General features: G+C 41.0%; 1 protein-coding gene across 2 annotated transcripts; it reads right to left on the bottom strand.

The window, feature by feature from the left end:
* Positions 1-11585: 11585 nt before the first annotated feature.
* Positions 11586-98660, bottom strand: CEP170B (centrosomal protein 170B). 2 transcript variants are annotated; one of them, XM_063290405.1, is made up of 19 exons: positions 98270-98660; positions 91834-91970; positions 87338-87427; positions 75875-75953; positions 70991-71049; positions 64543-64681; positions 46947-47063; positions 42381-42857; positions 40944-41710; positions 38073-38258; positions 34729-34861; positions 27804-29570; positions 23193-23334; positions 20958-21117; positions 18098-18241; positions 17825-17913; positions 16723-16816; positions 16212-16263; positions 11586-15009 (listed from the first exon to the last, which is right to left on the bottom strand). In XM_063290405.1, exons 2-19 carry the CDS (start codon positions 91951-91953, stop codon positions 14774-14776), a joined length of 4851 nt encoding a protein of 1616 aa, XP_063146475.1. In that variant the 5' UTR covers positions 91954-91970; positions 98270-98660; the 3' UTR covers positions 11586-14773. The 2 variants fall into 2 exon arrangements, with proteins under 2 accessions (XP_063146475.1, XP_063146474.1); XM_063290404.1 differs by lacking the exons at positions 75875-75953; positions 87338-87427; positions 91834-91970; positions 98270-98660 and having other exon boundaries at positions 23193-23439; positions 27804-29072; positions 29487-29570; positions 70991-71043.
* Between the last annotated feature and the right edge of the window lie 4267 nt (positions 98661-102927).

A 102927-nucleotide genomic window follows, 5' to 3' on the forward strand; every position in this document is an offset into this window, starting at 1 on the left:
AGTTAGTTTTAGCTATTTTCTTCTTATTTCCTACCCTTAATTCCTTTGGTTAACTGTTTTTACTCCTTTTTTGTGCTCTGCATAACATGTTTATGCCAGTAGCATTATGGGTACATATATGTGCATCTAGTGAACACTTTGAAGCCTACATTACTGATTTATTGCCACAGCAATGCTTGGATGACATTACAAATCATTAGTGTGAAGGTCATCATTAATTAAATATATATATCCAGAATACTAAAAACACGTTTAAGGTAATGAAGAGAAAACATACTTAATATATTTTTCAGTGTATTAGTTACACAGTCTGTAAAAATAAGTAGCAACAACTGGCTGGAAAAGGCTGGTAGAAATATTTCCTCTTCTATGTTGTATGGTTCTGGCAATCCTGGTTTTGTTGTTAGCATTTTACTGAAAGTATGTTTCACCAGATAGGTAAATATTTCTTTATGAATTTAAAAAAAATTTAAAAATGGAATTAACTAAAAGAAAACCACACGTATCAGAAATATACAAAGCTGACAATGCTAAATGAGTTAAACAGTTGCCCAAACAAATTTTGGCATAGTTCAGGTACAGGCCCATGCCTAACCATGATATCAAAAAGATGAAAAGCTCCACCCTTTCGTACAGTACTTGTGTTCTGACATTTCAGGCAAATATGAAAGGGGTAGAATTTGTGCTGCAATATTATGGCATACATTTTATCACTTTCTGTCAGTAGATCTCCAAGAATTCCCACCCCCAATTTATTGTTTCCAGATTTTCTCATCTCCTGTATCCCAACTGTTCTTTTCTTGAGCTTCCCCTTATCATTTGAAGGGAACTTGTACTTCCATTGTCTGAGGTATCTTGACATTTAGCAACGAAAATGCTGTCAAAAGAAATTCTGGCGTAAAAATAGTCTGCCTACATGGTAGATGCTTGCCATATTTCAACCAACTGGTAAAAATGGTTAAACGTGGGAACAGGATTGTTTTTGCCAGATAAGGTATTGTACAATCTAAGTGCAACCACTTAATATTAAAGCCTTCTTAATATTTTAAATAGCAATCAGCTTAGCATACTGATCATATAACATTCTCAAGGATTTTGAAACATGGCAAAACCCTCAAAATCTATGTCTTTATTTCACTTATAGGCTGACACAAGATATATTAACAGGTTAGAGAAGGATTTGATTGAAAGATACAGTGCCTCATCATATTCCATTTTTTCTCCATTTTATTTAAGTCAAAAGACAGCAGAAAACAATTTCAGTGTCCCAGATTTTAGCTATGCAAATGATTTACAATTCCCTGCCTTATTTTCCTTGGAGAACAGTTCTCCCCACTTCCAACATAGCAATCTGTTATGAAAGTGTAAAACAGAAGCATTCTTTTCCTACACTCTAACTTTTAGCTCAACATTCTAACTACAGGTATCTTAGAATTTTATCATATGAGCTTAGGATTTCCAGCTTTTGGTTCTGTGTTTGTGTGTCTTAGAAGGCAAAGTTACAGAAACATTTATTGGGTCTTGTGTATAAATATATATTATGCTTAATTTTCTGTGATTAAATCCAAACACACATTTAAAAAGTAAAATGCACCCTTAAATGATTTTAATACTGGGAACTTACATAGCTTTTCATGTAAGAAAGACATAATCTATCAAGTAGCTTTAAAAGCGTAATACCCATATACGTATTACATTGTAGAACTCCCATTTTGTCTAATAATCAGGTTGGAAACAAATTCACTGCAGGTCTTAACTTATTAATTGCCTCAGTTTCCCATGTAACGTTGACTTTCCACATAGGTCTCTTAGAGTTAATATATTCTTCTCAGAAGCTATAATATTTAATTAAACATTCCTACTGACACTAGTACACAAAGATTTTTAATTCTGCAAATATCTTTTTCAGGCAATCAAGATTTTAAATTTTTCTGTAGTAGATCCACCTTGGTGGTTTACCAAGCACAGCTTTTCATTTAAAAAGCACTCAGCTGATTGAAGCAGGACATAATGTTTCTCAAACATTGCTATCTTGTGGCATTTTGCAAATGTCACTGTGCTTTAACCTAGTTAAATAATAGTCTTTGTTCTCTAGACTGCAATTTGCAATTATAGAGCCATAGATTTTTTTAAAAATTCTTTAAAATTCTTATTTTCAGGTATTTTGAAATCCAAATGCAGTATAAATAAAGGTAAAATTCAGCTCACCCTTTTGTGGGGCATATTCCTCTGCAATTAGAGGGACACAGACTAAAAAACAGACCATACTACAGAAAAGCACTTTATTAAGCTGTAGATATCATGAATCAAGTATCCCTTATACATGGTGGCTGCCAATTCATTCATGCTTTTTTAAAACAGCTTCCAATCAGCCCCTAATACACAGTGTTAGATGTGGGTGGCAAAAAGTAACTTGAAAGACATCATAACCCTCATATGATGAAACTCTTAAGATTCCATGAAATAAAGCACTTTCCATCTGGCATTAATTTAAATTCAACACACAGCAAGTTTATGAGTAAATTTCCATCAGAAATAATTTCAATTTATTTTACAGTTTAAATTTCATCTTTCCAAGCACTGTCCTTCTGCCCAAGAAGATCTTCCATATTTATGGAGTATCTAGAATTCCAGTCTCACTCAAAGAGAGAATTCAGTCACCCCTGTATTATTAGATTTCTCTTTGGAGAATCTGTTGACTGTTTTGCAATCAATCTCATACCTACAGTGATGGTGAAGTATTCTTCAGACCAGTTAGAAGTCCCTAAAAACTATACAAAATAAGAGTACAATATTATAGTGTGCATTTTCATAGCCACAAAAAAGGCAAAGCCCACAGCTCCTTTATTTTTTTTTTTAAATGTCTTACTTGTCTAAGTCCTTTCACATCTTTCTGTTGGGAACTCAAAGTATACATGGGAATCTCCCCAGTGTACCTTCCATAATTTTATTGCCTGTGAGGGCTGTTGTGCTGAGAGAGAGTACCTGACCATAGTCACTCATAAAGTTCCACAGGCAGGTGGGAACTTGAACCTAGATTTTCTGATCCACATCCAATGGCTTAACCACTACACCATATCAGCCTGCTGCAATGATCAATAAGTGATTTTGGTTAAATGAGAGGAGAGTTCTAAGCAGATACCACTTGAAGCACAGCTGTAGAGTTCAATGGTGAGGATAAAGGAGAAGAGAAATGTGTAATGATATGAGAAAGTCTTTGATTAAAGAAAACTCCATATCAGCACACAGTGGCAAGAACAACACAATGGAATCCCAAGAAAAACAATTCTCAAAGCAAGATCAAAGATATCTACCCAGTCCATTTACCAGATATTGAGCTGAAACAGGTGTTTTAGAAGAACACAACAAGGGAAACATGTCAAGCATAAACCCATACAGAAGATACCTGAAGGAGTACCACACAGAATAAATTAACTATTCGCGCTCATCCCAGAGTACAGAACATAAGCAGTGTCTGGGGGAGGGCTCAAAGTCAAGATGGCAACCACAACCATATGATCAAATCCCCTAATAAAGGAATAATGGAATAATTGTCAAGTTTTAGGGAGGCATATTTTAGTTGAACACTAGGAAAAATGTTAGCAAGAGCAAATTAACAATTTCAAAGTAGAAACATTTACTTTGTTACTTATCTTATTCATTTTATATTTGTTTTATAAATATTAATTTTTTAAAATGTTACACACATACATATGTGATATATAGATGCACACGCACACACATTTACACAAGTCTCCCTGGAGTCAAATTTGTTTCCTTATGACTAGATGGAGACAAGGGCTCGATAAGTTGCTGTATAAAAGTTAGAAAAACTTACTTTAGATGATGATGATAATAAACATGTTCATCATCCTTTCAGCAAAGGTTGTCACCATCTTCTGAAGCCTCACAAAACATACACTGACAACTACTGCAGTAAAACAGTGTTCCTGAAGAAGCTCAGCTATTATGATCTGAATAAACTTTATTTGAACTTTGGCCAAAGTAGGACAGCTATAAAGTCCATCCTCCAGTCTTAAGTGAGAAAACAATCTTCAGTCTATTCTGGGCAATGTTGGTAATTTCTGAGACATACAATAGGGTTTAGGGATTATTTTTATTACTAAAGAAATATAGTTTCATATTAGGCATGTTGACTTACAGCAAGGATGATCCAAGCTGATTCTCCAGCTCCATGAATAATCACACCCACCAGCCACCAAAGGTTTGGATACAGCTTTCAGAGCCCTCAAAAGGTTTATACCAAATTACAATTTTTAATAGGACAAGAGGAGGAAATTATTAGTTACAGGGGATATAATCTCATATTAACTATATTTAATTTAAATTTAACTTCCATTGAATTCTTTTAGCTGGCCCTGCCAGCTTCTTCATTCTGGAGTTATCTTTTTTGAGGACTCAGGCCTTCAGCCTGCCACTCCAAGCATAACCTTCAACCTGTAAAAGGCTGCACGCTCCTGTTTCAGAAGCATTTTATTCCTCCTTAGCAGTAATTTAATTTATTCCAGTACTTACCACTTGAATGTCATTTTGATCATTTGCATGCATTTTAAGATAGAAGAATTCATTTAATATCTGGGTTTTTACTGGTGTCCTTTTCAATATCTGCAGGACAGAAATATGTGACATGGAAGTGAAAGGCGTATCTCCTCCATCTTCTCTTCTCCAAGCTAAACATGCTCAGTTCCTTCAAGTCTTCTTCATGCAGTTGGGCATACTCTTGAATATCTTCCACAACCTCTTTTGAGCTGGTTCCAAATCATCTATAGCCTTCTATAAGTGTGATTCCCTGAACTGTGCAAATACTGTAGGCCACTCCAGTATAGAGTTGTATGCACAATAAACTCCATCAGTTGAAAGAGGAAACAAATAAAATGTGTTTTGATTCAAGCGGGCTCCCTTTCAAAGGTTTTTGGCATCTGCTTCAAACTCAAAAACTCTGGTTGAAATATTAAATTTCTAGAGACAAAGAAATGGGAGAGGAAACCAGAGCCTGAAATTCTAGTGTACACATGGAAACATTTTCAGAAGGCTTCCCAAACTTAGGCTAAGAAAAATACTAACTGTGGGTCAGATTCTTTGTTCATATGATCAGGAGTCAGGAACTGACCAGGGTTTTCATTCAATAATTTAACTTCATAAATCCTATGTGATTTATAACAGACATAACAAAGGGATAATCTGAAAATTTTATTCAAAATTATTTGAATCCCCAACAAAATCGTTTCCTCTAGCTTAAACATCATAAGAAAGCTGGATCGGTGTACAAGCTTCAAAAGCTGAGTTCTGTGTGTAATAATTAAACTGATGTTATCCATAGAGGCCATTTTATTATGACGCCATCCAGATAGGTAGGAATCACACAGCTCCCACAGTTCCCAATGATGTAGTTCAATATACCTGGAAAACATCAGGGTAAGGAAGCCTGGTTTATGTAACAGTAGCTCCTCAGTGTATATGAATCCTGACTTGCCCAGAGATGGTCCTTATAAATACCTTTGCAACTATCTTTTTCTCTATATACACATTGTTCAATCTTTCTCTCATCGTTCTTTTGGCAGCATTCTTATTTGCCTTGTTTTCCTCAACCGTAGCCTCTTTCACTTCATCATTCCACCAAGCATCTACCTACCTTTCTTTGTAACAATTCTTTTCATTTTGATCAAAGCAGCTTCAACATCATCTTTCAAATTAAGTTTAATTCAAATTATTTAAATTCAATTTATTTAAATTTAATTACATTTAAATGCGGGTTAAACCGCTGAGCTGTCGATCGGAAGGTCGGCGGTTCGAAACCGCGTGGCGGGGTGAGCTCCCGTTGTTAATCCCAGCTCCTGCACACCAAGCAGTTCGAAAAAAACATGCAAATGTGAGTAGATTAATTGGTACCGCTTCGGCGGGAAGGTAACAGCGTTCTGAGTCGTCATGCTGGCCACATGACCCGGAAGTGTCCTATGGACAACGCCGGCTCCAAGGCTTAGAAACGGAGATGAGCACCGCCCCCTAGAGTCGGACTCGACTGGACTTTACGTCAAGGGAAACCTTTACCTTTACTAAATGAAATCTAACAAATAATAGTTGTGTATCCATGCTTTATGGAATAAAGGTTGAGGGCAGAAGGTGGAACCTAAAGCAATTTATTGGCTACATTCATATAATGCAACTCACTGATCTTGTGAAGGGGAGTAAGCATGTCATCTTAACAGAGAAATCCTACCATTTTAAATTCTGGGACTTACATTTAACCTCAAAGAGATCCATTATAGGTTGGGGTTACATTAACTCATTGCAGTCAGCTATATCATTCAAACTGATTAGAGATTAAGTGTCCCCTGAATCCCTCAAAATTAAGATGAGATACTCAGTGAAAACATGGCTTCTCTAGGAACATCATCTCTGTTTTCCTTTGGATTCTACCCTGCCCCACCCCCCCAGCCACAAAGGGGAAGAAGCCATGAAATGGGGCAGGAATGGGCGATGGGGATAAAACCTCCCCTGTTATGGAGATCACTGGCGAGGAAGGAGGGGGCTCCTTTCAGGGGGAAAAACGCATGCACAGTGTAGAAAGCCTTGGGCACCCAACCAAGAGGATCAGAAAGGACCTGCCTTAGTTTCTGGAGATTTCCCCTTAGAGTTTGCTAGTTCTACTCAGTTTTGGCAAGATTCTGTTATAGGATAGAAACAATAAAGACTAGAGCTTCATTCCTGACTCAGCGTTGTTTCTTCACCTCATTCCTGACATGCCCAAACCTATTCAAATTGCATCACCATTTATTTTTTTATTTTTCCTTCATTCTGGCAATAGAAATTATAGTACTAGCAGCAAGAAGTGGGAAATTAGAGTCTCCCAGTCCTCTTTGCACCAACTATAAAAATTGTCAGTATATAAGAAACTCAGCCATCCCATTTCATGTGCTGCTGGAGCGTGAAGGTAAGTTTAAGGAACTAGGAAGAGTTGGCAGAGTAGCTTTGCTAGTGTTCAAGGAGCAGGATGGGATAAATTAACCTTTATATGCCACCCAGAGTCACTGCAATGAGATGGGTGGCTCTATAAATCATTTAAAATAAATAAATACATTTCTGAGACTAGAGCAGAAAAGTCTGCAATCTCAAGGTGCCTGTTAAGCCTAGAAGACTCGCTTGTCCTAAGGACCTCACATGGGTCTGAACGAATTCAATTGTTTCACATGAATCAGCCTTATCCTGTTTCATATCCTGATTATAATTTCTAGAATAATTCATTGGTCCATTCCAGATCAGAGCCAACAGCAGGCCACTTTTTGGGGTGTGTGTGTCAGTGGGCACTTCTGGAATTCTGAAAGTATCTTGTGAGTACTATCACAAAATGTGTGTCATAGAGGTGACTTGCCTATTCTCAAAGTGACTGGTGTGGCAAGTTTGGACAATCACAAAACACTCATTTATCAGAAGGTGAATGGATTAAGTTCTTCCTGATCATCCCTTCTTAGCTTACCTTTATCTTTTTATCAACTTTACACCTGTTTTTAACTTAGGTAAACACGCTGCACAATCCTCCAAACAAAGAATTGGGCTGCAGTCATCTTACATGTTAATTTTTTAACGCCTATGAGACCCAGATATTTTTTTATAACATTAATGCTAGAGGCTGGCATTTTGCTTTCAAATGCCAGCTACCCATTTAGTTTTTGTTTTACATAAAAGAAAACTAAGGGCAGCTGGGACAGGGGGTTTGGTGGGTACCAAGATTCATAACACACCACTTTCTCCTGCCATGTCTTTGTTTACCAACAGAGAGTTCTCCAAAATCTTAGGTACAGGTTTCTTTCTCAACGTGCACAAAACAAGACCCAGTTGTAAGTGCAGATTCTGGGACTGGATCTGCAAAGTCTTCTTTGTCCCATAATTAGGCCTCCTGTCTCCTAATCCAATCCATCTCAAGAGAGAACTCACCTTGCCCAAGATTCTTAAGAGTCCTCAATGGCCCCTTATCTCACAATAATTTAAAGAATACTCACCATCTTGGGAATTAGCTCCAGCTCAGGTTTCTGCAGCTCCTATAGATCAAACCAGACTTCTTGGCAACCATTGGAAGACTGATTATTTGAACTTACGAAAGTATTTCCCACCCACGTGGACCACTGATTGAAGCTTTATAGTAAGGATGTAACCATTATTAGATACCAATGAAAGCTAGAGACTAAGGCAGCTCTGATACACACCAGGCCTGGAGGCAGTGAATAATGTTCAGCAGAAAATTACACACAAATTTTATCTGTCTTCTTTGGTTAAACATGGTTTGCATGTTTTCTGGTGTGGGGAAAATCCCTGCTTCCACGTTGGATGATGAGCCACACAGCTTTCATGCCAACTTTCACATGCTGGGGGGTGGGGGACGGACCTCTGTCATTTACTGAGTTTTCCACCTACCAGTAAAGGAGTTGGTCTGCTGATCTAATCCTGGATCTTATTTTCATTTAGATCCCGAACCACTGCTGGAGACAGAGAAGGGAGGGAAGGCAGTAATCTAGGGATTTTGAAAGCAGTCACATTCAATGACAGTTCAAGGAGACTGCTAGCTAGAGATGAAGAGAATAAGATGAGGGAAAAGGCTGCAATGATGACCCAGTGGAACCTGCAACTAAAGGCTGCAGCATGTAGTAGTCTTATTCAAAATTGCACCCACCAAACCCTCTCTTTTCTGGGATTGTTTAGTCCTCCTGTTTTATCTTATTCAACACGCAGCATTCTGCCTTTACGTATCATGCTAAGTTCTCGTGGGGTGGGTTTTTTCCCCCTCTTTTTTGGGGGGTTGGACTTGGGGTTCCTCCTAGCATGTTTCTATTTTTTTCCCTCTTTCATTTGGATGGTGCTGTTTTGGCTACCTGAACATGTCTACTCCAAGCTCACTTGCATCAGGTGGGTGGATGGTGGAAGACAGAGCAGCAGCCCCTATTCCAATCCTTCTCTAGCTCCCTATGGAATTTTCTTTTGGACCACCTTCACTTGGTCCCAAGCATTTTCTTCCATTTAGCAACATAAATAGTCAGAAAGATGTCTTGAATTTTAAAAAGAAAATGTGTTCCTATAGATACAGGCAGGTGTATGTTTCTTACCTTTCCCACCTTCCCTGAGCCCTTCAAAGAGGTCAACTCAGGCCTCCAACTTTGTACAAACTTTGTATGAGAATCATTTATTATAGCAAATTTGTGATAAAATTATATAAAATAACCATTTATTCTGATTTGAAAGACATCCACAACATTATTCAGAAACAAAATGGTACAGATAAATCTCCTATCTGCCAAGCAAAATAAATTACTGTTTTTTGTTTTTAAAAGAAGGTCCAGGACAAAAAGAAAAAAGCATCCCATCGAAGGACTGCAGGAATCAAGATGGATCTTATAATTAAACACAGTATTTCAAAAGAGGATGTAGGAATGAAGTAAAAGGTGAACCAAAAAAGTGGAAGCCACTGAAACAGTTCAGAGTTACACAAAGCTGAGTTTCAGTCATATTCTCATACGGCTCAGCTTGCTTCAGTGTGGCATGCAGATCTAATAAAATGATAGCTGTGAAAAGAAATGTCTTTAACAGCAGAAAACAGTTTCAGCAGCACAACAGCAGCAGATGCTTAGGCACCATTGAGCAGGGGACACAACAGAAAGTGAACAGGTAGTTCATGGACTTTGACAATGGCAAGATCAGGAATTCATTTGGGAAGGAAGGAAGGAAGGAAGGAAGGAAGGAAGGAAACCATCCATTTACAAAAATGAAAAATCAGTAGCAACTTGCACTCCCACTTCTTTCAGAAGTAGGTATCTGTAAACATTCAGGGCAAACATTTCCTTTAATTCATGTAAGGATGACATGGGGACATACACACATTAGTTTTTAAAGTGTATATATTTAAGACACTCATTGTATAGCTTAAACTGAAGTGTGCATATAAGGAATAAGGGTACCATGTAAGGACATTTATCATTTGCAATTGGTTTCAAAGCCTTCCTGGGTACAGAGATTGTAATGCATCTTGGATTGCTTTGGTGTGAATGTGGGAAAACACCTGCCCAACCAATTTGTCTCTGGCTGAAATCAAAACAATTTATTCCCTAGGCTATACATAGTTGGTCATTCTTGAAAACTTGCCTCTGAAATTTGTTCTAATTTGAATTGAACCCAACCATAGACATAGCCCTCGCTTAATAACTGCCCTGTTTAGCAACCATTTGAAGTTACAGCTGCTCTGAAAAGGTAACTTTATGAACAGTCCTTGCACTTATGACCGTTGCAGCATCCTGCAATCACATGATCACCATTGTGCGCTTCAGTCTCCAACAAGCAGTGTCAGTGGAGAAGCTGGCATAAAATTGTAAGTCACAGTCACATGATGTCTCGCTTAACGACTGCGATGGAAGCGAGGTAAGTCTGTCGCAGTCACATGATGTCTCACTTAATAACTGTGTCAATTAGCAACAGAATTGCCTGTCCCAACTGTGGTTGTTAAGCAAGGACTACCTGTTTTGGCAAACATGCAGAATTGTACGTACATACACCCCAGTTTGAAATCTATGCAAAGACTTTGAGCTGGGCAAAAATCGGCCCTATTAACTGCCTTCATTTTATGTATGCATGTATTTATTTAGCACATTTATGTTACTGAAGCCTCCCAGCCTATATGGGAGCATTATCACCAGCAGCATGAGAATGACAGCATTCTCTCCAAATAGAAAAACATTATCTCAATGACTCACATTCATTCAATCTTTATCAGACATTTTAACCTAAGGGAGAAAAAAAAAATTTTCTCCAAACTTAAGCTACCCTGAAGAAATCAGACATTTGTCACTGAATCTCAAAACGATCTGGGCTTTTTAATCCTTTGAAACTGGCTAGCCAAATATAAAGGTTTTAATTAAAAAACGTGCATCAGCATACATACATTCATATATGAACATAAAGAAAAGAGTGAGCCAATGCAAAATCCCCCAAAAATACTTAAAGAAAGCCCTGTTAATCAGAAAGTCAAATAAATTGGACCTAGATTGTACTCACATACTGGGATTAAGAGCTTAACAGGTTGTATACATGTTGCATTAGAGGGATCCAATGTGAGAAGTTCAGAGCCACACGGCTTCTTCTTTGGCTTAATTAGATCGGAAATAATACGCAATTAACTTGTAATATATTAATTGTACAAGCCTAGTTTGTTTCAACTTTTAATTTTATGTGTAGGGGAAGACCAAGATCTTATTTTGCTACCCAGTGAGCAAACCTGACTCGCATGCCCATGCCTTCTGGATGTTCATATATAGATGTAACACTGGATTAGGACAAATGCCTCACACTTAGGCTTAAATATTTATGAAACTTATGCCCAGATGTGAGCTTCCTAAATAGCCCTGTCCCTTCCACGTGTTAGGCCTGCATCTTCCAGAATTCCCCAGACAGCATGTTGCCTGGGAATTGTGAGAATTGTATGTCAAATCCATCTGCAATTCATTCCGCTGGGGAAGGTTGACTTAGAAAATGGCGCAAACACAAAACTGCTTTTCTAGTGTATTCGAAGCTTATTCAGACTCAGATTCTTTCTCTCTGCAACAGTATATTTCAAAGAGAATCTAATGTAGACTTGGTGCCGGCAAATACAGACTAGTATGGCATCAATAATTAGGGTGAAGAATTTTGATGCACCTACAAGGTTGGGATTCTCTACTTAAAGAAGGCTGGAAAAGTTTTCATGAGCGGCAAGAATCAACATGTGACATCTCTTCAACGGGACATGTGACATCTCAATGCGCTCAGAAACAAGTTTACAAGCAACCATCAGGTACAATTAAATGGAAGCTGTATAAATGAGTCTGTGACTGGATCAGTTTCTAATATGAAGAATATTGGCAACTTTTATTTGGTGCCTCAACATCAATAGCAGCATTTACATGATTTAAACCCGTGCACAATCAAGTATCTGAGACAGACAAAATCCAACTGGATAGCACAGATTTCCTGTGAGCAACTTAAAAAAAGTTGAATTATTCATTTTCCAAAGGAGTTTTACGTCTACTAGAGTTTAACAGTTCAACATATTAGATACATTCTCTATAGGGTAAATCCACACTATCCATCATTCCCAAGCCTGAAGAAATTACTGTCAATCGATACTGCCTACTCTGATTGACAGTAGCTCTCCATTTTTCAGTGATAAACTTATGCACTGCATTCATTTCTCAACTGAATTCAATCTGGTGGTCTTCAACAATTACTTAGAAACAAAGTGAATGTTATAAAAAGATTTCCCTGTGTCAACTGGTATCAACAAGCACTTCAAAAAGTTAACAGCGCTGTTCCTAGCCCCACCCTACTTAAATCATCGCTAATTTGACAAATGGGCAATTACAATTTCTTGTAATTGAAAAAATGGACAACATTTAAAAATGTTCGCAAAGTTATCCTTGATATTGGTATTACTTAAGGTTATAATGGCCAGACTTAAGACAATCATAATACTGTACTGAAGAACTACTCACTTGAAACATCATTAGCCAAACAAGCTTTAGCATCTAGATTCAAGGATGGCACCAATATTAAAAATTGTGTGTGTGAAAGGTGGAAGAAGTAAGTATTAATTCATGCTCCTTGTTTTGCTTGGATATCTTGATTCATAGCTGCTCAAATTCCCATGATGGGAATACCTGAAGCAATACCTAACACTGAAAATGGGAACAAATTAGTTTACTTACATTCTCCTAGAGACCACATTAAGCTAAAACTGTGGTATATAATTTCCAAGATATATCCCAGAATCTACATTCACTTGAGCAATTTAAGGCAACAGCTACAATATCACCATTATTTGTGGCAACTTTTTGATATTCCCCATCCTATCATTTGGAGAGGGAAAGGACATGGGATTCTAAAAGGGCCAGCCCTATAGGACAGAGAAATCAGCTATTTGCTAGAGCCAAAAGTTCAGCATACTGTCTACTGACTCCATATGCTACTTTTCCCATTTTGCATGGGATACATTGAAGACGGCATGAGAAGGCCATCTGCACATCTCACTTTGAGCAGCTTACGGGAGCTTGTTGGATATGCCTTGTTGAAGGTCTCCTCCCCGAATCCTGAAACTAGAAGGATATGGAGATAGACTATGCTTTTTACTGCTCAAGAGAGTTTTCCCAGAGATGCAAAAAAAAGGCCTATACCATTACGCTCTTTAAGTAGCATATGGATATCAGTGAGATTCAGATCAGGTACACATATGCTAAACCATGGTTAGCTTGGATCCATACTCCACAACAAGCCAGGATGAGCATTTTTTTCTGCCTAGCAGCCACACTATATTTTTCTGCTCTGTCTGAGCCCCAAATGTGAGGTGACATCTGCCATCACTAGAGTAGCCTGGGCCATGATTTGGGGATCCATTTTGTTACAGTGCAGTTTATAGGCAAAATTGGTACCTGCACCTTAAGCTTTGCAGAGCCTTACCCCCTCCCCCTAACGTACACATACACACCCAGGGAATATTGGCTTACTTGGGGGAGAGTTTTAAGGGATGCATTTAAACTGCACCCTCCCCAAACTCTACTAAGCCATAAACTGCACTAAGCTGTGCATGATGCAGAATGGCTCAGTCCACATAAACTAAATGAGAACCACACAACCGGATTAAGCACAGTGTCAGAATCCACTCTTGGACTTAAGTTTACTCGTCATGCCAAACCCAAATCAAACAAGCTGTATGATGCCTTCACAAGTTGTGATCATGTTACTATGGTGGTTTATGGTTGAGTGTTGTGTCAGTCCAGGTATTCTGGCTTATTCAACAGGCCATGGTTAAAAAGACAATGTGTAAACCTTACCACCAAAGTGCTGGGGAGGGCATGATGACTACTTGCCCAGTTGTGGCACAGTTATTCTTTTGCCCCTCTTTAGATAGCATCTAAAAAAAATATATGTTCAGAGCACATAAACACTTCATTACACTGAAACGAACGTGAAACAGTAGGAATTTGGCAACCTGGCTATACAAAATCCTGATTTGGTCATTGAGTCATCTCCTGTAGAACTATATATTTGGAATTTTTCAAATGAATCACCATACAGAAAACAATGCAGCCCTATTCACAGCTCTCTCTTGTCTCCGCTCTTTTAACCAGTGGGACAGTGAAAGCTGTATGATTGGAAGCAAAATTATTCAGTATCATCTGTTTCCTCCTTGAAGACATTTTTCAGGCAACTGCTCTTGGATTTCTAAAAGTAACCTATGCTGCCTCACTCTACCTGTCAGTATGAAAAATAAATCCCGACCAAACAATTTGAATACTCCGTATTTAAAGTTAATTATACAACACCAGCCATCCGCTGTCTCCAAAAGTATATTTTCAAAATGGAGCCTATATACAACTTGACAGATAGCTATGGACAGGCTATATCTGAGAACATACCAGAACTTCAGCAGTACAGAATGAAGGATATGCAAGGTCTGGTTTGTTATGGCACAGTGGAAGAATGGCACGCTGAGTTGCTTTCTGCTGAAGATCTGTCTCTTGCTGAAGATGTGCTGTTTCTCCCCCTCACAGGCCTATACACAGACTTCAACTCACCCCCACATAGCAGAGATTGTACCTTTTCCCCCATTTTGTGCAATGTGCTAACAATCTAAACAACCGTCCCACGTGGACTTGCCCATGACCACTCAAACACAATTCATATGCAATACTAACACCACAGTAAATGACATACTACAGAATCAGCAATAGAAAATATTCTGTTAGATCACATATTTCTCCCCATCTGGAACAAATGTTGTATCCTGCAGGCTAGTAGACCCAAAGTTCGATTTCTGTGTGTAATTCATTTTCTTGACAGGTGACAAAGACTCTAACACAGATCCAGAAGTGCTGTTGGCAGTCCTGACTTTAGCTGCTTCAGGCTGTAGCACAGAACAGGTCTTGTTATTGGTGAGCAAATCCAAATTCCCACTTGGGTCAATAATGGCGTTTATAACTGCCAGAAAGGAAGAAGGAAGCATGATCAGCCTCAACTCAGGCAGTGACTAAAGACCGATGTGTTTAGTGTATCTTACTAAATTCCAACATACTTTTTCACTTGATCTTTGATACCTGAGCAACAACCATGCACATGAACAGTGAATGTCTCCTATTTCAGAAGCATATCTCCAGGTTGATATTTAATGATATGAAAATTCATTCTGTGATGACTGCTTTGAGAGGACTAGTTTAGTTTTAGTTTTAGTTTTAGTTTAGTTATTTATATAGCCACCCATCTCACATACGTGACCCTAGGCAGCTCACAATAAAATACATAAAATACACAATATAAAAATAAAACACATAGCAGTTAGGCATCATCCCACCAATTATCCACATAGCCAGGAGACAGGCTCTATCACACACCCTTGGCCCCGGGCCCCAGCACAAAAACAAGTTTTGAAGGCCTTACGGAAGGCCAACAGGGACGGGGCCCATCTACCCTCAGGTGGGATGATGTTCCAAAGGGCAGGCACCATCAGGGCTGCAACTAGGGTCTGTGTCACCTGGGGCAAACATGGATTCCGTGCCAATTTTGGTGCCACACCAGCGCTCAATTTGGCGCCCCCTCAGTGCGGCGCCTGGGGCACATGCCCCGGTTGCCCCCCCCCCCAGTTGCGGCCCTGGGCACCATGGCCAAAAAGGCCCTCCTTCTGGGCCCTGCCAGCTGAGACTCCTTAGCTGACACTACCCGGAGCATGCCCCTCCTGCTGGATTGGGTAGAACAGGTACAGACAATGGGGGAGAGACGGTCCCATAAGTGCCCCAGTCCCAAGCCATGAAGGGCTTTAAAGATGAATTGAATTGAATTGAAGCACCATGACTTGCAGCTGGAAGCACTCTCGCCACCAATGCAGCTTTTGGAGCAGTGGTGTCACCTGCACCAAGTAACCGGCGCCAGTAATGGCCCGTGCCACCGCATTCTGCACCTGATGAAGCTTCCAAATACACCTCAAGGGCAAATATTTATCTATTCTCACCTGAACTTGCTTTGCAGACATTTTGTTGCATCTGGAGTCTAAAGTTGTTTTTTTTTGCACTCTAGCACATGCTATGTTGCAATACCTCCCTCTTCCTCTTTTTTTTAATATAATTGTATCTAGTTAATGCTAATCAATTATATCATAAAAAGAACTAGGAAGGCAAAATATTACAAACCTTCAAGCTGTTTTTGGACTCTGCGAAGCTCCTTCAAAATAGAGCTGATTTCCTAGATTAAAAAAACCAGCAGTGTTACTGATTTCATATCATTCATGAAATTCAGCAAAACAACCCTGTTGTGTACATTTTAAAATTTTCAGTTGAAGCACTTTCTATCTAGTTTCATACTTGTTCAATCCTTTGTTTCAAACAGCATGTACCAAAGTGTTTTCTTTAATTTATTTAAAAAATATTTAAAAATGGATTTCAATTTTAAAACTCGTTTTAAAGAGTTTTTATTATATAATATTAAAATTCAGATGCTGAGTCTCACTTGCTTCCTCAAAAGTAAAAATATACAAAAGAAGTAAGATTCAGATCCAAACCCTTAACAAAGCCCACATTTTGACACAGGAACTTCAGATTCTTTCCAAGACTTAGACGTGTGTATAAAAATCCAACAGTTTCATCAATGTGTATTTTTAATAGCAAGCTCCAAAGCACATGATTTAAGACAATTATTTCCCACCTTGTTTGACGTCTTTAAAATTGGCACTTCGTTTTCAGAATTAATTTTGGCCTCCATCTCTTCCCATGTCTTCTCAGTATTCTGGAACAGAATTCTGATACAAATACATCAATGTCGTTACTTCACCAAAGTATTAAAAAAAATGTTCAGGAACAGATGCTTTTATTTATTGCAATTTTATTCAATTTAAAATTGCCACAACTGACTAATACCTTGTTTGAGTCAGGGAGAGAAGTAGGAAAGAGGTTTCATTTGTATATGATAAAGGTTGTGTCTCCCTCAAATTGTGTTGATGATTATGTGGACACACTCACGTGGTTTTTCTTGGCAACAGTCAGGGCCGCAACTGGGGGGGGGGCAAGCGGGGCATGTGCCCCGGACGCAGCGCTGGGGGGAGGAGCCAAAATGGGCGTGGAATCCATGTTTGCCCCAGGGGACACAGACCCTAGTTGCGGCCCTGGCAACAGTCTAGAAATGGTTTGTCAGTGGGGTGTTCTGGAGTGTTGTTTTGACTTCCCAGTCTAACCACAAGTTTTTCTGGTAAGTCTCCCATCCAAGTATTAATCTGGTCTGACCCTGCTTAGCTTTTCTAAAATCACCCTGGTTTGGCTAGATGTGGATACCCACTTAACAAAATTTACATCCCACTTTATAAAAATCAAATGTTTTATAGTCATGATTCAGCTACGCAGTCCTTTTATGTATATCTCTATACTCTACATTTCAGGACACTTGAATGCTACAAGGGTACAGTCAAATTATCTACAATGAAATACTGGTTATAAGAAAGCATATTCAGTCAGTTAATCCATTTAAAAAGTAAGTTAATTATTAATATTTAAATTTTATTGGATTAATTCCAAGCATAATTACTTGAAATAAATTCCAAGAGTTCAAGGAGACATATTCAGGACTATCACATAAAGCTGAATAGTCCTAACCAAGATACAGGTGCTCTTCCTAATTCTCTCCCAAACTGAGTAAAAGCCAGTATTAATCAGTGTCACATTCCTAGCACAGATATCAAAGGCTACTCTCCAGTGGAACAGGATCCACAGGTGGCTACGCAACAGGGTTGTATAGATTGGCGCCATACACTCACTTCATTTTCTCTGCCAGATTTTCTGTATTTTCCCGAATGGTATGGGATAACTGGGACACAGGGTTTAGCATCAAATTGTCAAAGATCACCTGAAATACAACAACAACAACAAAATACTCAAAGACAGCATTTCTTAACAGGAATGTTTTTGATAACTTTCACCCAGTCATTCACTGAACTGATGATATCATTCAGAAGTAGCATAATATGTCCATATCTTAGATATGGAGGAATTTAATTCCCTGTACTTCCATGAAATGGAAATACACTTACTTCTTCCCTGTTTCTTATCCGTGTTCGTTTTGTGAGATCCTCTTCTCGGCTGTCATTCATATTTTGGTCAAAATCACGGAATCCCAGTGAACCAGGAGGCACCTTCTGGAAGTTTAAACTTGCTTCTGGTATATGCTGTACCAGCTTAGGAATAAAAAATAAATGAGTTGAATATCCAGTTCACAATATGACAGTTATGGTGTTACTTCTAATACCAGCCTTCTTCATCTAGGATGGAGCTACATATTATGTGCAGAGAAGCTACTGAAAATGACACATCATGCTGAGTTCTTCTCCCTCATTTCAGTAAAGCATTGGACAACTTACTCAGTGACTCAATATTAGGTAGTTTTCCTGCTGCAGCTCAATATCACTGCCTGAAATGGCAGGAAAATTCACAATACGATGACATCACATCTTGAGTGAAGATCTTGGATTGAATATAGGAGTCTCATTTTCACCAGCTTTTCAATATAATATATATTTCTAGCCCTATTCCAGCATTCCAAAATATTAGAACCTCTAACACACCAACTGGCATCAGTTGAAATGTCACATTAAAAATTATACAACTGTAGAAGGCAGTCTGCATTCAATGGACTTAGTCACTTAATCAGTTAATACTTTCCTGCAGTTTTTTTCTTCTGTGTAGGAAACATGAACATGAAAGACATATAAGATTTCCATGTGCATAATCCTAGTAAGACATGATTTTTACTCATGGAGCTTTTTAGCAATGCTATTTGTAAGTTTACTAAAGCCCCTACAAGGGAGCTATTCCTGGTGGCTCTTCCTTCAACTTCAATATCCTCAATGTGGCCATCCCTGATAGCTGCATGTTCAGTTGGAAGACGGACTGGAAACCTATTGGAGGTAAACAAGGGATACAAAGAGGACAGGATTCCCAACTGCATAAATAAACCTGCGTGCACAGGACTGCAAACATGGATTCCACGTCTATTCTGGCGCCCCCTCAGAGCGGCGCCCGGGGCACATGGCCCACTTGCCCCCCCGCCCCAGTTGTGGCCCTGTGCATGCACGCAGTTGCAATTGTGTATGATAGGTCACTCAGTCAGGGCTTCTTTGAATGCGTAAACATCAGAAGGGCAAAGGTAGCACACATGCCCTCCCTTCCGTGCATTCAACAAACAAGTGAGTGAGTGACATCTAAACTTGCACATACTGTGTAGGTGTTTTATCAAATGTACGGGGGTCATGGAAAGTAGTGAGTTCTAGGGGGAAAAGAAATTATCAGTCCCAGCTGAATAATTCCCTAAGCATCAACTTTTTAAATTCAACCTTTACTTAAATATAACTAGATGAGGAAAAATACAGGGATTCAGCTCTAAGTCTTGGCAAAAGAAAATTTAAAATCCAAAGAAGGAAAAGGAAAAGAATAAGTAAGAAAGCTAAAAATAATGAAATAATGAAAATAAATAAATAAATAAATGATTGATTTTTGGAGAACACTAAAAGATTTTAAAGCAGAACACAGTGCGATGGAAAATGCACCTGATATGGAATTGCTGCCTGCAAAGCTGAATGAGCAATCTGTATTGAAAGAAAGGAAGGGGGGGAGGGATACACAGCAGTCAGTGCTGACCATAAGTTTAGAAGAATTAAATGCAAAGTATAGGATAGCACAGTCAAAAAGGCCAAATCAAATCAAAGAAGTAACAATACCCACCACATCTAGTGCTACCAGAGAACCACAAGATGACAACAAAGTTTTCTATAACTCCCAGCTACCATCTAGTGGTCGTCTCAATTTTTGCAGCCTAGATCTGACAGCCCTAAACATATTATATAAATACATGCAGCTGGCACCTGGTTTGTTTCACATCCCATGAAAAAGTGCAGCCTGGGCTTCTAACATCCTTGTTTACAACACCCAGATGTGCTGGCAGTACGGCACTGAGACTGGGGGCAGGACTCCCCAAGATGGAAGCCAGGATCTGGCACAATCAATTCTATTTAAATGGCTAAAGATTAACCTGGCCCCAACTAGGCTGATATCTCTACTTACAAGGGATAGTTTTAGATCTCATTGGTGGACACACATAATAATTTAAATACATCCAACTGGTCTGTCTTCTGAGTTTATTTTAATTTGGGGTTTGGATAAGGCCAATGAAATAATTAGGCAATGGATTGAAGGAACAAGTTGAGACATACGCACAAAGGTCTCCCAACCACTGAGGCACACTCCTGCAAAACATTTGTGCTCTCTTACTTACTCCAATTATAGATGGTCCTTTTCCAGGGCTTGCTTTAATGCTGTCCCTTCAGCCATCCTGGAAGGCAGATTCCAAAAAATTCCAATATTGAGGAAGCAGTGTTCATATGGATCAGGTATGACTGAATCCATGAGGCATGTTTTTCTTGGTTGTGCCTTTTATCCAAGTTAAACACAATGGCTACTCCAATCATTGCTTTAAAAAACCCTCTTCCCAGCTGTGCCAAGGAATTTTATGTAAGCTACCTTATGACTGACAGAAATCCTAGAATCACCTATTTCATTCTGCTACTTAGCCACATGGATATGCTGCAAGAAGTTCATCACTTCAGGGCAGAATGACCACCTATAGTGATAACCTTGCTTGCATACGAAAATAATTGAACGCTTTATTATATAGCAGGTTGGACTTCTGGTCAATGAAATGTTGACTGCGATCATACAAACAAAGCAGATTTATACAAAGTTGAGCCATCAGGATTGTCTCCTCAGACTGGTTACAGTTCCTAGAAGTGATACTGATGCTTTTGCAATTTATTTATTCCTGTCTCCACTTTCCTGTGTTGTTTCTGTCATGCTGGGATACTGAGCCCACCTATCCACAGCCTTACGCAGCCCCCATACCTCTTCTCTTGCCGAGATGGTTGAAGCAGGGGTATTAGGCACAGAACTGTGGGAGGTACTTGGGCCTGTTCCAGATGAGCTCTGGGAATCTCCATCTCCAGCAACGTCATGAATCTCTCGAGCAAGGATTGCTACATCCTTTACCAAGGTCTGGCTTAATCTAGAAGAATGGTATGAACAACTTAAGCAGGACAAATAGATTTTAATACAGTCCACATATTACTCATATAAAATAAGTAATAAAATCTGATTTTTATGTATAGAAGGACCTTCCTGTCTCCTTCTACACACAAAAACAAATCAGATTTTATTAAATGTCTTTTTTGCATCAATCCTTTTCTCAATTAATGCTCAAGGTAAGCAACTGGATTCTTCTAGATGTTTTGAACCTCAATTGCCATCAGCCTCGGACAACAGGGCTAAACACAAGGGACTATAGGAGTTGTAATTCAAAATATCTAGAGGGCACCAGATCACCTACCCATACTATAAAGTGTCTGTTAACTGAAGTGGTATTGATACTACCAGCTATATACGGCCAAGGGGAAAGAGGAAAGATTTTCAAAACCAAGGCACTATTCTGCAGAAGACCTCTCTAGGAGATAAGATACATAACAGCCTGAACTGTGGTATTACAGGTCTAGAGTTCTTCAGAGAGAAGAATTCCTGACATGAAAGCATCTAACATCTAATCTAGATATTAATTATATTTAATTAGGAAAACACACTCTCTAGCTTTGCTATTTAAAAACTGTGAAAATGGTTTCCATCTAATGTTTTCCATTTGATACTGAAGAAATGATTTTTGGCTTCCTTAGGATGAGATCTGCACGAATGCACCGCTAGAAAAATACCATAAGGGATAAGCAACAGGTGTCTTTCAGACTTTCATTCCCAGTCTCAGCCAGAATGGCCGTGGAAAAGGATTCTGGCAGTTGTAGTCTCAAAATCTATGCTACACTGTGATCTGATCATGAGTCAGTTTGGGGTTGAGTATACAACCATGCAATGGGACACCAGGTATTGCAAAGTATTTAGAAAACAGCTATATGTTGAGCCTAAACTTTGATGTATCAAACTTAGTCGTTTCCGGGGCTTCAGTTTCAGGCACCAATCTGTCCTGCAATCCATCAGAGACACAGTCCCAGCGGAACCAGGATCTTGACCTCTACCATTGAGCTAGTAGGACACCATTTTCCAAATCCACTGTCGAAGTAAAAGCAAACGTAGCCATGGCTCTGGGGTTTTCCAGCTATTCTCAGTAGTCTGACCTGCTCCCTCAACTGCTTGGAATAAGCAAATCATTAAACATGCCAGAACAGTAAATTGAGCCTGAGAATATAAATGCAATTGTGACAAATGCTGTAGGGTATAATTCACAGTGTTCTGGTTTATTATTTTTAAATCCAGTTCTACAGAGTTATGCTTGCCAGAATTGGAACATGTCTTTTAATGAGGATTGCCATCCAACCATTTCAACTTATTTTTATTTATTATTATTTTTGTTACCGCCCAAAATTGTATTATTTTAAACTGAGAAGCTAATTATCTACTTTGCATTTCCTAAACCAAAACATATTGAAGGAGGTCAAGACTTCATGGCTTTTGAGGCTGGAGGGAGTAATGGCTGCAGCACTGATAAGCAGCAGGTGGGACGATGTCGTGCACACAAATACAGCCTGGATTCTCATGTTCCCCCCAGGTGTTTGTGGAATGGGTTCAGATTTTGTTTTTTGGGGGACAGGTATTGCCTATTATAGAGCCTACGTTACAGTTTTGCAAGTCCCACCCCTGAAAATACAAAGCAACACCCCAACAACCTGTGCTGCTGATCTTCAACCAACTCAGTCTGTGGAAGCCCCAAGGGTTGCCAAAAGCACAGGCTACCCACTCTTGGGTTGGAGATGCACAGGGTTGATTATTGTATCTCAGTAGAGTTTTGCATATTTGAAGCAACAGCTGAATGGAAAAGCACAATTTCTTTCTCCTGTTATTTTTTGACAGGTATGGTAACACGAAGCAGCTCTCAATTATGGCAAGCTTGTGTTGTGGATGGCAGGAGACACAACTAAAACAAGTGCTTTTAGGACGTAATCACTGTACAACATACTCACCGCATTGGTTCTAATGCCAAACAAGTTTCTCTTTGCATTCAAATGTAATCCTTTCTCACCTGTTCCTGCTCCAACTGTTTGATCCATTCATTGCTCAAAGTACTGCCAAACTGAGTCTCACCTGGCTATTTCTGCTATCTCTGCAGTCTGCACAATGAAACTGTAGGGGTCATGTTCACCATAATCTTCATCTTCCATCTCTCGGCTGTTGCTGTTCTTCTGTTTATTCAACCCGGAACCACGGGTCCTGGGTGTCTGGGTGGCTGTTGAGGTATGGGAGCGTTTGTGTTTAGGGGAACTGTGATTTGAGCCATACTCCTCCTCGGAAGTGGAAGTATAATCTGAGCCCTGCTGCCGCCGCCTCGAAGCTTACATAAAATGAATTGGTTTCAGATGGTGGTAAGGAAGAAAAAATTGAAGAAGAAAAGTAAAGACAAGAGTTCAGGCAAGTTTCAAAAAAGCCAGGAAACATAACACTAATGCAAACAGCCCAAGAGAAGAAGGGGCAAGAAAACTTCTGTGCATCCCATGAGATGGAAGAGATTTTTAATCAGCAAAAATCAAACGGCTTGCACTTCAGCTGGAATGGATACAGTTGACCCAAGTATCATACACTTTATCACACATCTGGTGGCCACCTGCTAATGTTTTCATCACTGCTTGATAAGACATGCTCCCCAGTGAAGAGATATTGCTCTATCTGGAAATGGAGCTGATCACATGCTCAACTGGATCCCTTTCGCCAGCCTCTCAGTCAGGTAGGACACTTGCAATGCCACAGGCATTTATAAAATTAAAAAACGCCCAAGACTGTGCAAAATCTTCAAGTCTCATTTGAAATCTCATTAGAGATTTCTACTAACTTTTCTGTGGACTATGATACATCAAAAGATTTTAGATGAGAATACCAAACTTCTTGCCAGAAGTCTCAAAAGATATCATAGGAGAATACCAAAATCACTAGAAAATTAGTGATCTTGTGAGATTTCAGCTCTTAAATGTATTTTTTAATTTAATTTTGGGGTTCCATTAAATTTAACGTTGCCTATTCCTGTCGTACAGGAACCTTTAGCTGGCTTCCTCTCTGCACTTTTGTCGAAAGTGCAAAGATTATGGGTAGAGTTAGATGGGCATATAACGTTGGGGATAAGCTGTTTCACACTGTCCTATGCTCTACATTGGTTACTTTCTCACATAGCCAACACTTGAATAGAGCTACAGGCAGACAACCAGAGAAAAGCAATTCATGCTATTGTAGTGTGGTAAACTGTTAAGAAACAATTTATATCAGCCTCTCAAGTAGTAGGAATAATTCATCAGACCAAGTGCAAATGTGTGATGAAATGTGTGGTAAAATGGTCATCTCCCATCTTCTGTCTGTTGTCATAGGTTAAATTAATCACTATCAGTGAATTAAAAAATATTTTGGAAAGTAGATATACACATAATTGTTTGTAAACTTTGGCCTCCTTGATACTGTAGGATTTTTCTACATGTGCCATGGTTTATTTTATCTCAATGTGCACGGAAGGCCCCAAGAGAGACAATTAAGCAAGTTAGTCTTCCATGTGCTCTCCTTAAGAACCTTTAACTTCAGATGCCTCCATTTCCAAGTACAAGTAAGTACCTCTAAGGCCAGCAGGAAAAGCAGAAATAGTTGGCTTGTTTACACAGTCAGGAGTGCTACAGGCTCTTTAAATTGGTATTTAATTCAGTATTGCTATTTTTTATTCAGTGGTTTTCAAACTTCCCAAGATAGCTGACAGGAAGTTTGAAGCTGGCGATAACGATTTTTAATAAAGCAGTGGTTCAACCCTCCCAACTGTATGTTTACAGCTAAACTTTTAACTATGGAAACTGCAAAGAGAAAGAAACAAAGCAGAGATTCAAAACTTCAGATTAGACCTCAAGCCCATCTAAGTCTGCATTCTTCACAGTGGCTATCCAACAGGCATGGTGGTAAAGTAGGTTTAGAAGAAAGCTAATGGGCCAAAGCCTTTATTTAAAATAAGACTTAAACTTTTTCTTCTGCTATAGAATGACCCATTTGATTTGGAATTGCCTTGTGTATATTCTGAAACCCAGGAAGCAACCTGAAAGCTAACCAGTCCAGCTTTGTTTCAGGCACTATCTACATTAACTTGGTGAGAGCCAGCTTGGCAACACGCTAGAAACTGAGAAACCGTGAGTTCTAGCCCCACCTTAGGCACGAGGCCAGCTGGGTGACCTTGGGCCAGTCACTCCCTCTCAGCCTTAGGAAGGAGGCAATGGCAAACCACTTCTGATAAACCTTGCCAAGAAAACTGCAGCGGCTTGTCCAGGCAGTCTCTGAGAATTGGACATGATTGAATGGATTAAAAAAAAAAACAACTTGCAGCAATTCTCTAACTTTTAGAAAGAGATCTTAAGTGTCCATCCTTTGGGATGCCAGAAATGAAATCAAGACTTTCAAAAGAGCTTTGTTCCTGAACTATAGGCTTTACCCTGAGCTCCAATCTCCACTAAACTAAATGCTCAAGGTAACAGCCACAAGCAGGTACTACTTGGCTATTTATCTCACCACAGAACAGTGGCCTGCAGGCTACTTCAACTTTTCAGGTATTTTTGTTTGCTTTCAATTTATGTCATCCATAACTAACAACTGGGGAATTAATTACTTCAGGATTACTGACTGTGTAAACAGGCAGCAAGTAAAAAAGAAAACTCTGCAAGAAGGGTAACTTTGGTGGTCTCTTGTGCTATATACGAAGGATTGATTTTGTGGGGCTGTCCTGTAGCATTCACACAGTACATACTGCTGGAGAGTTAACAGGCAAAGGCCTGCCTGTCCTAAAGCAGATGTCCTTGGCTGCATTTACTGAAGGACGAATCCGCTGATTTTGTCTGTCTAGAACAGCTCTCCTGACCTTCCAGAGCTGTTGGACTGCAGCTCCCTTAGCACCCAGCCCTATGGCTGCTGTAGGTCTATTAGGAAGGCAACACATTGGAGAATATCTTTTTATTACACACTTCATCAGCAATGCAACCTGTTTATTGGGAAGTAATGGCTTCTGAACTGCTATGGTAGGTTCGTTTAACTAAAATTTTAAAGTTTAAAGTTATCCATTCTTATTCCTGCCTCGCCCCGCCCGGCCCCAAATTTATTCACAAGATGAAGGACCATGTTACGTATGCTATTAGTCAAGACTGAGAGTTGAAACACTAACTGCCATTCTACAAACTACAGTCAATGCAGATGAAGTAGAAAGTCCACAGCCTACACAGCATTAGTTAGGTTAGGAATATTAGTCGTCTGCTGATTGGTATGGACTCCCAATCTTCTACACTGAAACTTGTTAGTCATTGCTGCAAAATGCTAGAAGACAAAACCAATTCATTTGAAAGAAGGAGTGGGCAAAATTAGGATTGAGGTAAAAACCCAAACTAAGCAGCACTGCCCCAAAATCTATGATCCATAACTTTGGGTCCTTACTGTCCATCATATGCACTGTTATCTATTATTTACACAATCCATTTATATAAACTGCCACTCAAAGACTTTAGCTGATTTGAACAGCAGTTGTCTTAAATATTCACAAAAAATAAACTGAGATTACTTATAAATCAGTGTTTCTCAACCTTGGCAACTTTCAGATGTGTGGACTTCAACTCCCAGCTGGCTGGGAAATTCTGGGAGTTGAAGTCCACACATCTGAAAGTTGCCAAGGTTGAGAAACACCGTTTTGCATATTCCAAACTCCTCCTCTGGAGATGCATCAAGTTATAGTCTTTTCTTACACTCCCAGTTTCTCCCTGTGCTAAATAAAAAATGCAGGAGTTAGTCACAGAGATAAAAGAACGCAGTTTGGTAGGAAGCTTCTTTAGACTAGGAGTAGGGAACTTGGTGCCTTCCAGATCTTTTGGATGTCAGCTCCTATTGGTCCCAGCTATTACTGCTACTGGCAGGAAATTGTGGGAGTTGCAAATCAAAACATCTAGACTACATAGTATTGCTTACCCCATCCTGCGCTGATATCATTCAAACCATGTGTGCATTGCTCCGCAAGCACACTATGTGCAAATTCTGCCCATCTTCACAACACAGACATGGAAGAGCAGCACATGGTGAAAATGAGCTATACTGACAGACTGTCTTCTCTGTAAATATAATCCTGTACAGAGGAGAACATATCAAGTATAGCTGCCTTGCAATCCGAAGTCTATAAAACTGTTAGATCACAAGTATTTTGTAATCTAGGATTCTTATTTGGAAGATACTGGAGAAAGGTTTATCATTCCACATTAGGCTGCCTGATGAAAGAATTATACAGTTTTTGCACTTTCAGGAGCCACAGAAAATTCCAAACAAAGATACTGAGGAAAAATAACCACTCCTTTCCTAGACAGCTCTAGAAGCATTCTGTCAGTACCTAACCTAAGGAGCTAGCCAGAACAGTGTGATGGAAATTATAAGAGGCTGGACATGCAGGATGGAGACAATTTGACTTTGAATATGGCAGTTGCATTATAATAGCATTTGAGATTTTCCATGTGAAAGAAACCAGTAAAAAAGAGATTCTGTTCTGATTATACAAATGTGAAAAGTAAAAATATGAAGGTCTACATCTATGACAAGGGTTTATAGAGTCATCTCCAAATGTTCTCTTTTGCATAACTTAGGCCATTTGTGTTGGAAAATACTAAGAAATCCTAACTGTAAATAAAAAAAGAGTGTGAACACCCAATTACTCACTGGAGGTAGAGGCATATTTCACACTGCTGGAACGTGTCCGGCTGAAAGGCTGCTTTGAAGCAGCTACCACTGTTGCTGTTTTCTTAGCAGCATTTCTGGCTTCTGACACAAGCGGCTTTCGGGTAGAATAGTACGACTCTGCACTGCGCCCAGAAAAGGTTGGCTTTGAAGGTGCACTCTCAGAGTCACTTGGCACAGTGAAAGATCCTGCCCGTTTCCTTGGCATGGCAAGGATGTCAAGCCTTGAGAGCTTCTTGGCCTCTACAGGTTGCTTGGAAGATGCTGCTGTTCCTTCAGGATGTGCTGCTGTTTTCTCAGCATCAGCACTCTCATTGTCTGAGGTATCTCCCAACCGGGCACGGCGAAGTTTGGAGGCCCTCGTGGGCCTTGGGGTTGATAAACTATTTGACCTGGTGAGAACTTGTTGAATCTTTTGCACCATTGGCGTTACCTTGCCGTGATCTTCTTTGGTCGACTGTGAGAAAGGCTTCTTCTTAGAAACAGGCCTTGAGGATGTTTGCTCTTGGTCAGAAGAGACTATTTCACTTGGAGGCAGATATGGGAGGCTGCTACTTCTCTCATCATCTGTATGCTCCTGAGATCCACCTGTTCCTATGCTGTGTTTCACTTGAAAACGCCTTGCATTTTCACCTTTGCTCCCAGTCTCAGATGGAATTACTTTCCGTTTCTCTGAAAGCCTTTCACGCGCACTTGCTTGAGCATTTTGCTCTTGGCCAGATGGTGTGGACGATGACCTGTCTTTTTGCAAAGGTGTCATGGATTTATGCTTTGGTGGGTGGCTTGGCAGATTTTTACCACTTACCAAGCTGACAGTGCTGGCTGTGTCCACATCAGATTCTCCAGATAAAGAATCTTCTAACTGCCCAGAAGGATTTTCTGGAGCATCTAGCTGTTGAGTTTGGCAAAGTATTTTGGCTTCCAAGGCTGCCAAGGCAGTTTCAGTGTCTTTAAGAAGGAGATGGGTCTCAGGATTATAGTCCATACGATTTGCTCGCGTGATGTCAAGATCTTTAAGTAGAGGATGACTTGAGATATGCGGCAGCCTGTTTTGAGGAACACTGCTGCTTGATTTCTCTTTGGTAAAACTCTCCTGCCGAACAAAAGATGAAATTTCTTTTGTGGCTGCAGCTTGTTGTTCTGGTAGTCCCTGGTGTAATGACATAACCATTTTTCCATTTGAGCAAAGACAGGTATTGTTAACTCCTTTGGCAGCTGTCTTTCCATACTTGAAAGGAGGTTCTTCTTTGTCTATTTGAGAAGGAGAAATGCTTGAAGTAAGCTTTGAAGGAACCCCAATCTCTTCTTCCTCATCACCCGTATAGAAAGATGTTGACAGTGGCTCACTTAATGCTCTCAAGCCTGAAAGTCTTGGCACAGGACACTGACAGCTTCTAGACTTTGCACTTTCAGCCCTTATTTGATTCTGTTCAGACATTTTGGTGCCATCTTGGTTTTTCCTACCTTTTTCCAAGTTGATACCATCATCAGATTTGCTGGCATCACTAAGGCTATCTGGATCCAAATCTTCCTGAGTTAACAATCGACTGTCAGAATCCACATATATTTCTTCCCTGGGATCATTACTGAAGTTCCTTTGGGAAACTTCAGGAAAGGGCTCCTGACAAATTAAAATAGTTGGCGTTGGACTTTCCAATTTTTCACCTGGAGGGAGTTGAGGAAGAAGTCGTCTGGTCCGTGATGCCACAGAAATCTCAGATTCTCCCATTCTAGAACTGGAATCCTTTTCTGAGAAATACAGGGAGACAGTCGTTAAACTCAAAAATTAGAATGTCATTACTGCAAGCAAAGACAGTGAGAGATGACAATACTCGTTTTGCCCCTTCACTGTTCTCATCGCTCTCTACAGAGAAAAAAAGACTACTGAAGTGTGCCTTTTCCCTCCATGGAGGTTCTTGCCAAGATTTTAGAACTAAAATCTTTGGGAAAACTCCATAAATAAATTCAATCACATTCCACGGGTAGAGAAAAAGGATGAAAGAGGAGAACTGGCATAGAAAGCTTGCCTCCGTATGTAGTGTTTAGATGCATGGGGAACAACTAAACACTGCTTTAAAATGTGTACTTTGAAGGTATTTCTTCTCTCCCTTTTCCAGAACTCTCTTGACATGAGTAAAGCAGGACAGTATGAACAGGCTATTTCATCAAGCTCAAATTGTAGGACAAAATCCTGACGAAGTTTTTAAGATTCATCAAATAGATTCTGTTGGATTTCAAGGCAACCTCTAATACCATTGATTATGGTATCTTTCTGAACAATTTGGCAGAATTAGGCCTTGAAGTCACTGGGTTGCAACATTTCCAATCCTTCCTATTAGGTTGAGTCCAGATAGGACAAAGTGACCAATCCCAGAGCTAATGACCTGTGAAGTCCCACAGGCTTCTATCCTGTTTTTATGTAATCCCATTTATATATTAAACCATTGGGAAAGGTCCTCTGGATCTCTGGAGTGAAATGTTAATAGTGACACTCAGCTCTACTGCTTTATTTGTTTGTTTGTTTGTATTTCAAATTTCCATCACCGCCATCTCCCCCAAAAAGGGGACTCTGGGCGGTTTACAATCAAAATTAAAACACATAAATTACAATATAAATAACTCTATAAAAATAAAATAAATATAAAATATAAAATCAAGCAGTGTGGATCTTGTTTGTTGGGGAGAGATCTATAATAGCCACCCCCAAGATGAACTGGTGCCCCTCCCACCCCAAGCGAGGCGGCAGAACCAGGTTTTTAGGTTCTTCCAGAAGTCTGGGAGTGAATGGGCCTGTCTCACCTCCAGGGGCAGAATATTCCAGAGGGCAGGTGCCACTGCAGAGAAGGCCCGCCTCCTGGACCCTGCCAGGTGGAATTCCTTTACCGGCGGGGTTCGTAGCATGCCCTCTCTGCATGACCGGGTGGGGCAGGTCGATGCTATGGGGATCGGACGGTCCCTCAGGTAACCTGACCCCATGCCATGTAGGGCTTTAAAGGTGATAACCAACACCTTGAATTGGACCCAGAAGCAAACTGGTACCCAGTGCAGCTCGCGCAGCAGTGGTGTCACATGTGCTGATCTTAGGGCACCAATAACTGCTCACGTGGCCACATTCTGGGCCAGTTGAAGCTTCCAGATACTCTTCAAGGGTAGCCCCATGTAGAGCGCATTGCAATAGTCTAGGTGGGAGATGACCAGGGCATGAGTGACTGTTTGTAGGGCCTCTTGATCTAGGAAAGGGCGTAACTGGCGCACAACATGAAGTTGCACAAAGGCCCTTCTGGCCACGACTGCCACCTGCTCATCGAGCAGGAGTCATGAGTCCAGGAGGACCCCCAGATTACACACCGGGTCTGAATGGGGCAGTGCAACCCCATCCAGAACTAAAGATGATAACTTCCAGGATACAGAGGAACCATCAACCCACAGCCACTCCATCTTACCAGGGTTCAGTTGAAGCCTGTTGTTCCCCATCCAGACCCCCACAGCCTCCAGGCACTTGGAGGGGGCAGCTACCGCATCACTTACCTCACCCAGGATGGAGATATATAACTGAGTATCATTGGCATATTGATGATACCTCATCCTGTGGTGACGGATGATCTCACCCAGCGGTTTCATGTAGATGTTGAATAGGAGAGGAGAGAGAACCGAACCCTGCGGCACCCCATAATGGAGGGGTCGAGGGGCAGATCTCTCCTCTCCTACCACCACCGATTGGGACTGGCCCTGGAGGAAGGAGGTGAACCAGTGCAAAACTATGCCACCCACCCCCAACTCCCTGAGCCAACCCAAAAGGATACCATGGTCGATGGTATCGAAAGCCGCTGAGAGGTCAAGAAGAGCCAGGATGGGTGCACTCCCTCCATCCCGCTCTCGCCAGAGATCATCCATAAGTGCGACCAATGCAGTCTCTGTCCCATATCCTGGCCTGAAACCTGACTGAAAGGGGTCCAGATAATCCGTTTCCTCCAGAATCCTCTGGAGCTGCAACTTTCTCAACCACCTTTAACCACCTTTCCTAAAAAGGGAAGGTGGGAGACAGAGCGAAAATTGCCCAGTATAGTAGGGTCCAGGGATGGCTTCTTGAGGAGGGGGTGTACCAGCGCCTCCTTGAAGGTAGCTGGAAACTCCCCCTCCCTCAAGGATGTATTAACCATCACCTGGACCCAACCACAAGTCACCTCCCGGGCCAATTTTACCAGCCAGAAGGGGCAAGGGTCAAGATGGCATGTGGTTGCATTTGCAGTCTGGAGGATCCTGTCCACTTCCTCAGGCCCAACAGGATCAAACGGTTTCCAGATAACAGGGTATGTCCCCGCAGCATCTCCCCAGACTGTGCCTCATCCTTAGAGTCCAACTTAGAACGAATCTGAGTGATTTTATCCTGTAGATGCTCAGAAAACTCCTCCGTACAGCCCTGTAAATGGATCGCCGAATCCCCCTTACCCAAGAGGGATCAGGTAATCCTAAACAGGGCCGCCAGGCAGCATTCTGCAGATGCAATAAGAGTGGAGAAATATTGGTGTTTCACCACTCTTACTGCCACAAGGTAGGCCTTAATGGCAGATCGAGCTTGTGTTCGGTCAGATTTGGTCCTTGTCTTCCTCCAGCTGCACTCTAGGTGTCTCTTAATCCTCTTCAGAACCCGCAGCTCCTCCGTAAACCACGGAGAGTGCCGGGTTGGATGAGGCAAGAGAGGCTGCACAGGCGCAATCCTGCCCAAGGCCCCCGCTGCCTCCCTATTCCAGGCTGCGGCTAGGGCCTCCGCTGGACCATGCAGTAGATACTTGGGTATAACACCCAGCTCCCTCTGAAACCCTACCGGGTCCATTAGTCGCCGGGGGTGGACCAATCGAATGGGTCCTGCCTCCCTGCAGAGTGGGGCAGCACCAGAGAATCTCAAGGCCACCAGGGCATGATCTGACCATGACAATTGGGCCAGATCCAACTCTCCCTTCAGATCACATTGCCACTGCTCCGACAAGAAAACCAAGTCTGCGGTGAGGCCACTGTCTTGAGTCAGGTCCCGAATAATCTGGGACAGGCCCATGGCAGCCATGGTAGCCATGAACTCCCGAGCCACCTCCAAGGCACACCCCAGGGATGGCAGATTGAAGTCCCCCAGAACCATGAGCCTGGGGTAGTCCACCGCCAGCTCCGAGACAGCTTCCAGCAGCTCAGGCAAGGAGGTTGCCACGCAGCAGGGAGGCTGGTACAGCAGCAACACTCCCAACTGTTCTCAGGCACCCAACTTGAAGAACAGGGTCTCACAACCAGCCACTTGTGGAGCAGCCCCCCTGTAGGCCACTAGAGACTCTCGGATCACAACTGCTACCCCTCCTCCCCTGCCCCGGCATCTCGGCTGATGCCACACCTGAAACCCGGCTGGGCACATTTCTGAAAGGGCTACCCCCCCTTCTGGGCCCAGCCAGGTCTCAAGTGATACACCCTAGATCAGCCCCCTCCTCTGTGATTAAATCGCATTTGAGGGGAGCCTTGTTGTTAACTGACCTGGCATTAAGCAGCAGCAGTCGGAAGCCAGGGCCCTCAAGGAACCACTGACCAGGGCATGGGTCTGAACATGGAGGGCCAGAACACGCTACCAGTAACAAACACCAGGGGTGTCTTCCCCGAAGATGGCCCACCCTCCGGTTCCCACCATAGCATCCCCGGCCTGTCACCACCTCGATAGAGTGACCCGCCCAACAGCCCCCAGAGTTTCCAAGCCCAGTTGCCTCCATTCCCAGACCTCTGGAAACCCTAGATTGGAACAAGAGTCCCCTCCCCCATGCACCCAACCTCACACACACAACCAGCCTCAAGTGATGGCAGGCCCTCCCAGTGCACCAGCTCTTGCTCTCAGCACTGTTTGGGCCTAGCCACCAGCCATACACATATGTACAAACTCACTGCGCCCCCCAAACCTCTCTCACTGATCATGGGGGCACCCCACCCACTCCTACCCTCCCCTCTCTCTCACTTAGGGGGGGATAGATTTATAAAATCTAACTCTAAATAGCTGGTTGATACCCTTCAATATTGCCTAAATCTGATGATGAGATGGCAGAGGTGAATAACCTGAGATTGAATCTAGGCAGGATGGAGATGCAACCCTTCAGGAATAAGTTACATCTTCCTGAAAAATCATCCTGGATTTTTTATTTTATATTTATATTATTTAAGAGGTACTGTTTTTATTGTATTCGAATCTGTATTTAGTTTTAGTTTTATTGTAAACCACCCAGAGTCCCTCTTTTGAGGGAGGTGGGCGGTGACAAAATTTGAAATATAAATAAATCAATAAATAAATACCTGGTTTGTAGTGTGGGCTAGCTTCTTAACTGTATGCTGTCACAAGATCTTCAAATGGCAAGGAGAATCTTAGCATTTTATTTAGTATGCCATCTGTGTCCATCCCTAAGTTATCCAAACCTTCTTAACATTCTGTCTAAAATATTGCAATGTAGTGTATGGTATCCTTGTAAGACAACCAGAGTCATTGACAAATGGACAGCCCTAGAAGTTTAAACTAATAAACAAATAATCTTGACCTGAAAAGCTTAAGTTGATGCAAAGCATACCAGCAAAGTAGATTATCAAACTACGCTACCTTGATCATATCACGCGAACACTGATTTACATTGCTAGCCAATTTTTTTTTCCGAATTCCAAAGAAGAAACTACTCACATTTGGACATGGGGAAAGTTCTTCAAGGATCACATAGTCTGACTGGGGTTTCCTATATAAGGGAATTCTTACCAGAAAAAATAACCATCCAGTTTAGGAACACTATATTGTAAGTCTGGAATACAAACCCTAATTTAAAATAATGGAAAATGGGCGCAGAAGCAGAGTGATTTTGTATGTTAGATTAAAATTCTTTGAAATGCAGGCTTTACTTACCTGTGCTAACATGACAGAGGGAACCCTGCTGGGCATCCCCAGCTCCAGGCACAGAACCTGAGCCTGTGTAGCTATCTGCAAGGCTTGCCCATCTTGATACCCATTTTTGGCTGCCCTGAGATGCAGATGGCATCTGCAAAAGGCGAAAGATATGACACGGTTAAAACAAGACTATCTAAAGTTTAGTGTGGCATTTTTAAATTTCATCATGACTTGATATTCATAAGTAACTGCTTCAATGAAGCACAGAGTTGGATTCAGGCTTGATTTTTCTTTTTTTATAAAAAAATTATTAGATTTCAGACAAAGATAAAAACTACAGAAAAACGAAAAGCTACAAAGAAAAAAAAAACTAAAAAAGTGTGGAAACACAAGAGAAATTTTTTTTTAAAAGTTACAAAAAGAGGTGACTTCTGACTTTTAACAGCAAGGATATACAACAATCTTCTACAATCAATCCCTTACTCTATATTCAACCAAAATCACATTATTTCTATAAATCATTCCATTGGCAAATTATAAAAATCACTAAATACAGTTACTCCTTCCCCTTATATTAAAAGAAGACACACACACACACACACACACACACTGTAAACCTCCTAATCAACCCCACCCTCCAGGATTACATTTATTTAATTATTTCCTCCCTACTACTAATCTATACCTTCCTATCTACTATAATAAAGATCAAACTAAAAAAAACATAAATTGTCTGCCATTGTAATTAATAATACAACAATTATAATAATCTTAATCATATTAAACCCCAAACCGAACATTTTTAATATATCTTAATAATCTTAAACCAAATCGTTACAGATAAATGAATTCAACCAGACTATAAAAGAAATCCAGATAAATATTCTTAAATCCTTACTCCACTTCAAAATAAACCACAGCATTTACATATTCCCACAATGCACACAGAGCTTTTTTCATAAAAAAAATCAAACAACCCAACTGCCCCCCTCAAAAACTGACATCTCTTCAAAAAACCTCCCATACATAATAATCCCTTCTTTTCCATAGCGTTCCATCAAAAGTCAATTTCACTTGTGGCTTGCAACTCAATCCCTCCGTTAAATTTCTTCAGCTCGACTGTCCAATCTTCATCCAGTATTTCAACAGAAGCCCCAATCTCACTGTTAGAAGGAATACTTCTATCACTGTTAAATTCCTCAATTTCATCCATGACATCTTCAACCAGATGACACATTTTAAACCTCATGTTTTCCACAATGTCCTGAATGCCTTGCATAAGAGCCTGGCAGGAATCAGAAAGCATCTGTTTAAAGTTTTGATGGAAGTCAGAAAAAGTCTGATCGAAATCCTCCATGTCCCATGCAGTAGATTATGGTGCCCCCTAGGTACTTAGCCAGCAAAAGTGGAAGATAAAGAGAAAAATTCCAGAATGTGGAGTCCTGAAGATGTTGCCTAGTCTGGCAATGAAACGTCTGCAAGAAAACAACGAGGCTCAGAGAGCACCAAGGACTCCGCAGTTCAACCCTGAGCTACAAATATTCGCTTCGATTGATTCTAGAATGTGTTTACACAAGTGAGAGTAAGATAACAGACAGTTCTCCAGGGAAAGTAGCAGCAGAAAGCTGAAAGTTCAAAATAGCAGATGTGTAGGGAAATGCTAATATCTTTAAATTTAGTACAGAAATAATAACAGGGAGACAATTATGTACTCTCAACCCTTAGTATTTTGATGGAAAGCAAAGTCCAAAGCTTAAAAAATAAAAAAATAAAATTAATCACAAAAATAACGATAAGTACCAAGAGAATCAGTTTCTCCTTGCTGTAGAAAGACTCTCTTAGGGTACGCATATTTAAAAGAAAAATAAATTGGGTGATTTAGAAACGGGATGGCCAGTCTTAATGTCCCTTTAAGGCTACAGCACAGCTTGGAAATGGTGACATCCCAGCCTCCTGGCTGCTCTTACCAGTTGAACATGAACGCTGTTTGCGATCTTCTGGCTGCAAGCACAGATCACAGATGAGGTGATTCCAAGTGTTTTCCTTTTCCTCGAAAAACGATCCTGGGTTTCAGAAAAAACCTGCCTGAGCCCGAAAAAATTGTTGCATTGTAACTTCTGCCCACAGAGCCCATGGACACAGCTGTTCAGACTGCCATGTCCCCACCGGAAGTCACTGGATTCAGGCTTGATTTTTCAAGGAAAGGGAGGGTTCCTTTGATGCAGCTGAGATCAGTGGAAACTTCAGCTGGAGAAAGGATGTGGCCCACTGATTTTTCTTTTTTCCTTCAATCCCCCTCTACAGTTCCCAATGCTGTCCTTTCATGTTCTTCTGGGTAGTCCAAAATTGCTCCCCACTCCTTCATCCAGGGCAATGTTCAATGAACATAAGTCAGACTCAAACTGATTTGTTGTTGTTGTTTATTCGTTTAGTCACTTCCGACTCTTCATGACTTCATGGACCAGCCCACGCCAGAGCTTCCTGTCGGTCGTCAACACCCCCAGCTCCCCCAGGGACGAGTCCGTCACCTCTAGAATATCATCCATCCATCTTGCCCTTGGTCGGCCCCTCTTCCTTTTGCCCTCCACTCTCCCTAGCATCAAACTGATTACCAATAAGTAATTGAAGTCTGAGAGCTAAAAATATGAGCTTATAGCAAATGATAGTTACAAAATGATAAGAACTTCTTTAAGTCAACATGAACCCTATCTATAAGCTTTTCAGAACCCAGGCTTCAAATAAGTACAAATCAGTATGTTTATGTTAGTATCACAAGTAGTAAGTTCTGCATAACGGTTAAAATTAAATCAGCCATAGGTCAAAAACTGAGTTTTAAAATAATGAGGTTGCAGTAATGTAGGGGCTGGACTTGGTTCACTAGGTTTTTTTTTCCAGTTCTCTTGTGTCTGTAATATTAAGGTCAGTTTTGTTACAAAGTACAGTCATCTGTACTTTAAGGACAACCTGTGCACTGTATTGCAAAAATTGAAAAAAGTAAAACCCCACTTTAACTGCATTCCAGTCTCCACATTAGTCTAGGCAGCTCACTGGAATGTTTATTTTTTTAAAATTGAACTTTTCAAGCATCTAACTACAAAATCCACTTTGTGTACCTTCTGAGGCACAAAGTGTTGGGTATAACTTATCCATATAATATCAACAAAACTTCCTACTATAAATGTCATGAGCTTGCAACCAATGTAAATCTAAGCTCTTGATTCCCATAAACAACATCAAAAGGAAATGTTTTTAAAAAATAGCATTAAGCCCCCCATGCAGTTCCATTCACTCAAAGTTAAATATTCAAACCAAGTGTGTATGTGAACAAGAAGTCAGATACTAGTTCCACACATTCACTGTACCTGCATATCTGCATGATGACCACTTGCCACTTTGGAAGCAATGACCTGCATCATAGTCACTTTTGGAGCTGAGCCATTTTCCCCAAGCAAATGACTGTGCCCTAATTCTTCTTTTTCACCTTTTATAATTGGCCTGAAGGTTGAAGAAATTCTGGAAAATTCAGGAGACTCCAAAACACCAAAAACCTGGTAACCAGAAAGAAAAAGGAAGCTTAAATGAAGTACCCATTAACAACATCCTCATATTGATTCATCTTAAATCCCATGTTAGCAGGTTGAGAGCCATTTTCCCACAGATTTTTTTCATCTTGACATGGCAAGATCTGGGAGGCCAGAAGCAAGCAAATGAGGCTCAATTGGACAGCTATCAGGTGACAAGAACCCTACTCTTGCCATTATTATTTCAATATGGGATGAACCACAGAAATGTACCATGGCAGAAAACTTGGGAAAGGCAGATTTTGCCATCCAGGTATTTTGAGCTTCCAGTTCCACCACTGGCAGTCCACAGGCTGGGATGCTTGAGAACATGAAAGCATGATCTAACATGTTGGGGATCACCAGACTTCCTGCTTCTTTCACACTTACCAACTTTTTATCTATTTTTGCATAAGAAATAGTTAGTTTGGAACAAATATGCAAATGCATTCCAAATTGATACAGCAACAATACATTACATGTCTGCCCAGCCTATAATTATCAACCAGAATGCAGCTGTCCAACTAAGTGTTCACAATCCCCTTATTCTTGCAGTTCATGCAAGTGCAAGTTTATCAAACCCTGATGGGGCACAACTGTTGTAATAGTTCACAGCGTTCCTTGAACAAGCCATAAGTAAATACACGCATACATAGCAGAGAACATATGTAATTCAAGGTTAGTGCATTGTATTGTTAGCTAGTTTTTATAGTTGCAAACGTCTCATTACCATACTAGGTAACATTATCATTCAGGAGATGAGAGGAAATGAAGTCTCTTGCTTGGCAAGGGTTGTAGATCTCCTTCTCTTATGTCAGTTAGGCACATGCCTGGGTGGGAGAGGAGCTGTTGTTATTACAACATCCTGCCTTTATTTGGTGCGGCTCAAGGCAGCATGCATAATGCTCCCACCTTCCCCACAACAACCTTATGAGTTGGGTTAGACTGAGACAGTGACTGGCCCAAAGTCACCCAGCCAGCTTTTATGCCTAAGGGAGGCCTAGAACTCTGTCTTCCAGTTTCTAGTCTTAACCTAACCACTACACCAAACTCTCTCTCATAGTTGAATTCCCTGGAAGGCAGTTAACTGCATGTGAATGAAATCTTTGGTTACAACTTTTGATATGTCCAGAGACAGGGTTTAAGCCTATACGTCTACTGATCGCAGCTTGGTTGAATGCCACATTTCTAAGAATTCTCTTGCATTTTTTATCTGGCTTGTTCTAAAATTTCTATTTTTTGCCAGTTGAAATTATGGCCTAGATTACAAGCAAAACACATCCAAAAGAACCACGTAGCAGCTGCATTTGACAAGGTTACAAGCTACATAAGCCTAGCTTAGAAAAATAGAAATTCAGCTCTTTTGGATATTGCATATAACACAACACAGCCACGATAGCCTTTTCTCTTGCTACATGCAAGGATTTTTTAATCTTATGTAAAAGATACAACCCCTAAACAACCTTATCACCTCTTCCGCTGTCTATGAGAATTAAGACTTTGTTACTGCAACATTTTGTTTCAGTGCAGGCATGACATTTTCAGTCAGGATTATCAGATCAGGATTTGGCTGCAGGGATTGTATGTTCCGCTCCCCAGCTCCTTGCCTCTTTCACAAAAAGAAAAAATCCTCTGGCCCTTCTCTATCAATGCCTTACTTAAGGGCAGGTTTTGAAATAATTTTAATTGCACAAGGTTAATCTGGGTTTCCAACATAAAGCAGGATTTGACAGCTATCAAATCAAGCTTCTAAAAATTAGAATTTACCACACTTAATGCAGTGCAAGAGTAGGGACAAGTCATGTGCAAACACAGGAGGAGCCAAGGAAAAGCTACTAATCCAATGACTTTAGTTGGTGAACAACAGTATAATAGATGTACCAGGCTCTACTATGCTTATCCAATGTTTTGGTGGCAAAAATGGCAAAAATACACTAACTGCATGTTGTGCACCAGCTATGCCCATTCCTGGACCAACAGGCCCTTCTCACAGTCACCCACACCCTAGTCACCTCCCATTTGGACTATTGTAATGCGCTGTACATGGGGCTGCCCTTGAAAAGTATCCAAAAGCTTCAGTTTGTACAAAATGCAGCGGCTTGCATAGTTTTGCGCAAGCCTAGACTTGTGCATGTGTCACCTCTTTTGCAGTGGTTGCTGATTTGCTTCTGGGTCCAGTTCAAGGTGCTGGTCATCACCTTTAAAGCCCTACATGGCTTAGGGCCAGGTAATTTGCAGGACTGCCTTTCCCCAGTTACATCCACCGGGCCCACCAGAGTGGGAAGGCAGAGTATGTTGCAGGTCCCTTCAGTTAGGGAGGTACATCTAGTGGGGCCAAGGAAAAGGGCCTTCTCCAAGGTGGCTCCCTCCCTTTGGAATATCATCCCCCCAGATATAAGGTTGGCCCCCTCCTTGCTCCTGTTCCGGAAGGCCCTGAAGATGTGGTTTTGTCAATGGGCCTGGAGACCCCAGGCTGCTTCAGAGCCAATCAAGTGGCTGATATGAATGTGTTTGCTGCCATCAGGGGGCGTCTATTGTGTTTTTATGGTTTTTAATTCTGTAAGACGCCTGGAGTCACCGTGTGTGAGATGGGCGGCCTTATACATTTGTTTAATGAATAAATAATAAATAAAATAATTCCACTTGTTTCTAAGAATGAAACTATGAGCTTACCTGATCAATCATTTTTCGAGCTTCTTCTACTTCTTTATCCTGTGATTCAGTTTCAATAGTGTAAGTGCCTGTTTCACTCAAACTATCTTCCTCTTCCTGTTTCCTAGCTTTGGCCACTTTAGGATCAGCAACTGGTGAAGGGATTGTTTCTGGTGCTGATGGGACAATGACTGCTCGTGTGGTGAGTGGTGTTGGCACTGGAGGGGGCTTGTCAGTGTTGAGCTGATCAGCTTGAGAGCTCTCCCTTAAACATTCAGCAGCAAAATCTTGAGCTAATTTTGACTTCCTTCCAACACTTCCATGACTTTTTACAGGTGTTCGTGAAGTGGAGGATGAGGAAGGGCTGATCCGCTCATCTGCCTTCTCCCTCTTGAAGGAACCAGCTCTTGGGGTGGTGAATGCATTGCTTGGCCCTTTGGTCCCAACTGCAGGCAGATGTTGGGAGGGCACAGAGCTTCCTGGTTTTTCAGCAGGCACTGTAATTTTGCGTTTATCAACCTTTGTCTTCAGGGTGGGATCAACATCATTTTGAGTAGAATGGCCACTGTGTGTGAAAGACTGCGATCTCTTCTTCCGAGGCATGTCATCATCAAAGAACTCAATGACAAAGGCCTGCTGGTTGTGGAGCATTTCCTGGGGATCACGTCGAATTTGGCGCTGGAGTTTGGCTTGTTCTACTATATGATCATTGCCAGCTGTCTCTTTCTCTGGTTTAGGTGCTACTTGGTCCTCTGAGTCACTCTGTGTTCCATCTTCATGTCTGTTACCTAAAAAATAGGAACACAGACCAGATAGTCCTAGGATAGAGCATGCTTCCTTCCTAACGAGTCAGTATATCAGTAATGTCCCCCCCTCCCTCGTTTAAATAGCATTTGTCTATTAAGGGCTACTGATTACATTCACACAACACTAGGAATTTTAAACCATAGTTTTTTTATTTAAGATATATACATTTTAGGTCTTTGGCTTTTTCTTGATGTACTGTAGAAACTGTGATCCTGAAAAGTCTCTTCCTTACAGCAAACATATTCTTTTAAAGAGATAAATCAACTGGTATGAAAGAAGATATATTAAACCCAGGAAACACCATGTTGACATCTTTTTACTAGAAATCACATGTCATTTCCTATGCTTTTCAGTTCAAGTCGTTAGGAGTCACCACAAGTCCCATGCTTGTTTGTTAAAATCATGTTCCAAAACATGCTTGGAAACTTTAGTTACAATTCAGAAAGGCCTGCAGGACTTCTTATGCTAGCTCAACCCTTCTCAGAAGGGGAAAGCGGATTGAACCTAGTTTATAATATAGTCTGGATTTCTACATAGTGCTCCTTCTCAATGTCTTTAATTCCAACAGTTCTCTGGCACTGACTTTTTTTTCCATGTAGCAGACAAATGTCCCAAAGCACAGCTATCAATTCATTTAGTATAGGTGTTTACCTTTTAGAGTCTTCACATGAATGGGGAGATCACTTTTGGTACTATATACATCATCTCCAGGAGACTGCCTTCTTATGAGACTTGGATCATTATGTACCAGCCAATCAGCCACTTTACTCTCCGCGGAGATAATTTCCACATGGCCAGCCTCCTTGCTGAGGTTCCGTCTCTGCCTGAGTGAAAATTTGGTGACATGGTCTTTTATCTTCATTTTACCTGGGGTGCAATCATCAAACTCAATGGTAAAAGAAGCATGGCTCTGCACAACAGGTAGCACTGCCACATCAACATCTTTGGTGGGGATCTCATGGACTTGCACCTCTGGAGATTTTACTGGCTGATGGAATTCTTTTGTTGGAATTTCAAAGTAGCTAGGTTCCCTTCGGAATGCGTAGACAGACTCACCCTGGGAATCTCGGTAGCCAGTGATGTTACCGTTGATTTCTTCTTCATGTTGACCTAAGTCTTTTGTTCTTTCTATGGGGTAAAAAAAAACAGCAAAGGTGAATGAAGAAAACAGCATAGAGCTGGGAAAGGCATAGCAGCTGCATTTTTTTATATTGTACAGAACTCTTGCTTTCATTTTTTTAATGTAATATTAGAGCATTTATTTTGAGTTTACTGTGCTGTAATTTTAATTTTGCAAGCTGTTCCATGAGCACAATGGTCTAGTCATGCAGACACAAACTTTAAAGAAAATTAGTATTACTAAGAGAGCCAGCCTGGTGTAGTGGCTAAGGTCCTAGCCAACCTAGTAACCAAAAGTCTGCAAGTTCTAGTCCTGCCTTGAGCATGAAAGCCGGCTGGGTGACTTTGGGCCAGTCACCGTCTCTCAGCCCAACCCAATCCACCTCACAGGGTTGTTGTTGTGGGCAAAATAGGAGGTAGGAATGTTAGGTATTGGTATGTACACTGCCTTGAGTTGACAAAAAATAAAGGGGGGATAAATCAAATAAGTATTATTTATGTCTACTTATGCACAACCACAGGACAAAAACCTCTCTTTTTAATATAATTTTTATTGAAAGTTTTAACAACAATAATGAGAATTAATACCAACTAAAAGAGAATGAAAAAGGAGAGAGAGAAATGAAAAAAGCTAAAAGTCCAGAAAGAAAAAAAGAAGAAAAAAAGAAGAAAAAAAAAGATATAAAGAAGTGGCTTCTGATCTTCACAGCAGTTATAACTACAATTATATTTTAACTTCTCTCTCTAAAGTTATATCATGACTCTCCTCTTTCTATAATCTATACTGTCTAATCATCAGAACTATAAAATCATAAGTTCATTTTTTTTCCTTTTTTTACACAAAAAAGTCCATAAGGGGTTTCTAGTCACCAATAAATGTAAATATTGTCTTTTCTCTAATCAAACAAGTCAATTTAGCCATTTCAGCAAGTTCTGTCATCTTCACCAACCTTTCCTCCATTGCAGATATTGCCAAATCTTTCCATCTTTCTGCATACAATAATCTCGCTGCAGTTATCATATATAAAAATAGTGTTTGTTCCATGGCTCTATTCTAACTGTTTATCCACCAGTCTCAGGAGGAAAAGTTCTGGTTTCAATTGAATGTTAATCTTTAAAATCCTCTGAATCACTGTATGTATTTGAGCCCAAAATTCTCTAGCTTTTTTACACATCCACCAAGCATGATAAAATGACCCTTCTTGTTGACCCTTCTTGTTGTCCAACATAAATTTGAAGTACCTTTATACAAACTGGATAATTTTCCTGGTGTCATATACCAATGGTACATCATTTTATAAAAATTCTCCTTAAGATTATAACATAATGTAAATTTAAGTCCTTCCAATCACATGTTTTCCCATTGTTCCATTTGTATATTATAACCAAAGTTTTTAGCCCACTTTATCATACATTCTTTGACCTTTTCTTCTTCTATTTCAAAATTCAATAAAAGTTTCTGTACCTTAAAAATTACATGTTCATCTTCTGTACGCAATTCCGTTTCAAATTTTGTTTTACATTGTTCAATACCATGAATTCTTTTGTCTACGTTAAATCTTTCTGATAATTGAAAATAAGAAAAACATGGACAACTATGTCCCTCTGTCATCAGTTTTTCTCTTCATTTTATTTTACGTATATTCCCCTTGGTAAAATTCTAGTATCTCACAATATGTTAACCATTTATTTTTTCCTATTATTTCTCATCTATAAAAAGTGTTTTCAGGCACAGCCTGGGTTTGTATCTATTCCATATTCTCAATACATAATGATTTTTAAAATCTACATTAACCTTGACTTTATCATATCACAAGTATCCATGCCACCCAAGTCTCACATCATGTCCTTCTAACTCTAAAGTCTTTTATTTCTCAGCAAGACAAAAACCTCTCTCAATTAAGTTCAACATCCATAAAACACCAACAATTCACAATTTAATAACTTAATAATTTAATGACTAATTTAATAACAAACAACAAGCCAATCAAAAGCAAACATTAAAATGAATCACATGATATCAAACTCCATCAAGCAGACCTAGAAAACTATTAGGAGAAACTACTGCGAACAAATGCTCCTCTGGGGCTGTTCTGAAAGAATGTCAAGAGAGGTCTCTGTAGGTAGAGTCATGACAACTGGATTTCTTTCTTTTTGGTAGAAACATTTTGCTGCTTGTCCAAGCAGCTTCTTCAGTCTGGGCAAAGGTTGGTAAGGGGACCCCATATATGTCTTCCAGGGTGGCTGCATTGTCCCTTCACCTGAATGGCTGTTAATTGTACCACGGAGGTGTGGATTGTCTTTGGGATGTCTTACACCTAAATCCCGCACTCATCCCCAAGGGGTTCATTAAGTGTGGCCTTCCTGGTGAACTTGTAAAGTGGTCTTATCTTCCTGGGGACTAATGAAAGAGCAGCATGCAAAATGGGGGACAAGTTGTGTCTGAGGCCTCCGCCTCTACTGAGGGAAGGATTTTCCCTTTGGCATGAATTGATTCCTTAACCCCTCTCTCAAACCACCTATCTTCTCTGTCCAAGATGCGGACATTGTTGTCCTCAAATGAGTATCCTTTTTCTTTTAGATGAAGGTAAACTGCTGATTCTGGTCCTGTGGTGTTGCTCCTCCTGTGCTGGACCATCCTCTCGTGTAAAGGCTGTTTGGTTTCCCCAACGTAGAGCTCAGAACACTCCTCACTGCACTGGATTGCATATACTGCGTTGCTCCTCTTATGTTTCTGTGTTGGATCTTTAGGTGTACAAGCCTCTGTCTCAGTGTGTTCGTGGGTTTGAAATATACCGGTATGTGGTGTTTTCCAAATATCCGTTTTATCCTTTCCGACATGCCAGCCATGTAAGGAATGACCAGGTTCTTCCATTGACTCTGGGTCTCAGCTCTGTTTGCTGTTGTTTTGGGTCTGGGGGTAGACTTAGATTTAATGAAGGCCTTCAGAACTATCCTCAGGTGCTGGTTTTCTTTCTTCTTGGCATCCATGGAGGTGGGGTGGTTTCTGCCCTGTGAAGTAATGTCCTGATGACTCCTAGTTTCTGCTGCAGTGGATGGTGGGAGTCAAACATCAGGTATTGGTCTGTGTGTGTGGGTTTCCTGTAAATCTCTATTTCTAGCTTTATTTTATAAATCTCTATTTCTAGCTGGATGACTGAGAATCTTCACTGACATAATGTCAAGAGAGGGCGCTGCAAGCCCAGCTGATCCTGAGTTCCAGAAACATGAAAAAGACCCATCCCTCGTTCCTGCTGCTCTGCTCTTTTTCAAAGATGGGCACACAAGAGGAGGCCTCAGTGGATGATTTCAAGGGACAGATAAATTGACATGGATGAAGGCAGTCTATCTGGGGCCCTAATCATTTAAAGGTTAGGAGGTAAATACCAATGCTTTGAATTGGGATTGGAAATACACTGGCAAGAATTGCAGCTGGTGAGCTGTGTGCCTCACGTGATCTGACTGCTCCATATCTTTTACCATCTGGACAGCCATTTTCTGCTCCTTGGGAAGTTTCCAAATGCTCTCTAGGGAGCCCAATATATCACCATTCATCTAGCCAGGACAAGAACAGTTAGAACTGCAAAGATTCACCTGGGAGCAGTGGCTGCCTTTGTCTACTCTTGCTCCTTTCACACACTATCTTCCCTTTGGAATACCCTTCCTTTCTTCTGCCACACCATCTCCCTTTTCTGTTTTAAAGACAAGGGGTTTTTTTTTGACGGAAGCTTTCTTACTGTACTGTGGAACAAGGCAATGTTTTGCTGGTAGGACTTGCACATAAGATTTCTTGGGGGTCAAGGGCAGCAGTGTGAGGGACCACATCTCTCAAACAGGCAGAGGTCATGGCACTCAGTGGGGCCAGATTCTCTTGTTCTATTGAAGGGATGGGCTTCTCTGCAATCCTTCCTTCCTAATAAATGCACTTGTAGGTCCTAATGCAAGACAACGTAAGGCAGTATTAGACAACAGACCCTTAATAAGCAAGGGCAAGATAGAGATACTAAGAATGAAAGGGCTGAACCCTGAAGTCAGAACTCACAGCTTCTTTATGATGGACATGACTTTGCTGCTAAATGGGAGCTGAGCTAAACAGACCTGAATATTGTTCTTCTGGCCTTCTGTCATCTGTTGAATCCAGCTTATTGTTGGCATCATCCTCTCCCCACCATGACGGCTGGCCATAGAGTGGTGTGCGGTAAGTAGTTGTCACCTCTGGGGACAAAAAAAAGTAGACAAGAAACATAACCAGGGGTGCGGTTTGTGGTTTAATTAAGAACAAGTCAACACTTTAAAAAAAAAAAAAAAAAAGTCAACCATTCACTTGTTATCTTCCTGAAGATAAAAGCTTCTGCACTGATTTTTTTAAACAATTCAAACTTTGGTTTCAAATCACAGTTGTTTGAATTACCTGGATAGGCTTAACCACAGTTACATCCACAGTCATGTGAAAAAATTCAGGCCTGCTTGCATTTACACCGCTGCCCACCCCCACCCCCAGCTGACCATCATCATCTTCGCCTGCCTCTCCTCTGCTAGGCTCACCATCCCAGCCATGTGTGGGGGAAGCACTGTGGAAACATCCCGCAGGCTGGTGGTTGAGAGCTGTGGGTGGGTGTGCACCACAAGCCACTCCCAACTGGGTTCTTCTCTCACACACTGGCCCCAGCCAGTAGTGGCATGCAGTGCAGCAGGTGTGGTGGCAGGCAGTGCTGGGCAGCAGGGGCAGATGGCAGGTTGGCAGCCAAAAGGGCAGAGATGGGGGGAGTTAGGTGGATGGGGGGAGTTGAAGTGGAGGCAGTTGCACCTTCTTCCAAGAATGGCTTGGATCAGGGTGAGTCCTCGCCTAACAACCACATGGGATTCACTCAATGACAGCAACTGGGATTGCTGGAACTGCCATCACTAAGCAGAGCAGTCATGTGACATTTCGCTTAACAACTGCATTGCTTAGTGATGGAGTTGCTGGTCCCAATTAGGGTTTTTAAGTGAGGACTACTGTATTGATGACAGTGTGATAAAGTGAAAGCAACCAATAGGCTTGTATCCTCTTTACAGTTTAGCTCTTGCAACTTCAATCTATTCAAAATATTGGGGTGGTAAAGGTCAGTATGGAATTAAACAAATTAAAATCAACAAAAATGGAACAATAGGGAGAAACAATAAACACAGGTTCTTGGAGCAGAGTATTTAATCTACATTTCTCACTCAGTATGGAGTACCAGCAATGTGCTACGGACGTTCCTAAACACTGTGTACTCCATCACAGTGAGAGAGAGAGAGAGATACGCACAAATGTGCACACATATACACCCCAAGAAGTATCTGGTTGACTACTGTGGGAAACAAAATGCTGGACTAAAGTGAGCTTTGGCTGTTCTTATGTCCTTACACTAAACAACCACAAACTTCACTATTCAAGTGTCAATCTTTATATAGCCAAAGCAGCATCACTGACATACAAAAGGGAGGTATCGGGAAGCCTGATAGGACCAAAATAATAGAGGATATCACTCCCCCAACATGCTTCTTGGGGATGAGGTGCCACGTGCACAAATCTGATGCCTGGTTCCATTTTTAAGATTCAACTTATGCTGAACAGAAAAGGAACGCAAAGGTGTGAACTATGCCAGGAGGAAATGGTGTTAACAAACCTAGGATAAAGGCAGAAAGTCCTCAGCTGAAAGAGATGATCAGGGCAACAGATTATTTCCTGATTCAGTGGTAGATGGTGTGAACAGAGAATGAAAGGGGGAGAAAAAGGTGGAGAGGATCTTGACCTGACACTGAATGGAAGTCTGAAAGAAAGCCTGCTTTGTCTCTTGGAGGTGGTGACAATAATTATCCAAAACTATTCTGGACATGTCCATAGCCTGGGGGGAGGGAGGCTCCCCAGGCACATTTCTAGCTGTCCAGCTAGGACCCTCTCTATTCCCAGGGCTGCAGACATCCATGGTCACAAAGCTGTGGCTTCAGTGCACATTAATTAACAAATATATGAAGCCCCCTTATATCAAGACAGATCTCTACTTCATCAAACCCAGTACTATTCATTTGAGGTACTAGCTCTTTAAGGCAGACGCATTTCTTATCCCAGCTATCTGAGATTATTACAAAGTAGAAATGCCAGGAACTGAAAATCCAGTAGCAGGTCACCGCTGTTTTACAATGGGCAACACAAATAATGTCATTAAAAAGTGAAAGCACTGGAAATAGTAAATGGTCTTCCAATTTGGCATCAAGCATGTAGAATACCCACTCTAGAGAGGGCCAACCTGTCTACAATTCTGAGCATTTTCAGACAGAGAGTTAAACAATTTTTTAATGCGAGAGAAGTCGAAAAACCATCCTTGAATAAAGCCATGGCAATCTGTACAGCTGCCAAAGAAGGAGTCAAAGTCAACTTGAAGACATATTTACCCTACCTTTGATTAAATCAGGGTTTCATTCACTATTTTGCATGAAATGGTTGCTGATTCCTGATGTAGTCAATAAGTTGCAACTAAAATATCCTATTGGAGATATATTAGCAATTATAAATTGCTTCCTTTAGGAAGAATCTAGAAAGCAGAGAGAATTGCCTATATTTACATCATCTGGAGACTCTGCACTAGGCTCTGCTGCTGAAGTTGGAAATCCCCAGTACATGTGATAATGGCAGGGATCAAAAAGAAAGAACTAAGGAGAAAAATATAATCTAGCATACAACTGGAAATAAAGGAAGGCAAGTAGGAAGCATATTGATTTAGGAATGCTTAAAGACAGCAACACTCATCCATATCTGCTAAAAAGTCAGTGACAATGAAATGGAAGATTAGAAAGAGCACTTTGCCAGCTCACTCCAGAGAATGCAGTTGTGCTAAAAATACTGTCTAATCAAATCTAAGGAAGAAGAACTATATATTAAAAAAGGACAGTACTCCCAGAGGCAGCTTTAAGTTGATCTCTCATCCATCTTTGTTCACTCCAGTGGATCAGTCTGTTCCCACTGAATTCAAAATCTTAATGCACGTATTTTCAGTTTAATCCACCTAGTTTAGGAAGAAAGTTTTTACATGGATCTATGGGGAAGTGCCTTAGACAGGAAAAAACATCCTTTGTACCTGAAGGACATTATAATTTGGAACAAAATATTTTAAAAAACCTGTATTGCTTCTTTCTAGTTTTTAGCACTTTTATTATTAACACCACCACTTCTATTTCCAGCTGACACAAATGTAATATAGACCAAATTGCTAAAAATAAGGGGGCAAAGTTCTGTTTTTAAGTTTTAAGGTCCAAAAAATTCCCAAATAAAGCCTCTATAATCTAGATTAGAATAAGCCTTTCCATTTAATGTTAGATCTGCTCTGCTGTTTTGCTTTTTCTTTGAAAAGGAAATCCAACACACCTAAAATCATTATATAAAACAAATTAGACCAAAGGAAGAATAAAAAATTCAAACATTTCTTAATTAAAAACACTATAATAAATGTGCAATTCTAAAGTATGAGCTTCTAATTTATGTAAATTATGAGCTACTGCACTCTCTGAAAGCTTGGGGTCTGCCTCTACTGAAAAAGGGGTCAGGGATGTGTGGCAGACAGCATCAAGACCAGGCCTGGTTTTATAATTTTGTTTGGGACAAACAAAGAGTATTCAATACCTGTGACACTGCAGACTCCAGTTACAATTGTGCTCTTAGAGGTAAAGAGTTGTTCAAGTTGAGCCTAGTGACTTCAGGGACACGTATTTAAGAAAGATTTGTGTTTGCAGGAAAAATAAAGCAAACACTTGCAAGTTATAACAGAAGACCAAAAATTAGCTAAAGTGTGACACTCATGCATTCATTCAGTTACGACTCATAAGCTTCTGCTTATAAATCTATTTTAATGAAGCGTAGCATTCAGTACAAAGGCAAAAAGTTGTGAATGAAATTTCCCGCACATTTCTACATTTTAAAATCACAGTAACTTCAAATCCCCCCCCACCACTGCCTACTTAGGTATGTGCCCCTCCTTCTCGTGCCAGCAGATGGTTCTAACAGTTCTTCGTGTATGACCCTGGTGCGAGGAACAATTAGCCCAAACAAGATGATTCCCACTCCAACCATGCTCCCCCTCCCCTCAGGTTGACTCGCAGGCTGACATGGGTTGGACCACAATGGATGCGAGTAGGATAAGGTGTTCTGAGAACATTTGATCAGGGAGCATGACAAGTAGATAATGTATATGCATTGGTAGAATCTTCAGCAAAGGATTGTTACCTTGTCGTGGTGCTGGACCTTGAGCACAATGATGCCATGAGCTAAACCGTGAAGGGCCACCCAAGACGGGGAGGTCATGACAGAGAGGTCAGACTAAATGCGATCCCGGGGGAAGGTAATGGCAACCCACCCCAAGTATTCTTGCCGTGAAAACTAAATGGATCAGTACAACCAGAGATATGTCGGTATACCATCAGAAGATGAGACCCCCAGGTCGGAAGATGGTCAAAATGCTACTGGGGAGGAACAGAGGATGAGCTCAACTAGCCCCAGACGTGATGACGCAGCTAGCTCAAAGCCGAAAGGACGGCTAGCGGCCGACGGTGCTGGTGGTGAACGGCGAATCCGATGTTCTAAGGATCAACACGCCATTGGAACCTGGAATGTAAGATCTATGAGCCAGGGCAAATTAGATGTGGTTATTGGTGAGATGTCAAGATTAAAGATAGACATTTTGGGCGTCAGTGAACTGCAATGGACTGGAATGGGCCACTTCACATCAAATGACCACCAGATCTACTACTGTGGACAAGAGGACCACAGAAGAAATGGAGCAGCCTTCATAATTAATAGTAAAGTGGCTAAAGCAGTGCTTGGATACAATCCAAAAAACGACAGAATGATCTCAATTCGGATTCAGGGCAAGCCATCTAACATCACAGTGATCCAAATATACTCCCCAACCACAGATGCTAAAGAAGCTGAAGTAGAGCAGTTCTATGAGGATCTGCAGCACCTACTGGACAACACGCCTAAAAGAGATGTTATTTTCATCACGGGAGACTGGAATGCTAAGGTGGGCAGTCAAATGACACCTGGAATTACAGGTAAGCATGGCCTGGGAGAACAAAACAAAGCAGGACATAGGCTGATAGAATTTTGCCAAGACAACTCACTCTGCATAACAAACACTCTCTTCCAACAACCTAAGAGACGGCTTTATACATGGACTTCCCCAGATGGACAACACCGAAAACAGATTGACTACATCCTTTGCAGCCAAAGGTGGTGGACATCTATACATTCGGTAAAAACAAGACCTGAAGCTGACTGTAGTTCAGATCACGAACTTCTTCTTGCACAATTTAGGATCAGACTAAAGAGATTAGGGAAGACCCACAGATCAGCTAGATATGAGCTCACTAATATTCCTACGGAATATGCAGTGGAGGTGAAGAATCAATTTAAAGGACTGGACTTAGTAGATAGGGTCCTGGAAGAACTATGGACAGAAGTTCGCAACATTGTTCAGGAGGCGGCAACAAAATACATCCCAAAGAAAGAGAAAACCAAGAAGGCAAAATGGCTGTCTGCTGAGACACTAGAAGTAGCCCAAGAAAGAAGGAAAGCAAAAGGCAACAGTGATAGGGGGAGATATGCCCAATTAAATGCAAAATTCCAGAGGTTAGCCAGAAGAGATAAGGAATTATTTTTAAACAAGCAATGTGCGGAAGTGGAAGAAGACAATAGAATAGGAAGGACAAGAGGCATTTTCCAGAAAATTAGAAACATTGGAGGTAAATTCCAGGCAAAAATGGCTATGATCAAAAACAAAGATGGCAAGGACCTAACAGAAGAAGAACAGATCAAGAAAAGGTGGCAAGAATATACAGAAGACCTGTATAGGAAGGATAACAATAGCGGGGATAGCTTTGACGGTGTGGTCAGTGAGCTAGAGCCAGACATCCTGAAGAGTGAGGTTGAATGGGCCTTAAGAAGCATTGCTAATAACAAGGCAGCAGGAGACGACGGCATCCCAGCTGAACTCTTCAAAATCTTGCAAGATGATGCTGTCAAGGTAATGCATGCTATATGCCAGCAAATTTGGAAAACACAAGAATGGCCATCAGACTGGAAAAAATCAACTTATATCCCCATACCAAAAAAGGGGAACACTAAAGAATGTTCAAACTATCGAACAGTGGCACTCATTTCACATGCCAGTAAGGTAATGCTCAAGATCCTGCAACGTAGACTTCAGCAATTCATGGAGCGAGAATTGCCAGATGTACAAGCTGGGTTTAGAAAAGGCAGGGGAACTCGGGACCAAATTGCCAATATCCGCTGGATAATGGAAAAAGCCAGGGAGTTTCAGAAAAACATCTATTTCTGTTTTATTGACTATTCTAAAGCCTTTGACTGTGTGGACCATAACAAATTGTGGCAAGTTCTTAGTGGTATGGGGATACCAAGTCATCTTGTCTGCCTCCTGAAGAATCTGTATAACGACCAAGTAGCAACACTAAGAACAGACCACGGAACAACGGACTGGTTTAAGATTGGGAAAGGAGTACAGCAGGGCTGTATACTCTCACCCTACCTATTCAACTTGTACACAGAACACATCATGCGACATGCTGGGCTTGAGGAATCCAAGGCTGGAGTTAAAATTGCTGGAAGAAACATTAACAATCTCAGATATGCAGATGATACCACTTTGATGGCTGAAAGTGAAGAGGAACTGAGGAGCCTTATGATGAAGGTGAAAGAAGGAAGTGCAAAAGCTGGCTTGCAGCTAAACCTCAAAAAAACCAAGATTATAGCAACCAGCTTGATTGATAACTGGCAAATAGAGGGAGAAAATGTAGAAGCAGTGAAAGACTTTGTATTTCTAGGTGCGAAGATTACTGCAGATGCTGACTGCAGTCAGGAAATCAGAAGACGCTTAATCCTTGGGAGAAGAGCAATGACAAATCTCGATAAAATAGTTAGAGCAGAGACATCACACTGACAACAAAGGTCTGCATAGTTAAAGCAATGGTGTTCCCCGTAGTAACATATGGCTGTGAGAGCTGGACCATAAGGAAGGCTGAGAGAAGGAAGATCGATGCTTTTGAACTGTGGTGTTGGAGGAAAATTCTGAGAGTGCCTTGGACTGCAAGAAGATCAAGCCAGTCCATCCTCCAGGAAATAAAGCCAGACTGCTCACTTGAGGGAATGATATGAAAGGCAAAACTGAAATACTTTGGCCACATAATGAGAAGACAGGACACCCTGGAGAAGGTGCTGATGCTAGGGAGAGTGGAGGGCAAAAGGAAGAGGGGCTGACCAAGGGCAAGGTGGATGGATGATATTCTAGAGGTGACGGACTCGTCCCTGGGGGAGCTGGGGGTGTTGACGACCGACAGGAAGCTCTGGCATGGGCTGGTCCATGAAGTCACGAAGACTCGGAAGCGACTAAACGAATAAACAACAACAATTGGTAAAATGCTTATTGAAGACTGAAAATGAATCAAGAAAATTTAACATGTACAGATCTTGGAGGAAAAGTAATGGGTAGAGTGTGGTCTGCTGTGTGAAATGAGTCTTTGTGTAAAAAAACAAAAAGAAACAGTTGCATAAAAGAGAACTTCTATCCATTTTGTTACAAAAAATGCAGGGCATGTCAAGAAAATTCTAACAGTTGAGTGCAGTGGGAATGGATTACTAAGAAGAGTGTGAGTAAAGAGATAGGATCAGGAATAAATGGATGTGGATTGAATACAAAAGTTAGTGACTAATACATAATAGCCCATTGAGGTATTTTGGTCATATAGGGAAAATGAATGAGGATCAAATTACAAAACCAAAATATGAAAGGAGGAGGAATGGGTTGAGGGATATAGGAAGGCTGAAAAACTCATGGCTGGATGGAATGGGTTGAGGGATATAGGAAGGCTGAAAAACTCATGGCTGGATGGAATTAATGAGATCCTGAAAAAGAGAAAGGTAAAAGTTTAAAGAACAAAAGGCAATGTAGGAAGCAGTGAATGAATGTAGAGAAGCATGAAGAAGTATAGTATTGATGTGACCCAGCTTTAGTTATGTTTCCTTTTCCTTTTCCCTTAGTTTCTCTGTCCTACTGTCATGTTCACTGTTTCAATATGCACTGTACATCGTAATGTTTCACATGCCATGGCGCTGATGTGCGTTTCTGTTTGGGAGGGAGCTGCTGTGAAACCTTGTACCAAGCTCTGTATCTGTGTTCATTACAATGGAGTGTGTTTGGGTTATGTTCTCTGTTCAAGGACTTTTCCCGCAGACCATCAGAAATCGTTAGGAGCACCTGGGATTGTGAACTTGGGAAGATTCTATGGGGGGAGGGATTTCATTTGCATCGAGGGTTTTTAGTTTCCGTTGGCACGCTTTTATCATTCTCAGCTTTCTCTGTGATCCTGCATACTATTCTTTAATAAATCAGATATCTTTGAATCCCTGCTCATGAGCCTGATAGTGTTTTAGAATAGGCAACCATTACATAAAGCTGAGAATCACCAGAATTGTACCGTTAGCTCCTACCAAGATTAGTTTCTTGTGAGGGAAAATAGTTAACGATGGCCGAGTCCAAGTTTATGACCGGGGGACTTGAGGAGACGGCTAGCTTGATGCCCGAGTCGATGGTCAAGAGCGGAGAACAGAGCCTCACCCCAGAACCTTCAGATTTCCGGGTGGAATCGAGTTCCAGTCCTGAGGTGGAGGAATCTGACAATGGGGGAGAACCCCAGACAGGGACGTCTCGGGCGTCCTGGAAGTATCAGTTCCCACTGACCCCAGACGTAGAATCTACCACGGTATCAACAGAGAGACAGCCTAACACGCGAGGGAGGGAGGAATCTCAAACCCCTGAAAGGCTAAGAGTGATGGAGGCCAAAATAGAATCAATGGAGTACATGCTAAGAAACCTGTCTCTGTCATTGGGGGGGCAGGGGAGGCGCAGAGAAGATCCCAGCTTCACGCAACCATCCCCCATCCTCCCATCCAGACCGCCAGCAGAGCAGGGCCGGAGATGGCTCCGGGATGAATCTCCACCCCGCAGGGCTCAATCACCAGTGTCCCCCCCACCGAAGAGGGAAAGCTACTGTAACCTGGGGCCCAACCACTCAAGCAGCTGCTGATTCCGCTCCAACTGGAGTGGGGGTGAGAGACTTTTCTGTCAAGTTTGATGGGGATCCAGCCAAGTTATCTTTCTTTCTAACTAACGCTAAAAGTTACATGAGGCAGTTTGGACCATACGTCCCTTCCGAAGAGGCTAAGATAACTGCCATTGCCACCAAGTTGAAGGGTCGAGCAGCTGACTGGTATGTTCAGTTAAGTGAGGCTGACTCCCCTGCACTTGATTATTTCGAGGAATTCATGTGGGCATTAAAGCTGCTTTTTGAGGATCCTCTGGCCAAGGCAAGAGCTAAGAAGGCACTGAAGGATCTTACCCAGGGCCAAATGTCTGTAGCTGATTCCACCCTAGAGTTTAAGGCTCTAGCTGGGAAAATCCCCAACTGGTCTCAGTCAACCTTAATAGAATGGTTTAAAGAGGGACTCAACCAGGACGTCCTACGGTGGGCGTTGTGTAGAGACGACCCAGAGTCATTGTACGAATGGATCTGTCTGGCAGGCAAGGCTGAGCACACTCAGCATACCTTCATGCAAGCTAGAAGATCTGAAAGACCACCCACCACGAGGGCACCCCGAAGTGCTGCGACTGCTCCCCGGCCAAGCTATAGAGCCTGGGATGAGGAGAGAGATCAGCGCTATGCAAGGGGTCAGTGTCTCCGATGTGGAAAGGAAGGGCATCGAGCAGCTGATTGCCCAAAAGCCAAGGCTGGAGATTGAGTGGGCAAGCCACTGGCCAAATCGCCCCCCCCTCGCAGTGGATGACAGCAGCCAAGGGCGCAGCCAACGCTGAGGAAGTATTCTACTCCTCGGGAGAGGCTGAAGACGACTCTAAGGAGCTGGCGGGAAACGCCAGCCACCTGCCATGAAGAGCTCCTGCGGGCAGGTGGAGGAGGATGGGCACGAGGATGCTATGGTGAGTGCTGACTGTCCCACTTTAGCAGTAAAAGTGAAATTGGGTTCCTGCACAAAAACTACAGAGGTCTGGGCTTTGGTTGACTCTGGGTGTTCCAGGTGTTTAATTCACCCTGATTTGGTTCCTGCTTTGGACCTGCCTAGCTTCCCCCTCCAGCAGCCTTTGATCTTCACACAGTTGGATGGTTCAACGGTGGGGGGGGGGAGGCGGCAACCCATTTCACTGGAACTGTCGCAATGCAAATGGGCAGCCACCATGAGACTTTAAAATTCGTTGTAGCACCTGTTGGCAATCCCTTGGTAATTCTGGGGATCCCCTGGTTAACCTATCAAAGCCGATATATAAACTGGGAACACAGAACTGTGACTTTTAAAGATGGGTTTTACCAAGCTCCTACAGCGGAGAGAGCTTCACGTGCAGGGGTTGGAAGGGCTGCAATTGCCACGCCGCGCCCTAGCTTGGCACATTTAGAAGGCTTGCCTGATCGATACCAAGACTTTGCAGACGTATTTGGGGAAATGGAAGCAGATCAGCTACCCCCCCCCCCGAAAACTGACTGTGCAATAGAGTTGGTTCCCAATGCTCAATTGCCCAAGCCAAAAATTTATCCAATGACTCAGAAGGAGCTTGAGGCATTACGGACTTTATTGACAAAAATCTGTCAAGGGGGTTTATTGAACCTGCAAATTCCCCAGTTGGGGCCCCTGTGCTATTCCGGGAAAAGAAAGATGACACACTTCAACTCTGTACAGACTATCGAGGGTTAAATTCCGTCTCAATTCTCAACAAGCACCCTCTTCTGCTCATGAAGGACATCTTGGCTCATTTGTCTAAGGGCAAGATTTTCTCCAAGCTCCATCTTTGCAAAGCCTATTTCCGCATCCGCATACGAGCTGGGGATGAGTGGAAAACTGCTTTTAATTGCCCACTGGGTTCATTTCAGTACAAAGTCCTCCCTTTTGGGTTGGCAGGGGCGCCCGGAGTCTTCACACAATTGATTAATGAAGTATTGCATGATCATTTGTTTAAAGGGCTCCTGGTTTATTTAGATGATGTTCTCATTTACACTGAAATGGAGGAGGAACACGAACGCCTCCTCAAACAGGTGTTACACAAGCTTAGAAATGCCAAACTCTGTGCCAAAGTTTCCAAATGTGAATTTCACAAGACCCGACTTGACTATCTGGGCTATCAGGTGTCTGACAAGGGCATTGAAATGGACCCTGCAAAAATTCAGGCGATTTTAAGCTGGGAATGTCCCCGCACCCGGAGGCAATTGCAAGGTTTCCTTGGGTTCAGTGATTACTATCGCCAATTTATCCAGGGGTTCGCTGAGATTGCCTTGCCCCTCACTGATTTACTCCGTACCAAGGGCTTGGGGGAGACACGCAAGGTAAAACATCCTGGAGCAGTGCTGAATTGGACGCCTGAATGCCAGGCAGCATTCGAGAAGTTAAAAACCCTCTTCACTGCTGAGCCTATCTTACAGCACCCTGATCCTGAATGCCCCTTTGTGGTCCAAGTTGATGCTTCTGACTCCTCAGTTGGGGCTATTTTGTTACAGAGAGATTCTGAAAATCACTTAAAACCCTGCCCTTATCTGTCCAGGAAATTTTCTGAAACCAAACACCAGTGGCATGTTTGGGAAAAGGAGGCATTTGCTGTAAAAGCCGCTTTGGAAGCCTGGAGTCACCTCCTTGAAGGCGCTAAATGCCCTTTCCAGGTTTGGACCGATCACAGGAATTTGGAAGCCCTCCGCACCCCCTGGCGTCTCAGTCCTAAACACATTCGCTGGGCTCAGTTTTTCAGTTGTTTCAACTTCCAGTTAAAATTTATCCAAGGAAAGAAAAACTTTCTGGCCGATGCTTTGTCGCGTTTACCTCAGGATTTTGACCAGGGGGCAGATGTGGTTGGGACTGTTCTCACTGAACCACAACTGGGTTTGGTTGCTGTCACTCGGAGCCAGACCTGAGCGTGGGGAACCCCGCCCCCAGCCCAGTCTGGGAAGCGGAAAGTGCAAGTTCCTTGTGAGTTACAGAAGGACTTTCTCCAGGCGCTGAAATCTGACACTTGGTTGCTAGCTAGTAAAGACACTTTCTTTTGAAAACGGTCTGGTGTGGGTGGAATACCGCCTTTATGTGCCCGAAACTTTAAGAGCTGAGATTTTACAGTGTTCCCATGATGATAAACTTGCTGGACACTTTGGTTTTGTCAAAACATTGCATTTGGTTCGTCAATTCTGGTGGCCTACCTTGAGACATGATGTAAAAGACTATGTTGCCTCGTGTCCTGTTTGTGCCCTGTCAAAACGTAAGGGGGGGAAACCACAGGGGCTTCTACAGACAGTGGCCAGCCTGTCCCATCCCTGGGATGAGATTTCTATGGATTTTATTGTGGATCTTCCTCGCAGTCAGAAGAAAACTGTCATTTGGGTTGTAAAAGATTTTTTTTCCAAACAAGCACATTTCATTCCATGTGCATCCATCCCGTCAGCCCCGCAATTGGCGTGCCTATTTCTCATCCACATCTACCGCCTCCATGGTAGCCCCTCCCATTCGGTCAGTGACTGCGGGACACAGTTTACTTCCCAGTTTTGGAAATCATTTTTAAAATTGATTGGCACCAAACAAGCACTGTCCACGTCGTCCCATCCTGAGACTGATGGTTCTACTGAGATTTTAAACTCCACTCTTGAACAGTTTCTTAGAGCATACATTAAGTACCATCAGGACGATTGGGTGGAGTTACTACCTTTGCTGAAGTGGCTTACAACAATGCTGTCCATCAAAGTACCGGGCAAACCCCTTTTCGTGTGGTTTCTGGTCACGACTTTGTTCCCATCCCTGAACTGCCACAACCCCCTTCCCAAACATGTTCTGCATTGGACTGGGCTGTTAAGCTGTCTGATTCCTGGCCAGTGATTCAACAAGCTTTGGCTGATGCCCAGGCTGCTTACAAGTTTCAAGCCGATAAGCATCGTTCCTTGCAATACGACTTCAAGATTGGGGATCAGGTGTATCTATCTACCAAATTTATCAAGTCACCACAACCCTCTAAAAAACTTGCTCCCAAGTTCATTGGTCCTTTCCCTATTGTTGGTCTTATCAATCCAGTTACTGTTAAATTGGACCTGGCTCACAATTTGAAACGCTTGCACCCTGTTTTCCATTGCAGCTTGCTCAAGCCTGTCCACCACTCCTCCCGCTGGCATCCTCAACCTCCTCCTCCTGCTCCGATCATGATTGACGGCCAACAGCACTTTGAAGTCAAGGAGGTCGTTGATTCTCGCAAGCTTCGAGGCACCCTCCAGTATCTGGTCCGATGGAAACACTTTCCTCATCCTGAATGGGTGTCTGCCCGCCATGTTAATGCTCCTGATTTAGTTAACCGTTTCCACCTTGCTTACCCTTTGAAGCCTGCTTAGTCTTTTCTTTCTTTTAGGGGGGCAGTATGTCATGTTCACTGTTTCAATGTACAGTATACATCGTAACGTTTCACATGCCATGGTGCTGACGCGCGTTTCTGTTTGGGAGGGAGCTGCTGTGAAACCTTGTACCAAGCTCTGTATCTGTGTTCATTACAATGGAATGTGTTCGGGTTATGTTCTCTGTTCAAGGACTTTTCCCGCAGACCATCAGAAACCGTTAGGAGCACCTGGGATTGTGAACTTGGGAAGATTCTACGGGGGGAGGGATTTCATTTGCACCGAGGGTTTTTAGTTTGCATTTGGCGCGCTTTTATCATTCTCAGCTTTCCCTGTGATCCTGCATACTATTCTTTAATAAATCAGATATCTTTGAATCCCTGCTCATGAGTCTGATAGTGTTTTAGAATAGGCAGCCATTACACCTACTATTTCTCACCCCTTTTTCTGTGCTATGCACAAAGTGCCTTACCCCAAAAGGGAATAGTGTAATGCATAGTGTGATACAACCCTCTTAGCAGATGCAGAAAGACGTTCTTCTCATCCTCACTATCACGTACTCTGAAGGTATCAAAGGGAAACCCAATCATAATGAACAACATTAGCAGCCCCATTTCCAAGTGATCTTGAGATAAGCCTCTTTGGATGAAGGTGTTTTCTCAATATATTCTATGATCAGCTACCAGAGATCAGTAATTAAAGGTACCATGCCTATCAGAGCCCAACTCCTAGTTCTTTTCGTCTGCATGCATAGATCAAGTTTTGTACCAGAGGAACCTTGCTCATCCCTTTTTGACCCATTATTCATAGAGCGAAAGCCCTTAAAACTTTAGTTAGAAAACAGCCCATCGTATAGGAGAAGCATCTATATAAGCTTAAGCAGCTGCCAAAGAATTAATGTAAAATTAACCATACTGCAGAATCAGATTTGCATTACAGCTGCTTCCACCTAGTTGCTGTTTCCTTCAAGCTGAGAAAACCACCTTCTACTGCAGTGGTTCTTAACCTGGGGGTAATTTGGGCATATCCTGGTGGTAATGGAATGATCTATTATTGCTTGTTTGTGAGTCAGGGATCCACTTTGGGACTGCCATTGTCAAGACACTTGTGAAAAACAACTGTCTGGGGTTGGGGGGAGGCAGATAATGACATTATTTGAGACTGAGAAATGGGGTAATTGGGTCAAACAGTTTAAGAATCACTGTTCTACTGAATGATGCAGCATGCTACCTGCCACAATTGCTAGGTCCATCACAGGCAAAACATACACTTATGGAAGAATTGTTTAACCAGAGCATAACAATAATAAAGAAGCAGATCTATGAGCACTCAGTCATGGACACACATGCACACACATGGCAGATGAAATCAGATTAAATACATATGGAAAGAGATATATAGAGTGGTCATTTTTTTTCTCTATCATTATCCAGAAAGAGAGGACATAATGACATTTCCGTGAGCTATTTCAGCATCTGTGGTTTGCATGGGACTGTGCTGTTCTTCTCTGTTGTTCCTTTAAGCAGCTTTATTGTCTCCCATCAATTATGCCTCTAGAGCCTAGAAATTTCTGCAATTTTGGACCACTAAATATTCTGAAAATGTGGGAACCACCCTCTTAAACATCCCTCTCTTCATGTTTTTGTCTTTAAGAGCATGAGAGTTCACTTTTTTGGCAACTAAGGCAATGATTGTGGTTATATTTATTTCTTTAGAAATATTTATATACTGCCCCAATTGACAAGACTCCGGGTTCAATACAAAGAACAAACCAGAAACAGAATTATCTAAAAAAATTTAAAAACAACTCCCTTTTTGCATGCATTCCCATCCCACTCAATTTTAAAGGCCTTAATTTAGTACCAAAACATTTAATCCCAAATTAAATATTTACTTACATGAATTATTTACTTAAGTGAATCATGCTATAATAGCAGCAGTTCTTGGCAGAAATTTGCTGGTCAAAGAGGTTTAACAAAAGTCTCAGAGTACTAAGAGACTAGGAATGAGTAGATCTCCTGCCCAATGAAATCCCATTTTGGGACATTCATTATTGTATTTCCTATTCACATTTTTCTTTCAGGGTTGCTTATGTGAGATCATAGTTCCACACAATTTTTAGTCCTTGCATTGCTACTTGTGTTACACTTTACACTTCAGTGGACCACTTTTCAGCCACTGATCTATTCTTGCAAACCAGTTAACTGATGGCACACAAGAGGATGTCAAAATACCTGTTTCAGAGCTTCCTTTTTGGAAGTCACATAGAAATGGAAGAGTGGGCTTGAAAATACAAACATAACCAGATATAATCACTTCTAAGAATTCCTAGAAACATACTCTATCCTCTTCCACTGTATTGATTTGTTTTGTCATTCTATTTATATCTTTATTTCTGCAATAAAAGCAATTTCTGAAGCTCAAAGGCAACATAAATCACATACCTCAGTTACAGAAATCATTAAAAAAAATTGAAAAGCATTGCAAAACTGCTCTGCTATAACATCTAGCTTAAAGAAAATGCTACATGAAGCTCCAAAATTTGAACATATTACAAGTTATTACAGATCAAGAAAAAAAATTAGGGCATTGTTGTTTTTTTGTTTTCTTTTTCTTGTTTAAATTTCTTAAAATATTGTTATTCTCTTACTGCTGTCTGCATATTGTAGTTGCCAAACTAAAATTATTTATTACAGGTCTGGTGAACATTTTGCACCCAAAGATTCATAATAATTTGTCTGTCATCCTTCAAAACATTAAGATTTTCTGAGATGGTTTATAACTGGAACCCAAAAATAATTTTAAGAACAATGCCTAGTACTAACTATAGACTAATGGTAAAAAAATTAAGTAAATTACAATAAAGTTGTTTTTATTGTCTCCCCAAAGTTGTAACATATGATTCAATTTGATTGAAATTTCTGTGTGGAAGTACAACTTATCAGAAATTTTGCATTCCCCACCCAGGAATCATCTAAACCAGTGTTTCTCAAATTTGGCAACTTTAAGATGCATGGACTTCAACTCCCAGAATTCCCCAGCCAACTCCCAGAATTCCCCAGCATAGCTGGCTAAGGAATTCTGGGAGTTGAAGTCCACACATCTTAAAGTTGTCAACTTTGAGAAACACTGAGCTAAACTGTTCATATACAACTTGCAAGAAAAAGACAAGTTTGCCCAGCCTGCACATTTTTGGGAACACCTATTCATTTGCCTACTACTACTATTACTAATAATCATGTACAAAATCTTCAAGCAAGAGAAGACAAACAGCAAGGAAAAAAAGTAGAAAAGACTGACATAGGGAATCTTCATGCCCTAAAGGCATAAAATACTTTAAATACATTAATACTGAAGTTGCTTAAAAATGAAACAATGACATGTTTATGGGGGAAAAAACCCCTCTCATTTTAAATCAACCTTCTCCAAATCCCTCTGATTTAGGTTGTTACCTTACAAGTAAGCAACTTTAAGTCTGCAGGCTTCTAATGTCCAACTGAGGTAATTTGAATGTGAAAAAGAGTTTCAATTCAAGTAGAGATGGGACTATCAACCAGAGTATGTTGTGGGGAGGAGACACAATACAAAGAACCACAGTGTTAGGGGATTCTTTAGATTATCTGGTCCCTTGCTCAAGAAATGCAGTGACAGTTTTACTCCTAAAGGCAGCCTAGAAAGATTTTAAGTAAGGTAAGAAAGATAAATACAGAATCCAAAATACACTCACCAACCCTTGACTAGATTATTGATCTCACTGCCAAGTTGCTTTTCATATCAATATGCACATGAACATAGCATATATACTGAGTGCATACATAATGATAAGATGCTTTTTCTAATAATCTACTAAAATCTATCATTTTACCCTCTGGGAAATAAAGAACAAGCTTTGTTATAACCCTCTTCCAGCACTAATTTCAACTTCAATGGGAAGAAAGAGAGGAGGTAGTGGTTCTCACTTCTGCTGTAATGCTAGTCATGCCGTGACAGGTGTGCAGATGAGCTCTGTTGCTATAAATGTGTTTTTCTCAATGAGTAGGGTTCTTGATCCCTGGGAACTGAAGGATATACAGTATGTGGTAGGTTTTTCTGTGTTTTAATCCCTGTCAGCTACCCAGAGTCACTTGTGTTAGATGGATAGCTATATAAATTAAATCAAGTAAATAAATAAATAATCAATCAGAATTCGCAAGAAGAAAGGCCTTTCCCATTTCTTTATTAACTGGTTTTTCCAAACCGGTACCTGTAATTGCTTTCTTCTCTCCTTTCTCCAGCTTGGCTTGGGGCAATTCAGTATCTCCGCCATGTTCCATGGGCTGCTCTGCTCTTTTCATTGCTGTGCCTTTAAAGCTCATCTGAAGTTGACTGGTATATTTCTCATGCTGAAGAGGAAAGGCAAGAAACTTGGTGTCTATACTCTGAAATGAGCAGCAACTCCAACAGAATCCCAGGATAATAATGCTGAAGTGCCTCCCAGTCCTGGAGCAAAAGAAGCCATCTGTGGTTCACGGACTACCACCTAACCCTCGGGTCTTGCCATTGTGACTCAGTGGGAAAAGGCTGAAACTTCAGCTCACCATTTTCAGAGTGTCTCCTTCTCTTTTTTACTTTTGCCAGGCTTAACAAACACATTGTCTCAAAACAGCCTCTCCGAAAGGGCAGAACCTCTCAGCTGTGGCCCACCCAGGTACAACACCTTGTCACTGCTGTGCCCCATGCAGTCCTCAGAGGCCTTGTTTTTTCTCTTTTTAGGAAAAAAATGCCATTCCCCCCCCATGAAGATCCCATCTTCATAGATCACATATATAATTGTCAAACTTTCCCTGCTACCAGGAAATTTAAAAACCTGCATAAGCTGTAAGAAGAACTGTGCTTGGACATTCTGTGGTGGCATTTATAGGCCCTCCAAGGGCCAAATCAGATGAGACCTCATTACTAGAGACAGATGAACTAACCTGTTTTCCTGAGATAAACCACAAACAAACCTTACTCTGTAAGGCGGATGGAGAAGAGGGTTCATACCAGGAAAATAACACAGAAAAGAAATGTTACATCTCCTATTCTTCCAGAGCCTTGGTCCCAATCCTAATCTCTGTATCACACGCATCCATATTTTAGAAAAGTAAGCTTTGAATTAGGAGGCTTCAGCAATTATCTTTCTGGCCACTGAACAGTAATTTCTAAGATGATACTGAAGCAGAAGGAACAAGATACACAAGTGGTTCCTGTTCTTCCACACGTGTCTAATTTTAAGCAGAATATTTCTATCCTCTCCCCACCCAACATGATTCAGGAAGCTAAAGAGCTCGTTCTCCTGATATAAAGACTACCTTGCTCACTGGCTTCAGTGGAAAAATCGTGTGTATCAATGGACCACTCCTCAGATAAAGGTAAACCATAATTTGCAATGAAACTGGGTTAAGCACCAAGTCTGCATGCTGCCCTCTCTCCTCTCCTCCAGTTCAATAATTAGAAGGAATAATACACCAGAACTGAGTTTTGCTTTAGTACAGGAGAGGGCAACATTTTTGTAGCTAGGATTATATTAATATTAGAGCAAGGGTGAGGATTGCAAAGAATTGAGGGTAATACAATGAGGACAGGCATCCTACTATATGTGGATTCAGAATTTCAGAATTTGATTTTTTGTTTTTCTTATGTTTGGGAGGAAGCAGTTAGGAAGGTTTTTCTTAGGGGCATCTGAGGCCACAAAAATAGATTCAAGGGCTTTATGCAGCACTGGAGCATCTTTATTTGAGCAGATTCTTGAAGTACTTCCAGTCAAAGCTTCTCATTCAGTGGATTATGCAGACAGTCTAAGCAATACTATTATCCCTTTTGAATTTGCCCAAGCTACCTCATTACAGCGTCCATCTTTTCCCTAACTGAAAAGCTTTATTAAGAATGGAATGGTGGTGCAATTTCTCAGCAAATATAGACAAGAAAATATGCAACTGAGGTGCAATGGGCAGAGCTGCTCCTGGAAAAAATGAGATGGCCCTTCTTAGAACTTACAACGCACAGAAGGACCTCAACTGAACATAGCATTGCTTACGTCAAAGTATACATGTGCCAGATTTGGCCATATGGCAACCAGCCCCATTCCAGTGCTCTACATTTTAATTTTTAAAAATTTACTATGCTAAAGTATGCAAAATGTAAAGCATTCTATGGTTTGGGGCTTTGCTTAGAGCAGAATTTCTCAACCTTGGCAACTTTAAGGTATGTGGACTTCAACTCCCAGAAATCCCTAGCCAGCAAGCTTGCTAAGGTTGAGAAACACTGGTTCAGAGTCTAGTACCAAAACTGACAGGCCTCTTGTCAATTTCATTTGCCTCCTACTTTTCTTCATATAAATAAACATAAACAAAAATCAGCATGCCAAAATGATCTTAACAAACACCCACTTAAAAAAAAATCAGAAGGAACACCTGACAACAATGAGGAGTTGGAAAAGGGTAGACCACAATGGTAACCTGTATCCACTGGATAGAATTTAATGAAATAGGCATCCTGAGAAAAGATTAGATTCTCTGAAAGAACTTTAAAGTAACAATAGGGAAGCTAATGGGACATCTAGTGCATTGTTATGGAAATTACGTTTTAAAGTCAGCAAGGTTTTTTTTTACCATGCCAAAAACTATCTAGGGCAGGCATGTTGAACCCACGGCCTGCAGGCCACATGCGGCCCTGAACAGCTAGTAATGCAGCCCCCCAAATTGTAAACTTTTAACATTATTTTGAGAATTTTTCCTGACTCGATTGCGTGGTGCTCGAGTGCGGACTGCATAGGGAGAAACAATGGAACACTGTGTAGGGGAGGGGTTAGTGCAGTGCTAACACCGCCGCCACTACACACATCAGCTTGTGGCAACTTGGCGTTATATATAATATTTCAACCTACCAACACACGTTCCGTGACAACAGGAGTTTATTGTTGTTATTATTAAGTAGACACGTTTTCTTACTTGATTCTTAAACTTTGCTTTATTTGCCTACCTAACAATTTACAATGGGCTTGTTATTTCTTAAAAAATATATTTATTCCTAAATAAATTTATTCCAGCATAGCTTCAATGCCATTTCAACAGAAAACAGAACCCAAAAAAGAAAATAAAAAAAAGAAAAACTGTGGATGAAGGAAGAGTATTCAACGAAAAATGGACAGGTGAGTACTTTTTTCTTGAGACAAATACTGAAGCACTATGCTTAATTTGTAGGGAAAATGTGTCAGTTTTCAAAGACTACAATTTGAAAAGGCATTATATGGAAAAACATGCTGCCAAATTCGAAGTGTATCAAGGAATTTGTCGTAAAAACAAATTAGAGGAACTGAAAAAAAGTCTGTCATCTCAACAATTTTTTTTTAAAAAAGTCCCAACTCAGAATGACTCTATGATAAAAGCTAATTATTTGATAGCAACTCTGATTGCAAAAAAATCAAAACCATTTACCGATGGTGAGTTTATTAAGCAATGTATGGAAAGTGTGGCAGATATAATTTGTCCTGATAAAAAAAGCAATTTTTCTAAAATCAGTTTGTCTCACCAGATTATAGCCAGGCGAACTGAAGAAATAGGAAAATCTGTCGAAAGAGGTTTGAAGAGTACAGCTGCTAATTTCAAATTTTATGCTTTGGCAATGGATGAAAGTACCGATGCTACAGATACGGCTCAACTTGCCATTCTTATTATAGGTATTGATAATGAATATAATGTCACTGAAGAAATGGCTTCTTTGGTGCTATTAAAAGACACAACTAAATCTCTTGATTTGTACGAAGCAGTAAAAATGACATTAAAGCAATTTTCTTTAACCATTGTCAATATATCTGGTATATCTACTGATGGCACCCTGGCGATGGTTGGTGAAAGTGAGGGACTTACAAAATTGACAGAAGATGATGCAAGTGCTGCCAGCAACTCACATTTGATGAAGTATCACTGCATTCTACATCAAGAAAATTTATGGACGAATGCTTTAAAAATGGATAATGTCATGCAAATTGTCATCAAAGCAGTGAATTTCGTAAGGGCCAAGGGATTGAATCATCACCAATTCCAGGAGTTCCTTAAAAGTATGGATGCTGATTATGGGGACATCATTTACTTTTCTGAAGTACGGTGGCTAAGTCGGGGTAACATGCTGAAAAGATTTCATGATTTGCAAAACGAAATCAAGTCGTTTATGGAATCAAAAAGAAAATTTGTGCCAGAACTTGAAGATGAAAAATGGCTCACAGATTTAGCATATTTGGTGGATTTGACCACTCATTTATCAGTTAAACATACATCTTCAAGGTGAAAACCAACTTATCACTGCAATGTTTCAAACCATAACAGCGTTTGAAATGAAACTTAAAGTATGGAAAGCTCAAGTTATGGAAAATAATTTTATACATTTTAATACGTTGGCTAAACACAGTCCTGCAAACAGTGAGAAATATGCAGCCTGCTTTTCGACTTGATACAGGAATTTGAGAACAGGTTTCAAGATTTCCGGAAAAATCATGAATATTTTGGTATATTTTCAACTCCATTTTCAGTCGACATAACTGCATTACCTCTGAATTTTCAAATGGAATGCATAGAGTTGCAATCAGACATTCAACTCAAAGAAAAATTTGATCACGTCTCTCTACTGGACTTTTATAAGACCCATCTTCCCAGAGAAAAATATCCCTCGCTTCACAATCACCCCTTATTCATGACATCGCTTTTGGGCAGCACATACATTTGTGAGCAACTATTTTCAAGGATGAAGCACACGAAAAGTAAAATTAAAATTTCTGACAAGCACCTTGAGAACTCATGAGAATTGCAACCACTTTCATCTAACCACTGATGCATTAGTTTCACAAAAACAAGGTCAAATATCCCACTAGTTTTATGTTGCCCTCTTTTTAAAAATTTTGTAATAAAAATATTAAAAAATAAATGAAGTTTTATTACTTATATATATTAACTATATTGTATATTTTATGTGTGGCCCAAGAGAATTCCTCTTCACTCAGTGTGGCCTAGGGAAGCCAAAAGGTTGGACACCCATGATCTAGGTTTTTTAGACAGGTGATTCTTTTAAGCATTAATTACTCCTTGAAAATAAGAACAAGCTACAAAGATGAAACTAAATTATGAATTATTTCTGCTGCCAAACATGGAAGAGGAGGCCAAACCTACCCTCTAGGCAACTACTTTCTTGCATGTAACGTTAAATCTCAGTGTAGAGTTACATGCAAATCTACCTCAGGCAAAGCTTTGCATAAAGGCAGAACTTGACTTTGATGCAGTGGAGATGCAAACAAACAAGAGGCAAGGTACACCAGATGAGTTCATGTCAGTACTGGGGCAGCTGAATTCATTTAATTTTTATTTTCAGAAGTAGAATCAACAGGTAAACTTGAGGAATCTTTGTTTTGGCAAAAGTATAGGCAAACTTGGGGAAAGGTAAAGAGCATCTTGTTGATATAATCCACTGCTGAAAGAAGCCACTGTGTCCACAATTGTTCTTTGCCAAAATACTTTGCCAAAATACTGATTTCTCAATGTTTTCTGTTGTTTTGTTTTAATAAATCAAGTCTCTAGAACTCACAGCAATGAGTAAAAGCATGAAAATGTGAAGGTAGTCTGTCCTGAGGGCTAGGTGGAAGAATAAAGTTATCACTCAGGACTTGGCAAAACATAGAACTGCCTTGGGGGGATTAGCTCTGATCTAAGATTATTTCAGCATAATATGTTGGGAATTTCTCATGGGAAAGCTTTGTAGAAATATATGGGAGAGGTAGTACAAATCTGCATCTGAGTTTTAGGACATCTTTTCACACCCATGAAGCTTTTAAGCAAGAGAACATCTAAGCCAGTGTTTCTCAACCTTGGCAACTTCAAGCTGTGTGGACTTCAACTCCCAGAATTCCTCAGCTCCCATGCTGGCTGAGGAATTCTGGGAGTTGAAGTCCACATAGCTTGAAGTTGCCAAGGTTGAGAAACACTGATCTAAGCTGACTGTGCTTGGTTCCATACCATGTTTTCTGAGGACCAGCACATGAATAGTCCATTCCAATTATTATACATATGAGCTTGGATTTCAGTGATTTTCAAAGCATTCATTTTCGTAATTTACCTGAATATAATGTATTTTGGGAAACATTTCTTGAACTGTAAGCTGCATTGCAAAATTTGGAAAAGTGTAGACTTCAGCATCTAACTGCATTCTAATTTATATACAAGCTTAGAAAGTGAAAATTGGGCATTTGAATGAACTAAAATAATATGAGAACACAAGAATTTACCAAATTGACTATTTGTCTACCTAGACCTGCATTACAGGTTTTCTAAAAGTGACAGCCACTTTCCATTATCTCATGTAGCTTGATCCTCATTTAACAGGAAGTCCTTTACGATTGAACCTAACACTTTTATGCGTAAAACGTATGCTATCACACTGAGCTTCTTCTCTATTAATGATATAGGACTACAATGGTTCTAAGAATTCTGGTCATTCTTCCTTTCTCTCTTTTCCTCTCTCTTGTTTTTTAACAATCTAAATAAAGGTGGCAAAAATAAAAGAAAACAGCATAGCATCACAGGTGCAGCTCAGCTAAATTCCAGACAGAATTCACTGCTAAGAACCATAGCTTAAATATTTTCTGTTTTTCTTCATTTTGCCACTTAGAAGGGAATGCAAATGCTTACCTTTAGCACTTCTTCTGGTACCTTGTGCTGGATGTGTTCTAAGACATACATGTTTGCATGTAGAACAAACATTAAGGAAAAATGCAACTTCAGGAGAACTCAGACTTACATTAACTGTAACTTCAGGAAACCCATCTCTCACACATACAACATTCCTCTGCGATTATTCTAAATAGAGACAGGCAAGATATCCTCACACAGTGCCTTCCAGATGTTTCAGGGCTACAATGTTGGGGGAAGGCTAGGGTATAAAAGTAATCTCAAAAGAGGAGGAAAAACCACTACTGATAAAGCAGTCACTAAAGGGTTAAGATGTGGTGCATGCAGTAACACTGATTGGTACGATCGGCATTTGAGAAGGCAAACAGACAAATGTTGATTTTTGCCAAACGATCTGTCATAATTGGGGATGATAAAATAGAGAATAAATTTGGCCATCTGCATCACTGCACATCTTGGAAGAAAGCTCTACTGTCGCTAAACGGTAAAGTGTTTCCTATAAGCATTTTGCTTTGTTTAGCATGAAACAATCAATCCTAATAATAATAGAGGAGGAAATGACGTCTCTAAAAATTGATTCTAAAATGTTCCCTGTAGGGAAGCCCAAGCTATCAGGTGCTCCAACAGAAAAGAATGGGTGACCCAACATCACATGAGATTGAGGAGAAAGTCACAGTATCACTCCTTCCCTTGTCTCCCCGCGCTTTTCTCTTGCCCCTGTCCCTCAAGCCACCACACACGTCAACTATCCTTAAACTGACCAAAGGAATTCAAGAGCCCCATAATGACTGCGCCAACCTTGGACATACATTTGCAATACAACCTTCATTTTACTTATTCCAAGTTTGTCCATTAATGGATCTTATGGAGAATTGTTCATTATGAAGGGTCCATTTTTAACAGCAGCAGTTAGCAGCAAGAAACTACAGTTTGCAACCTTTCTGGGATGGATAAGTGTAAACACAACAGTGCGTGTTCCACTGGCTACCAGAATGAACAGTAAAAGAGGACAGCTGGAAGCAACACACCTATCCGTCTCCAGCAATAACTGATAAATAAGATGGCATGCCAACAGAAAAAGCCTAGCTGCAGGATGCTGTCCCCAAGCAACAGCAACATCATAACATGGCAGATCCCAAACTTCTATTAACTGGGTCATAGGTTTCTTTGGTCCAAATTAAAATTGAAGCCCCCGCCCCCTTTCATCATTCCACTCACAGAATACCTATTTCTCTAGGCTCTCGCAAAGCAAACGTTTCTTGGGAAAAGAGATCCAAATTAAAATGGCTTTTTGACATTTGATCTTTGCCTTCGCTCAGTCAGTCGGGGTTCACAGATGGAAGTATTCCTTCTAAGCACTGGAGATGTTTCTGAGATTTGTTGTGCCTATCATGGGCATTTGTCATTCTTTTCACAGGCTACATCAGGTGCAGCTTTACTCTTTCCTTTGCTTCACTGCTCACTATTTGCCAGCAGAGGAAGAATGTCAATGCACCAAGGAACCTGTCTGCTCTAACAAGCAGGGAGGGTGTTGGATGCTTCCCAAAATAGTGGCTTAATTCTTCAAGAGTGTCATGCTGTGGTGCACAGCTAGGGAGCCAATGCTGCTAAGCTCTGTGTCTGCACTGCACAAAGCACATCTTGTTATCCAATCTCTGCTTGATGACAGCTACTGGCAAGGTGTCTGTCTTCTACTCTGCAGTGTTCAAGAAATAAAATATCCCTTCTAGGATGGTGGAGCTTCCCTATCAGATCAGTCTCTGGCTAATCAGGTTCTATCTCCACAGAGGCATTGCAGCATTTGAAGGAAAGAAGGCAGATGCTTGGGGTGGCACTTTCAAGGGCAAATACCAGTTTGTCAAAAGGCAGAATGGACAAATATCAAAAATACATTGTGACAGCTCTTGCTTAAAAAAGAAAGAAAATCTAAGCAGCAAAAAGCTCAGAATTCTACAATGAATTTGGTGTTCATTTTTTTGGAAGGGCTCCTGTTCAAAGGCTTCCAGAAATCTCATTCAAGCAACTGACAGAAAACCAGGGTTTGACTGAAACTGTTACCTGAATAAAGCTGCACCATATGAAGTCTTGAAGCTTGACTATTCTACATACCTCTGTAAATGGAACTTGACCGGGCTTGTTATGTTCAAGCAAAGGAATGCAACTATTGCATCTCCAGTATGCTTCTATCTGGCAAGATCATCCTCTTCCAGCAAACTTTGATAGGAATGCACATGGAGTGGTGAGAAAGGAAGGGCATGCCTGTTTAGCCAGCTGTATCACTCAAATCAACTGCTAATCAAGGGACAACAGATGTCACAACTTGCTCATCCTCCAACAGCAAAAATAGCAAACTGCCACATGCAATACCTCACTTGGATCTGTCTGCAAACTTAAAAGCACGGTATGAATTGCAGACTAGCCAGCTTTTTATTCTCAACAAGAAACACTCACCATGTGAGACAACCCCACAGAAAGCAAACAATAATGAAACATTACAATGGTAAGATTTGCATAGGCTCATGTCACAGTTCCAGAGAACAGTTGGCCTGCCTTTTCTCAAAAGGGTGGGGAACAAGAAGAAAGAATAAATTAAGGATGTCAGAAAAGGCAAGACAAGATTGTCAATGTTGCTTTTTAAAAAACAGTAACAGAACAAGGACAAGCCATATTCTGGCACAGTAGGAGAAATCTGCTTGTTGGCTACAGTAGACAGATGTGTGCCCTTCTGCATGGGAACTCTGCTGACTCAGGGAAGGCAAAAGATGGAGTAGTCTATAAAGAGCAGAGGGAGAAGGGAATAGGCAGGGAGGTGGTTTTCTTGTCTGTCTGTCTGTCTGTTTTTTTGCTGATAGTTCAGTAGAAAAGGGAGGAATAAATTGGACTGGGTTGTGGAAGCATATTATTTTGTTTTCAGTGATTCTATTTCAGCAAAATTCTTCTGTCTTTTCTCCCTCTCCCTTCTCTCTAGCATGCATGCTAGATTTCAGACAGTCCTACGTCTGCTGCCAAGAACTACCAAAATGTCAACCATACTTTAATCTAGTCTTCTAAAAAGAAAAGGTCCTTGCCAAGAAAAGAACACATGACAGCAGTGCCTGGGCTTCACCCTAAAACATAATGCTAAGTAAAAGGAGAAAAATAAAAACTCAAAATTGAAAAATGGTTTGGATCATGGCATAATTCTGGAAGTTGCTGAAATCAGTGCTTGACTGATGGGGCAGAGAACTTAAGCTCCGACCTGAGTTTTGCATCCAGGTTGCTTATTGAGAGAAAGCTGATGGGAAAGCTGTGGTGAGAATGGAACTGCATGTGCCACAGCTACTTAACCTGGGATCAAGCTGTTCTGTGACAGAATAAGCCACGTTCTGCACATCCCAAATCTCTTCTCAATACCAACATAACAAGAGATGGATTAGTCTCCTGCACTCTAAAATATTTTAAACCTGGAAGCAAGCGAACATATAAAAAAGGACTAAGGGCGAATTTTATTTTAGAAAGTGGTGTGGGAAAGAAAAAGTAATAACTTTGCACAACATCATCAAGAGTAATCACAAAAAATGTGTTCAAATATTTTTCAAAATGTTTATGGCTTTCATTCTTTTAGATGCCAGCTGTGGAGTAAATCTGCCCACTTACTGTGCTTCCAGACCAACTTTCACCTTTTAGCAGCTTCATTCAGCAATATATGCCTCTGCACTAATAATCTGTTCATCAGAACCAGCATTGGCTGCACTGATTTAGAGCCAAGATACATTTGCAAATCTTTCCAAAAAGAGTTAAGTGTGTGGGCATATCTTCCTTTCACAACTAATGGCAAGCAAGGTGATATGAACTGCACTTTTCTGAATACTGTTACTGCCAAGAGAAGGACCATCAAAATCTTTCAACAGGAAGATTCTCACACTGAAGCTAGTAAGAACTAGCTGTTTCATCAAGCCCAAAACTGAACCCGTGAAGGAAACATTTTCAGGCAGCCAAGCATCCCTCCTCCAAAAATGCAAGAGACCAAAGATGAATTCCACAACCTTCTTCATTGGAAGCCCAATGAAACAAATTTTATTAATAAGCTGGTTTTCTTGCAAGAGCTCCATTTATATAATGCAGGTGGTCTTCGTTTAATGACCACTCACTCAGCAACCATTTGAACTGCTGAACAAGTAATACTTACAACCGGTCCTCAAAGTTCCAGCCCTCGCAGAACCCCTGCAGTTACATGATCGTGATTTGCAACCTTCCCTGCCAGCTTCCCACAAGCAAAGTCAATAGAGAAGCTGGTAGGAAGTCGGAAGTCACAATCACATGAGGTCCTCGCTTAACAACACACATGGTCCTTGTTTAATGATGGCAACTGGGGACTGCCAGAACTACCATCACTAAGCAGTGCAGTCATGTGACATCACACTTTACGGCCGCATCGCATAGCGACAGAAATTCCAGTCCCAATTACCATAGTTAAATGAGGACTTACCTGTATGCTAACAGCAAACAAGCCATGGGTAGCTTAGCATGATCCATGAATGCTGTCATTGAGTGAGACCACTCAAACGTGCTGCTGCACCATGTAGAAAACCCAGAGACCCATCCTCACAATGACCTTTACTCTGAGAAATAGCAAACAGCGCAAGATCAAAGCCCATGTTTCAGGGCTGAGTGGGGACTTAAGCCTGGATCTCCCCAGTCCTAGCTCTCAAAATGAGAGCAGCAAAAGAGTGTATATTTTCTTGAGCTCATGCAGGTGATCTTCCAGGTGGAGTGCAATTCATATAATCAGACTTAGTAAATTTCAATTCTATAAGAAATAAGACAGAGTTTTTCTTAAAGTAATAAATCCTGCACCTTGAAGACATGTGCACTCTTGCTTGTACAACACACCCAAAAGGATATCATAACCGAAACGAATCACATCATTCAGTTTTAGCGTGATGTACTTCTGGTCAGGAATCCGTATGTCATTCACAAAGGTCTATGGAAAAGAAAGACAAAAAATATCATTCAAGCAACATGTGAGGAGGAGGAAGTCAGCATGGAGAAGTTTATTCAGGAAACCCTGTTTAGCTTTACAAAATTTTCTGCCCAGATCTCTGTCTGTCCTCTGCCATCATCTGGTACCTCTTTCCTTCCCTTCAATTCCCCACCACTCGATGCTTGGTTAGCCAGCCCCTTTCTCCTTCCCTGCTGCTGAAAAGAGCTTTAGCAAAGGACACCGATCAACTGCATTTCAAAAAAGAAAACATGCAACACTTTTTTTCTGCCAAACAAAGCATTTGACAGAGCAACTGAGGCAATACCAAAAGGGTATTTTTCCAAATCATAAAAGCTCCTTTGTTGCATTTTCTGGCCTAAAGAGCAAGCCTTCTAAAACTTCAAAGGAACCATCTTCATAAACTTAGCATGTACTTTGTTTTAAAAGTAAATTTTATTAGGTTTCAAGAAAAGAATAAAAACTACAAAGAAAGGGAAAAAAATTAAAAGTGCAGAAACATGAAATTTTTAAAAAATTTTTACAAAAGATGTGGCTTCCAACTTTTAACAGCAAGAATATACAAAATTTCCATAATCAATATCTTACTCTATATTAAACAAAAACATCACATTGTTTCTATATGCCATTCCACTTTATCACATAAAAAAATCACGTACAGTTACTCCTCCCCCTTATATTAAAATAAAGGGGGAAAAATCATATAAACCTCCTAAACATCTTTCTTCCCTCCAAAAGATAAAACATATCCAATTATTCCCTTCCTACCACTATTCTACACATTTCTGTCTACTATAATAAGAATTAAATTAAAAAGCATGTAAGTTGTCTATTATGCTTAATAGTACAACAATTTTAATAATTCCAATCTTAATAAACCCAAAAAACAAAGAAAATTCAAAACAGTAAATAGAAATCTTTAAAGGCAAATAGCATCAATCAATCTTTAAAGCAAACATTCTTCAACCCTTATCCCACTTCAAAATAAACCAGAGCAGTTACATGTCCCCACAAAGTGCACAGAGCTTTCCTCTTGAAAGAATCAAACAGCCCAACTGCCCCCCTCAAAGATTCCAGGTTCTTTTCATGGGATTCCACCAGGAGATCGATTTTACTTATGCCTTGCAGATTGCTCTCTCCCTTAGATTTCTCCAACTCCACTATCCAATCTTCATCCAGCATCTCGATAAAAATCCCAATCTCAGTCTTAAAAAAAAAAACCTATCTCTTTTAAATTCCTCAATTTCATCCACCACATCCCCAACCTGTAATGATTGCCTTATCCCAACGAAGTCAGTCTCACCAGAGTTTAGTGAATAAAACTGATTTATTGAACGGATAGTATGCAAATACGAAGAAAGCTGAGAATAAGCAAAAGCGCGCCAAATACAAACTAAAAACCTTCGCCTCCAAGCTGATCCCGCCCCCCACCCCAACATCGCAACCACCCCCTCCCAGCATTGGCAAGCGTCACTCATCTGCCTGGGAAAATAACCTTGAATACATGTCATAACCCAAACACACATTCCTTCAGGGTAACACAAAGATAACAGCCTGGCAGGGCTGGAATTCCCCACCCCGCAGGTGATAGACACGGGTCAGAAACATGACATGCGAAACGTTATGATGTAGGCAAAGCATTGGAACGATGAACATGACATATCGCCCTCCTTAAAGAAAAGAAATGACCTCATGGAGCAGGCTTAGCGGGATAAGCCGCGTGGAAATGGGCAACTAGAATGGGGGAGTGAACATCATGGGCGGCCACCCACTCAGGATGAGGGAAATGTTTCCAGCGAACCAAGTATTGTAAGACAGAATGACATTGTCAGGAATCCAGGATTTCTCGGACTTCAAAGTGTTGTTGACCATCAATCATGATAGGTGCAGGGGGTGGAGGTTGTGGATGCCAGCGGGCTGATTCGTGGAAAGACTTAAGCAGGCTGCAATGAAAGACAGGGTGTAAGCGCTTAAGATTTGCAGGCAAACCTAATTTAAAAGTAACAGGATTAATTTGAGCAATAATAGGAAAAGGACCAATAAACTTAGGTGCCAACTTTTTTGAAGGTTGTGTAGACTTGATGAACTTGGTGGAAAGATACACCTTATCACCCACTCGGAAAGGTGGCAAGGTGGATCGTTTGGAATCTGCATGCCATTTGTAAGTGGCTTGAGCATCAGCAAGCGCTTGTTGGATTGTTGGCCAGGCAGCTGCCAGACGTGTAGCCCAATCAGCAGGTGAAGACGGGGGGGAGGCTGGCTGAGGCAGTTCTGGGATCGGGACAAAGTCATGGCCAAAAACGGTATGGAATGGCACCTGGCCAGTGCTTTGATGAACAGCATTGTTGTAGGCAACTTCTGCAAATGGTAGGAGGTCGACCCAATCATCTTGCTGATAATTGACAAAAGCACACAGATATTGTTCAAGGGTAGAATTGACCGCCTTCGTATTTCCGTCAGTCTGTGGATGCGACGCAGTTGACAATGCTTGGTTAGTACCCAGTAATTTCATAAATTCCCACCAAAACTTGGATGTGAATTGTGTGCCTCTGTCCGTCACCAAGCGGGCAGGGCATCCGTGAATTTTGTACACGTGTACAATGAAGAGGCGGGCCAGCTGCTGCGCAGATGGGATGGAGGTACATGGGATGAAATGGGCTTGTTTAGAGAAAAAATCTTTCACCACCCAAATGACAGTTTTCCTCTGGCTAGGAGGTAAATCAACAATGAAGTCCATAGAGATCTCCTCCCAAGGGCGGGAAGGATTTGCCACTGGTTGTAACAAGCCCTGGGGCTTTCCCACTTTTCGTTTAGAAGCAGCACATATTGGGCAGGAATTGACGTATTCTTTGATGTCGCGCCGGAGCGTTGGCCACCAGAATTGGCGTCTAACCAGATGAAGGGTCTTACCAAACCCAAAATGCCCAGCCATTCTGTCGTCATGGGATCGTGACAGAATGGTTTTGCGCAACGTCTCAGGTACATAGAGACGATCATGCTTCCATGCAAAATCTTGTTTAAAAGTAACCTCGTTGAGGTTTGCTTGTAACCAAGTGTCAGTTTTCAGCTCGGAAAGAAACCTTTGTTGCAAGTCTGAGGGTACAGGCAAGCGAGGTGAAACTGAAGCATCTGTACGCTGCGCTCGGGTTTGGCTGCGAGTCACAGCTGCCAGGCTCATTTGGGGCTCTGTCCAGAGAGTTCCCACTACATCTGGTACCGTATTGGTATCCTGAGGCTGGCGCGAAAGTGTGTCAGCCAGGAAGTTGGTTTTCCCAGGGATAAATGTCATAACCCAAACACACATTCCTTCAGGGTAACACAAAGGTAACAGCCTGGCAGGGCTGGAATTCCCCACCCCGCAGGTGATAGACACGGGTCAGAAACATGACATGCGAAACGTTACAATGTAGGCAAAGCATTGGAACGATGAACATGACACAACCTGATGGCACATTTCAGATCTCATATTTTCCACAATGTCCTAGATATCTTGCATAAAAGTTTGATAAAAGTCAGAAGAAATCTGTTTAAAATCCCGGTGAAGGTCAGAAAAAATCTGTTTGAAATCCTCTATCTCTCAGGCCGTAGATTACGGCGCCCCCTAGGAGCTTAACCAGAGAAAGTCAAAGATACGGAAGAGTTCCGAAGTGTGTTTACACAAAGTGAGAGTGAAATAGCAGACTGTTCTCAAGGGAAAGTGAAAAGAAAGTTGAAGGTTCAAATCAGCCAATTCAATGTGTAGGAAAATGCTAATATCTTCAAATTTAATACAAAAATAATAACAGGAAGACAACTGTTTACTCTCAATCTTTGGAATTTCCTTTGGAAGGAAAATGAAATCTAAAATAAAAAATTATTTTAAGTTTTGACGTAATCCCCAAAATAATGCTAAGCACCAAGAGAACCAGCTTCTCCTTGCTGTAGAAAGCCTCTCTTAGGGTATATATACTTTTTTAAAAATGGTGATTTAGAAATGGGGTGGCCGGTCTTAGTGACCATTTAAGGCTACAGGGCGGCTTGGAAAGTGGTGAAGTCCCCACCTCCCAGCTGGCTCTTACCAGTCAAACACGAAATGCTGTTTGCGATCTTCTGGCTTCAAGCAGCTGTCTGGAGGACAGATGGGATCATTCCAGGTGTTCTCCTTCATCCGGAGAACATTTCTGGGCTTCAGGAAAACCTGCCTGAGCCGAAAAAAGGTACTGCATTGTCAGCTCCACCCACTGAAACAGTGGGCACAGCCACTCAGTCCACCATTCCCACCGATACCAACTTAGCATGTCCTTTTAAATGCATTTAAAATACATAAGGTCAGTAATCTTTATAACAGTCCTTAAAGGCTGGTTAGGATTATCCATGTACTGAAGACAGGGAAGAGGGCCCTAGAAAGAAACAACCACTTAACTGAATCCATGGCTGAAAAGAAATTTGGACCAAGCATCTTTTCCTTAACCGCTAGATCACAGAAGTACTGAAAGTGCTTAATTTACTCCAAAACAATTGCAAGGGGTACCTATTGCATTGAGATGGTACATCTCAAACCCACAGAGACTTAAGTGTGATACATATGGAGAACTGTCTTCAGCAGAATTGCATTTTACTAAAAGGTTTCACCTGCAAGTCAGGTAACCCAGTGAGACCCCAGTGCATGTGTGTTTTTTGTGGTTGACTCCCTCTCTGTCCACAATTGCTGAAAATTGATAGCATGGTTCCTTACTACTTTTCAGAGGGGAAACACATAAAAATAGGTAGTGGACACCACTTAAAAATATCTTGTTCAGAAAACCTCACAGGCTTTAAAAAAAAAGACCCCTGACAAATCCTTACCCTACTCATGTGACACAGCTATGCCCACCCTGCATCACTTCCCATCTACTGCACCTCTCATCATGCCAATCTTAATTTTAAACTTTATTACTGTCAAAGACAAGCATATAATCCTGACCTCTAAAATATTGCCCATCTCTGTTTTAATAGTTGAAACAGTTCAACAGATTAAAGTAATTATTCCTTCTCTTCATAGTACCATACTATTTCATAAATCTCCTTTATTTTTGCCATCACAGTACTGCACCCAAACTTCTTACATCAGTGATGTAAGATTCATTAAGAAGCACCAGTGCTGCAAAATGTGGCAGACAATCTGGGAGGACTGCAAGCAGGGGCGGGGGGGTGCATTGTATTTGGAAAAACCATCCAGCTGAAGAATTTGCAATCTGTTATACTGTATGTATACTGACTGCCAGCATATATCAGTGGCTTTATCCTCAATAGCTAGAGCTAGAAATACTCTGAAATTTGATAAACCAATTATGCCAGATAACAGCTACTCTTTAGTAAATGGAATTGCTTTGCAAAATGTTTTCAGATGCCAGACTATGGAGTTTCTATAGGCGAGATTCAAACTTTTAAGTAAAATCTGCCCAAGGGTCCAGGAAGACAAAGGCAAGCAGAGAACTTGGGGGGGGGGGGGCTAATATTAACTTCAACATGATTGGAAACAGAGGCAAGCCATGCCAAGAAAAACAGCTGTATTTGGACCAGAATCCACAGAACTGGAAAACATTGAGCACGGTCAATCTTTTACAGATGGGGCTTGGGCAGCAACCAGGCCCAGGAAATTATCTGCAGCCAGACCTTCACAGAGAAGGTGCAGACTTAATTTCGTTTGAGCCTATTTCAAAAGTGTGGGTGGGGAAGAAGAGAAATGTCAAACAAAAGGCTCTCTCCAGAGCACTCTTAACTATTTCGCCATGATTGTGGTCCAGAGACATCGTCTATCAACAAAGACCAAGTGCAGATACAATATTCCCCCTTCTCCCTTCAGTTATAAGATGCAGCCCACCTCATAGGCTCATACAATCTATCCCACTTGCCTTCCTCTGTCCACAGGAAATTTATTTTCCTTCATTCCAGTTTGGGAGCTAGCCATGTGCACTATAACATCTATACCAGCACATCTCACTAACCATGATTATGTCCAACTGGGGGTTCAAATAATTGGCTAGAGCTGGGTCTCAGGCAAATCTCTTTCCTGCTCCTGCCTTTCACTTGGAAGATATAAGAGGGTGGATCTATGCTCTGCTTCTTTGTAGATTTTTCTGTTCTTCCTTTGCAGAAATAGATTAGACTTCAATCAGAAGCTGGAACATTAAAACCAGGATCAAGCTGCCTTTTTCCAGTTAAACTTGGATGGTTTTGCAGGGCAAAAGTTACTCATTCCCTGTCCCCAAGTCAGAGCTGCATGTTCTGTAGCAACAATAGTAGCAGCCCTGGAACTATCAACATCTGGCAGTACTCCTTCTCCCCACACTGCAGACACACTGAAGTATACCCTGTCTTCATGATTGTTCAGCGCAATGGCATAGTATTCTCTTAAAACAAATCAAAGCAAAGGGGGCACAATATGTTTTGGCCACACTTGGGGCTCTCCAGATTATACCGAACCATAACTCCCTCTGACCATGGTGCCTGAAGCTGCTGGCACTTGCAGCTCAGCAACATCAGGGGCCAAAAGTTCCCTCCCTCCCTCCCTCCCTCCCTCTGCACCAGAGCATGATGGGAAACAGAACTGATGGCAGCTACTAAGCCTCTAAGAAGCAGCAGCACCACTGCCAGCAGCTGATTCACCATCTGCTATCAAACACTCCCCTCTGTAAATACTGTAGCTAAAATACCCTCCCCCCAATTTTGTCATAAACGACTAAAATCTCCCTGATCAGGAGATTATATTCATAAGGCTATGAAGACCTGGCTCTGTGCCCAGGCCTGGGGCCTCAAGCGTGTTAATGGTCCTGTTTCTTAGTCATATTAACATCCATACATCGCTTACTTGGTAGCCATGTATATTTATTTTGTATTTTAATTGTTTAAATTGTAATTGTTTTAACTGTTTTATGGTTTTATTGTTGTAAGCCGCCCAGAGTCATTTGCTGAGATGGGAGGCTATAGAAATCAGATAGATAGATAGATAGATAGATAGATAGATAGATAGATAGATAGATAGATAGATAGACAGACAGACAGACAGACAGACAGACAGACAGACAGACAGACAGACAGACAGACAGACAGACAGACAGACAGACAGACAGATAGATAGATAGATAAAATTATATTCAACATGGATGGATATTATCTATCATGCAAAATAATCACAACTAGTACCAATAGAAGAGAATATCTGTATCTCAGGGTTGAACTGTGGAGTCCTTGGTGCTCTCTCAGCTTAGTTGTTTGCTTGCAGACATTTCGTTGCATGACTAGGCAACATCTTCAGTGCTTCAACTTCATCTTTCCTCAAATTGCTTGGATTTACTTGGGACAACCAGAGCAACACAATGGGCTCTATGAGGAGTTATCCTGAAGAGTGGCCAGAACCAAGAACTGCCCTGCTAATCAGTACATGGAAACATGGCCACATTATACTATTACTGAATGATCTACATGGATCGCCAATTGTTTAATGGGCTCAGTTCAAAATGTTAGTCAAAGCTTTAATTAGATAGGGTTTCTAAGAGAGATATCCAAGGTCTACAAGAGAGGCTGTTCTAAGAAAGTCCCATTTGCAGAAGCAGACACAGGAAATCATCTTTCCCTGCACACATTGCTTCCAAACTATTGTGATTCTGGACTTATAACTGGTCCAAATTCATTTAGCTTCTTCTTTTGGGGGGTGGGTGCTGGTGGTGGTGGAGCTGTTTGTTATTATTATTCATTCAACGTGTATAACACATTTCATCCCAGAGCTCATGGCTTCATTTAGCACTCTCCCCTCAATTTTTTTCCCCATAACAACCACTCTGTGAGATAGGCTGGTCTTAAGAGAGTGTGATTAGTCCAAAGCTACACAATGAGTCCTAATGGTTCAAGATATACCCAAATCTCAGTTTCTCTGTTCCCAGTCCAACATTTTAACCACTATATCACACTGGCTTTTTAGTATTTTAGTATTTTTTCAGGGCTTCAGTAAAAAAAATTATTCAACATTTTAAATTCTTGGTTACATGTAGACATTTGTTTTAATAAAAGTGTACAAAATAATCAAGTTGTCAAAATTCTGATACACCTGACACTTCTTTATCTTGGACCATATCCTTTTCATCTTTTATGTACGATGCACCAAACTAAGTGCCTCATGCAGTTAATCAACTTGTTCCAGTGGGAGCAAGACTCCCCCCAAGTAGCCTGAACTTACTTTATTTTATTATTTAAGAGATTTATATGGCTGCCCAACCCACTCATGGTGACTCCAGGCGGCTTACAAAGTTCTCAAATACATGTCCATAATTATAACAAATTCCAGCATGTTGCATTCTTCTCTGAAAGCATACCTCACAATTATTTCAAAGATTAGCAAACGTATCAAGGAGAGCCCTGCTGGAAAAAGCCTGTGGTCCGTCTAATCCAGGAAGCCATCACACAGTTGCTTCAGAAGCAAATGGATCTGATCAAGGAGGCACTACATCTGAACAGTGCATTTTCTCAAAAGTGCTTCATGCAAGGGAATCTTGCCCTCAATGTCACCTCAATCTTGCCTCAGTGTCACCCTCAATCTTGCCCTCAATGTCAAGAGACAGTGAGTGTCACTGAGTGTTTCCAAGATGGAGAACCTACAGCCCCTGACCTCACGTGCTCCCCTATTCCTTTCCATGGTCCTCAGACTATATTTTGGGGTCAGGAAAAACAAAAACTGTAGCAGAAGACCTAAAAGAGCCTTAATGTAGTCTGAGAAAACAAGAAAATCCTTGAAACTCCTCCAAAGGTGGGGGTGGGGAGAGAGAAAGAGAAAGCAAGGAAGAGACCTGAACAGTTTGGTGCAACCACATTCCACCCACAGGGCTCTTGTTCACTCCAAAGTGTATCACGTGGGGCTTTCAGCCACTTAAAAGTAGCCTCCTCCTTTATGGTAACTGCTTCAATTTCATCTGTTGTGCACGTTATTCTTGACTGCTAGCTGTCTTCTGAAAAGAAAGGGCATAATCCTCTTGTAGCTATCAACTAATGAATATGCAAAAAAGGAGGGCAGAGCTGAAGAATGATTTTGTTACTCATTTTGTACAAAAACAAAGCTGTAAAAGCCAGGCTTTTAAAAAAAACAAGTTTCAGTGTTGCTCTTATACCACGCTGAAGTTTATCCTAATCCAGCAAACAACATGAACAAGGTCAAAGGTGATATTCCAATACACTTATGAGTCATTCATTTTGTACCCTACTATAAATGCAATACTTGTATTTCAAGTACACAAATCCACAAAGTACCTCATCCCCAGCTCCAGCTCCAGTGCTCCAGACTGAGCAGCCACATTCTTTTAACAAGAAATAAAATTTTCAATTTGTGTGTCTGCACGCACGAACATGAGCAATTCCAGGTCAGCTTCCTATTAATAGCAGCTAGCAGTATCTCCTACTGCTTATGTTATCAGAAGAATTTGTGAGTTTTCCTAAAATAGCCCATTTCTCCTGGAAGATACCCTCAGAACCCAAATTTTCTGCTGCATGATTTTCAGGTAAAATCACTCTCTTATTCATTGCTAGAAGTCATCCAATACCATCCATGCTATTATCTACCTACCATAACAAGCATTCCCAACCTGTTAACTTCCAGCTGTGCTGTAACAAAAATCTCCAAATTCTCAGCCAGCATGGCTGAATTTTTGGACTGATAGTTCAACACATCTGGTTGACACAATGGTGGAGAAAAGATTAATGAAAACTAATATATAAATATTACATTAATATATCAGAAACACTGGTATATAGTTACTAAAGCAATGTAAAATATGCAGTGAAACAGTAAAAAAAAATCCAGAGAGGTGATAAAAAACAATAAATATCTCAACAGAAACCAAAGAGCAGAATTAATCAACAGGATTTAATTAGGATTAGAAAATGGGGATTGATAAATCATGCCTTAAGAGCAAAGTGATAACAGCAGATTGCTGACTCAGAAAACATGGCAAACTATGGTGAAAGACCAAGAAAATGAAATCTGTGATATGTGGAGAGAAACATTTGTTTTGGAATCAGTGAGATATGGAGAGGAATGATTGTTTAGTCCTGGTTTACATCCCAAAGACAGACAAGATTTATACATCATGTTAAGTCATCATATTTACTTGGTTTATTCACTAAACCACTATCTTTTGGGTTCTCATAACGCACTAAACAGAACAAACCACACTAAGCCCAACAAATCATATTATAGCCCAACACAGTACGTGAGCTTGGCCTCCAGGTGAAATCAGAATAGTCAAGGTTGCTGAACTAATCCTGCGAAATATGTATTAGGAGACTATTTCTCCTCTAAAGGAGAAGGGCTGAACAGTCAGGGAAATTAGTCACAACTCTGCACACATTACCTTTGTGCAAACACAAACCATAGTTTCCAAAACCATTTCAAATCAGTTTAACATTCTAATTTTTTTCTAGGAAATATTCAGACATATTCTGGTAAGCCATGATATTATAAAACCAGGGTTTGATGAAATAACCTTATTGGCCTGGTTTTTACATAATATTAAGCCATAATAGTTTGAGAATCATGCTAAGTCAAAAACAAACAAGCCAGGTGCAAAAGAATGTGGGTTTGACTCAGAAAAGGGGGAGGGGAATGCCAAGCCATTACAGGAAAATATATCTGAGTCCTGGGAAATGAGAAAGTGTGAGAAACTCAAACAACTTTGTCTTGATTGTGTAAGGTTGTATGTTAAAGGAGAGAGGGGCTTTCAAGATTTGGTTAAAATACTCTACCTGCATTAAAGTGCATTCTAATACTTCTAGTGACTCCTGAGCATGCCTACCTCAAAGGGCTGACACTAGGTGATGGCTTAGCTTTCTATAGGAACAAGCCATAACATTTAACTATGGTTTAAAAAAAAAAATTGCCGCTCAGCCAGTAGGCAAGGGATAAGGATGGCAAAAAAGAAACTTAGGTTGGTATCTTAATTCACAGCAGAACTTCCAAGTGAATACAACTTTATATTAATCTACTAAAAACACAGAAGATTGACTTGATTCGTGTCTAACACTGAGCTATGTATTGCTTAACAATGGTTTATTAAATACTGATTGCTTTCACACAACATACTAAGTCAAAACCAAGCAAGTCATATTGTGATTTAGAACAATCTATGAATAGCTAATCTGAACTTGTGGCAAATCTTAGCATGAAGAGCAGTTAGATCAATCCCAAGATTTCACAAGATTTATCCTCCGAAATTAAAATATTTTCTTGTAGAGCCTATCCTACTGACTCCAACCCCAGATGCTTAATTTCACTTCTGCAAACTGGAATGAAAAAGCCCACCCACAAAAATGAAACCTGGATATGCCATACACCTCCTCTGGCACTCAGGCTTACCACTCACCCCATTTAAGCTTCCAAGATCCTTCACCCAATGCTCATCTTTCTCCTTGTCGTAATTGATGACAGCATGCTGCTTATCCACGCTGCGAGACTGGGAAGATCAACAACATTAAATTAGGAAGTTGTAAGGCAGAGGTTGCTTTAATAGCTGCAATGATATATCAAGCATGATATCAACCCAAAGGGAAATGTACCTGTTCCACAGGTATAGTACCTACTGTCCTATCAGATTAGGACTATATTACACTTTATAAGTAGCACCCCCTCTATAAAGGTACCTAGGATATCTTACAATGCTACCCACCCTGGCATTTACTTAATCAGATCTTAACCTTGACATCCATGTTTCCTTGGCCTAGCTGCTGGATGACATCAGATAAAATGATGCTAATTGTCTGTATCATTTCAGAAACTTTAAATGGCAAGGGAGTTCCAGAGGCCATCATCACCATCCCTACCCCTTGTCCATAGAGGGCATTCAGCTATATCAGTCTTTCTACCCCCAACACACACACACAAGCAATACCATCCAGTCCAAACATACTTCAGCTGGATTTGTATATGGCTAGGTTAAAATGGATGTTGTAACTTAGTATGTTGTGGGATTCAGCCACTGTCTCAACATGAACCAGGTCACCTTTAAAGCCACACACTAATGTGGTTTTATTTTCTTTGAGCCCAGTGCATTACATGAACAGACTTATGGTTTAGGGGTTGTGAGAACTTTGCCAGTGATGCTTTTTCTGCTGCTCTTTAAGAAGCAAACCAACACAATGCCAAAAAGCAGATCCTATCTTTTTGTGAAAATTCAGGCTTCAGAATACATGCTTGTGCATATTCCTCTTTTCTAAATCCTAAATACATGAATTTACAGCTTCTAATTTGCATAAAATAAGCATATATACCAGCCATTCCTTTACAACCCATGCTAAATAGATGAATGAAATCAGCCAAAATTCCCTATCCACAGGAGTGGTGCAGGATCTAGACGTCTCTGAGACATTCCTTATTACAGGTAGCAGCAGCACTGCCCTGCACCGCACCAACAGGAAAGCAAACTAAAGGGATGCAAGGAAAATTGGTTAATGACATTGGAAGAGCCTAGTTAGATTAACATCTTGTTTTCCCAAAGCCAAGAAAATGCTCAGGGAATCTCACAAGTTTTATTCAGTTATTCACTGTGTCCACTTATGTAATCTTAAAGAACTCCTAGTGGTTAACAAGATAAAACATCCACAGAAAATTATAAAGGAACAATTAAAACTTTCTCAGGAAAAAATGCATCAGCATCACAACAATAAAATACTGAAGCAAAAACAGAAAACATCACCTCAATTATTCCCCAAGCATACTTCAGAGAAGCATTGGTTTAATCAATTCCTGGAGAACTAAAGTGAGGAAGCTAGTCTGGCTCCCTGAGGGAGGCTGTTCTAAAGAACAGGGACCATCACCAAAAGGTGCTTCTGGGCCCAAGTCCCTCACCTCACCAAAATGAGGGGCTACAAACATATTTTCTCAAGACCCAACTTGGGCAGGTTGATTCTGATTGGAGAAAGCAGTCCTTAGGTACCTAGGAGCCACCCTATGGCTAAATTCAGAACTTTGTACCACTGATATCTGGAAATCCAACCCCTCAGATACCAGATGCCATAGTCCTACCTGTCCTGTTGTTCAGCAAAGTGAAGTTACTACACTCCAACAGGTTTTATCCTTTGCCTCAAGAAGCAAAATGTTACAGGCCAGGTCAGTTGCTTCTAGGGATGGGAGCTGAAAAACTGGTTTCAAATTTGTCAGTGGAACATTTCTGTACCATTAGTGTTGCCCCCTAGCATTAGGAGAGGTGGGGGAATACAAACCCAGCATGAGAGATCAGCACCTTAAAAGCTGCTTGAGATGCAAGTACTCAAGGGGAAAGCCCAGTAGAAGAGTAGCCAATGTCACTTCTCTCCAGATGTTTGCAGGCTCCCTACTCAGCTCCATTCTGTCTTTCCTAATCTCAGTTCCTCATCATTAACCAGAATGTTAGATGGAGAGACTGTCGCTTTTACTAGGAGAACAACAGCAAGCAAGGCCTTCACTCAATACCACTTTTTGTTGCTTCTCTACTAAATAAGAATGACAAATAATGCTTTGCCCTCTGGTCTAGCAAAAAAAACCAAGGTCACCACCGGTTATTTTATGTCTAAAAGGAGCGTGCTCCATTGTGAAGTACATATTTTTTTTAAAAAATCAGTAATTTCAAAACAACAGGCATTACTCAATGACTCTATATTCATTTAAAATCTGTATAGTATTTATTGAATTCTATCCCTTTCTAATTCAGTTTGTTCAAGAGAATGGTGTTCCTTTTTGAAAGAAATTGATTACCTAACCAGTATTAATGTGGGACAATAATGCAATACAGGATATTTTTCTGAATTAGAGACAAAATTTACTCTTCTCAAAAAAAGAGATATACACACACTTATATAGGATGCAGAGAAAAGAAAGGGGAGGTTGGAATGAGTCCTAGGGCCTCTAAGGATCTGTGGAAAACCCAATTAATTTTGCCCTCTATCTTCTTTCTCTCCAGGTTCAAGAATGAGAAACTGGTTTCTAGAAACAGTAATGCTTCTAGAATTCCTCCAGCTGCCCACCCTGATTAGGGTTACTTAGCAGGGAAACTTGTCTCATTCTCATTCCACCCCCAAAACAACATAGGAAATGGGTAGGGGAAGGTGACTGATGCAGCAGATGGCATTGAGAGGTAGATTACTTAGAGAGAGATCTAGACAACCCATAAATTGCCTGTTAAAATGCCACACAAACACAACAAAGGCAAAAAGGTGCAAAGTTGTTTTCTTAAAATAGCTCTGCATTAAGCTTCTAATATAGTTGTTTACTCTATCTCTTCTCAAAGCATATGAATGTATCCCATCACATATTTGTTCTACTTTAATTAACAGAGGCCTATGCTCTGCAATCCCATGCAGATTAATTCAGATGTAAGCTCTATGTCATTCAGTGGAGCAAATAAGTTTGAAATAGCAGCCTAACTATCCATGTGTGGAGTTGTTCTATTTCTTCCATAAATTTCCTTCACAGTAGCTTCAGTGTTGGCTATTTAGTGCAAGTTGGAATGCCTGAAGCACAGATCAGGCATGTGTAAACTCCACAAGTCCAGGAGCACTTCCAAATCTAAACACAGAATTCAGAGCAAATGTACAAGTGAATACCTGGCCAAAAACAAAAAACAAAACAGCAACTGTGTTCTGTCCACAGCTAGCTCAAACATAAGGTGTTAACAAAGCCCCCAATTTTCACTACATAATAATTTCACGCTCCTTAATCTTAATAAGCTCCTTAAATATTTCCATATTGTGAAGTAGGGACAGAAAGCTTCTAAAAAGATTAAGAGTAAAAACATGTTTAAAAGAAAACAGGCTGAAATGATTGTTCTACAAATAGATATATAATAATTATTCTGTTCAGCAAAACTGTCTAGCTTGCAATCTTTGTTTAAACCAGTGTTTCTTAACCTTGGTAACTTTAAGATGTGTCAGCTTCCATTTCCAGAACTCCCCAGTCCACACACCTTAAAGTTGCCAAGGTTGGGAAACACTGGTTTAAAGCAACTCAGCTATTGCCCCATGTATCCTTTATTCTCAAATAGAGAAATCGATGCCAAGCCTTAACATCTGGCCCAAGAACAAGCTCCAGCAAGCTCACACATTCACCATCTTCACTTGACACATAAAGCCCTAAAGATTACTTTAGCAACATATGCTTCTAATATAAACCGCAATTATTAGACAAAATGTGAGTAGTCTTAGTAGGATGAGTTGAAATAAACTAATTTCAAACCATAAATTATGATTTGTATTTCATCTTTCTTCCCATAGAAATATGGTTAAGATTGTTTGTTTCAACTCTTTCTGAGTTTATCATGGCAGTAAACCATGGTTTATTTTAAGCATTGTTTGTTGAAAAGCTAAACTGCTGGATTCATTATCATACTAACCTATAAACCATGGTTTACAAGCCACATTAGCTGGGTGCACATATTGGCACTAAGTCATAAAACCAATCACATTATGGCTTAGCATGAGGTGCAAATTCAGGCACTATACTTAAGATAGAGTGCAGTATAATATGTTGTCAGAACCAAATTCTGGTTCATCCAAAATGAACATTTCCAAGTTCCTTTCAGCTTTGCCAAAAAAAGGAGGGAAATATCAAATCCCAAAGCAATCTGTGGCTTGGGTCCATCATGACAAGCTGTGGTTCAGACAATAGCTGGGGCTGAGGAATTCTGGGAGTTGAAGTCCACACATGTTAAAGTTGCTGAGATTGAGGTACATTGGTTTAGAGTATAGTTAGGGTGCCTATTCTGGACCTCAAGCATCCCTCCCTACTTCAAAACTGAATATGAATAAAGTTAAGTATTATGGTTAGCTGAAATCCTGCTCTCATGATGAAAATTCAAACTCTGCCTCTTTATGTAAAGAAAGCACTCACCTGGAGCATGAGTTCACAGTCTTCCCTGCCAACAAATATCATCTCCCGAGGAAGCCGATGGCGAATACCTGTCCCGCTCACCAGGAACCATGATGTCATGCTCATTTTGCTGTTTGGCATTTCAACTTTTCACCATCCTAACAGAGCAAAAGAGGAAACCTGGTTCAGTTAAATTTGTAAAAATAATCTTCCCAGAAATCCAAATCACAGAGAAAATAGAGACACTTTTGGATGGCTAAGGGGACATGTAGGTGTAGGTACTATGGGTGAGGCTGGGTACAGGTGGTGGGGATGCTTCCTAACTGTGATATGCTTATCAAGGATTTACACTGCAGTTTTCATGTTTCCCATCTCAAGATATTTGTAAACTGTTATTAGTTTTGAGCAATTATGTTTGAGACAATATGAGGCAACCAAAAAGAGCTTTGGGATGACATGCAGCCCTGGGTCTTCAGGTTGCTCATACCTAACTTATTCCGTTTGACAAGTTGTTTTTCTTAATCTACTGGAAGTAAGAGGGATTGAACTTGGGCATCCCCTACAAAGTTCTTTACTGCTGAGCTAAAAGTCCAATTATTTCCAACTAAAAATCCATTGTGTTTATATTACAGGAAATAGCGACTATAGGTGTCTATGTCCCATCACAATGACAATCAATGGTTGACATGAACTAAAGCTCACCAGAAACCAGGCCTGGAAAAAAAAATTGCCAGTAGAGAAATTTAGTTCTCAAACACATTAGAGAGAGAGAAGACAGTTTGCCTGCTGATTGTTCTGATGTCTTAATAGAACACAATTTTCAGTCCAATACAAAGCAGTCAAGTACCTCAGAAGAGCAATGGATGAGGCCTTAAGGGAGAAGGGAAGGCAGTGCATCTCTGTACAAGATTCAGAGACTGAGCATAAAGGAAATATGCACTACACATTTAACTTGGTTAGCAAATTAACTTGTCTGGCATTTACACAAACAGACTGGAGGTCATACAACATGCTAAGGTACAAAACAACTAAGCAAGCTTAGTATGCTGTGCAAATGTAGCCATTAAGTCTAACTGACCTGGCTCAGCACAGTGTATAAATTCAGCCTTGGAATCAAGAGCAGTGGTGGTCCTTCAAAAACAACTGTGGCTTCTTAATGCCCATTTAAACTGAATATTTATTTATTTATTTTCTATCCCACCTCTATTATTTTTATAAATAACCCTGATTTGTTCCTCTTTTAAAAGGTCACAGTTAAAACTCAGGGTTTGGTTGTAACTCATTACTCTTGGTGGAGAGAAGAATGACTATAAAGTTCATATTAACCTGTTTGGTCAATTCTAATCAACTAAGATTTAATTTATACATTCATTAAAATTATATTTAGTTCAGGAGCTCAAGGCAGTATATATAGCATACCCACCTCCAAATTTTCTCTCAAACTGTCCTATAAGATAAGTTGGTCTAAGAGACAGTGACTAACCCAAAGTCAGTCAATGAGTTTTCACAGTTGAGAGTGGATTTGCAATTAAATCTCCCCAGGCCTAATTCATCACTTAAACAATACACTACACTCAAAATTCTACAGTAGCCAGGCTTATTGTTAAATCTGAATCCATCAACTGTCCTGTAGTACAGAAGTGGGAAACTCACAACCTGCAAGACAAATGTAGTCCCAGAATGCTGTCAACCTTCAAGCCCCCTGAATTCATGCCGCTGAATTTCAGAAAGACACTGCCAAGAAAGACAGACCTAATTTTCCACTGTGTTTTCAACATAATAAAGAAGCATTAAAGTATCACTCTTTCTTTAAAAATGTGTAATAATTAACATGTTTGATAGGACTAGGGAGACCCAGGTTCAAAAATATACACTCAGCCATGAAAGTCCACCAAGTGACTGGATCCTGTCACTCTCTATCAGACCAACCTGCCTCTCAAGCTTAGGTGGGCGAAAATTGTAGGAACTAGTACTACATATATCAACCTGAGTTCCTGGAAGAAAGGCGAGATATAAATCTAAGGAATAGCAACACTCCAAACCTCCAAAGCCCAAACTCCCTGATCATCTTGTAATATCACATCACTTTCTTGCAACCCTCAGTTATTGCCATGCCCAAAGGCAGACTACAAGCACAGAAAGGCTGACCTTTCTGTTAAGCCTTCACTTAATTTACAGGTAGGTTCTGACTATATCCCCGAGGGACAAGGACTACACAATCTTCTCTGGGGCAATGTGGCAAGTAATTCATGGAACAAAATGAAAATGGTTTTGTTTTAAAAAATTATGACTCATAATTTCAAAAATTAATTTCAGGGCAGCATACATAAAACATAAATCAGTATAATTTACAGAAACAGAGGACATTAACCAACCATAAAAAAGAGAAAAACACAAGCATATTCAACCAGAAATAAATTTCTGTGTGTTGGTCTTCTTTGAGAGGAAAAGGTGACAACCCTCTTATATTCTACCTTTCTATAAGATAACAGGCATTAAATTTATTTATTTCTCAAAATTTTGCTACCACCCATCTCCCCCCAAAGAGGCACTCTGAGCGTCCCTCAGAAATTAACATATCAAGGAAGTATCAAGGGGAGAAAATTAACATATCAACTAGGAACACTGGCAGAAATAACAGATCTTCTGTATGAACAATTTTATTTGTTAATTCACTCCCATCACACCTTAAATAATAAAAAAAACACTCCTCCTATATCCAACTTTCTATCATGCAGTATTTAATTATTTTAATAAGAATATTCGTGTGTAGGCCAAGAATACTTACATTATATGCATTTCCAAATATTCTGCATTATTTATTGAATTTATATCCTGCCTTTCATACAGGTGCTCAAGGTATACATAATGCTCCATCTTATTTCTCCACACCACAAACTTATGAGGCTCAAAGTCACTGTGTTGGAGGATGAACTAAATAGGGATATTTTTCTATTTAATATTTATTTATTTGCTTAAAACTATACACCATCTTTCCTAAAAATTAAAAACACTAACAATAAAATTAATAGATTTTTAAATTACTAAAACAGGACAAAAATAGCCAAATAAAACAACTTCCATAGAAGCAGAAATAAATATATTTGTTTCATTGGCATGATATAATCTGGCAAACAGCCCAAATTTGCTAATATGATTAATTTTGAATAATTTAGCATTTCCAAAATTAACCTGCAACTGAAAATAACTTCAACATCCAAATGAACCACAATCCTTTTTTTAAATATAAGTTTAGGAACATAAGATGAGCCAGATTTAAACCAGATCCACTCTGCCTAGAATCTTATTCCCAGTGCTGCAAACCAGGCATCTGTCAAACTTCCTCAAGCAAGTCATGAGGACAACACAGTTCTCCATATGTTCCTTGGCAATACTTGAGGTAATGTATATCCATTAAACCAGTATCCATTTATGCATTTTCTTCCATTATTTGTCCGATCCCCTTTTAAAGCCATTCACATTGGTAATCTTCCTTAAATGCTGGGGCAATTTAACTATGCACCACATGAAGAAGGAAGTCCCCAAATCTTCCTCTATTTTGCTCGACAAAATGGCCCTTTATTACAATAAAGGAAGATAAATATCTGTCTAGCTTTCAAAACCATGTACGTTTTGCTACACTTTTACCATATTGTCTTTATCCTACTGCATCCCAATAGCTGACTTTTTTCTAAATTAAAAGAAAATGATATTTTGTGACTTTTCCACACAGATCAGTTACTCCAATTCCAGGACCATTTTGGGTGTCCTTTTGACTGTGTTTTTGCTCACCTTTGCCAACAAAATCATTTTTAAAAAATAATAAATGCAACCACTCCATAGGCTGATTTAAAAAGCATTGGCAGCTGGAACTCTAAAAGGGAAATTATATTGTTTCCATGGAACTGATTTATTGTCCATGGCACAAACATAATGCAGCAAATTAGTAAAAGCAAACCCATTAACCTACAACTGCTGTACCTGTTTAATTGGTGGCCTATGAAAAGAGACATTTGAACCAGTTGAGCACAGAACCCATGAACCACATACAATTTTAGAATGCAAGCTTAGTACGGAGATAGAGATTGTAATCCTAGACACATTAAGCAGGACTAAGTTCCACTGAAATTGAAGAGCTTTTCTCGCAATTAAATATATTTAGAATTGTACTCTTATGAGATTCAGCTCTGGATCAAGAAGTCAGATTCAAATTGGCTGCAAATTCATAAGGAGAAAAACTAGATCTGTGCTCTCCATAACTCACATCCCACATGACAAGCACTCTATGTTGCCAATTTCACCAGCAGCTTCTCAAAGGAAAATGTGGGACACTGTGACCTCATGACACAGGTACATTCCATCACACAAAATAGATGAGCAGCAGCTCATGTGGCTGCCATGGTTGTTTAATGTAACATTAACAAGACACTATTCCAGTGTTTACCAACTTTGTACCCTTCAGTTGTGCAAATCAGAATTTCCATCTTCCCCAGCTTACATATTCAATGGGCTTATTGGCGATAACACAACAGAGCCTGAGAGTAGCTGGCTGGAGTTGCCAGAGGCTGTCATTCAACACAGCTGAAGAGCACCAGAGTGGAAAAGGCTGTACTGTTGATTCTGCCTTGGTCCTACCCTCAATCTAACATATAAAGATAAGAATCCTGACCTATCTATTCCAGAAAGGATTATGAAAATGCTGGATGCATTACTTGTAAATCACAAGATGCTTCCTAAAAAGTCAGCTTGATTAAAATTCAGACCTCCTTCTATTATTTCTTCTTTTTAACACTGCCCCTGCTTGCTCTTCTAATGCATGCAACTGCAGGGACATGTTTGCATCTGTTACTAGAAGGGAATAAACATGCTAAGCAGGCTCCTTTGGCCCACAATGCAGACACAAGTCAGGGCAGTAATCAAAGCGTGCAGTGCCTATTTTATCTCTTCCCTGCCCCCATTCAGTGGCTGTATCTTTAATCATCTCTCCAAACCTCAGAGGCAGCAAATTCAGCAGCAATGAGTGCTTATTATGGACCTTTCCTGAGAAGGAGGGGAAGATTTAAAGGAAAACACAGACAGGCAGGCCTCAATAATGCATCTGATGGAGGGGGGAGGGGGAAAAAGAGTTTAATAATAAGGCAAAAAGCAAGAGAGAGCAGCTGTGGAATGGAATAAATGAAACAAACTATTAGAAAATCTTAATAATAGAAGGAGCTTTGACTAAAAAAAAATATGCTCAAGGGTGATTGCCTGATTAGCAGTCACCAAATGCCAATTCAGCTAGCTAGGCCAGGATTCTTCCCAGATCTTTCACCATTCTGAAGCCACTGCCAGCAGCTACCCACACCTAGAGAAGAAGGGTGGAGGAAACAGCCACACCACCACAGCCCAGCCAAGGTGTGACCACAAAGCTGCCAGCCAGCTTAATCTGCCTTTCTTTCAGCAAACCTTCAGCAGATAGGTGGGAGGGGAAATGGGGAACAGAGGAGAAAGGAGAAGCACCTTTAACCTCCACAGATCCAAAACTGAGGTTGGAGCATCCGGATCTTTGTTTAGAAAGAAGATAGGCAGTGGGGCAAGCATTGGGCTCAAAGCAGGGGGAGAGGGGTTGATTCCATGAAAATTATGCTGGGTGGTGGCAGAGCTGATGGGAGAAGTGAGGGAGAACTAGAGAGGAAGAAAGAGAAGAGGGAACCCACAGTTCCACTGATCCCATATTATAAATCTAGGGGAGAACGCTGTTTTTTCGTCCTTGACCTGTTTTCATTGAAAAATAATGTCCTACCTGTAGTCATTGAAATACTAATCCCGCTACCCCTCCCTCCAATTGCACACCTCTTCCTTGTTCTTTTCACACAGAAACGCCCAGTGACACTCACAGCTCTGCATCCCAGCTGGAGGAGTGATGTATTACCTCCGTTTACCTGGCCGCGGCTCAAACCGCTGCACCCGCAGCCTCCTCTCTGCCACACCTGCCTTCCCCGTGCTCAGATCCTCCTCTGCTCCTCGTCAGAGTCTCTTACGGCATCACGAGACTCTTTGTTGTATCCACATCTGCTTCCTCCCCCCCAAATTCGCCGGCAGAAATAGTCCCCCCCTCCTCCATTCGCTTCAACCCCTCCCCCCCTCCGCCGTCTGACTCTCCCACATCACCAGCAGCTCCACCCGCCCCCCGCGGTCCGATTCTGCAGCGAGGCTACGGCGCCGCCCTCGCCTCCCGCTCTCTCCGCAGACCCGGCCCGGCTGCTCATCCCGCAGGGAGGCCTTTGCCCGGGCGGTGCTCCGCAAAGCGACCAGGTGCTCTTTCAGCGGACGGAGGCCTTGGGGGAAACCCGGAGGCAAGATCAGCTGTTTCCTGCCCGAGGAGAGGACCTGGCCGGGACTTCCTTCAGCAGGGAGTCGGGATGGCTGCTTTTCCCATAAACTCAGCCTTCCCCCGGTTACCTGGCCACCTTACCCTGCCCACACCGACGGCTCCGGCTTCCTTCCCTCAGCGCTGCGCCAGGTGGAGAGCGCCCGATCCGAGCCGGCGGCGTGGCGGCGGCAACCTCGAGTCCCCCTTTAGCCTTCTCGGCTAAGCGCTGCTATTTTGCCATTGCCCACGTTTGTTTTTCGGCTTCTCTTCTCTTCCTTCTCGGCGCCTGGATCTTTCTCGCTGCTAGGGACAACGAGGCAGGCAGCGCCGCCTCCCGCTTTGACTTGCACAGCAGGTTCCAGGCGCCAAGGGGCGGCTCCGGCTTCTCTCTCCTCCCCTTCCCTCGCCCTCCTGCGCCGTATGCCCAGCCTAATTCTCCCTCCCGGGCCGCTCTGGCAGCCAACCGCCAGGTTAGGTCAGGTGACAACGGAGCGAAACCTCGCGCCGCCAGCCTGGGGCGCGCCGAGGCGAGGTGCGAAGGGCAGGCCGGCTCGCTTTCCGCTCCTCCCAAGGCTGCGCCCGAGCTTGCTTGCCGCGGTGAGAGCGGATGGACTGGAACGCCCCGGGGCGGGATATTCCGCGAGGAGGAGCAGCGGCCCGCGGCGTGGCTTCTGGAAAAAAAAGCCAGGGTTGGGGGGGTCACCGAGGCGGCGGGAGGATTGGAGGTGGGGATCGCGCAGTTAGGAGGGTCGCCGCTTCCGACGCCGTGGCAGAAGGTATGCGCCGCTGGAGCCGCTGGGAGAACGAGAGGTCCAAGTTCAGAGCAACGGAGCATGCAGGGAAGAAACGCCAACAGAGGAGGTTGTTGCTGGAAATACGTGTTCATCGCTTGGGCGCTAGGCCCAGCAAGGCCCTTGGGTCTCCGGAGCATACCCTGGACAGGCTGCTACCTGGGTCAGTATTTTCTCTGGGCCAGGTCAGCAGTTTTCAAGCGGAGACCTTTCGGCCTACCTAGTCCAGGGTTCTCAGCAAGTCGAGGAAAGTGGGAAACGTTCTCTGAACACAGATGTTCTCCAAAGTGGGGAAGAACAAAAAGTAAAACTCCTTTAGCGTGACTTTATTGAAATATAATTTAATAAATGTAATTTTTATTCCCCCCCAAAGTTCAGATGCGGCCATTTTTTCTGCTGCTGTAAGTTATAAAATGTAGAAAACCGGGGGTTATGCATAGTGTTTTATATGCAAGCATATTTTTCAAATGATGTCACCATTTATATATTTTGTTAATCAACATGTGCTGCTATTATTCCTTCATATCCACTAGAATGTTGGGTCCCTGAGTTGATCCTGTGCTGCTTTTTCTTCTGTTTTCTTCTGTTTGTGAACCCTGCTGACCTAATATATGCATAAAGAAGCCAAGAATCATGCTCTTGATCTGCCAAATATTAACTCAGGGTGGGCAATCAGATGCTTGAGGACACCCATTTACTTGCAGAAACTTTTTCAACATCCACTTAGGCTTGGGGTCCCATTTGACTTTCTAAAAAAATCATTTCAATTAGACATTTAGTTGGAAGACTGCCCATCTCCAATATAGTTATTTATTTAAAAGATGTATATGGCCAGATGCCCATCTTATACAGTATAACCCTAGGCAGCTAACAGCAATCAACCACTATAAAATATAACAAAAACCTCACAGAATTAAAACCATCGCACACTAACCAAGCACCATAGCATTCCATACCAAGTACACATGTGTTGGGCTCCACTCCCATGCTGGCCCAGCACCTGGAGAAAGAACCAGGTAGATTTTTACAAGAACTAATGCTATGGAGGGGAAAAAAACAACACTGGTGCATTTTTGTCTACTGGTTCTCATTCAGTTTAATGAAAGAATATGCTTTTGATCAGGCTTGAGGAGCATCAGTTAAGATGGGGGCAGTTCACTAGCCTGGATGGCCTTACAACTACATCAGGTTTAATGAGCGCATGTGAGTCAGAAATGTTACATTTAATAATAATAATAATATGCAAACAACAATACCTTTAATATTATTAAACAACATCTGCCTATCCCAGGTCCTTGGAAAGGACTCAGTAGGTAGACAAAAATGCCAAATCCAGTCTAAACATCTGGCTGACTGTGACCAACAATAAATACTACTACTAATAATAATAATTGAACACTTAAGGATTATACCAATTGTGATTGGAGCCCTTGGAGCAATCCCTAAAGGTCGTCTTTGGTATTTGGAATTTTTGAATTTATCAGACATGAACACCCTAATTTTACAAAAAAAAAAAAAATAGCCTGCTTGCAACTGTTTATATCCTCAGACACTACCTTAATAATTTTTAGGTCCTTGGTTAGAACCTGAATTACTAAGTTTTCACCCACCAGTCTTTGGCTGTGAATCTAATTGTAGATTACAACAAGGACAACAACAACAACAACAACAATGCTTTTGTTGCTCCTAATGCCTAGCAGCAACCAAGGTGGCCAAGGGATGGATGTTCCTGTCATATCTCAGTCAGGCTACAGCCTCTCTATCTTCCCATGTTACAAAGAAAGACATCAGGGGAATATCTCCCTTTGGGCTTCCCTGGATCTAACCAGGAAGAATAATAGAAAGAGGCAGCCACACAGATAATAGCATCCTCTCTCATTAATAAAGTAACCTCATAATTACCACTAAGAAAATTTCAAAGGAAAGTATCCAACATCCTGAGAATAAAGTAAAAGACATTCTCAGTGGAAAGAAACTTGAGAAATTGCACATTTTTTTCAAAGTGTTAACAATGTAACTCGGGTTGCGTAGGCATTGTTCCAGTGCCTATAATCCAGTGTTTTGCTTGAAATTTATCCAGTTCAGGAAGGAGACAAAGGTAAGCTGGAAAGAAAGAAAACCTTGGCAGCAGGAAGCAGCCTCCCCATTTTCCTTCCAGCCACAGATCCATTTTATGATAGTACCTGTGGTATCCTCTTAACATTTCCTGAAGTACTCCCAGCCCACAATATCTCTTACCCCTGTTCTATCTTTTCTGGATCACAAAAGAGCACTCAACACCCTAGCCAAGCTAACTGCATGTGTTTTTATATGAAAGGGCCAATTTAAGAAATCTAGTTTTTAATTAAATCAGTTGTTTACATTTTTTTATTGCAAGTAGATTTCTCTGAAATGATGTTAACATTAAATAATCTGGTTCTAAGTATGTGAGCTTTACCATTAATTTCTCAAGCAAATCAATACTTCTATTCAGTAAAGTTAGAAATTATTGGGTTGTTTTTCCAACCACCCAGAAAAGCCTTCTTTAATGCAAACACAAATAAGGGACTCAGAAAACTCATATATTAAGCATAGGCATTTCATTTACACTGGATGAAAATAAATTACTATGTTCTGCAGAATACTGTAACTGCCTAGACTTCTATGTATCAGTTGTGGGCATTTTAGCCTTTGTACTTTATTGGAACAGCTGTGGTTAGGGCACAGCAGAGCAAAAGAGCAACAGTGGAAGGGAGAAGGCAAAATTATCATTCCTCGATATTCTTTTATTTAATCATAGCAACAGACTTATGATCCCCGGTGTTTAAGAACTATTTTATTTTTACAATGATCCAAATCTGCATCATGTTAATATATAACTAAGGATTATTTAAAGCCAGCTCTCCATTATCCATCATGGTGAGAAATTCTCAGAGCTGTAGTCCAATACCCCACATTGGAGAAAATTGACCATCATTCAGAGTTGTATCATAATTTAATAAATATATGAAATGATACGTTTGATTAAGTTATTGTCATCCTGCTGGTTTAAATCACCTTGACTCATAACTCTTTTAAATCAGTCCAGCTTGACTGCAGATCTCGAATGTTAGGTTAGGACATTACATTAAAAGAAATTAAAACTTTGATAGAGAAAAAATATTAGTATTGGAATGTTGTAAACAGGATTGGGGAACAGACAACAAAATAATATGCAGTTGCAATGTACATTTACTGTACCTTATCAGTGTTTTAGAACAGTCACTTGAAAAGCAAACATGCAACTTAGAAACTACAAAGCTTACCTAAGTTAGAACATTTCTGGTCCACATCCCTGGTACTTTTACTATTAGAGGGCAGCTATAGCAATGAATGCATCTGAACTACAGCTTTATGAGACTTTCAGGGAAGTCAGTGGTGTCAGACATAGTCAGGAAAAGTCTAATCAAAGTGAATCAGTCAAATCTGGACAGAAAAGGTAGTAACAAGTCAGAGGTCTTCAAGTGGTACTGTAGATTCAACTGACAAAGATGAGACCCTGTGCTGAAGAGGACAGCAGGAAGCAGGACCTTGGATAGCTCCAAATGAACCTTGCCAGCTGGAATTCTTCTGTTACACAGTACCACAAAACAAGGGTGTTGTCTCAGCAGCACTCTAAAGGCAACTGATGCATAGTCTGCTCAGTTCCACGCTCTCTGGAGGACATCAAGATTATTAACAAGACCTCATTTGATCTCTTTTTCACTCTTTGACATTTGTGATAGTGGAAAATAAGGCATGAACCTCCATGCAAGACACAGGATAATGGCAAGTGTGCATTTTTTGGGCAGGTGAACCCTGACTATACTTCCTTGCTGAGAAAGTTATCTTCTTTAGTCTTCTGCTGTAATCTGAAAGTTTCAAAAGTTGGAGATCTTGATGTTTACCAGCCATAGTATTTCCTGATTTGACTGCAGCTATCTGTGTCTTGGTTATCTTTCACTGGATTAT

This window comes from Candoia aspera, chromosome 1 (assembly GCF_035149785.1).
Source record: "Candoia aspera isolate rCanAsp1 chromosome 1, rCanAsp1.hap2, whole genome shotgun sequence".
Classification (NCBI taxonomy): domain Eukaryota; kingdom Metazoa; phylum Chordata; class Lepidosauria; order Squamata; family Boidae; genus Candoia; species Candoia aspera.

Coding starts and splice junctions, on each gene's coding strand:
- CEP170B (XM_063290405.1), bottom strand. CDS start 91,953: ATGCCAAACAGCAAAATGAGCATGACATCATGGTTCCTGGTGAGCGGG. Junction 64,682..70,990: donor TACCAGAAGAAGTGCTAAAG/GTAAGCATTTGC, acceptor TTTCCTCTTCAG/CATGAGAAATATACCAGTCA. Junction 23,335..27,803: donor GAAATATGCCTCTACCTCCA/GTGAGTAATTGG, acceptor ATACCTCAACAG/CCACCCAGACACCCAGGACC.